Raw genomic sequence first — 112,611 nt, 5'->3', positions numbered from 1 at the left:
TAAGATGCTGGGTAAGGAATTGCAGGCCACCTTAAATGGTTTGTCCAAAATACGAGAATAGAGAAAGCAGCAACTACTAATAAAACTGTACCACTTTTGAGAAGAGAAAAAATGCACCCACCCCCTCAATTTCACACATGGTCTATAGTACAATTTTATTAGATTTTCTGAAACTTCTCTGACATGTACATGACAGAGCTTGTTCTAAAGTGTACCCTGATTGAAGAGCTTGCACCCACTGCTGACCAAATCTCATACTGCCTTTACTAACCCTTCACGGAGAGTGATAGCAAGTTGCATCTAGATACTATGCTGCCCAAAACAGGGCACCAAACATGGCTTTAGATACCGGTGGTTGTTCAGTCATCCAGTCCAACTCTTGGCCACCCTATGGACTGCACCATGCCAGGCTTGCCTGTCATTCACTACCTCTTGGAATTTGCAGAAACTCATGTCAGTTGTATTGATGATGCTGTTCAACCATCTTATCCTCTGTGTCTCCCTCTCCTCCTGCCCTCAGACTTTCCCAGCATCAGGGTATTTTCAAGTCAGTCAGCTCTTTGCTTCAGGCAGCCAGAGTATTGGAGTTTCAGCTTCAACATCAGTCCTTCCAGTGAACACCCGGGACTGATCTTTAGAATGGGCTAGTTGGATCTCCTTGCAGTCCAAGGGACACTCAAGAACCTTCTCCAGCACCACGTTTTGAAAGTATCAATTCTTTGGTTCTCAGCTTTCTTAAAACGTTTCTTGTATCTTCTCCATTCTTTTTTGGGGATCCTGGATCATCTTTACTATCATCATTTTGAATTATTTTTCTGGAACATTGCCTATCTCCATTCAGTTGTCTTTCTGAGGTTTTATTTGTCTCTTCATGTGGAACATAACCTTCTGCTTTTCCATCCTGTGTAACTTTTTGTAATAGGGTTTTTGTTCTAGAACTGTGGTATTGTGGTCATTCTTCCTCCTCCTGTCTGCCCTCAGGTGGATAAAGCTAAGAGTCTTATGTAAGTTTCCTGGTGGGAGAGACTGGCAGTGGGGAAAAGACTGGATCTTGCTCTGAGCGTAGGGCTGTGTTCAGTAGAACTTTAGTCCAATAATCCGTGATGTATGGTGGTGTGCCTCTTCCGTGTTAGTCCTTCGGCCTGAGGTGACCCAGCACTGAGGTCTACAGGCTCTGTGGTAGGGTTAAAGGCAACTTCCAAGAGGCTTATGCCAAAATGCATCTTCCAGGACTACCTTTGCCAGTGCCCCTACCCCTGTGGTGAGCCCCAACCAACTCATGCCTCCAAAGGAGATCCTGAGATACTAAGAGGTAGGTCTGGTTCAGACTCCTGTAAGGTCATTGATCCTTTTCTCTGGGTCTTGGTGCACCAGGATTCTGTTTGTGCCCTCCAAGAGTGAGCCTTGGTTTCCTCAGTCCTGTGGAAGCCCTTGAACAAATCCCAGATTATATGGGAATCTAAGTTAGATTTTATGGGAATTCCTAGTCTCTCTGTCAGATCCTCAGACTGGGAAGCCTGACATTAGACTCAGAACATTAACAACAGTGGGAAAACTTGATTGGTTTTATTGATCTCTATGGTGTAGGTCTGGAGAAGGCAATGACACCCCACTCCAGTACTCTTGCCTAGAAAATCCCACGGACGGAGGAGGAGGATGGAGTCCGTGGGGTCACTAGAGTCAGACACGACTGAGCAACTTCATTTTCACTTTTCACTTCCATTCATTGGAGAAGGAAATGGCAACCCACTCCAGTGTTCAGACAAGAAGCCTGGTGGGCTGCCATCTCTGGGGTCACACAGAGTCAGACATGACTAAAGCAACGCAGCAGCAGCAGGGTGTAGGTTATCCACTCAACAGGTATGTGATTTGATTTTATCTTGATGGCACTCCTTTCTACCATCTTGTTGCAGCTCCCCCCCCCCCCCGCCCCCCCGCCCAGTTGAAATGTATGTATCTTTTTTCATTGGATGCCAGTATCCTATTGTAGGTGGTTGTTCAAAGCTAGTTGCAGTTTTGGACAATGATCAATTTTAAAAGTGTATCACACAAAAGTCAAATACCAGAAAGATAGAAGAGAAATGATCAAAAGCAGTATTGGAAGTTGTTGTTCATTCGCTAAGTCATGTCCGACCCCAGGTACTGCATTATGCCTCATTTCCCTGTTGACTATCCCCTGGGGTTTGCTCAGATTCCTGTCCATTGAGTCAGTGATGCCATCCAACCATCTTATCTTCTGTCTTCCCCTTCGTCTGCCCTCAATCTTTCCCAGCATCAGGATCTTTTCCAAGAGTCAGCTCTTTACATCATGCCTATCTTTGTATAAAATGTTGCCTTGATATCTTCAGTTTTCTTGAGGAGATCTCTAGTCTTTCACGTTGTATTATTTTTCTTTCTTTTTTTTGCGTTCTTTTTTTTTTTTTTTTTTTGGCCTTTTTCACTTAAGAAGGCTTTCTTGTCTCTCCCAGCTATTATTTGCATTCAATACTGTATTCAGTTGGGATATATTTCCCTTTATCTTTTGCGTTTCATGGCTCTTCTTTTCCAAACTATTTGTAAGCCCTCATTAGACAACAATTTTGCATTCTTGTGTTTCTTTTTCTTTGAAATTTTTTTTGGTAACTGCCTCCTGTACAGTGTTACGAACCTCTGTCCTCAGTTCTACAGGCAGTCTGTCTACCTGATCTAATCCCTTTAATCTATTTGTCACCTCCACTGTGTAAACATAAAGGATTTGATTTAGGTCGTATCTGAATGGCCTACTGATTTTTCCTCCTTTCTTGAATTTAAGCCTGAATTTTGCAATAAGGATCTGATGATCTGAACCACAGACAATTCCAGGACTTGTTTTTGCTGACTGTTTAGAGCTTCTCCATCTTCAACTGCAAAGAAAATAATCAATCTGATTTCAGTATCTCTTGATTTCTTTTATTGGTGTTAAAACTAGAAGGTCTTATAGATCCTCAAAGAACCATTAAACTTCAAGTTCTTTAACATTAGTGATTGGGGCATACATAGATTACTGTGATGTTGAGTAGTTTGCCTTGGAAATGAACCAAGATCATTCTGTCTTTTACCAGATTGCACCCAAGTACTGCATTTTTGCACTCTTACTGTGTGAGCTATTCCCTTTATTCCAAGGGATTCTTGCCCAAAATAGTAGATATATGGTCATCTGAATTAAAGTCACCTACCAGGGTCCAGCCCTGGTAGGACTCAGGGATTCCCTCAGGAGGATGGTGTTGGTGAATAGGGAGAATAAAAGGAGAGGGAAAGAGGCTTGATCTTCCTTGGTTTACACAGAAAGCCAATAAAGTTCCTGATACAGAACTTGCTCTGTTCACGGAGCCTACAGGCGCCCTCTCAGTGGGGTGAGGATGCAGGACACCCTCTCCCCGGTGAAGAGGCAGGGCGCCTTCCAGATCGGGTCTTAGAAAGAAGCCCAGGCAAAAAAGTGAACTCAGAGAGCCCCTGTGTTCCAAGTAGTCATCCTGAAAGAAGAACAGAGAGAAAAGGGAAAAAAAAAATGACACGGGGAGACCAAGCCTGATGAGCAAGGCCCATAACTTTATTTTTAAAAGGAGCTTTTATACCCTCAGTTGTACATAGAGGGTGTGGAGTCATGCAGGGTCAGCAGCCCTGACCCTTGTCGAGACCAGGCTTGCTTTCTGCAAACCTATCATATACAAAGGCTTTAGGTGATTTACATCATCTTCTGGCCAGGAGGCCTGTTAACATTTTATGACTCTTTGTTCTGATAAAAGTTAGTCAACCAGAAAACTTATTTTCTCTAAAAGTAATTTTTCTAAAGTTTGGTGCCGCTCTCTGAAAGCACTAGATACAGTTGCATTCCTATAGGGCAAAGGTGCAGTGGGCTATAGCAAGGAAAGAATTTACCACCTCAAGGGTCTAAAGTTGTTAACACCAAGGCCACTGCTTATTTTTCTATATACTAAATATATCAATTAACATACTCCCAGGGACACAGTGGGTAAGGGATATGGAAACCTGGCAGCAAGCATTGGCTCAACAATGAAATCCTTCACCAGTTCTCCTCAAAAGGGTCTATAGTATTAGAATGTTTTAAGCTTCTCATGCCTCTCATAGTTGGGAGGCTGTAAACACATGCATAGCTGTAAGAGTCCAGATAAACCTGTCAGGCAAGTTAGAAAGCCATCTGAGGGATTTGAATTGGAACACTCCTGTTGTGCCCAGGAGGCTTATTAACTAGAGTTCTAAGTTGATTTCCTTCAGAGAAAGGTGGTTGGGGATAGGCCCGCCCCCCGCCCGCGCACGCCCCCCCCCCCCCCCCCCACGCCGTTAATGTCAGAGGAATTGGTGAAAATCATAGAATAGTAAGACACATTCTGGTTTGGCGGTAAATGCTCGAGCAGGTCCAGGGGGTCCCTTGAGTCCTGATTCGCCTTTGCCTTCAGGTCCTCTCTGCATGACCTTTGTCATGGGTGGTATCTCCCATGCTGGCTCCCAGCAGCCACCCATTCTTGTTCATTTTATATCACTGATGTTGATGTTTACTCTTGCCATCTCCTGCTAAACCATGACCTATTTATCTTGATTCATTGACCTAACATTCCAGGTTCCTATGTAATACTGTTCTTTAACAATACAATACTTTCACTACCAGAAACATCCACAACTGAGCATAGTTTCTGTTTGGCCTAGGCACATCATTTTTTTCTGGAGCTGCTTCTCCACCCTTCTTCAGTAGCATATTGGACACTTACCGACCTGGGGGGCTGATCTAGTGTAATATCTTTTTGCCTTTTCATACTGTTCATGTTCATGAGGCTCTTGTGGGAAGAATACTGGAGTGGTTTGTAATTTCCTTCTCCAGTGGATCACATTTTGTTAGAACTGTCCACTGTGACATGTTGATCTTGTACGACATGGAACATACCTTCACTGAGTCATTCTACTAAACTTTAAATGTGTTAAAAGATAATGTGTTCAAAGAAGAACCCATGCACTGAAACTAACACAACATTGTAAATCAACTCTACACTAATAAAAATTCTTAAATTTCCACCAAACCAGCATAACATTATAAATTAACAGTGTTTAAACAATTTTTTAAAACCTGCAAATGAATGTTGATGGCACCATTATTCGTAATTGCTCAAAAGTGGAGTAATGAAATAACCTTCAATGGGGACATGGATACACTTACTGGTATGGTACATCCAATGGAGTATTGTTCAGTGATTGGAAGAAATGAGCTACAGAGACACAAAAAGACATGTTTCAACCGTAAATTAGATGACTAAGTTAAAGAAGTCAATATGAAAGGTCTACAGACTATATGATGGCAACTCTTAAGATAGTCTTTTAAAAAGCAAAAATATGAGAGGAAAAGATATGTTGTGAAAGTAAAATGGAGAACGAATGAATATGTAAACTACAGATGGTCAAATTTCTGAATAATATTGTAATAGTAAATGCATGTTGCACATTTTTTCCTTTAATTGAAGTTGCTTAGAAAAATAACTAAGGTTGAATGGTTTTTTTCCTGAAATGTCATGAGCATTTTCAGGCTTTTGTTGCCATTGTGATGTTCAGTAAGATAAGGGGAGAGTTTTCTACAACAAGCCCTCTACTGCATACAAACATGTAAAAATAAAAAAGGCACACACGTTTAAGATGTTAAATTACAGGTCTATATACCCTCCTGAGCATGAAAAACAGTACAGGTGGCCCCTACTGTGCCTGACAGTAAGACTGAAATTCTCTCTCTATTGCCCTGGTCAGACTGTTTGTAGAAGATCCTGCCACTTGTTTTGAGGATCCAGTTGACTGTGATAGAAAATGCTAAAGGAAAAAAAAAAAAAAACAAAAAAAAAAAATAAAAAAAAATAAAAAAAAAAAAAAAAAAAGAAAAAAAAAAAAAAAAGAAAAAAAAAAAAGAAAATGCTAAAGGAAATACTGATTGTCGGGACTTTGTGGGAGTGATAAGGTCTGCTCATGATGCTTTTGAACTGTGGTGTTGGAGACAACTCTTGAGAGTCCCCTGGACTGCAAGGAGATCCAACCAGTCTATTCTAAAGGAGATCAGCCCCAGGTGTTCTTTGGAAAGAATGATGCTAAAGCTGAAACTCCAGTACTTTGGCCACCTCATGCGAAGAGTTGACTCATTGGAAAAGACTCATGCTGAGAGGGATGGGCTCAGGAGGAGAAGGGGATGACAGAGGATGAGATGGCTGGGTGGCATCACTGACTCCATGGATGTGAGTCTAAGTGAACACCGGGAGTTGGTGATGGACAGGGAGGCCTGGTGTGCTGCAGTTCATGGGGTTGCAAAGAGTCGGACATGACTGAGCAACTGAACTGAACTGAACCTCATCACTGATCCAGACACTACCAGGTAAGTGTTCTTGGGAGTCGTTTTTGCTCTGAAATTTTTCTACCAGCAGGGATTGGACCTTTCTACACCTTTACCACCATGACCCTAGTCTGACAATGGTTTCCACTGTCCTCTGCTGTCCTGTGATATCCAGGTGAACAAGCAGAACAGTGAAACTCACCTAGTAGACAGGTGGAAAGGAGGGTTTCCCTCTGAGACACCACAGGTCAGCAGACTGCCCTTCTTCCCAGACCAGCTGGGGAGGCAGAGTAGGAGGAGGGTCTATAGCAGCTGGAGAAATTCAAACCCTGTGGTTAGTAATCCCTTTTCCAACCAAAGGGACAGGTTAACCAGTAATGTCCTTGTAAATATGACTGGGTACCTGGCTTTGTGAACAAGACAGCACCTTTGAAAAGTGGCTGGGAATGGGACACCTGCTGTACCTTTCTCCAGCTAAGCATTCAATAGGAAGCATGCTGAAACTGTTATCTTTAAAAAAACAAACAAAAAAAAAAGGATTAAAAGAATGAACTTTTCCAGACATATTTTACACATGAATTCTTTTAAACCAAGGACACAATACTTTGTGTATTTTGCAAAGATAGTTGAATCTATTTTATTTAAGTTTTTATGCCATTAGAAAATAAAATATAAACACAAACCATGAGAAGAAACAACTTCACAGCTGATCCACACTGTCATGTGGTCCTGAAGGACACTCCCACTGAAGCTAGAAGCCAAATGAAAGAAGGCTTCACAGCCAACCAAAGACAGATGAGAGAGGGGAATGCAAAGCTTGGGAAATCCACGTGTCCAACTCTCTGACCCCATGGACTGCACCACAACCAGGCCTCCGTGTCTGTCACCAACTCCTGGAGCTTACTCAAATTTATGTCCATTGAGTTGGTGATAGCATCCAACCATCCTTTGTCCTCCCCTTCTCCCACCTTCAATCTTTACAGCATCAGTGTCTTTTCAGATGAGTCAGTTCTTCACATCAGGTGGCCAAAGTATTGGAGTTTCAGCTTCATCATCAGTCCTTCCAGTGAATATTCAGGACTGATTTCCTTTAGGATGGACTGGTTGGATCTCCATGCAGTGCAAGGGACTCTCAAGAGTCTTCTCCAACACCACAATTCAAAAGCATCAATTCTTCGGCGCTCAGCTTTCTTTATGGTCCAACTCTCACATCCATAAATGACCACTGCAAAAACCATAGCCTTGACTAGATGGACCTTGGAAAAGTAATGTCTTTGCTATTTAATATGCTGTCTAGGTAGGTCATAACTTTGCTTCCAAGGAGTAAGCGTCTTTTAATTTCATGGCTGCAGTTACCATCTGCAGTGCTTTTGGAGCCCCCAAAATAAAGTCAGCCACTCTTTCCACTGTTTCCCCAACTGTTTGCCATGAAGTGAGGGGGCCGGATGCCATGAACTTTGTTTTGTTTTTGTTAATTCTTTTTTAAAATTTTATTTTAATTTGAGGCTAATTACTTTACAATATTGTGGTGAGTTTTGCCATACATTCACATGAATCAGCCATGGGTGTACATGTGTTCCCCATCCTGAACCACCCTCCCACCTCTCTACCATCCCATCCCTCAGGGTCATGCCAGTGCACCAGCCCTGAGCACACTGCCTCATGCATTGAACCTGGACTGGCGATCTATTTCACGTAGGATAATATACATGTTCCAATGCTATTCTCTCAAATCATCCCACCCTCACCTTCTCCCACAGACTCCAAAGTCTTATTCTTTACATTTGTGTCTCTTTTGCTGTCTCGCATATAGGGTCATTGTTAGCATCTTTATAAATTCCATATAATTGTATTAATGTATTGGGGTTTGTTTTTTTTTTTTTTCTTCTGACTAACTTTGCTCTCCCTAATAGGCTCCAGTTTCATCCACCTTGTTAGAACTGATTCAAATGCATTCTTTTTAATAGCTGAGTAATAGTCCATCCTAGAGGAGATCAGTCCTGGGTGTTCAATTGGAAGGACTGATGTTGAAGCTGAAACTCCAATATTTTGGCCACCTGCTGCGAAGAGCTGACTCATTTGAAAAGACCCTGATGCTGGGAAAGATTGAAGGCAGGAGGAGAAGGGGATGACACAGGATGAGATGGATGGCATCACCAACTAGATTGACATGGGTTTGGGTGGATTCCGGGTGTTGGTGATGGACAGGGAGGCCTGCCATGCTGCAATTCATGGGGTCGCAAAGAGTCGGACACGACTGAGCTACTGAATTTTACTGAACATGAAAGAATAAAGTTAAAAAAAAAAAAAAAAGTGTACAAAAGCAAAGTAAAGCATAAAGTTTTAAAAGAAATGAAGAGGTCTAGATAACTGGATTAATAAAAGGTAATAAATTTGCCTTACTCCTCTGGACTGACTTTTTTCTGTATACCTTAAATTCTTTGAAAGTAAGTCATTAGTACTAAAGTCACAGGAGTAGATGGGTAACACTTTTAAAGTCCATGTAGGCATTTGTGTTACTCTTTTCTTCAAAATATTAAGTCTAAGTTTACTGTTTTCAGGAAAAAAAAAATGTACTTTTACATGTAAGTTTATTTCATCCTTCAGTCTCTGAATGATCTTGACTTACTTAGCAATAGATCTTGACATTTTTAAATAGAGTTTAAAGAGACTACAAAGGTCAGTTGGCTAGAAGTAGAACAGCTCAGAAATATGACCACCAGTTGTATTCAGGTCTCACGTTATCTTCATTTTTTCTCTACTTCTCTTTCTCTTCTTTTTACATCTCATAAATATGACTTTTATTTTTCAACTTTTTAATTGAAATATAGTGGCTTTACAATGCTGTTATAGTTCCCTCTGTACAATGAGGTGATTCAACCCCATGTTATATATACAACTACTCCGTCTATGAACCCCCTTCCTTTCCCATACCACTCCTGTAGGTCATTACATAACACCAAGTTGAGCTCCTTGTGTTATACAGCAGCTTTCCAGTAGTTATCTGTTTTGCACATGGTAGTGTGTATATGTCAATGCTACTCTCCCAATTTGTCCCAACTTCTTTCCTTCTCATCACAAGTCCATTCTCAATGTCTATGTCTATTCCTATCCTGCAAATAGGTTCATCAGTGCTATTTTTCTAGATTCTGTATATGTTAATATACAATTTTTATCTTCTGACTGACTTCACTCTATAACAGGCTCTAGGTTCATCCATCTGACTATAAATAGCTCAGTTTTATTCCATTTCGCAGATGAGTAATATTCCATTGTATATACGTTCCACATCTTCTTTACCCGTTCACCTGTTGATGAACATCTAGGTTGCTTCCATGTCCTGGTTATTGTAAATAATGATACAATGAATATTGGGGTTCATGTGTACTTTTAAAATTACATTTTCCTGGGAGTATATGCCCGTTGTGAGATTGCTGGGTCATATAGGAGTTCTGTTTGTAGTTTTTAAAGGAACATCCATACTGTTCTCCACAGTGGCTGTGTCAAATTACTTTCCTACCAACATCAAAAGAGGGTTCCCTCTTCTCCACATCCTTCCCAGCATTTATTTGTAGATTTTCTGGTGATGGCCAATCTATTAGATTTGAATTTCTTTAATAATGAGCAATGTGGAGCCTCTTTTCATGTGCCTCTTGGCCATCTGTATGTGTTCTTTGGAGAGATGTACATTTAGTCTTGTTTGACTTTTTTTAATATTGAGCTTCATTAGCTGTTTGTATATTTTCAAGGTTAATCATTTGTCTATTCCTTTATTTTAAAATATTTTCTCTGATTCTGATGGTTTTCTTTTAGTCTTATTTATGGTTTCCTTTGCTGTGCAAAAGTTTTTAAGTTTAAATACGTGTCATTTAAATTTTTTTTTTCATTACTCTATAAGGTGTGGTGATCTGTGTCAAAGAGTGTTTTTGTATGTTTCTTGCTGTGATCTATGTCAAAAGAATGCTTTTCTTATGTTTTACTGTATGAAGTTTTACAGTGTCCAGTTAGATCTTCAATTCATTTTGAGTTTGTGTTTGTGTGTGGTGTTAGGTAGTGTTCTAATTTCATTATTTTACATGAAGTTGTCCAGATTTCCCAGCACCATTTATTGAAGAGGCTGTCTTTTCTCCACTGTATGTTCTTGCCTTTTTTGTCCAAGATAAGGTGCCCATAGGTATGTGGTTTTATCTCTGGGCTTTTATCTTGTTCCATTGGTCTATATTTGTTTTTGTGGAAGTACTGTACTGTCTTGATGATTGCATTTTAGTATAGTCAGGAATCCTGGTTCCTCTAGCTCCATGACTTACTTTTTCATCATCACTTTGGTTATTTGAGGTATTTTGGATTTCCAGAAAACCTGTAAAATTTTTTGTTCTAGTTCTGTAAAAAATGCCTTTGGTGGTTTGATAGGAACCCTGGTGGCTCAGACAGTAAAAGCGTCTGTCTACAATGCTGGAGACCTGGGTTCGATGCCTGGGTTGGGAAGATCCCCTGGAGAAGGAAATGGCAATCCACTCCAGGACTATTGCCTGGAAAATCTCATGGACCGAGGAGCCTGGTAGGCTACAGCCCATGGGGTCACAAAGAGTCAGACACGACTGAGCGACTTCACTTTCACTTTCACCTCGAATCTGAAGATTGCTGTACGGATTTTCATTTTCACTGTACGGATTCTTCCAAACCAAGAACATGGTATATAGTTCTCCATCTCTTTGTGTCCTCTTTGATTTCTTTCATCAATGCTTTATCATTTTCTGACTATAGGTATTTTGCTTCGTTAAGTAGGTTTATTCACAGATAACTTATTCTATTTGTTGTGATAATAATGTTTAATTCACCAAGTTAAGTTTTTAAATTTCGTTTTCTGTTTTCTTGTTAGTTTATAAAAATGTAAGAGATTTCTGTGCATTAATTGTGTATCCTGCAGCTTTACTAACTTCATTAAGTCCAATCGTTTTCTGGTGGCCTTTTTTGGATTTTCTACATATAGTAATGTATAATCTGCAAACAGTGACAGTTATACTTCTTTTCAAATTTGTATTCTTTTTCATTCTTTTTCTTCTCTGATGTCAGTGGCTAGGACTTCCAAAACAAAGTTGAATGATAGTGGTGAGAGTGGACATCCTTTTGTCTTGTTCCTAATCTTAGAGGAAATACTTTCAGTTTTTCACCATTGAGAAACATATTTGCTGTGGTTTGTCATATATGGACTTTATTATGTTGAGGTATATGAGGCATAGAGGTTTCTTCTATGCCCATTTTCTGAAGATGGTTTCATCATAAATTGCTGTTAAACTTTGTCAAAGGCTTTTTCTTCATCTGTTGAGATGATCATGTGGTTTTTATTCTTTACATTGACTAACCTATATTGAGGACTTCCTTTTACCTCAGCTGGTAAAGAATCTGCCTGCAATGCGGGAGACCTGGGTTTGATCCCTGGGTTGGGAAGATCCCCTGAAGAAGGGAACGACTACCCACTCCAGTATTCTGGCCTGGAGAATTCCATGGATTGAGTCCACGGGATCGCAAAGAGTCAGACGGGACTGACCCCAACTTTCATTTTCACTTTCACCTATATTGAAGAAACCTTGCATCCCTGGGATATATCCCTTGATTGTGTTTTCTTTTAATTGTTATTGGACTCTGTTTGCTAGTATTTTGTTGAGGATTTTTATTTCTGTGTTCATCAGAGTTATTGGTCTATAATTTTGTATGTGTGTGATGTCTCATTTTGACATCAAGGTTATCGTGATGTCATTGAACAAATTTGGGAGTTTTCCTCTCTCTGCAGTTTTTTGGAAGAGTTTGAGAAGTGTAAGTCTTAACTTTTCTGTAAATGTTTAATAGAATTCACCTGTAAAGGCATGTTGTCCTGGACTTTTGTATGTTGGAATATTTTTGATTAATGTTTCAATTTCAGTACTTGTGATTTGTCTGTTTATATTTTCTAATCCTTCCTGTTTCAGCTTCCTTTGGAAGTTTGTACTTTTCTAAGAATTTGTCCATTTCTTCCATATTGTCTCATGTTACTAGCATATAGTTGTTTGTAGTAGTTTCTTGTGTTCCTTTATATTTCTACAGTATCAGTTCTGATTTATCATTTTTTGTTTCTAATTTTCTTTATTTGAATTATATTCCTTTTTTTCTGAGGAGTCTGGCTAAAGGTTTATGAATTGTATTTATCTTCTCCAAGAACCATTATTTGCTTCTATTTATCTTAGCTATCAGTTCAGTTCAGTTCAGTCGCTCAGTCGTGTCCGACTCTTTGCGACCCCATGAATCACAGCACGCCAGGCCTCCCTGTCTGTCCATCACCAACTCCCAGAGTTCACCCAGACTCATGTCCATTGATTCAGTGATGCCATCCAGCTGTCTCATCCTTTGTCATCCCCTTCTCCTTCTGACCCCAATCCCTGCCAGCATCAGAGTCTTTTCCAGTGAGTCAACTCTTCGCATGAGATGCCAAATACTGGAGTTTCAGCTTTAGCATCATTCCTTCCAAAGAAATCCCAGGGCTGATCTCCTTCAAAATTGACTGCTTGGATCTCCTTGCAGTCCAAGGGACTCTCAAGAGTCTTCCCCACCACCACAGTTCAAAAGCATCAATTCTTCGGCGCGCAGCCTTCTTCACAGTCCAACTCTCACATTCAAACATGACCACTGGAAAAACCGTAGCCTTGACTAGATCGACCTTAGTTGGCAAAGTAATGTCTCTGCTTTTGAATATGCTATCTAGGTCGATCTTAGCTATAGTTTCCTTTATTTTTAGTTCACTAACTTCTTCTCTGATTTTATTATTTCATTCTACTGCTTTTGGATTTTCTTTGTTCTTCCTTCCCTGGCTGCTTTAGATGTAAGGTTAGAATTGTTTATTTGAGATTTTCTTGTTTCTTGAGGCGAGACTGAATTGCTATGAACTTCCCTCTTAGAACTACTTCTGCTGTGTACCATAGGTTTTGAGTCATTGCCGAGTTTGTTTTTGTTTTTTACATTCCTTCTTAGTTATTTTTAATCGCATTTAGTCACATAATTTTCAGTGGCATAGGTTTATAAAAGTTATTTATAACTGACTGGTAACTTAGTCTCATCTTGGGTTTTCTTTTAAAATTGAATATAGGGGAATTAGTTACCACTTCAAGGCTATTTCAGGATACACTAACTATAAACTAATAAGGTACACTGATACCAGTTCTATAAATAGCAAATATGAATGTGACTTAAGCCTATTGGTTCACATTTTTAAAAAGCATCCTCAGTTGTTTAAAGTTAAGTACTTTAAATGGCTTTTTTTGTTTGTTTGTTTGTTTTTAACGGAGCAAGTATCTGTTAACTGTTTTCTTATTTTTGTGTCTTGAAGTGGTTCTTGAAAGTCTACTGTAGACATGATATACAGTCTAACTATTTGGTCTGTTTGGGGATGGGTTTATGTGACCACATCGAATTCAGAGTCTGATTCAGAATTAAAAATCAAACTGCATTACACAAAGGTTTCAGTAATGAGTTGCATAACCAGTTCCTCAGGTAATACAACTTCAAGAGGTTTCATCATCCTGGTTACCCTCCTTTTTGGCTTTCATTTACACATATCTTACTTTTAAAGAAATAAAATATGTAAAAGTCCATCAAAATTCTGAAAGTTACAGTTTGTATCACATGGAGTGATATTATCTTTGGCATTTTATACTACAAAGTCATTTTTATTACAGACATTTTATTAATTCTTGGTCAAGGCAAGGTAAAGTAGGAAGACTGAGATTCCCAAATGCAAAATTTGAATTATGAGGTATCCAGATGAATGTGCACTGTATGCTCAAAGCCACCTTAAGCTGGGCTGTGATATGCTGCTGTTCAAGGTAGCCCCAGAAGTCTTTGTTGAGAGCAGGCCTTGAGAGCTCAGGATGATTTGTTGAAGATTGGTTCCACATTAGTAATTTTCTTTTCTCTTTGTCCAATTGTGCTGAGATTGAAATCCTGAAGGTTTTGCTGCCATATTCCTATTTTGTTTCAACTATGTTCAGGGGTAATTGGCCAGCACTTTACAATCACCATGAAGCAGGTCAACCCAGACCACTTTTGAATCAGATCAGATTGTCCAAGGGAACTCAAGAACTTAAATACCTGCAAGTTAAGCTCTACGTGCAGTTCTACAACTTTCTATTGCTGAGTCATTGTGTTTTCATTATTATTTGTGTCTAAGTACTTTTTAATTTCTTCTTTAATTTCTGCTATGATCTGTTGGCTATTTGCCAGCACACTGTTTAGCTTTCATGTGATTGTGGTTTTTATAGGTATCTTTTTTCCTGTAATTGTGATAGCATTGTGTTTGGAAAAGATGCTTGACACAATTTCAGTTCTCTTATTATGAGGCTTGATTTGTGACCCAAGATCTGATCTATCCTGGAATATGTTCAACATGCCCTTGAGAGGAAAGGGCATTCTGGCGTCTTCAGGTGGAACATCCTATAAATATCAGTTAAGTCTAGCTGTTGATTTACTATGTCATTTAAGGCTTCTGTTTCCTTCTTTTCTGTCTGGATGTTTTGTCCATTGGTGTAATGGAAAGTTAAAGTCCCCAACCATTATTTTCTTAATGTCAATTTCCCATTGTATACCTGTGAGCATTTGTGTTATGTATTGAGGTGCATATATATTTATAGAACCATACATATTTATATATAGGAGTATATATATTTATAATTTTTATATCCTTTTCTTGGATTGATCCTTTGATAAATATGTAGTGTCCTTGTCTCTTGAAATGATCTTTATTTTTAAGTGTATTTTATCTGATAAGAGTATTTCTACTCTTGCTTTCTTTTGATATCCTTTTGCATGTAATATCTATGTCCATCCTTTCACTTTCAGTCTGTGTGTGTCCTAGGTCTGAAGTGTGCTTCTGGTAGAAAGCATATATAGGGACCTTGATTTCATATCTATTTGGCCAGTCTGTGTCTTTTGGAGCATTGATTTTATTTATATTTGAAGTAATTATCAGTAATTAGGTTTTTATTATTATTTTCTTAATTGTTTTGGATTCATTTTTGTGGGTCTTTTTCTTCTCTTGTGTTTCCTGCCTAGAGAATTTCCTTTAGCGTTTGTTTGTAAAGCAGAATTCTCTTAGCTTTTGCTTGTCTGTAAAACTTTTGGTTTCCTCCATCAAATCTGAATGATATCCTTGATGGGTAGAACAATTTGAAAAGTTCAACCCTTTCATCACTTTATAAGTATATCCTGCGATTCCCTTTTGGCCTGCAGAGTTTCTGCTGAAAAATCAGCTGTTATCCTTAGGATGATCCACTTCTATATTTTTGATGATTTTCCATTGCTCCTTTTAATAATTTTTTCTTTGTGTATAATATTTATAAGTTTTATAAAGATGTGTCATCTTGTGTTCCTCCTTGTGTTTATCTGTATGGGACTCTCCATGCTTCTTGCACTTCAGTGACTATTTCCTTTCCCATGTTAAGGAAGTTTTCAACTGTAATCTCTTCAAATATTTACTCAGACTCTTTATTTTTCTCTTCTTACTCTGTGAACCTTATAATTCAAATGTTGGTCCATTTAATGTTGTCCCAGAATCTCTGAAACCATCCTCAATTCTTTTCTTATTCTGTTCTTCAGTCTTATTTCCACTAGTCTACCTTCCCAATCGCTTACTCAATTATTCTTCCTCATTATTCTGTTATTGATTCCTTCTGATGTATTTTTCATTTCAATTATTTTGTTTGTTGTCTGTTCCAAGTCCTTGTTAGACAATTCCTGTGAATTTCTCAATCCTTGCCTCCATTGTATTCCCATTCTATTTAGTATCATCTTCACTACCATTACTCTAAATTCTCTTTCAGGTAGACTGCCTATTTCTTCTTCACTCTTTTCATATTGTAAGTTTGCTCATTCACCTGTAACATATCTTGTTGTCCTCATCTTATTTTTGTTGATGGATGGGGCTGTGTCCCTGTTTTGCTGGTTATTTGGTCTGTGAAATCCAGCACCAGAGTTTACAAGTTGGGTGGAGCTAAGTCTTGGTGCTGAAATGGGGAGCTCTGGGATACCACATCCCAATTAATATTTCCTGGTGTCTGAAGTTCACTTTTATTCCAATGGTTTGCAGTCAGTGATTCCACTACAGGGGCTCAGACTCAGCCCCTGGACTGAAACCAAAACCCCACAAACTGTATAGCCAAGATAAAGAGTGACATACTAAAAGGAACAGAATAACAAAGAATAAACATTAAATCAGAAAAAATTTTAAATGTATTAGAGAAAATGAAACAACAGCAAGAAAACCAAAATCATAAAGCGAAAACGCAAAGAAAAAAAAAAAGAATGCCAATAAAGACCCTGGCAAGGGATGGGAGGGGTGGGAATCCCATTCAGGACCTGTGAATCTGGAGATGGCTTTTGAGGGGAGGTGGGCCTTAGGTTCCTGGATGGAGATTCAACCCAGGAGCAAGCAGTCTCTCAGGGCCCAAGTGGGCATGGAGATCCCTGACACATTTCCCTCCTGTCTCCTGATCCCCAAATCTCTCACCAACCCAGCTAATCCCTGTTCCATGGGTGTGCTCTCCAAGTATGGGAACCCCTCTTCTCCACTCCACCCTGTATATTCTACCTCCTCACCCCAGGGTTCCTTCCATTCCTTCAGGTGCCAAAGGTCCTCCACCAATGCCTGGTAGGTGCCATACTTGTGAGAAAATACAATATCCACATCCTCTTTTCCAACTCCCTCCTGGGAAGTTTTATTAATAATTTGCTTTTGCCACTGTTTTGTGAGTAAGCAACTGTGTTTACATTCTCCGTAAGCTGAATTTATGTTTTTCTATTGCCCTCTTGTTACCCTCACTGGTTTTATTTCTTCCAGTATCAGATATGAGAGTTGGGTGCACAATACGTGGCTTAAATAGGATACTCCCTTTAGAGGGTTCTCCTCCTTTCCAAGAGCACAGTTCCCCACCTAACTGTTTCTCTTTCTTTCACCCCAATTTTATGTAGACCTTTCTTCCAGTCTTGGTTGCAATAAGCTTTCTAACAGTCTGCAAGTAGTTATCATTGAAAATTGCTGCAAAGGTAGATGCATTTTTGATGTTTCATAAGAAGTGGTGAGTTCCATATCCCCCTGCTCTGCCATCTTGATCATGATCGTAGGGGGTTCTTTTTGACTTAAAGTTTGTATTTGTTTGCACTCAGATCTTGTTCTTTTTATCTTTTCTCCCTGACTTATCCTCATTCCAAAAATAATAAAGTGGCAGCATTTTATCTGCTTTTTTGTTTATATGTCTTATACTTATTTCTCATAAACAGTTGCCTTTTATCATTGCAGTCATAGGACTGTCCTCTGGGGATTTCATCCAGTAAGGAATTAAGTACTGAGTTCCAGCGAATAGCAAGGACAGATAAGAAGCCATTTTAAAATGAACATTGCAAAGAAACAGAAGGACAGGGAAGACTGGCCTGCTGCACTATGGGGTCACAGTTAGTGACTGAACAACAACAACATGTAATCTATTATAATTTTTTTCATCACTCCATTTGATCCTGTTGTGTACAAATGAAAGATAATTGATTGACTAGTCCAGTCATATATTTTCTCATTCTCAGGCTTTCATTACAGTAGAGTAAATTGGTTTTTTTTTTTTTTTTTTTCAGTCTGTCTAAGTTTTCAAATAAACTAGCCAGTCCCACTGGCACAAATAACAGAACTATACAGAAGAAATGTAAATTTCAAATTACCTCTGGGTCTCTAAGCTCTGGGAATAAAATTGACAACAGTGCAGACACACCTGCTTAAGACTTTACTTGAATTCTTCATGGGAAAACATTTGTCTCACAGGGCTACTGTGGGGAAGAAATGAGGTGACTGAACTGTGCTTGGTGGGCTTTTGTTCCCACATAAGCATACAGAACCCCAACCCACTGCAGAACATCAGTTTGAGGGGAGGGTCCTGGTGTGACTCAACCGGTGCTCAGGAACAAGTCCAATAAGCAGGGAGATAGGGGCTTCCATACCAAGACTCTGCTGTTGTGCCCCACCTCTGGCTACCTTGGGTCCTGCCATTCCTGTGGGGCCCTGCTAACTTTTCTGCTGGGCCCTTTGCTCTTTGCTGGCCCTGCTCCTGGTGGTGTACTGGAGTTCTCCAGCCCCCAAACCCTACTCAGTTTCCTGGAGTCCCCAGTGGGGACCACAGTAGAGGTCCTGAAGACTACTCTGTCTTCTAGAGCTGCTTCTCTCTGTGATGCTTAATATAAGGGGGACTGCATGGGCCACAATGTTAAAACCCCATCCACTTTCAATCACAGGACACCTCATCCATAGGAGTCATACATGTGTCCATTTTGGGGGTTGGACCGTGGTTCAAATTTGAGCAAAAGATGTCATGCTATATCCAGAGTTTCTGCTCTTGAGAACTGAGGTTTTGTCTTCTCTATTTTAAGGGATGCTCACTTTGAAGGATCCTGGCAGGCCTGCCCTACCGGTTCAGAAGACTCTCAGGACACATGTGTAAACTGCAAAAAAGTGATGCAGAAAATAGATCCAGGGAATAATCCCCTTCTCACAATCCTTTCAAATCCTGAAACATGTAAGAATTCTTTGGAAGTCTAGTATATACGTAACACATATATAGAAATATATTCATTTGTGCTTTTTAGTGTATAAACGTATTGTTTTACATATATTTAGTGTATATATCAGAGAAGGCAATGGCACCCCATTCCAGTACTCTTGCCTGGAAAATCCCATGGATGGAGGAGCCTTGAAGGCTGCAGTCCATGGGGTCGCTGAGAGTTGGACACGACTGAGCGACTTCACTTTCACTTTTCACTTTCATGCATTGGAGAAGGAAATGGCAACCCACTCCAGTGTTCTTGCCTGGAGAATCCCAGGGACGGGGGAGCCTGGTTGGCTGCCGTCTATGGGGTCACACAGAGTCGGACACGACTGAAGCGATGCAGCAGCAGCAGCAGAACACTTTCTAATACCATACACGAAAACAAACTCAAAATGGATTAAAGCTATAAATGTAAGACCAGAAACTAGAAAACTCCTAGAGGAAAACATAGGCAAAACACTCTGACATAAATCACAGCAGGATTCTCTATAACCCACCTCCCAGAGTAATGCAAATAAAAGAAAAATAAACAAATGGGACCTAATTAAACTTAAAAGCTTTTGCACAATGAAGGAAACTATATGCAAGGCGAAAAGAGCATTCAAAATGGGAGAAAGTAGCAAACGAAGCAACTAACAAAGAATTCATCTCCAAAATATACAAGCAGTACATGCAGCTCAATACCAGAAAAATAAATGACCCAATCAAGAAATGGGCCAAAAAACTAAACAGATTTCTCCAAGGTGGACATACAGATGGCTACCAAATATATGAGAAGAGGCTCAACATCATTCAGAGGCTTAACATCATTCATCATCAGAGAAATGCAAATCAAAACCACAATGAAGTACCATCTCATGCTGGTCAGAATGGCTGCTATCAAAAAGTCTACAAACAATAAATGCTGGAGAGGGTGAGGAGAAAAGGGAACCCTCTTACACTGTTGGTGGGCATGAAACCTAGTACAGCCACTATGGAGAACAGTATGGAGATTCCTCAAAAAACTGGAAATAGAACTGCCATATGAACCCCCAATTCCACTGCTGGGCATACACACCAGAGAAACCAGAATTGAAAGAGACACATGTACCCCAATGTTCATCGCGACACTGTTTACAATAGCTAGGACTTGGAAGCAACCTAGATGTCCATGGGCAGATGAACGGATAAGAATGCTGTGGTACATATACACAATGGAATCAATGACCCTATGTGTGAGATAACAAAAGAGACAAAGATATAAATAACAGACTTTTGGACTCTACGGGAGAAGGCAAGGGTGGGATGATTAAGAGAATAGCATTGAAACAGGTATACTACCATATGTGAAATAGATGACCAGTCCAAGTTCAATACACTCAAAGGCAGTGCACTGGGATAATTCTGAGGGATGGGATGGGATGGGGAGGGAGGTTGGAGGGGTTTCAGGATGGGGAACACATGTACACCCATGGCTGATTCATGTCAATGTATGGAAAAAAGCACTACAATGTAAAGTAATTAGCCTCCAATTAAAATGTAAATAATTTTTTTTTAAATGTGCAAAATAGTTTCCAGGAATGTTCTGTAAAACAAAATCCAGATTAAAACAGTTCTCTTCCATTTCATTTTGAGCATTTGTTTCATTAAAGTTTGTTAACACATATTGAAAAAATAATGGAAAATACAGATATTCCAAAGTTTAACTTCTTCACTTAAAGATACTGCTCAAAGTGTAAGGTGAAGAAAATTGTTTTTCAGTAACTTCTTGCCAATATCAGTAAATAACTGAATTCTTTCCACAAGGTGGAATTAGCCATATCAATGGCACCCCACTCCAGTACTCTTGCCTGGAAAATCCCATGGATGGAGGAGCCTGGTAGGCTGCAGTCCATGGAGTTGCTAAGAGTCAAACATGATAGAGCGACTTGACTTTCACTTTTCACTTTCATGCATTGGAGAGGTAAATGGCAACCCACTCCAGTGTTCTTGCCTGGAGAATCCCAGGGATGGGGAGACTGGTGTGCTGCCATCTGTGGGGTTGCACAGAGTCAGACACAACTGAAGTGACTTAGCAACAGCAGCAGCAACAGCATCATTTTGGAGTTCATGTATGGTAAGTCACGTGAGTAGTCCATGGAAAAAGCAAGAGAGTTCCAGAAAAACATCTATTTCTGCTTTATTGACTATGCCAAAGCCTTTGACTGTGTGGATCACAATAAACTGTGGAAAATTCTGAAAGAGATGGGAATACCAGATCACCTGACCTGCCTCTTGAGAAATTTGTATGGAGGTCAGGAAGCAACAGTTAGAACTGGACATGGAACAACTGACTGGTTCCAAATAGGAAAAGGAGTTCGTCAAGGCTGTATATCGTCACCCTGCTTAATTAACTTATATGCAGAGTATATCATGAGAAATGCTGGACTGGAAGAAACACAAGCTGGAATCAAGATTGCCGGGAGAAATATCAATAACTTCAGATATGCAGATGACACCACCCCTATGGCAGAAAGTGAAGAGGAATTAAAAAGCCTCTTGATGAAAGTGAAAGTGGAGAGTGAAAAAGTTGGCTTAAAGCTCAACATTCAGAAAACGAAGATCATGGTGTCTGGTCCCATCACTTCATGGGAAATAGATGGGGAAACGGTGGAAACAGTGTCAGACTCTATTTTGGGGGGCTCCAAAATCACTGCAGATGGTGACTGCAGCCATGAAATTAAAAGATGCTTACTCCTTGGAAGGAAAGTTATGACCAACCTAGATAGCGTATGCAAAAGCAGAGACATTACTTTGCCAACAAAGGTTCATCTAGTCAGGCTATGGTTTTTCCTGTGGTCATGTATGGATGTGAGAGTTGGACTGTGAAGAAGGCTGAGCACAGAAGAATTGATGCCTTTGAACTGTGGTGTTGTAGAAGACTCTTGAGAGTCCCTTGGACTGCAAGGAGATCCAAGCAGTCCATTCTGAAGGAGATCAGCCCTGGGATTTCTTTGGAAGGAATGATGCTAGGGCTGAAACTCCAGTACTTTGGCCACCTCATGCGAAGAGTTGACTCATTAGAAAAGTCTCTGATGCTGGGAGGGATTGGGGGCAGGAGGAGAAGGGGACGACAGAGGATGAGATGGCTGGATGGCATCACTGACTCGATGGACGTGAGTCTGGGTGAACTCCGGGAGTTAGTGATGGACAGGGAGGCCTGGCGTGCTGTGATTCATGGGGTCACAAAGAGTTGGACACAACTAAGCAACTGAACTGAACTGAACTGAACTGAAAGCAATTTATAAACTACTGTAACAAAACTTCAGAAGCCTAAGTTCTGGGGTCAGTCCTTTAATCTTGAGTCAGTGATGCTTCATGCTACAGAGTACTGTTCTCTAAAGCTCCTTATTGGCCTTATGCAACTTAGAACTTAGTGCAGCAATCTTCCAGACTCTTAAACTTCAATACCACATAGTTATATGTGATAGCCATCATGTAGATCACCTGGTGGAAGATAACAGAACATGCCAGTAAGACACAGACAATGCTGGCCACTTCCCTGATACTTCAGACTTGGGTGGGATGGTGCCAGGTCAGAGCCTAGCGTGTATCATTTTTCACATTTATAGTCACAACAGAAATAAGGGCTAACTGCAACATGTACTAGCCCTAGTAAATACATATTCCAATGGTGATACCCTCTCTTCTTCCCGACAGAATCCAAATCTCATCACCTACCATAGATGCCAAGACCAGCACCTTGTTTTCTGGAAGCTAGACATGGGATAAGTTTACACAAGGGCATCTGAACCAAAGCTGAGTCCCTGATGTGTTGGCTGGAAGGGAAATCTGTTGGACAGTGCCTGCAGGGAAGTGGGCCAGAACTCACCAGGGCAATGACGGTGGTGCCAGCTCTGGCACAGGCCACCATGAACAGGTGATAGAACATGTAAATCTAGGAGAGAACCAGGCACCAAGGTGAGCATTCTGTGGGGGAGTAATGGCCTCCCCTATTCTGGGCGCACTCCCTTTTCTGTACAGCTGATTTCTGAAGACCAGGCACATGCTGGGCTTACCTGGGGAGCTTTCAGAACTTGGCAAGAGGCTGTACCCCAAGCCAATACCCCAGACCTGGGGCTGCTCCCCATGTTCAGAATATTATACTGCTCCTGCATGCATGCTACCTGTGGCCCAGATCATGGATGTACACACCAAGAGGCAGGTAGGTGGTGAGCCCTGATTATTGCAGTTGCTCCTTGCTTCCAAAACCATATCAGGATCCTCTTAAATGCAAGCTCCCACAAGTGCATTTGAGAATCTGCTTTTATAAACAGTCATAAGCCATTGCCTGAAGACTATTCCAGGGCAGAGAGATTTTAAGCCATAGTGGATTTATTGCCCACTAGGGTCAGAATTTATTGCCCATTAAGAATGACCAAGCAAAACCAGCAACTCAGTCTGGAAATAAAAGATTAAGTGACAGCACATAAAAATTTGATTGTACACAAATTGCAGGCAGTCTTCTCTATGAAAATTTACTTTGGTCCTGTGTGACAAACATTCTATTTGAAAAACTATCTGAAGATGAAAGAGAATAATTGAGATATATTCAGACTTGTCTTGATTGGGATTACTTTCCAATTATCACCAAAGAGAAAGCTGTCTCATGGCACAAAACCTTCACTCACTGGGTTTAGCTGTGAGACAGGACTGTTGTCTAGGTGGAAAATGGTGGCTCAGAGCCCTCTTGTGGTCCTTCTCCCCAGAAGCACCCTTTGCCTCAGCCTGAAGTGCCCAGGAGTTGTCTAGGACCTGCTGGGGGAATGGGGCCTACCTCTCTGGTGTTGCAGATGTTTTCCAGGGCTGAGCCACATATTCATCCTGGGAAAGCATTCGAAGGGATGATTCCTAGAAAGTGAGTCCCAGCAGAAGGATAATAATTAGCACAAAATCTAGCGCCCCTGTTAGCACTGGGGCCTCCTCTTTCAATGGAAATTACAGCACAATCATATGAAATACTCTTCATCAACAATTGGTGTATCTGCCCTCTGTAGAAGAAATTTTTTGGAATAATAAAAAGTTTTATTTGGACAACAAGACCAAGTTTCATCAAGACCAAAAGAGGAAACAAATTGACTTCCTCCCCAACCTCCACTCCCCCAGAATTTTATGCTTTTTTTCAGTGACCAAGTGTAAAAACAGGTTATCAAAGCTAGGTTTTCTCTACACTGAATTTATGAACTATTAATTACAAATAGTTAAACAACTGCAGGATGACCTCTGCCTATAAAACTCCTCTTCATATCACCATTATGTCATACTGAGTTCAAATATATTTCCACATGAATGTCTTGGTCTGTGATCTTCCAAATCAAAGAGGGGATTTGATGTTTTTATTAGTCCACATGAGATAACTACCAAAATTGAGAATTTAAACTCAGAAACTATCATGAAAATTTGACAGCATAGTTTATGAATCACAAATTTTTGTATTTGTATTTTGTACCCATTTGTTTTTAAATGCAGAAATGCATTTTATTATATTTAATATTTTAAATACATTAAAAATAGAAATATTTTGGACTTTAAGTCCAACTGGAAATCTTTTCCAAAGAAAACCCATGTGGAGTATATAGCTGGTCTCTCAGTGTAATTCACAGTGGCAACTGCCCATTAGGCTGCCATTATTTTCTCCCTGCAACCTAAAGATAATAGGGTATGTTTCATGAATAAGTGTGTGCTTAACTATTAAACATAGCTTAAATTACACTTTTGTCAGGAGATAAGGAAGAAAAGATTAAAATGTACAATCCATAGTCCTTCCCATCTTTTATCATAGGCCAAAAATAACTTTAATTTTTCAGTAAAATGAGAAATGATAAGTCTCCAGACTGTGATTTAATAAATGGACAAATATGGAAGATTTAAATCAGTTACTGAAGACCAAAAGTTGTAGTGAAAAAAGATTCACTAATATTTAAGAACTAGGAAAATGATAAATGTCTGGAAATTCTTTTAAGAAAATTTCAACATTAAAATGTAGAATTTTTTTTTAATCCCTCATAAAGAACAGTGTTGTTGAACCTTGATCTCTATGAGAAGAGACTGCTCCAACTTGCATTTTTCAATAATCTCCTTATTATGCTATAAAATAAGATGATAAAGATAAGCCACCTGGGAAAAACAAGAATCAAAATGAGAACAATCACATCTTTCCAGAAAAACTCTGAAAGAATATTTATTTCCACTTCAACTTTAATTAAAATCTCTTTTCCCCCTTGTTTCTGACTCAGAAGCAAAGTGGAATCTGTAGAGATGGACAAGAGGTACCCTGGCTCTTTCTGTGTCTTGTAAAAATGAATCAATCTTAGCTGCCTATGGTGAGGATTCCACTCATTAGAAAATATATTTGAAGAGATTTCCAACAGATGACATTGATAGAGTACTTTCTGAAGAGTTTAAAATGCAGCTGGATTTTATGTTGTGTTTTATAGTATAAATGATGTTAAAGCAATTAAAGACATGAGTTGAACAGTTAGGATAATCTAACTAAGTGGTTTATGCAGTGTGTGCCAAATTGGTTTAGATGGAAAGTTGAATGATATAAAAATGGGAAAATCAATGGAAAATACACAATTCTTTTAGTGCCTATCCATGTCTTTTATAAAGTATTTTTTGTCAAAAATGTTTTTACCAAATACTTTGAAATTTGAAAATATAACATTTTGAATGACATTCTTTAGGAAGTAGAAGTCTGATATTTCCATCTAGAAAATAGAGCATATTGAGGGAAAGAGTATAAAATCTTCCAATAGAATGAATGCAACATGTTCAGACACTTAGGTGCTCCTGCAATAACTAAGGCCCAAACATATGCACAGAGGATACCAATGAATCAGGGGATTGCACAAGAATTACCATATTGCCTGATGTCCACACAGATCTGCTCCACCCCTGCTGTCCCATTGGTCTGGGAGGACTTGATGACTTCACAGGTGGACCATATGTTTTAGAACATAAACACTGGCACTACCAAGAAACCAAACACACCTAGCCAGGCCACCCCCAATACATAGATGAGGAAGACAAGTTAGGACAAGAAGGAAAAAAAAAAAATTGTCGTTAACCAGGGCAAAGAACAGCCCCCAAAAGGAATAATAGGGCATTTCTCCCAATACTGAACCTGTGGGAACCAGTCAGAGCACTGATTGGACCACAGTATCTCCAAAGCTGGTGCCAAATAGGGAGAGTAGGAGAATCAAGCCAGTTAAAGGAGCTTTTCAAGTCCTTCTCTTAGTTAAGTAGGATATAAGGCCCAAGAGGTGATCTATCTTGTATAAGGTCACAGAGCTAGTGAAAGTGTCTCCCATATTGTACTTGCATTTACATTCTCAGAATATATACCCACAGAGTGCATGGGTGAGGCCTTGGAGTTCGGTTAAGTTTGGCCATTTTTTTCTAACTGGAAAGACCCAAAGCTGGATCATGTGAGGTTCACCTTGCAACCAGGCTCAGTTTGCCTCCTTTTGGTCACCTAAGAAAACTGTAGAAGCAACTCACTTTGTTTTTATTTCAAGAACACAAGTTTTCCAAACTTTGTGAATTATTTAAAATACCAAAACAGATTTCAGTAGTTTCTTTTAAAAATAATTTTATTTGTTTATTTTGGCTGTGCTGGGTCCTTGGTGCTGCATAGCCTTTTCTCTAGATGTAGCCTTTTCTTTCTAGGTGTGGTGCTCAAGCTTCTCATCACCATGGCTTTTCCTTTTGCAAAGCATGGGCTCTAGAGCACTGGCTCAAGAGTTGTGGTGCGTGGACTTAGTTGTCTCAAGGCTGTGGGATCTTCCTGAATCAGGGATTGAACCTTTGTCTCCTTCATTGCCAGGTGGGTTCTTTACCACCGAAACACCAGGGAATCCCAGCTTTCAGCAGTTTTATAGTTTGTTCCTCCGCAGTAATTATAATTGGGCTACTCGTGTAGGATTTCTTTTCCTTCCCCTTCAAAACAAAACTACTTTCTTTCTAATTAGACACATACACTTAGAAAATGTCTGATAGTTCTTTGGTGGACCTCCCTTCCTGCAGTAGTTAGAGTTCCCTAGCACATTCATGCTCTTGCCTGGAAAATCCCATGGATGGAGGAGCCTGGTAGGCTGAAGTCCAAGGGTTGCTAAGAACTGGACATGACTGAGCGACTTCACTTTCACTTTTCACTTACATGCATTGGAGAAGGAAATGGCAACCCACTCCAGTGTTCTTGACTGGAGAATCCGACAGATGGTGGAGCCTGGTGGCCTGCCATCTATGGGGTTGCACAGGGTTGGACACGACTGAGGGGACTTAGCATCAACATCAGCAGCAGCAGGGCATTCATATCTCCTTACCCAGATGAGCAGGGTAGGGGTGGGGACAGTGAGGAATTCTGATGGGCAGTTCTGTTCTACCTGATGGGCAGAGTTATAGTCTTTTCTAGGTCAAACAAGTTAGAGTTCTCAGCATGTTGCTCCAGCTCTCATCATTCACCTAAGTCTTCCTACCATGCTGCAGTGAAAGCCCATTCAATATCCATTTGATATATCAACGAAAGCACTGTGTTCAAGACACAGGTAAACCATTGAAGAAAATAGTGAAGATAATACAACTCTTCCGCAAACAACAGTGGCTTTTAAAGTTTCTAGAATAGACCTTTTCTTAAATAGACCAAAAAATATAGAAGGGATAAAAGCAGTCTATGTGGAATGGAGGATAGTCTTCCAGCCTCTTCTCTGGTACAGAAGCTCCATATTTCCTCACCACACAATCCCCATAAGAACTGCTCCAAATATGCCCACGTGGCCTCCCACCTGGCTTAGAGTGAAGCACCCACTGCCTTTGCACTGGCTTCTTGTACTAACTAGCAAACCCTGAATGATAAGGCAACAGCTCAAATATTCAAGTATCTAAAATGTTCAACATCAGGTAGTTGCTGATTTGCATCTATGCCACTGCAGAAATTAATCCATTTCACTTTTACAACTTCATGAGTAGAAGTTAGCAGGGATAAACTGTTGTCTAAAAGTTTCCAGGAAGATTTTTTTTGTTTGTTTTTATTATTATGTACTCTTCACTTTTTTAGAAAAAGTCAGCTCCTCCTTGCCACACACACAAAAACACAGATTCCTTCTAATTGAATAGTAGTCACTTACTTGTCTTTTTAAAGAATGGCTAAATCCCCAAAGCCTTATATTAATTCATTCCATTGTTCTTTGAACTTAACCTTAAAAAGCCAAAATGAACTCAGGATCCGTTTGTTGTTCTGGGATTGAAAATTCTCAAATCAGTAAAGAAGTGGTAGAAATGAGGATGGTATTTCATCTCCATAAATACTTCTAAATAACATACTTTTTTCAAATGACAGTCTCATGAGGACTCTTATTTGTCCTTTGGAAGGTTTTGTGTCCAAGTCTATACTAGTATATATGTTTGTATGTCCTTGCATTTTTCACTTTTTCCCTCCTCAAATATATTGCCTAACCCAGAGACTTAGCATTCTTCCCTTTCTCTCACCTCACACTGAAGTATAGAGCCATAAAGAGTCCATCTTTCCCAGTGTTTGAATTTGTGTTCCTCTACCCCCATCCCTGAAGCCTAGTTCAGATCTCCAAAATAGTTTACTACCAGTTGTGCCACAGCTTCTTGAATAAATGTAGCTGTGTGCCAACAACACTTAAATTTACTTTGTATGGTTTTCTCATGATTAGGCAGTCTTCATCTCCATTACCCCTGTGAAATATTTTCAAATATAAGCAACATTGTTTGCTCATAAGCTGCAAAAAATAAACAAATGGGTACTAGAATAGATTTCATGTAAAGATTATAATTTCTTAGTGCCTGCTTTAGCTCATATACTTGTTGATGACAGAGGTCTAAATTTAAATCCTTGCACTGCCACTGATGAAATAAGTGCTAGAAGGCAATGGCACCCCACTCCAGTACTCTTGCCTGGAAAATCCCATGGACGGAGGAGCCTGGTAGGCTGCAGTCCATGGGGTCACTAAGAGTCGGACACGACTGAGCGACTTCATTTTCACTTTTCACTTTCATGCATTGGAGAAGGAGATGGCAACCCACTCCAGTGTTCTTGCCTGGAGAATCCCAGGGACAGTGGAGCCTGATGGGCTGCCATCTATGCGGTCGCACAGAGTCGGACATGACTGAAGCGACTTAGCAGCAGCAGCAGCTTGCTGTAATAGGTGCTTGATAAATACCTCCAGAAGCTTTGTGACAATTTCTCATAGTGTATAGAAGTCTTTATAGCCATAAAAGTCATATTCAAATTTGTCCGTACTTAAAACCAAAGGAGAGGAGTGAGAGTTATGAAAGTTATTTTTAATAGGAACTTGACAGAGATCAAATTGCCATCATCCGCTGAATCATAGAAAAAGCAAGAGAGTTCCAGAAAAACATCTATCTCCGCTTTATTGACTATGCCAAAGCCTTTGACTGTGTGGATCACAATAAACTGTGGGAAATTCTAAAAGAGATGGGAATACTAGACCACCTGATCTGCCTCTTGAGAAATCTGTATGCAGGTCAGGAAGCAACAGTTAGAACTGGACATGGAACAGACTGGTTCCAAATAGGAAAAGGAGTACTTCAAGGCTGTATATCATCACCCTGCTTATTTAACTTTTATGCAGAGTACATCATGAGAAACACTGGACTGGAAGAAGCAAAAGTTGGAATCAAGATTGCCGGGAGAAATATCAATAACTTCATTATGCAGATGACACTACCCTTATGGCTGAAAGTGAAGGGGAACTAAAAAGCCTCTTGATGAAAGTGAAAGAGGAGAGTGAAAAAGTTGGCTTAAAGCTCAACATTCAGAAAATGAAGATCATGGCATCCGGTCCCATCACTTCATGGGAAATACAAGAGGAAACAGTGGAAACAGTGTCAGACTTTATTTTTGGGGCTCCAAAATCACTACAGATGGTGACTGCAGCCATGAAATTAAAAGATGCTTACTCCTTGGAAGGAAAGTTATGACCAACCTAGATAGCATATTGAAAAGCAGAGACATTACTTTGCCAACAAAGGTCTGGCTAGTCAAGGCTATGGTTTTTCCAGTAGTCATGTATGGATGAGTGAGTTGGACTGTGAAGAAGGCTGAGCACTGAAGAATTGATGGTTTTGAACTGTGGTGTTGGAGAAGACTCTTGAGAGTCACTTGGACTGCAAGGAGATCCAAGCAGTCCATTCTGAAGGAGATCAGCCCTGGGATTTCTTTGGAAGGAATGATGCTAGGGCTGAAACTCCAGTACTTTGGCCACCTCATGCGAAGAGTTGACTCATTGGAAAAAACTCTGATGCTAGGAGGGATTGTGGGCAGGAGGAGAAGGGGACGACAGAGGATGAGATGGCTGGATGGCATCACTGACTCGATGGATGTGAGTCTGGGTGAACTCCGGGAGTTAGTGATGGACAGGGAGGCCTGGTGTGCTGTGATTCATGGGGTCACAAAGAGTTGGACACAACTGAGCGACTGAACTGAACTGAACTGACATTTCAAAAAATCTTCAATAATTTTATTATCTGTACATTGATAATTGAAATAATTAAATGCTGCCAGTCATTGATTTTAATTTATCCTTAATAATATGCTGAGGCTTTCTTCATGTTCCTGACTTTTAATTGGAATGAACATTACCTGTATCATAGACTATCCATGCACTGTCAGTCAGCTTTTACCAAATCTTCAATACATAGAAACACAGAGCTGTGGCTTTGGCTGGCTGTCAGTCACTGGGGATCTATACTCACCATCCCACTGATTCACCCAGCACAGGCAGTTTTTTAAACTCCCTGTACAGTTCTTTCACTGAGCTTATGGTCTAGAAGCCTTCTGCCAGCAGCATGATCCCATACAAGAAGAAACAGGATGCACTTCCATAGATGACATAATTGTATCAGTTGTATTCTGTGAAAAGAAGATTCTAAGTGGTTACATTCATGGCTTGGTGAACAGATGATTTTGGCCTCTTGAGGCAGGCCATGAGGGTGAGTGACATCCTGTGACAGCCAGTCCATGGTGCTGCAGGCAGGCACCCCTATCCAAACCACCAAAACCTGAGCCCTTCTTCCAAGGTGGGCAACCTTTCCAGACAAGGGAGAAGTTTCCTTTGGGCAGGGCCTTGTTTGACTTTTAGTACTTATTAGATGAGAGCCATCTACATGTAAAGAAATGTAGACATTGACAAGTCATTTATCCAGGACCCATATTTGATAACATGCAATATTGTCCAGTGATAAAACACTCAACAAATAGAGATTAGAAGGAACCTACCAAGGATAATAAAATCCTTAATAAAAACCCATATCAGACTCATAATAAATGATGAAAACGAAGTAGTTCTTCTATGATGATGATGCTTGCTTTTAACATTTCTATTCAGCATTGCAGTGGAAATCCTATACAGACCAATTAGACAAGAATAAAAAATAAGAAGCTTCTAAGTTAGGAAATCGGAGAAGGCAATGGCACCCCACTCCAGTACTCTTGCCTGGAAAATCCCATGGATGGAGGAGCCTGGTAGGCTGTAGTCCATGGGGTTTCGAAGAGTCGGACACGACTGAGCAACTTCACTTTCACTTTTCACTTTCATGCATTGGAGAAGGAATGGCAACCCACTCCAGTGTTCTTGCCTGGAGAATCCCAAGGACGGGGGAGCCTGGTGGGCTTCCGACTGTGGGGTCGCACAGAGTCGGACACGACTGAAGTGACTTAGCAGCAGCAAGTTAGGAAATAACTAAAATTATCTGTTTTACTTGATATGATCTTATATGTAATTAAACTTTATGATCTCACACACAAATACACAAGCAAAACTGCTAGAATTTAAATTAGTGACGAAGCAGGATGCAAAGACATTACCTAAAAAACAGTTGCATTTCTAAATGCATCACTTATCAATGTAAAAACGAAGTTAAAATTCCAATTACAGTGGTATCCAAAAGATAACTTAAAATGTTTAATATTAACTTAACCAAGCATATAAAAGAGTTATCTGATGAAAACTATAAAATATTTCTGAAAGAAATTGAATAAAATAAATGGAAAGACATCATGTTCATGGACTGAAGTTATAATACTATTAGGCTGTCATTTTTACCCAAAGTGATGTAAACATTTAATATACTCAGTGTGAAATTCTGAATTTTTTTTGAAATAGAAAAACACATTCTAAAATTTATTTGGAATCTCAGAGAACCTCCTGGGATAACAGGCAAACAAATCCTGAAAAAAACATGAGCAAAGGCAAAGGGTTCATACTTCCTGATTTCAAAACTACTACAAAAATACAGTAGTGAAGACTGAAGATTGTTGTTGTTGTTCAGTCTCTAAGCTGTATCTGATTCTTTGTGACTGAGTGAACTGAAGCATACCAGTCTCCCCTGTCCTCCACTATCTCCTGGAGTTTGCTCAAACTCACGTCCATCGAGTCAATGTTGCCATCCAACCATCTCATCCTCTGTCGTCCCCTTCTCCTCCTACCCTCAGTCTTCCCCAGCATCAGGGTCTCTCCCAATGAATTCTTTGCATCAGGTGACCAAAGTATTGGCACTTGAACATCAATCCTTCCAATGAATATTCAAGTTGATTTCCCTTAGGATTAACTGCTTTGATTTCTTCACAGTCCAAGGGAGTCTCAAGAGTCTTCTCCAATACCACAGTTCAAAAGCATCAATTCTTTGGTGGTCAGCCTTCTCTATGGTCCAACTCTCACATCCATACGTGACTACTGGAAACACAATTGCTTTGACTGTACAGACCTTTGTCTGCAAAATAATATCTCTGCTTTAAATATGCTGCCCAGGTTGGTAATAGCTTTTCTTTCAAGGAGCAAGCATCTTTTAATTTCATAGCTGCAGTCACCATCAGTAAAGTCTGTCACTGTTTCCATTGTTTACATTTATTTTCCATGAGGTGATGGGACCAGATGCCATGATCTTAGCTTTCTGAATGTTGGGTTTTAAGCCAAATTTTTCACTCTTTTCTTTCCCTTCATCAAGAGGCTGTTTAGTTCTGCTTCACTTTCTGCCACAAGGGTGGTGTCATCTGCATATCTGAAGTTATTGATATTTCTCCCAGCAATCTTAATTCCAGCTTGTGCTTCATCCAGCCTGGCATTTTGCTTGATGTACTCTGCATATAAGTTAAATAAGCAGGGTGACAATATACAACCTTGATGTATTCCTTTCCCTATTTGGAACCAGTCTGCTGTTCCATGTCCAATTCTAACTGTTGGTTCTTGACCTGCATACAGGAGGCAGGCAAGATGGTCTGGAATGCTAATTGCTTTAAAATTTTTCCACATTTTGTTGTGATCCACACAGTCAAAGGTTTTGGCATAGTCAATAAAGCAGAAGTAAATGTTCTTCTGGAACTCTCTTACTTTTTTGATGATCCAACAGATGTTGGCAATTTGATCTCTAGTTCCTCTGCCTTTTCTAAATCCATTTTAAACATCTGGAAGTTCACAGTTCACATACTGTTGAAGCCTGGCTTGGAGAATATTGAGCATTACTTCGCTAGCGTGTGAAATGGGTGCAATTGCACGGTAGTTTGAACATTCTTTGGGACTATCTTTCTTTGGGATTGGAATGAAATTGACTTTTTCCAGTCCTGTGGCCACTGCTGAAGCCTAGCTTGAAGGATTTTGAGTATTGCCTAACTACCATGTGAAGTGAATACAATTATATCGTAGTCTGAACATTCTTTAGTGTTTCCCTTCTTTGGGATTGGAATGAAAACACTTTTTCCAGTCCTGTGGCCACTGCTGAGTTTTCCAAATTTGCTGGTATATTGAGTGCCGCACTTTAATAGCATCATCACTTAGGATTTGAAACCACTCAGCTGGAATTCCATCATCTCCACTAGCTTTGTGAGAAATAAAGCAAAGTTAGGAATAAAGCAAAGAAAACAGGAGCAAAAACATGGTGAAGATAGAAAGGCAAAATTAAATCAAAGTATATATTGAAAAAATCTGTGACTATTAAGGAAAAACTATAAAAACAGAAGAATTGATGCTTTTGAACTGTGGTGCTGAAGAAGACTCTTAGGAGTTCCTTCAACTGCAAGGAGATCCAACCAGTCCATCGTAAATGAAATAGGTCCTGAATATTCATTGGAAGGACTGATGCTGAAGTTTAAGCTCCAATAATCTGGCCACGTTAATGCAAAGAACTAACTCATTGGAAAAGACTCTGATGCTGGAAAAGATTGAAGGCAGGAGGAGAAGGGGATGGCAGTGATGACATAGTTAAATGGCATCACCAACTTAATATAGATGAGTTTGAGTAAACTCTGGGAAATGGTGAAGGACAGGGGAATCTGACATGATACAATCCATGGGGGTCACAAGAAGTCAGACACAGCTGGGTGACTGTTGTGAACCAAACCAAGGAACAGAACAACAACAACAAACAAAACCATAGAAAGCTAAAGTAAAAGTAGAAACATATAAAAGAAAAATTATGATTTTTTTAAAAGTTCCCAGCAGCCTAAATAGAAATAATGCTAATAATAAAAGCAACAACCATGAAAACGAGGGGATAAAGGAAAGAAAAAAAGAAAACACTCCAGAACCAACAACAAAACAAATCAATGCATAGTAATAATAATAAATGTCTTCCTAGGATCTCAGCCATCAGTGTCCTAGTTCCCACCCTGAGCCAGAGCACAGCTCCATCTCTCCAAAAAGCTCTCCAATGCTGGGGAGGATGGGTCTCTGGACCTGCTGTGGGGACTGCTCACACTCTAATCTGGCCCTGTTCCTATGCGTTCTTAAAACTCCCAGAGCAGTGTGTTTTCTTCTGTGGGAACTTTCATTTGTACTTTTATGTATTCCATAGAGATAGAGTCTGTGTAGTTGATCATGTGAATTTAATGTACCAGCTTGTACAGCTGGTGGAAATGTTTTTGATCCTCTTCATTAATCACCTTGCCCCTAGGGTTCAACTGTGGTTTTATCTCCACCTCTTCATGTGGTTTGTCCACTGGGGTTTGCTCCTGAGGCTGTCCTGGAGGACTTGGGTCTGCCCCAGTGAGGGTGAGGTGTGGGTGTGGTACAGCTGTTCTGGTCATAGGGACCTCAGTGGTGCCAGGGATGCAGCAGAGCCAGCAGCCACAGGCACAGAAGATTAATTCTAAAAGGGTTCTTTTTGCTCAAACAGCCTCCCTGGCTTTCCACAGCAGGTGGTCAAAGGTCCCTCTGTCTGGGGTCCTTCTCTATTGTTGGAGAGAGAAAGAAGCTACAGTGATGGTTCCACCCTTGCACATAACTCAGCAGTGTCACCCTGCATCCATGGCTGTTAGTCTGTCCTCCAGAGGCATTTCCCACTGTGATCTCCTCTCTCATATGCCTGCAGGCCATTTCCCCACAGTCAACAGCAGACCTCACCATGTGATTGTTCTCCAATCCCTACAGTCCAGTTCCCAGCTGCTGCAGGTTCCCTGGGACTAGTGTCCCTCAATGGGGCATGCAGGGCTATGGCATGGATTGTCTGTGTGGTTATCACTCCATTCAGACTCTCAGAGATCAGCTGCTTCACTTCCTCAACAGCCTCATATACCTTTCCTCTGTCTCAAAGTATTGCTTCTATGTGGACATCTCACACTTGCTTCAGTTCCCATAGCAGGTCCAGTTCTACTCACACTCCTCTTTTTCCCTTCCTTCTTTCATTCTTCTGAGTTTTGTGTGGATCTATATATTCCTTTCTGGTGGACACGGACTCCTGTCTGCTCTCAGCTGGTGTTCTGCAAGATCTTCTGTGTCTGAAGGGGTATTCCTGATGCATCTGTGGGAACAGAAGTACTCCAATCCACCAACTCCTCCACCATCTTGCTGATTCATTAATGGCTTTTCTTTTTTAAGAGATCTTTATTACAGATTCAAACTCCTTATTGATTATAAGTGTGTTCAAATATTCTGTTTCTTTTAGTTTCAGTTCGATTCAGTTCAGTCACTTGGTCGGGTCTGACTCTTTGCGACCCCATCAATTGCAGCACGCCAGGCCTCCCTGTCCATCACCAACTCCCGGAGTTCACCCAAACCCATGTCCATCGAGTTGGTGATGCCATCCAGCCATCTCATCCTCTGTCGTCCCCTTCTTCTCCTACCCACAATCCCTCTTAGCATCAGAGTCTTTCCTAATGAGTCAACTCTTCGCATGAGGTGGCCAAAGTATTGGAGTTTCAGCCCTAGCATCATTCCTTCCAAAGAAATCCCAGGGCTGATCTCCTTCAGAATGGACTGCTTGGATCTCCTTGCAGTCCAAGGGATTCTCAAGAGTCTTCTCCAACACCACAGTTCAAAAGCATCAATTCTTTGGTGCTCAGCTTTCTTCACAGTCCAACTCTCACATCTATACATGATCACTGGAAAAACCATAGTGTTGACTAGATGAACCTTTGTTGGCAAAGTAATGTCTCTGCTTTTCAATATGCTATCTAGGTTGGTCATAACTTTCCTTCCAAGGAGTAAGCATCTTTTAATTTCATGGCTGCAGTCACCATCTGTAGTGATTTTGGAGCCCAAAAAAAAAAAGTGTGACATGGTTTCCACTGTTTTCCCTTGTATTTCCCATGATATGATGTGACCAGATGCCATGATCTTAGTTTTCTGAATGTTGAGCTTTAAGCCAACTTTTCACTCTCCTCTTTCACTTTCACCAAGAGGCTTTTTAGCTCCTCTTCACTTAATCCTGGTTAACCTTGTGTTTCTAGGAATTTGTCCTAGAAAGAGTCCCTCTGTCCTTTTTCTTAGTTCATTTACCAAAAACTTCATCGATTATGTTAATGTTTTCAAAGAAACAACTTTTAGTACATTGATTCTTCTATTATCTTTCCACCTTCTATTTCTATGATCACTAATCATGACTTCCTTCCTTCTGCTAGTTTTGAGTTTAGTTTATTCTTTTTTTCTAATTCCTTAGGTTATAAAGTTAGTTTGTCAATTTGAGATCCATACTTGTTTGCATAAGAATTTGAAGTTTTTAATTTCTTCCCTATCACTGCATCCCATAAGTTTTACTATGTTTTCATTTTTGTCTAAATTTTCCTTGTGATTTCATCCTTGAGCCTTTTGTTAAAAACTGAGTTGTTATTGTGTTAAATTAATTGTGGTAAATTTCTTAATTTTCCATTCTCCTTTTGTTATTGGTATCTAAATTCATTTTGTTGGGGTTGGATATGTATAATAATGTATGTTTCCATTAACACTTAATTTGTGGTCTAGTATATAATCTGTCCTGGAAGATGTCCATGAGCACTTGAGAAGACTTTTTATTCTCTTTTTGGGTAAAATGTCTTGCATATCTCTGGTAGCTCAGTTGAATTATTTTTATTCTATTCTTCTGTTTCCTTACTATCTGTATTGGGTCGTAGAAATGTCTGTTTCTCCCTTCAAGTTTGTCTAATTTTATTTCATACATGATTGTCTATTGTTGGTATTGCTAAGTAACGTTTATAATTGTTTTATCTTCTCGGTGTCTTGAATCATTCATCAATATATAATAATACCCTTTTCATCTCTTTTAAACTTTTCAGATTTAAAGATTACTTTGCATAATGTTCATGTAGCCACTCCTGCTCTTTGCATGGCTCTTTGGTTAGTCTTTGCATAAAATATTACCTCCCCTCCTCCTTCACTTTCACTCTGGGTTTAAAATGAGTCTCTTGTAGACCACATTTAGTTGATCATGTAGTTTTTACCCATTTTTTCAGACTCAGCCTTTTAATTGTAGAGTTTAATTCATTTATATTTCAAGTAAAACTGCTAAGGAGTGACTTAGTTCATTTTGTATTTTTTCTATACATAAATCCTATAGGTGTTTTGTCTCTTATTTCTTATATTACTGTCTTCTATTGTGTTCAGTTAATTTTTGTAGTGGAACATTCTCTTTTTGTGTACAGTGTTAATTTCACTGTGGTAACCAAAAAGAATACATTTAACATATGAAAACTACATTATTATAATTAGAGTTTCTACCAATTTAACATCTGAAATTGAACAAAATTAATCCTTCAAGCTTTCCTCTGCAAACTGTATTCCTTAAACTGGATCCAGAGTTCTAAAATAGTTACATCAGAGGGATTCAGCCAATACAATTATTGCCTAGGCAGGGACACATATTCCTATTGCTTTCTACTCCCACTTCTGTCTAGTGTACTTTGTACACTGTAGTTTCTTTGAGAATAAAAAAATACTGTGTGGTGGTAACATTTTAAATCCATTTCTAGAAGTTCTTCGGAGTGGTCCCAAGATGGTGGAGGAATAGGATAGGGAGTACACTTTCTCCCCCACAAATTCATCAAAACATCATTTGAAAGATGATCAACTTCCACAAAATAACTTCTGAACGCTGGCAGAGGTCACCAGGCACCCAGAAAGCAGTCCATTCTCTTTGAAAGGAGGTAGAAGGAAATGGCAACCCACTCCAGTGTTCTTGCCTGGAGAATCCCAGGGATGGCAGAGCCTGGTGGGCTGCCATCTATGGGGTCACACAGAGTCGGACACGATTGAAGTGACTTAGCAGCAGCAGCAGCAGCAGCAGCAGAACAAAATAAAAAGACAAAAAGAGAGACAAAAGATTTAGGGATGGAGACTTGTCCTCCAGCGAGAGTTGTGAAGAAATTTCCACATAGTAGAAAACCCTCTCACAGGCACCTCTGTGGGGAGTTTTGTAATTTCAGAGGCAACATAATTGGGGGCGGGGGTGGAAACCCACAGAATAGTCCCTAACAGCAAGTACCAGTGGAGAAGTAGCTCAGATGCTCGTGTCTGCCACCAGTGAGCAGAAGCTGGATAGGGAGGCACAGGCTGCATCACTGGCCCTAATGATCAGGCCTGAATGTCTTGAGGACAATCTGAGGGAACAAACATCAGATAGCAACCTAAACTGTAGGACTTCCAGAAAGACCAAAAAAAAAAAAAGAACTTTCCCTGGAAAAACTCTAACCCACAGCCCGTTCACAGAACAAAGTATTGAGCAAATACCAAAGGAGAGCTAGCTAGCTGTGTATTCAGCCCTCCACTCTCAGAGGCAGAAAGGCAGGAATGTGATAGCCAGAGCAGGAAGGCAAGGAGTTGCTGCAATCTCAGACCCAGAGATGGCATCTTCCACCAAACTGTGAGTAGGTTCCCAGTTGCCAACCATGTCTTCCTGGGATCCTGGATGGTTGACATCCACGAGGAGAGTAGCAGCCCGAGATTAGCTGTCCAGAGGAGATAAAAGGCACACCTGAGACAGTATTCTCATGGCACAACCAGGAAATCAAGCAGCCAGGACTGGTGAAGTGATTAAGTCGCACAGCCCACCTGGGACAGTGAACTTGCCAAGCACCTGGTTGCCTGAATTGCTTGGATCTGGGAAGGGTACAAAACAAATGCCCACTGGATCTGTGCCCTTGCAGGGTAACTGAGAACCACAGCAGCCTAGACCTGGAAAATGCAAGAAAGTCAGGGCCCACTTTGGACAATGCCCCTCCAGAGCACCCTGTAGTCTGAGCAGTGTAGACCCTGGAAGGACACACTGCCTTGGGCTGTGGCAAACCCAGGGTGGTCCATACACTGTGAGCACTCCCCACACACACCAGCAATATTTGTTTGCAGTGTCCCTGCCTTCCCACAAACAACTGAACAAGTGAGCCTAAATAAATGGCCAACTTCGCCCTCTTGTGTCAGGGAGGAAATTAGATACTGAAGAGACTTGCAAACAGAAGGCAAAATAAACAGAGGGAACCATTCTGAAAGTGACAGGTGAAACATTAAAACTGTAGTTAACAATGACTGTGCATTGCAGGGGACCTAGAGACCTTCAGAACAGTATAAGCTGGAACAAGGAACTATCTGAAACTGAACTGGCCCTACACTGCCCACAATAACTCCAGAGAAATTCCTAGATATATTTTTACTATTATCACTTTTTAATTTTCTTTTAAAAAATTTAAGTTCTTTATTACTCCTTTAATTTTCATTCTTATAACCTATAACCTTGCCAAAAACGACCCTATTTTGAAAGCAAATTTCATATATTTTTTTAATTTTTGTTGATTTTGTTTTGTATTTTTTATATTGTATTTTTTAGAGTCTAACCTTTATTCTAGATTTTTAATCTTTGTTTTTTGATACTTGATTTAAATTTTGTACCTTTAAGAATCTAATCTTCAGTACCTATTTTCATTTAGGGATGTGACTCCTGGCTTGAATACTCACTTTTTGACTCTCCCTTTTCTCCATCAGGTCACATCTATCTCCCTCTTCCCTCTTCTCTTCTCTATGTAACTCTATGAATGACTCTGGGTGTTCTGGATTGTGGAGAGCACTGAGGGAACTCATTACTGGCTAGATTGCTCTTTCTCCTTCTGGTCACCTCCATCTCCCTTCTCCCTCTTCTCTTTCTGTATGTAACTCTGTGAATCTTTTGCAGTCCCTTTCTGTGGAGAATCATTTCACCATTAACCTAGGTGTTTTATCATCTGTGCTGTAAGAATGAACAAGCCTCGAGGCAACTGTAAGAGAAGGACTGAAAACCAGAGGCAAGAGGCTTGATTAACTTGAGAACTTCGGAGAACTCCTGATTCCAGGGAATATTAATAGACAGTAGCTCAACCCAGAGCCTCCAAATGTATACTGAAATCAAGCTCCACCCAGGAGTCAACAGGTGCAAGACATACCATGCTAATTCTCAAGCAAAGCAAGAACACATTAAAAGACAGGCTGTCCAAAGAAATGCCAAATCCATAGACACCCCAAAACTCATTACTGGACACCTCATTGCACTCCAGAGAAGAGATTCAGCTCCACCAACAAGAACACAGATGCATGCACCCTCAACAAGGAAAGCGTAACAAGCCACTAGATCAACCTCACCCATAGGGACCAGGCTCCACACTAAAGAGGAACCACAAACTTCCAGCATGCAGAAAGGGGACCCCAAACAGCAATCTAAACAAGGTGACAAGGCAGAGAAATATTCAGCAGGTAAAGGAACATGATAAATAACCACCAAACCAAACAAAAGAGGAGGAGATAGGAAGGCTACCTGAGAAAGAATTCAGAACAGTGATAGTAAAGATGATCCAAAATCTTGAAAACAAAATGGAGTTACAGAAATACAGACTAGAGACAAGAATTGAAAAGATGCAAGAAATGTTTAACAAGGACCTAGAAGAAATAAAGAATAAATTAATAATGAATAATGTAATAACTGAGACCAAAAACACTCTAGAGGGAACCAACAGTAGAATAACTGAAGCAGAAGAGAGGATAAGTAAGGTGGAAGATAGAATGGTGAAAATAAATAAAGCAGAGAGGAAAAAGGAAAAAAATATTAAAGAAATTAGGACAAATTCAGGGAGAAGGAAATAACAACCCACTCCAGTACTCTTGCCTGGAAAATCCCATGGATGGAGGAGCCTGGTAGGCTGCAGTCCATGGGGTTGCTAAAAGTCAGACACAACTGAGCAACTTCACTTTCCACTTTCATGCAAGGAAATGGCAACCCACTCCAGTGTTCTTGCCTGGAGAATCCCAGGGATGGCGGAGCCTGGTGAGCTGCAGTCTATGGGGTTGCACAGAGTCAGACACGACTGAAGTGAGTTAGCAGCAGCAGCAGCAGCATGCCTGAGGTAAAGTGGCAGTTGTCTTGCTTCTTTGAGTGGAGACATCGGTGGTGGCTGGGATGTAAGACCCTGGCAAAGGACTGACAAAAATAGAAGTTGGACTTGCTGTAAATGATAGAAGGAAAGTAAAAGCAGGATGGGTGATAGAGAATCCAAGCCAACCATTCTTAAATATATGGTTAAAAACTTTAGAAAGGGCTTTGGAGGAGACTATGGCATAAAGTTAACCCCAAACAAGCTTAGGACCTTTTGCGAGATAGATTGGCCATCCTTTGGGGTAGGATGGCCCTCAGAGGGAACCCTAGAACTGGACAAAGTTTGGACTATGTACTCTGTGGTAACCGGGCAGCCAGACTACCAAGATCAGTTACCGTACATCGACTCATGGCTATTGATTGTGCAAAACCCACCCCCTTGGGCCTGAGTATGTTATCTTAGAAGAAGGGAAAGCAAGATTCTGCTGACTCAGGCAGAGCCCCAGCAACAAAAGCCAAAGAAAATATATCATGGTCTAGAAGAAGAAGAATTCCTGCTTCCTCCCCCATATTGGAGAACACAGCAGAGGCCCTCAGAACAGGGAGAGGGAATAGGAGAAGATTTTCTCCCCTACCTCCCTCAGTGGAGGCAGCTCCCCTCCCTGCTACTGCCAGGGACAGTAGGAGTGACTGTGCTGGCATTATATCCTCCCCTCCCTAGTCTAGACGGAGAAAAGAGCAGGGAACCAAGTGTTCGGAAACAACGGAGGTCCACAAAGAAGTTGCAGGAAAAAGGGGTTTTGCAAATGCCTCTCAGTGAGGTCTACATGGCGCCACAGATGGTGCCAGATGGGCACATCCATCCTGGCTCCACTTCTCTTTACTATTAGCCATTCTCAACCACAGATCTCTTAAAGTGGCAGACGCACACTCCTCCCTATACTGAGAAGCTGCAGGACATGATTCACCTAACGGAGACTATTTTTAGGACCCACAGGCTGGTGTGGGATGATATAGCCCAACTTCTCCTCACCCTTTTCAATACAGAAGAAAGACCAGATCCTTACAGAGACACAAAAATGGTGCTGAGAAAATGCACCAGAGGGACAACTGGATCCTGAAACTTGGGCCTGGGAAGCTACTCCTGATAGAAGACCAGATTGGGACTTCAACACTGACCAAGGTAAACAGTCCTTGGAAAAATATAAGAGAGCTATTATACAAGGCCTCAAAAGGGGGAGCTCGCAAGCCTACTAACATAAGACTAACACCATGATCCAAAAAGCAGATGAGACTCAAACAGAATTCTACGAGACTGTGTGAGGTCTTCCGACAGTACACCCATTTTGATCCAGAGGCCCCTGAGAACCAAAGGCTTATAAATGCTGCCTTTGTGGTCCAGTCATATTCCAACATTAGGGGAAAACTCAAAAAAATGGAGGGATTCTTAGCTCTTACCAGCACCCAGCTGATAGAAATTGCTGACAAGGTTTTTGTCAATTGGGACCAAGAGGCTATAAAGGAGGTTGAGAAAAAACAAAAGGAAAATGACAAAAGGTTCATCAAAAGATATCTCTCCTGGCCACTGCGCTGGGCTATCCAGATCCCAATAAACAGCCAGCTGCTCCACCCCAGCTAAACCCTAGGAATCCAGGCCCTTGAACATCTCTTCAGCAAGACCAGTGTGCCAGATGTCATGGGTTTGGGCACTGGAAAAATTAGTGCCCCTTAAACAAGACTAAGTCAATGGCCTCTGAGTCAGCAGACGCCCTGATTGGGATGCCTGGCATGGCCTCTGAATAGGGCGGCCGAGGTTCCAGTGAACAAGGTCCATAGGAGCCTAAGGCGACATTAGAAGTGGGGGACTGTTCTATAGACTTTATGGTGGATACAGGAGCTGAGTTTTTGGTGGTAACAACTCAAGTGGCCCTCTTGACTAATAAATCTATCACAGTTGACGGGGCAACTGGAGGGAAGATACAGCAGGTCTTCTATAGTCCAAGATTATGCCAGATAGGGGGGCACCAAGTTGTGCATGAATTCTTGTATATTCCTGAATGTCTGTCTGGTCCCATTATTGGGAAGAGACTTGTTGACTAAACTGGGAGCTGAACTATCCTTTCACAAAAAGAGCCAAAATTACAGATGGGATAAGAAACTTTCCTTCTGTCTGTGACAATACCGAGGGAAGATGAATGGAAGCTCTATCAGTCACCTGGAAGTCCTAACAAAGCTGTTTCCTGAAGTATGGTGTGAAAACAAACCCCCTGGACTTGAGAAAAACCACCCTCTGGTGGTAACAGACTTACAGGCAGGGCCTAGCCCATAAGAAAAAAATATATATATCCTAAACTGCTGGCTGCCAGGGAAGGAATCAAGCTTCACATTGATAGGCTGAAGGAGGCAGGCATACTGGTGGAATGCCTCTCTCCACAGAACACCCCTATCCTCCTGGTAAAGAAGGATGAGTACTGGAGTAGGTTGCCTTCTCCTTCTCCAGGGGATCTTCCTGACCCAGGGATCAAACCTGGGTCTCCCACATTGCAGGCAGATGCTTTACCATCTGAGCCACTAGGGAAGCCCCAAAGGAAGGATGAGGGAAAAGATTATCAGCCAGTTCAGGACCCAAGGTTAGCAAATGAGGTGATGGTGACTTTATACCCAACTGTCCCTAATCCCAATACCTTGCTAAGCCTAATGTCTCCTAATGCCTGGTATTTTACTTGTTTGGACTTGAAAGATGCTTTCCTTTGTATAAGAGTGGCTCCAATTGGGTAATTGGAGGATTTTTGTTTTGGAATGGGAGGACCCTGAAATGGGTTGAAAGATCCAGATCATGTGGCATCAGCTACCACAAGGATTTAAAAATTACCCTACTATATTTGGGGAAGCTCTAGTAACAGACCTCCTCTTCTTCCCATCAGATGTTATCAAGTGCCAAATCCTGCAATATGTGGATGACCTACTTCTCATGGCAGAGTCTCATACTCAGTGCTGGGGAAGAACTAAGACTTTCCTTGGCCTGTTTGAACAGGCCAGATATAAGGTGTCAAGAAAAAAATGCCCAAATCTGCCAGACTGAAGTAAAGTACTTAGGATTTGTTATAAGGGAGGGGAGGCATGCTCTAGGCTTAGAACAAAAACAAGTAATCAATCCGATAAGCCAGCCTACTACCAAAAGGCAAGTGAGAAAATTTTGGGGACCCATGGGTTTCTGCCAGATTTGGATATCTGGCTTTCCACAAATAGCTAAACCCTTATATGCTGCCACTATGGGCCCTGGAAATGACTCTCTAACTTGGAGACCAGAACAGGATCATGCTTTTGAACAAATGAAGAGAGCCATGACAGAGGCCCCTACTTTAGGCTTCCCTGATTTGACCAAATCTTTCACTCTGTAGGTCCATAAGAAAGAGCAAGTAGCACTGGGGGTGCTGCACAAAGAGTAGGCTCATGGCAGGCTCCTAACGGGGCCTGGGGCAAAATGGCTTTCCACATCTCAGATGTTACATTATCAAGGACTTTTATGTGAAAATCCCTGAATAAAGGTGTAATCCTGTCAGGCTCCCAGCAACTTATTTCCCGGTGAGTCAAGACCCTTCCAGCCATGACTGTGAGGAGATGCTAGAAACAGTGTACTCTAGCCATCTGGACCTTAGAGATGTCTCTATAAGTCAACCAGATGACACTTACTACACAGATGGGACCACCTACTTGAAACAGAAAAACTGGATATGCGGTAACCACAACAGATACAACCCTCAAGGCAGGACAGCTTCCCACACGTTGGTGAAATCAACAAGCAGAGCTCTAGGCACTTAGAGAAGACCTAAAACTGTCTAAAGGTAAGAAGGTAAATATACTGATTCACAGTATGTCTTTGCTACCTTACACATACATAGGGCCATATATAAAGAAAGGGGGCTATTAACTACAACTGGCAAAGAAATACAAAATAAAGAGGAAATTCTGCTGCTGTTGGAAGCAGCATGGGAACCTGTTACAGTGGCAGTAATGCACTGTAGTGGCCACCAGATGGTGGATACACTTCAGGTGAAAGGGAACTGTCTGGCTGACCAAGCAGTCACCCAACACAATATAGCAACCAAACTTTTGGTAACACCTGTGGTGTCTAGCCTATTAACCACCCAAGCAGCCCCAGTGTATGCTAAGGAAGAAATCACCTGGTCATGAAATGAGCAAGGAACACTGTGGGAGGATGGATGATGCAAACTCTCAAATGGGAGACTCTTTGTCCTCTCTAGCTTGGCATTTCAGCTGGTTACATATTTCCATCAATCCACCCATTTAGGGAAAACAAAGACTTGTGGAGATTTTCGCCCACTATTTTGTCACACCAGGTCTAACAGCCTTGTGTGCAGAAGCAAGCCACCAATGTGTAAACTGTGTGAAGAATAACCAAGCCCCAAAGGAGATAATACGTCCTGTAATACAACTTAACGGTGCTGCTCCATTTGAACGTCTAGAAGTGGACTTCAGTGAGGTAAAGCCATGCCGAGGATACAAATATTTGCTGGTGATGGAATGTACTTTTACAGGATAGGTAGAAGCTTACCTCACCAAGACTGAAAAAGTGAAGGAAGTGCCCTGATTCTTGCTGAGAGACATTGTTCCTAGGTTTGTGTTCCCTCTGAGTGTAGGATCAGATAATGGGCCTGGATATGTGGCTGAATTACTCCAACTGGTCTGCAAAGCAGTAAATATTAAATGGAAACTACATACAGTGAATAGATCACAAAGTTCAGGAATGGTTGAGAGAATGAACCAGACCATCAAGGTGAATTTGGCAAAATGGGTGCAAGAAACTGGCACCCCTGGATGAACATGCTGTCATTAGTGTTAAATGAGGATCAGAATGACCATCTCCCACCCCCTCTACCCCCTCCCCCCAGCCCCCAGTTGCATGGGTATTCTCCCTCCCTATGAGATAATGTTTGGGAGGCCTCCCCCACTTATTTAGGAAGTAACGGTAAATTTATTACAAAGAGGAGGGATGGAGGTGTTGGGGCAGCTGGAACAGTTGGGGAAGATAATCCATGATTTATCTCTTATGTTCAAGAATTCCCTTTTCTTTTCTTTAGGCCCTTTTCTATACACCTATACTCCCCAGTAGATTTAGTATGAATAAAGGATTGGAAACAGCCGATGTTAGCCCAACCTGGAAAGGGCCATACACTATTGTACTAACCACTCCCACTGTCTTGAGTGTCCTCCGAGGTGTGTTTTGTGACTCCAGACTTCACAACAGTAGCAGTGCCACATGAGGGAGTACTCTGTTTAAAGAGTTAATTTCAACCTGGGATGTCTAGTTAAAAATCAACAGGCGAGTAGTGGATGCTTAAAACCCCATTATGATCAAAGGAAATTTGGAGGATGCCTTGGACCCCTTCATGTTAAAGTCTCCTAGGAATCATCTCTGGAATGTCAAAAACCATTCTGGGAGAACTGTTTTATTCTCAGTTGCAGGTTGGTCAACATGAGAGACTCCTCTTGTAAGCCAGAAAAAAACAGAAAAACAAAAAACTTCTTAAGTATATACCTAAAATCAGGAAATTTGAAAAAAATAGATGGCCTGAAAATTGAAGAAGTTAAATTTTATTGTAACATAGTGTGGCTGTTATATAATTTGGTGGTGGGATAAAAAAAAACGACCTGAAAATGTATCCCTCTGACTGATCCCTAACTCCACCTCTCTGTGTCCGCTTGTACACTGTGATATGCAAGAAAAGGCAGAGGGTCCAAGTACCTCATAGTGGAACTTGCTATTACCTAGGATCAGGAAAAATGTGCCTTGTTAGGGAAGTGCCAAAAGGTAAAGGGACAATCACAGTCCCTTCACTTAAAAACATTTTAGCCCAAAGGAAACAGAGACTGGGCTTCCTTGGTGGCTCGATGTAGGAGAGCCAATGTAGGAGACGTGGGTTCAACCCCTGGGTCGGGAAGATACTCTGGAGAAGGGAGAGGCAACCCATTCCAGTATTCTTGCCTGAGAAATCACATGGACAGAGGAACTACAGTCCACTGGGTCTCCAAGAGTCAGACATAACTGAACAACAGAACAGGCACACACTCAGCTGAAAAACAGGACTTGCACAAAAGCTAGGAAATGTTCCTTATCCTACAGGCTGTTTTCCATCACTAGATTCAGGGACTCAAAGGTCATCTTCCTGACTCCAGGCAGTAGCTGCCACAGCTTTATTGGTAGAAGTTAACAAGCTTACCTTTGGGCAGCCACTGGAACTCCAGACCCCTCATCAAGTATGAGAGATTCTGGAGATCAAAGGCCAACATTGGATAGCTGGTGATATCCTCTGAAGTACTAAGCTTTGATCCTTGACTCCCCAGAGCTTTCCATACCCTCAAAACTTGCCATATCCTCAACTTGGCTATACTTTATTTGTAGTTCAGTTTCTCAGTCCTGTCTGAGGCTTTGCAACCCTATAAATCGCAGCACTCCAGGCTTCCCTGTCCTCCAAAACAGTTAAGTCTTTCTTTAAAATCTTCCAGCAATTTCAGTGTACACAGAACATAATTAAAGCATCTTATTGTGACTTGAGAGTTCCTCCTCTAAAACCCAGGGCAGCCTACATCTATTATTATGTTACCTCACATTCTGGAATAACATTTTAAATGTAATGGCCAAAATCTGTGTGCTTAGTCCCACCTGACTCCTTAGGGACCCATGCCCCCTCTATCCACCACCAGCCTCCTCTGTACAAGGGATTTCACAGGCAAGAATATTGGAGTCGGTTGCTACTTCCTACTCCAGAAAATTGTCCCACCCAGGGATGGAACTCTCATCCCTTGATTGTCCTGCATTGGCAGGTGGATTCTTAACCTCTATGTCACCTGGGAAAGGTAAATTCTACGTATTTCAGCGTGCAGTGTCTTGGCTTATGCTGACCTACAACTGTCAATCTTCTCTATCTGGGTAACTCTTCTTTTCCTCCGAATCTCAACTAGGAGATTTTTTAAAAGGTATTGTCAGCAAGTAACAAAAAAGCTCTAGAAATCTAGTTTACAGTATAATGAATATAGACAATTTTGTATTGGCAATCATCAAAGTTCCTAAGGGACAATTTAATTAGAACGAATTACATAAGCGAAGAGGTATTACTTGTTGCTACAACTGCAATCATTTCAGAATACGTAATTTAGTAAAATGTTGCACGGCTTAATTTTACACGTTATACGTCAAAAGTATTTAAAATTTTTTTTAATCTTTATTTCTATTTTCTTTATTTTCTCAGATCAAAAAGTTTTCTACTCAGGCAGAGACACTCATACTACCTAAACATTTTTGTATGTATCAATAGCCTATAACATTACGTACATATTTTTCGTTCTCAGGCCATAAACACAACGGCAAGCCGAGTTCGCATTTCCTGCCCAAAGAATTAGGTTCCTTTTGAAACGGGTTGAAACGAAGGGGACGGAATCTGAAGCTTAGGTGGAGCAGCGGAAGGGGTTGAGGCTCAACAAACAGTGGAGGCTGCAGTAGTACTGCGTAGTAAGAGTGAACCAGCACTCGACAGACCATTTTCGCGTGTTGGCCACAAGACACCCACGACAGCATCAGAACAAGTGAAGTGCCTAGTACAGACATATTAACTCCAGAGTGTGGAAACAGCCGCACAGTAAACTTCCGGAAAGAAGCGGAAAGTGAACCGAGGGAAGAAGGCTTCAGACTTCCGCTTTTGCCTACGCTTGCGCATGTTCGTTTCCGCCGTTAGGCCCGCCTCTCGGCTTAGTGGTGCGGACGGAGGGGCATGGAGAAGGTGGCGGCGCGGGAGCTGTTTCCCAAGACACAGGGGTAAGCTGACTGGGAGAAGTGATTGAAAAGAAACAAACAAACAAACCAGGAAGAGCCTAGGTTGCGCACGCAGCCTGGGACAAACAAGTCCGCACCTTCCTGGCACTATTACTGGCGTCCATGGGCTCAGGAAGGCGAGAATCAAAACTGCGAATGGAGACTTAATGGCTGAGGGTAGAAGGGCGAGACGGTTTTGTAACCAAAATATAAAAACCAAGATTTCATTACCTAGTACTAGAGAGACTTTCCTGCACTTGACGCAGTGGAAAGGGGGCCTCCAGACCGTATTGCAGGTGTGACCAGTGATGGTGTCTGTTTCGTTTTCTCAGCCACAAAAAATACAGAGCCTTCTTGAAGAAGGAAAAACGAAAGAAACGTCGCCGGGAACTGGCTAGACTGAGAGACTCAGGTAATGGACTCATCTTGTTTTCTTTGTATAAACTTGTTGCCCCTACTGCGGCCCAAAATTGAGGCCCCAGTGTCAAAAGAGAGGTGTGTGTCTTATGACATGCAGGGTCTGGTTCTCTCGAAATTAAGTTATAACCATATTAGAGAAAATACTGACGTTTTAAATAAGACAGAGAAAGGTACGCTGAATCACTACTATTTGTAAATACTCGTAAAGAACTTGATGTCACAACTGTAAGAATTGTGAATTTCAGCAGCTACTGTGTTAACTACTTAGTCGATGTTTTCCCATATACTGGTTGAGTATATTAATTAGACATTGTTCAGATTTTTCTCAAACTGAAATAGAGTAAGGTACCTATATTGAGCCAAATGGTAACGGAAACTGTTGTTTTTCTTCAACTATTTACAAGCATAAAACTAGTCGTGGAATTTGACTGTAAACATACATACTTAAAACCAAATAAAATCACACAACCCATTCATGTTTACATAAATGTAATACTAGGGATTATATGGAACAAAGTCTTAAAAAAATATTTGTACAGATAGCTGTTACTGGATTATGTGGTGTTTGTAGTGCTTTATTAGTGTTGCCTTATAGTTGTTAAACACTTTTTTCCTGTTGGGAAAAATAGTGGAACCTTAATTTGTCCAGTGATAATACATATTTGGCTGAAAAATGGCAGAACCTAACATTTTCCCATAAACTTGTGTGTGTAATGCAGTAAACTTAGTACTGCTTAGCCAACATGCTTATAAATTCAGATGGATGCACTGCTATCACACAACAGTATCGGCTTTTAATGTTTGTCATCTACATTTTCCAGAACTTGCTTTTTAAGTTGTCCAAGACAGTTCTTGGACTGTAGAGACTGTGACCTCAAGTAAACAGGATTTTTGGACTTGAGAAATGGCCATAGAGGTTTTGTTTACCAATGATGTTCCCAGGCAGTGATTCTGCTGCTGCTGCTGCTGCTAAGTCGCTTCAGTCATGTCCGACTCTGTGCGACCCCATAGATGGCAGCCCACCAGGCTCCCCTGTCCCTGGGATTCTCCAGGCAAGAACACTGGAGTGGGTTGCCATTTCCTTCTCCAGTGCTTGAAAGTGAAAAATGAAAGTGAACTCTCTCAGTCCTGTCCGACTCTGTGCGACCCCACAGACAGCAGCCCACCAGGCTCCTCCGTCCATAAGCAATATGTGGCATATTTGGCATGGAAAAATCATTGTATTCACACACAACAGGTGACTTGTTTATATTATTAACTAGAAATTAGTCCATTAGCGGCAGAAGAAAATGTCAGGAAAAGTAGGTAGGATAGGTTGGAGTTACTTACTCCTTTTCACACTCACAGCAAATCTTGGTAGGTAGTCATTTGAAATCTTCCTTTCTAAAAACAGATTTAGTATGTTTATAGGTAGGTCACTACTTTGCTTTTTATTATATAGCTAGTGCCGTATCTAAAACTAAGCAGTTGTCTGTCAGTTAACAGCTTTGCTCCTAGTTCTGTATATTGTGATTCACAGTTCTTAATCTAGAGAGACTTAATGTATAGAATAAAAAATACTTCTGTTTATTCATTGTAGTACACATTGAATGAGCCAACATATTCCCTAAAATATAGAAAGTATTACTATAAGAGTGAATTGGCTAATGATTTGTAGAAATTTCTCTAACATTGATCTTGCAGTTGTAGGTAATCTTTTCAGCATCTAGTTTAATCTTGGATAGCATGAAATAAACTATCTTGTCACAAATTAAGGTAAAATGTAAAAACAAGCTACAAAACTGAAGTATGATTCTGTTTTTGTTTGAAAGAATTACATGTATAATACAATGAAATACTTGCTACTTTAATGTATGCTGGCAAATATTTGATTATACTTGTAGAGAAAATACCTCACTTGAATTGTTCATAATTATTTTTTTTGGACTGTGTGAACTTGATTTTGGAGGGGTTAAAGGTTTAAATGAGTCAGCAGGTATTTTTGAGTATTAGCAGGTGCAAGCAATGTCTACTTAGTGGAAATACCTCTGTAAGTAATTCAGAATTATATCCTCTGCCAGATAAGTGATTTATCTGATAATTGTATCAGAAGTTACTACCATTTGTGGGCTTATTCTCTTTTAATTTAGAAATCTGAAATAGTAAAGTTTATTTGGTTAGAAAGGCAGTTTAATATAGAACTGGGTAAGCCTTTGAAATGACAGCCCACTCCAGTGTTCTTGCCTGGAGAATCCCAGGGACGGAGGAGCCTGGTGGGCTGCCGTCTGTGGGGTTGCACAGAGTCGGACACGACTGAAGCAACTTAACATAACATAATACATATGTCACTGTTAAAAATCTTTTTTCTTTTGACTTTGAATGTTGGAAAGCTTGTGTTCCATTTCCTTAAGTGGCTTCAGTTTTCCCTGTGTGTTCCCTTCTCTTGTTGCATTTTTCTCTCAAATATAAATTTTAAATTGGAGAGAATATAGTTTTTATTATAAGAAAAATTATATTCTCCTATTTTTAATTTGAAAAGTATTCCAGTATACAGAAAATTGGAAAGAAATAGTTAAGTAACCATCTATGAACTGAGTATCTAATGAACATTTCTGTCTCCTCTCTCTTTTCTCTCTCTATATGTATATTTCTATGTATATTGATATGTGAAAAAATATATATATACTGGAGAAGGAAATGGCATCCTGTTGGGGGCCAGAGTGAGGTACTCCGCCCGTGACAAAGGTCATGAGGAAGGAGGCTCGACATACGCAAAGGCGGGATCGAGCCTCAGGAGTCCCCCTGGAAATCCTCGAGCGTCTACCCCCATAACCAGAGCCTGCCTACTTTACTACTTTGTGCTCTTACCTACACCTCTGACTTTACGGGGGGCTGTCCCCCACCACCTCTTTCGGAGAAGGAGTTAACCTAGAGCTCCAGTTAATAATAATTCCTGGGCGTGATAAGAGTGTTTTAACCTACAAACTCCTCTGAAGGTTCTCTGGCCTGCCTGACAGGCTCGTCGGGCCACATGTGATTGCTCACAGCCTCCCAACCGTGAGAGGCACGAGATGCTTTAAACCTTCTAAAAACAGGTTCTTTAGAGAAGTTAGAAAACTATTAGTATAAGTATAATGGGCTAATTAGAAATTGTGTTGGTGAAGGGTTTTTCATTTGTTGAGCCAATGTTTGTTGCTAAGTCTCCACATCCCCTGCCCTTACACACATTAATGAATATATAGAAGAAATAAGTATTAACCTTTGATATTAATCACATTAGACCTTAGGCTAAGTAAATTCTTTCCTTAGCTAAAACCCACTACACCCTCACCCTGTAGGAATGTAACTTTACTTGGGTGGCGTCTGTTTTGAGAATAATCAGCCCTGGAGAAATAAGTGTCCTGACTGACTGACCGCTGTCACAAGGAGAGGGTCGTAAATTGTCAGCAGGCCCCCCTGGCCAGAAGATGATGTAACACCCCTAAGACCTCTGTATACATTTGTGTGAAGCACCTGACTTTAATAAAAGTCAGGACTGCTGTCCCCACGTGACTTTTGTATAACATCTCAGTGTATAAAAACAGACTCTGGAAAATAAAGAATTGGGATCAGTTTCTCGAAATACTGGTCTCCCCATGTCGCTCTCTCTCTCTCTCTCTGGTTGAGTCTCCATCTGGAGCGCGGAACCCACCATGCTTACTAATTATGCCTGGGCTTCTAAGATCCGACCGGGGAGGCCTCAGTGTCTCCTCTCCTTTGGGAGAACGGAAGGACGCCTGCGGCCTACGTAAGTGGTGCAAGCTTCTTGTCTTGAAGTTTTATTGGTCCCCCGCGTAAACCAAGCTACTCAGCCTCTTTTCTCCACTGAATTTTCCTACTGAGCTATCCTCATCCTATTACTCTTTATATCTTTAATTAATATCTAATTGAAGCTATTATATCCTGATCCTCGCCTACGCCGTCTCTCCTTCGAATACCCTGGATCAGCAGGGGCTGGTCCCCGGCAGCATCCCACTCCAGTACTCCTGGATGGAGAAGCCTGGTAGGCTACAGTCCATGGGGTCCCAAAGAGTCAGACATGACTGAGCGACTTCACTTTCATTTTCATGCATTGGAGAAGGAAGTGGCAACCCTTTCCAGTATTCTTGCCTGGAGAATCCCAGGGATGGAGGAGCCTGGTGGGCTGCCATCTCTGGGGTCATACAGAGTCGGACACAACTGAAGCGACATAGCAGCATATATATATGTGTGTGTGTGTCTGTATATATAGATAGATAGATAGATAGAAGCGTATATGTATATGTGTGTATATATAGACAGATAGATAGATACACATTCATGTATAGAAGTTTTTTTACCCTGATAATTGATATGTAAGTTGCAGATATATGGTGCTTCACACCTAAATAATTCAGTTTGCATCTCTAAAGTATACAGACATTTTTCTACAGAATATAACAACTTTGTACTTACATAAATGAAAGGAATTCAGTTTTATGATACACAAATAGCTGTGTATATTATCCAGGATTGAGCTTTGTATATAACCAGATGTACCTGTTAAATATACATCGTGTATATATATACTACAGCTTGTATTGATTTTTAAAAAATGAGATCTTGTGGAATGTTCTGAAATGCCTTGCCTTATGGGTTTGTTAGTCTCATGTTAGTCTGTTTATCGCAAAATATTAGAAGATATTGTATGTTCTTACTACACATATTAGGGGATATGTAGCATCAGGTATAATCATAAGGGATTTGATTTTGGTCATACCTGAATGGTATAGTGGTTTTCCTTACGTTCAGTCTGAATTTGGCAATAAGGAGTTCATGATCTGAGCCACAGTCAACTCCTGGTCTTGTTTTTGCTGACTGTATAGAGCTACTCCATCTTTGACTGCAAAGAATGTAATCAGTCTGATTTCGGTGTTGACCATCTGGTGATGTCCATGTGTAGAGTCTTCTCTTGTGTTGGAAGACGGTGTTCGCTATGACCAGTGCCTTCTCTTGGCAAAACTCTTTTAGCCTTTGCCCTGCTTCATTCCGTATTCCAAGGCCAAATTTGCCTGTTATTCCAGGTGTTTCTTGACTTCCTATTTTTGCATTCCAGTCCCCTGAAATGAAAAGAACATCTTTTTTGGGTGTTAGTTCTAAAAGGTCTTGTAGTTAGTTCTTCATAGAACCGTTCAACTGCAGCTTCTTCAGCATTACTGGTTGGGGCATAGACTTGGATTACTGTGATATTGAATGGTTTGCCTTAGAAACAGAGATCATTCTGTCGTTTTTGAGATTGCATCCAAGTACTGCATTTCGGATTCTTGTTGACCATGATGGCTACTCCATTTCTTCTAAGGGATTCCTGCCCACAGTAGTAGATATAATGGTCATCTGAGCTAAATTCACCCATTCCAGTCCATTTTAGTTCGCTGGTTCCTAGAATGTCAACGTCCACTCTTGCTATCTCCTGTTTGACCACTTCCAGTTTGCCTTGATTCATGGACCTAACATTCCAGGTTCCTATGCGATATTGCTCTTTACAGCATCGGACCTTGCTTCTGTCACTAGTCACATCCACAACTGGGTATTGTTTTTGCTTTGGCTCCATCCCTTCATTCTTTCTGGAGTTATTTCTCCTCCAATCTCCAGTAGCATATTGGGCACCTACCAACCTGGGGAGTTCCTCTTTCAGTATCCTATCATTTTGCCTGTTCATACTATTCATGGGGTTCTCAAGGCAAGAATACCAAAGTGGTTTGCCATTCCCTTCTCCAGCGGGCCACATTCTGTCAGACCTCTCCACCATGACCCGCCCATCTTGGGTGGCCCCACGGCTATGGCTTAGTTTCATTGAGTTAGACAAGGCTGTGGTCCTAGTGTGATTAGATTGACTAGTATTCTGTGATTATGGTTTCAGTTTGTCTGCCCTCTGATGCCCTCTTGCAACACCTACCATCTTATTTGGGTTTCTCTTACCTTGGACGTGGGAAATCTCTTCACAGCTGCTCCAGCAAATCACAGCTGCTGCTGCTTATCTTGGACGAGGGGTATCTCCTCACTGCCTCCCCTCCTGACCTTGAATGTGGAGTAACTCCTCTTGGCCCTCCTGTGCCCAGGCAGCCACTGCTCTTTGGACATGGGGTTGTTCCTTGACCGCTGCCCCTGGCCTCGGGTATGGGGTAGCTCCTCCTGGCCGCCGCCCCTGACTTCAGAAGTGGGGTAGCTCCTCCTGGCCACCGCCCCTGACCTCAGCCGCAGGGATAGCTCCTCCCTGCCACTCCTTCGCCGTCGCAGCCTGGCACTCAACAGCCGCCGCGCCTGACCTCAGATGCGAGGTAGCTCCTCTCGGCCGCCGCCCCTGACCTCAGAAGTGGGGTAGCTCCTCCTGGCCACCGCCCCTGACCTCAGCCGCAGGGATAGCTCCTCTCCGCCACTCCTGTGCCATCGCAGCCTGGCACTCATGGCATCTGACCTTGGACGTGGGGTAGCTCCTCTTGGCCGTGGCCCCTGACCTCGGACGCGGGGTATAGATTTAAGGGACTAGATCTGATAGATAGAGTGCCTGATGAACTGTGGAATGAGGTTTGTGACATTGTATAGGAGACAGGGATCAAGACAATCCCCATGGAAAAGAAATGCAAAAAAGCAAAATGGCTGTCTGGGGAGGTCTTACAAAGAACTGTGAAAAGAAGTGAAAAGCAAAGGAGAAAAAAGATCTAAGCATCTGAATGCAGTTCCAAAGAATAGCAAGAAGATATAAGAAAGCCTTCCTCAGCAATCAGTGCAAAGAAATAGAGAAAAACCACAGAATGGAAAAGACTAGAGATCTCTTCAAGAAAATTAGAGATACCAAGGGAACATTTCATGCAAAGACGGGCTCGATAAACGACAGAAATGGTTTGGACCTTGTTGGGGGCCAGAGTGAGGTACTCCGCCCGTGACAAAGGTCATGAGGAAGGAGGCTCGACATACGCAAAGGCGGGATCGAGCCTCAGGAGTCCCCCTGGAACTCCTCGAGCATCTACCCCCATAACCAGAGCCTGCCTACTTTACTACTTTGTGCTCACCTACTCCTCTGACTTTACGGGGGGCTGTCCCCCACCACCTCTTTTGGAGAAGGAGTTAACTTAGAGCTCCAGTTTATAATAATTCCTGGGCATGATAAGAGTGTTTTAACCTACAAACTCCTCTGAAGGTTCTCTGGCCTGCCTGACAGGCTTGTCCAGCCACATGTGATCGCTCACAGCCTCCCAACCATGAGAGGCACAAGATGCTTTAAACCTTCTAAAAACAGGTTCCTTAGAAAAGTTAGAAAACTATTAGTATAAGTATAATGGGCGAATTAGAAATTGTGTTGGTGAAGGGTTTTTCATTTGTTGAGCCAATGTTTGTTGCTAAGTCTCCATATCCCCTGCCCTTACACACATTAATGAATATATAGAATTAACCTTTGATATTAATCACGTTAGACCTTAGGCTAAGTAAATTCTTTCCTTAACTGAAACCCACTACACCCTCTCCATGTAGGAATGTAACTTTATTTGGGTGGCGTCTGTTTTGAGAATAATCAGCCCTGGAGAAATAAGTGTCCTGGTTGATTGACCGCTGTCACAAGGAGAGGGTCGTAAATTGTCAGCAGGCCCCCCTGGCCAGAAGATGATGTAACACCCCTAAGACCTCTGTATACCTTTGTATGAAGCACCTGACTTTGATAAAAGTCAGGACTGCTGACCCCGCGTGACTTTTGCATAACATCTCAGTGTATAAAAGTAGACCATGGGAAATAAAGAATTGGGATCAGTTTCTCAAAATACTGGTCTCCCCATGTCGCTCTCTCTCTCACTCTGGCTGAGTCTCCATCTGGAGCGCGGAACCCACCATGCTTACTAATTATGCCTGGGCTTCTAAGATCCGACCGGGGCGGCCTCAGTGTCTCCTCTCCTTCGGGAGAATGGAAGGACGCCTGTGGCCTACATAAGTGGTGCAAGCTTCTTGTCTTGAAGTTTTTTATTGGTCTCCCGCGTAAACCAAGCCACTCAGCCTCTTTTCTCCACTGAATTTTCCTACTGAGCTATCCTCATCCTATTACTCTTTATATCTTTAATTAATATCTAATTGAAGCTATTGTATCCTGATCCTCGCCTATGCCGTCTCTCCTTCGAATACCCTGGATCAGCCGGGGCTGGTCCCCGGCAGGTGGCGCCCGAGACAGGGAAATTCGAAGGTAAGCTCCCCAAAGCAATCAGGGCCATCAGCCCTATTGCTCCCCGTTCTCGGAACAACTGGGTCACCAGCCCTCTTGTTCCCCCACGGAGCAGTTTGGGTCACCAGCCCTACTGCTCCTCCCTTGGAACAGTTTGGGCCATCAGCCTACTGTTCCTCCCCCGGAACAATCTGGGTCACCAGCCCTATTGTTCTTCCAATGTTCGGGACGGCTAGGACCCCACTCAAGGGTGCCGCGGACCCCCCTGTAGGATAGACAGGGCGAGAGGAGTGGGAAGTGTTGAAAGTGTTAAAGAGTTAGACTTAGAGAGAGAAAACAGTTTCTGAAGTTAAAAGGCCAAAGAAAAGCCTGATCTTTTGATAGCTTAAAGCAAAATCTTTTACTATACTTAATTTTCTGACATGGATAACACTGAAACTAAGAATGGCAACTCTTTATACAAGTAATCTTGAAACTGTTAAAGAAGCTACCGTTAATTTAGATACTTGGGTGAAGGTGAAAAAACAACTAAACACTTATACTATAAATATGATTAAAAATGTTCTGGATCCTCGTCATGAGGCTGTGGGATAGCCTATGGGAGAGGCTATAGCGGTGGATGGTAGTGGGTCTCCACCTTCTGCGCAGATCATATTTTCTGCCATTGACGAAGAAAAGGAGGGAGACTGTGCTCTACCTCCAGAGGAAGGAGAGGGCTTACAGGACGCTGCGGCCGGGCGCCCTGGCGAGCCCCCTCCCCCTCTACACAAACCTTTAAAAATTTATCCAACAATTTCTGATTTAAGGCGACTACTCCACCTCCGCTTGCACCTCCCAGGGCCTAGGAATTCCCCAGTTTACATCCAAAGCCTCCCAGAGCATTGCCTAAGGTTGAAAAAGATTAAAAAGTTTTATTTTTAAAGAAAAGAGCTTTTAAAAAATACACAATATACAGAGCCTACTCCTTGCAGAAAAACCCCCTCAGGGGGGCTTCACCCAAGCAAAAATGAGAGAAAAAGAAAAAAGAAAAAAAGTGAAAAAGAAAAAAGTAAAGAAAATAGAGAAAGATCTAAAGATAGAAAAAGAACTAAAGAGTGAAAAGGAGAGAGGAACGGAGGAGGAAGAAATCAGGGAATGCAGCAAGATAGAAAAAGGAAAAAAGGAAGTTAGAAAAAGAGATACAGAGAGAAAGAGAGGGAGGAGGAAAGAAAAAGTTAGAAAGAAAGACGGTAAAGGAAAAGAAACGAAAGAAAGAGAAGACAGTAAAAAGGAAGAAGGGAGAATGAAAGAGGGAAACAAGAAGGAAATGATAGAAAGTAAAAGAGAAGAGAAGAGGAAGGAAAAAAGATAGAGTGAGGGAAAGAAAACTTGAGAAAGATTTAAAGAGAAGGAAGAAAAAATCAGCAGAGGAGAGAGGAGAGGACTTATAGGACACTGTGGCCAGATGCCCTGGCGAGCTACCTCCCCCTCTGCGCAAACTTTTAAAAAAACTTATCCACCACTTTCTGATTTGGGGCGATAGCCGCCGCCTCCGTTTGCGCCTTCCAGGGCCCAAGAGTTCCCCACTTTGCCCCCACAGCCTCTCAAAGTGTTGCCTAAGCCTGAGGAAGATAAAAAGTTTTTTGAACAGTGGAGATTTTAAAACAGACTGCGTGCACAATATGCAGAGCGTGCTCCTTGGAGAAAACCCCCTCAGGGGGGTCTCACCCAGGCTAAGAAAAAAGCGGAAGGTAAAGGGATTTAGCAACAATATTAACCCTTGACGAGGTTACTCCAATTCCAATGGGAGTGGCTGGCCCCCTACCTGAGGGCATTGTAGGACTTGTGCTAGGGCGTAGCTCGCTTTCTTAAAAAAAAAAAAAAAAGGAAAAATTTCGGTGGTGCATGGTGTAGTAGATTCTGATTATATTGAGAAATTAAAGTTTTGTTCTCACCGCCTACTAAAACTGTGCAAATTAATAAAGGTCAAAGAGTAACACAGCTTTTGCTTTTTACATTATCAGACAAGAAAAACCTTGACTTCTCAAGCTAAGAGCCACAGAGCATTTAGATTTAGTGATCTAGCTTTTTGGGTGCAGGGAATTACAGCTCCAAGGCCTTTAAAAGATCTTTTAATTCAAGAAAATAAAATGTCAGGGCTATTAGACACAAGAACAGACGTCTCTTAACATTGCTGGAAAAGACTGGCCCAGTTCCTGGCCCACACATACTACTAAAAATGAGTTGGTGGGATTAGAGAAAGTGATATGCAGGGTGAGAATGCTGTAGAGAAAAAAAAAAAAAAAGGTGAGGGAGAGTTTAAGACCTTGAAGAGTAGTGAGTTCCCTGTTGTTGGAAGTATTCAAGCAAAGATTAGATGGTTACTTGTCATCTAAAAAGCTATAGACCAGATTTAGGTTACAAAACAAAAACTGGAGAAGCTTATAAAGATGTTGTGCAACACTTCTTTACTTGCTTCTCATATTTAGGTGCCAAAAGTTTTGAAAACTGACAATGCCCCTTTGAAGCTGTGGAGAGATTGTTTACTAACTAAATGATTTCCAAAAATTATTAGGGGACATTAATTGGATACGCCCTCATTTAAAACTGACTACTGCAGATTTAAAGCCTTTATTTGATTGCTTAAAAATTGATCCTAATTCCAGTTCTAAGAGAAAGTTGACTAATGAGACAGAGTTAGCTCTTGTTGAAGTGTATGAGACTTTAAATGATCAGTTAATTAAGGTTAATATTACCAAAAGATGAGATTAAATTATTTTTGCCACGAAACATACACCTACAGGGTGCTTGTGACAAAAAGGCCCATTGGTTCCATCTACCAGTGACCCCAAGAAAAATAGTTTTATCTTATCCCAGCTTGGTGGCACAATTAATTATAAAAGGAGGAAAAAAGAAGTGTGGAACTTTTTAGAAAAGAAGTAGCAAATATAGTAATTCCATTCAATAAGGATCAACTGCAAGTCTTTTACAAAATAGTGATGATTGGCAAGTTGCCCTGATAGATTTCAGGGGTCAAATTTTGTTTCATTTGCCCTCAAGCCCCCACAGTAGTTAAAAGTTCAAAAATGTTAGACTGGCAGTTTGAGGATACCTGTGGAACTTTACGACCCTACGTAGTTCCTACGCTCCCCTTTACCCTATGGGGGAGGGACATGCTGTCTCAAATAGGAGATACTCAGAGAAGGGTTTTCTCAATTTCTTAGTTATCAACAGGCAGTACAATTAATAATACTATATATATTATTATAAATACATAATATAAATATATTTGCCTAATTGCAGTTCGCCTAATTAGGTATGGGTATAAATAAAATATAATAGAGGTATACCTAATTCTATTTATGGATCTATACTTAATTAATCTGTATATAAATTAGTATGTATACTGTATATGCATATTATATATATACTGTATAATCAAATATATATTGCAGTAGTATAATGTGTGTGGCTGATATTAATTGGTATGGTTTGATGTGCTGTCATGATATATGTTTTATATACTGTATAATTATATATGTGTGACATGTATTATTACAGTACATTGGTTTGTGTTGGTATTAGCTGTGTACGTGTTGTATTGCTGTAATATATATTAATTAACATTAATTATGAAGATTAATTCAAGTATATTGATTATGTCAATAAGTTTATACTTGTTGCCATGTATAAATACATATATAAATACATTTTTCGTTTAGATATATTTGTTTACCAAAATGAGATAAGGAGGTTATACATTTATTATTTAAATTTATACAGAGACCTAAACTAAACATTAGACCTAAATTAACATATCTCTAAATTTATGTTGTTAAAATGTAAATTTTAAAAATTTTAAAAATTAAATTGACAACTGCTTGACAATTCTTTTGCCATAAAACCCCCATAGGTGTAATTGGGGTGGCCAGACAAAAAATTGGTTTTATAGCAAAACGGCCCTCTAGAGTGGGTCCATCTTCCCGCTCAAACTAAAAAGGTAGTGGCTTCTTATCCAGGATTGATAGCTACTTTGATATTAAAGGAAAAAAGTGGAACATTGAATTATTTGGTAAAGAGCCATCAGAAATTGTAATCCCATATAATAACAAACAACTTGATGCTCTTCTAATGTTTGAAAATTGGCAGATTGCTATAGGAAACTATTTTGGTCAAAATTTTTGCATCATTTACCTTCACATGTTTTGCTAAATTTTATATCCAGACATCCAGTTACTTTTCCTGTCAGATGTAAACAATCTCCTATTCCAAGTGCTCAGATAGTTTTTACTGATGGGTCAGCAAACGGTAAAGCCTCCATAGTTACTAAAAATCACCAAAAGGTTTTAGAAACACAAGAAACTTCAGCTCAAAGCGCTAAAATAACAGCAGTCATAGAGGCTTTTCCCATGTTTGCAGATGAGGAATTTAACCTTTATTCTGATTCTCAGTATATTGTCAGGTTGTTTCCACACATTGAAACTGTGGTTTTTGTCTGAAAATAAAACTACCATATTTCATTTGTTAAGTAATTTACAGCAACAAATTTGGAAAAGAAATAAAATATTTTTCACTGGACACATTCGGGCTCATTCCGGATTGCCCAGCCCTTTAAATGCCTTTAATGATTTGGCTGACTTAACCAGAAATACAGTGGCTACTGTGATTGAGGAGGCCAGAGCCTCTCACTCACTTCATCATCAATATGCTACTGCCTTAAGATATCAATTCCAAATTCCCAGAGAAACTGCTAGGGAGATTGTGCGTTCTTGCTTATATTGCCCCACTGTTTATAATAGTCTACCTGTGGGAGTTAATCCTCATGGTCTCAAACCTAACGTACTCTGGCAGATGGATGTAACTCATGTCTCTTCATTTGGAAAACTGTCCTTTGTTATACCTTTTCTCATGTCATTATTGCAACTTCTCGTACCGGAGAGGCAGTTAAAGGTGTTATACAACATCTCTTTACTTGTTTTTCATATTTGGGCCTACCAAAAGCTCTGAAAACTGACAATGCTCCTGCTTACATTTCTAAGTCTTTTCAGGAATTTTGTTTACAGTTTCAAATTAAACACAATACAGGCATCCCTTATAATCCCCGGGGACAAGCCATTGTGGAAAGAGCACATCAAACATTAAAGCTTCAAATTCAAAAATTAAAAGAAGGGGAGTTTAAGTATAGTTCACCCCATCAAATCTTGCAACATGCTCTTTTCGTAATAAATATTCTAAATGCTGATCTGGCTGGAACTACTGCAATGCTTCGTCATTGATGCCTGGAGCAATTAAATGCAAAACCATTAGTTAAATTGAAGGACCTCCTCTCAGGACAATGAAAGGGTCCTGACCCATTATTAACTAGCAGTCGAGGATGTGCTTGTATTTTTCCACAGGATGCAAATTCTCCAATTTAGATCCGGGACAGGTTGATTCTCCATGTTGCAGACCCCCAGACATCCAGTTCCCCCATTGCTTCGATCACAAAAGAGGAGCCCGCCGGCAGGGGAGACAAGATAAACATCGAGATCCCGGCGAGACTGACAGGGCAGCTGCAGTGTGAACTCCAACCAGAAAATAATTCTACTTATTCTGTTTTAGCTTATCCACCCTTGCCTTATGTTTTCCTTTTTACTAATGATTCCAACAAACTTAATGTAGGCATGAATTATTCAGGTGGACCTAACGTAGTGACTTGTGAACAATGTATGCTTTCATCTTGTTTAAACCCTCAATGTAATGTTTGCTCCTTTGTGGTGTTACAATGCCCATCCTATCTTATGGTGCCTATATGATAGCTATGGTCTTACTGTGTTACAACAACTGCAGGATTTAATGCGATCGCGACGGTTTGTGGTCTTGCTTATCCTAGGAATATCAGCTTTGATAGCAACAATTACTTCTGTTACTGCGGCAGCAATATCATTGACTCAACAAGTGCATACTGCCCAATATGTTGATACCATGTCTAAAATTGTTTCTTTAACTCTAGCAACACAGGAAGTTATAGATAGGAAATTAGAGATGAGAGTAGACACCTTAGAAGAAGCAATTATGCATATTGGGACTGAGTTACAGGCTTTAAAGGTGAAGATGGCGTTGACATGCCACGCTGATTACAGGTGGATATGCGTGACATCTTTGAAGGTAAACGAGACAGATTATGAATGGGAAAAGATTAAAAATCATATCTCAGGTGTTTGTTCTGATATTGGCCTGGACTTAGGGAAACTTCATAATCAAATACAGACCTTGGAACACTCTCAACTGGATTTTACCGCCGCTGGAGCAGCTAATGACTTTTTTCACACCATCTCTAACTGTATTTCTGGAAAAAATATTCTGTCTAATATCCCTAGTCTCTAATCCTACTTCTCATAATCATTCTTCCTTGTATTGTCAGGATTCTCTGGCAGAGCATTTGGAAGCTCGCGACTGAGCTGCATCTGGTTGTTTTAAGAAATAAAAAAGGAGGGGGAGATGTTGGGGGCCAGAGTGAGGTACTCCGCCCGTGACAAAGGTCATGAGGAAGGAGGCTCGACATACGCAAAGGCGGGATCGAGCCTCAGGAGTCCCCCTGGAACTCCTCGAGCATCTACCCCCATAACCAGAGCCTGCCTACTTTACTACTTTGTGCTCACCTACACCTCTGACTTTACGGGGGGCTGTCCCCCACCACCTCTTTTGGAGAAGGAGTTAACTTAGAGCTCCAGTTTATAATAATTCCTGGGCGTGATAAGAGTGTTTTAACCTACAAACTCCTCTGAAGGTTCTCTGGCCTGCCTGACAGGCTTGTCCGGCCACATGTGATCGCTCACAGCCTCCCAACCGTGAGAGGCACAAGATGCTTTAAACCTTCTAAAAACAGGTTCCTTAGAAAAGTTAGAAAACTATTAGTATAAGTATAATGGGCGAATTAGAAATTGTGTTGGTGAAGGGTTTTTCATTTGTTGAGCCAATGTTTGTTGCTAAGTCTCCATATCCCCTGCCCTTACACACATTAATGAATATATAGAATTAACCTTTGATATTAATCACGTTAGACCTTAGGCTAAGTAAATTCTTTCCTTAACTAAAACCCACTACACCCTCACCCTGTAGGAATGTAACTTTATTTGGGTGGCGTCTGTTTTGAGAATAATCAGCCCTGGAGAAATAAGTGTCCTGGTTGATTGACCGCTGTCACAAGGAGAGGGTCGTAAATTGTCAGCAGGCCCCCTGGCCAGAAGATGATGTAACACCCCTAAGACCTCTGTATACCTTTGTATGAAGCACCTGACTTTGATAAAAGTCAGGACTGCTGACCCCGCGTGACTTTTGCATAACATCTCAGTGTATAAAAGTAGACCATGGGAAATAAAGAATTGGGATCAGTTTCTCAAAATACTGGTCTCCCCATGTCGCTCTCTCTCTCACTCTGGCTGAGTCTCCATCTGGAGCGCGGAACCCACCATGCTTACTAATTATGCCTGGGCTTCTAAGATCCGACCGGGGCGGCCTCAGTGTCTCCTCTCCTTCGGGAGAATGGAAGGACGCCTGTGGCCTACATAAGTGGTGCAAGCTTCTTGTCTTGAAGTTTTATTGGTCTCCCGCGTAAACCAAGCCACTCAGCCTCTTTTCTCCACTGAATTTTCCTACTGAGCTATCCTCATCCTATTACTCTTTATATCTTTAATTAATATCTAATTGAAGCTATTGTATCCTGATCCTCGCCTATGCCGTCTCTCCTTCGAATACCCTGGATCAGCCGGGGCTGGTCCCCGGCAGGACCTAACAGAAGCAGAAGATATTAAGAGGTGGCAAGAATACACAGAAGACCTGTACAGAAAAGATCTTCACGTCCAAGATAATCACGATGGTGTGATCACTCTCCTAGAGCCAGACATCCTGGAATGTGAAGTCAAGTGGGGCTTAGAAAGCATCACTACAAACAAAGCTAGTGGAGGTGATGGTATTCCAGTTGAGCTATTTCAAATCCTGAAAAATGATGCTGTAAAAATGCTGCACTCAATATGCCAACAAACTTGGAAAACTCAGCAGTGGCCACAGGACTGGAAAAGATCAGTTTTCATTCCAATCCCAAAGAAAGGCAATGCCAAAGAATGCTCAAACTACCGCACAATTGCGCTCATCTCACACGCTAGTAAAGTGATGCTCAAAATTCTCCAAGCCAGGCTTCAGCAATATGTGAACTGTGCACTTCCAGACGTTCACGCTGGTTTCAGAAAAGGCAGAGGAATGAGAGACCAAATTGCCAGCATCCACTGGATCATTGAAAAAGCAAGAGAGTTCCAGAAAAACATCTATTTCTGCTTTATTAACTATGTCAAAGCCTTTGACTGTGTGGATCACAATAAACCGTGGAAAATTCTTCAAGGGATGGGAATACCAGACCACCTGACCTGCTTCTTGAGAAATCTGTATGCAGGTCAGGAAGCAACAGTTAGAACTGGACATGGAACAACAGACTGGTTCCAAATCAGGAAAGGAGTATATCAAGGCTGTATATTGTCACTGTGCTTATTTAACTTATATGCAGAGTACATATGCAGAAACGCTGGGCTGTAAGAAGCACAAGCTGGAATCAAGATTGCCGGGAAAAATATCAAGAACCTCAGATATGCAGATGACACCACCCTTATGGCAGAAAGTGAAGAGGAACTAATAAGCCTCCTGAGGAAAGTGAAAGAGGACAGTGAAAATAACAGTGATGTTAATAATGATTTCTCTGTTCATCCCACTTTCTCCTTTCCCCACTGTGTCCACAAGTCCATTCTCATTTCTCTATGTCAGCATCTCTCTTCCTTCCATGAAATAGGTTCATCAGTACCATTCCTAGATTTCACATATATGTGTTAGTAAACAATTATTTTTTCAGACTTACTTCACTCTGTGTAAGAGGCTCTAGGTTCATCTCCTCACTGGAACTGACTGAAATTCATTCTTCTTTATGTCTGAGTAACGTTCCATTGTACATCTGGACCACATCTTATTTATTCATTCCTCTGCTGATGGACGTTTAGGTTGCTTCCATGTCCTGGCTGTTGTGGATAGTGCTGCAGTTAACATTGGGGTACTTTGTCTTTTAGAATTGTGGTTTTTCTCAGGATATATGCCTAGTAGTGATTTTGCTGGGTCATGTGGCAGTTTTACTCCTAGTTTTTTAAGGAATCTCCATACTGACTGTATCAGTTTACATTCCCACCAGTAGTGCAAGAGAGTTCCCCTTTCTCCATGTCTTCTCCAGCATTTATTTGTAGACTTTTTGATGATGGTCATTCTGACCAGTGTGCAGTGATACCTCATTGTAATTTTGATTTGCATTTTTCTGATAATTAGTGATATTGAACATTTTTTCATGTGTTTGTTCACCATCTCTATTTTCTTTGGAGAGATATCTGCTTAGGTCTTTTGACCACTTTGATTGAGCGTCTTGTTTTCCTGATATTGACCTACGTGAGCTGCTTATGTATTTTGGAGATTAATCTTTTGTCAGTTGATTCATTTTCGATTATTTTCTCTCATTCTCACAGTTTTCACATTGTTTATAGTACCCTCTGCTGTGCAAAACTTTAAGTTTGATTAGGTCCTGCTTAATTTTTTTTTTTCTTTTTATTTATTTATTTTTTTAATTTTATGATCCGAAAGTCTACAGGCAATAAATGCTGGAGAGGGTATGGAGAAAAGGGAACCCTCTTACACTGTTGGTGGGAATGCAAACTAGTACAGCCACTATGGAGAACAGTGTGGAGATTCCCTAAAAAACTGGAAATAGAACTGCCTTTTGATCCAGCAGTCCCACTGCTGGGCATACATACTGAGGAAACCAGAATTGAAAGAGACACGTGTACCCCAGTGTTCATCGCAGCACTGTTTATAATAGCCAGGACATGGAAGCAACCTAGATGTCCATCAACAGATGAATGGATAAGAAAGCTGTGGTACATATACACAATGGAGTATTATTCAGCCATTAAAAAGAATACATTTGAATCAGTTCTAATGAGGTGGATGAAACTGGAGCCTACTTATTTTTGTTGTTGTTGTTTTTATTCCTTTACACTAGGAAGTGGGTCATAGAGGATCTTGCTATAAATTATGTCAGGGAGTCTGCTGCCTATGTTTTCCTCTGAGCATTTTATGGTGTCTGGCCTTAAATTTAGATCTTTAATCCATTTTGAGTTTATTTTTGTGTATGCTATTAGAAAGTGTTCTAGTTTTATTCTTTAACATGTAGCTGTCCAGTTTCCTCAGTAACAGTTACTGAAACGGCTTTCTTTTCTCCATTGTATATTCTTGCTTTTTTTGTCAAAGATAAGGTGCTCATAGATGTGTGGGTTTACCTCTGAACTCTCTATCATGCTTCATTGGCCTGTATTTCTGTTTTTGTGCCAGTATCAGACTGTCTTGATAACTCTAGCTTTATAGTCTGTAGTCTGGTAAGTTGATTCCTCCAGCTTAATTCTTTCTCAAGACAGCTTTGGCTATTTGGGACCTTTTGTTTTTCCATACGGATTGTGAAATTTTTTTGTTCTGGTTCTATGAAAACTACCATTGGTAGCTTGATAGGTATTGTGTTGAATCTGTAGGTTGCCTTGTGTAGTAGAGTCATTTTCATAGTACTGATTCTTCCAATCCAAGAACATGGTATATCTGTTCTTCTGTTTATATTGTTTTTTATTTCTTTGATCAGTGTCTTACAGTTTTATGCATACGGGCTTTTTGGCTCTTTAGTAGATTTATTCCTAGGCATTGTATTCTTTTTGTTGCAGTGTTGAATGGGATGATTTCCTTAATTTCTCTTTCCAGTTTTCATTGTTGGTGTATTGAAAGGCAAGGCATTTCTATGTGTTTTTTATCATGTGAATTTACTGTATTCATTGATTAGATCTAGTAATTTCCTGATGGCATCTTTAGGCTTTTCTATGTATAGTATCATGTCACATGCAAACAGTGAAAATTTTACTTCTTTTCCAATCTAGATTCCTTTTATTTCTGTTTCTTCTGATTGCTGTGACTAGGACTATGTTGAATAATAGTGAGATTGGGCACCCTTGTCTTTTTCTTGATAGATTTTTATCTTGCTTCTTCATCTATAACTTATTTTTTGTTATTTCTTGTTTTTTAGATGGGAGGGACTGTGTTCAGTTTACTGAACAAACTGTTTTACTAGTTGTTTGGCCTGAGGTTTCCAGCAGTGGAGTTTGTAGACTGTTGGTTAGAGCTGGGTCTTGGTGTTGAGACGTGGACCTCTGGGAGAGCTCACTTCAATTAATGTTCCTTAAGGTCTGAGGTTTTTTGTATTCCAGCATTTCAGACTCAGTGCTTACACTTCAGGGGCTTGAGCCAGGTCTAAAGCTTGTGAAGCCGGATCTTACAAGCCATGGGATGCAAAAAAGGAAAAAAAAAGAAAAGAAAAATGAAGAGATAGGGGGAAAAAGGCAGAACAACTATAATAAATGAATAAAAGATAACAACCCTTGAAGGGTAATACCAGACTCAATAGCAAAGAGAGAAAAAGAAAAAATATAAATTAAAAATAAAAATGAGTTAAAGTTGCTCAGTTGTGTCTGACTCTTTGTAACCCCATGAACTATACAGTCCATGGAATTCTCCAGGTCAGAACACTGGAGTGGGTATTCTCTGGGGGATCTTCCCAACCCAGGGATTGAACCCAGGTCTCCCACATTGAATGTGGATTCTTTACCAGCTGAGCCACCAAGGAAGCCCGGGAATATTGGAAAGGGCAGCCAATCCCTTCTCCAGGGATCTTTCCAACCCAGGGCTCAAACTGGGGTCTCCTGCATTGCAGGTGGTTTCTTTACCAGCTGAGCTATGAGGGAGCAGAATAATAATGAAGATTTAAAAATAATAGAATAATTTTAGAAAACTAACAAATAGTACAAAAAATAAGAATATGTATGAAAAAACTTCTGGAGGGAAAATGGAACTCCATTAGTAGTAAAAACTCTGAAAGAAACCCCAAACACCAAAAGGCTGAAAAAATTAGGCTGTGAAAGGTGGGGTTTAAGTGGGGAATGACCTAGATGCTAGGGGTGTTTAGGTACGTGTGGGTTTCTGACCCAGGACGCAGGCCTTCAGAGAGGGCCCTCGGTGGGGGTGGGGGTGAGCCAGGCTCCACACAGCTAAGAGGGTCTCTGCAGTGCCTCTGGCTTTGGGGTATGAGGATAAGGCCAGGCCCCCAGGAAGCTCCCCTGGGCCCTGGGTGGAAGAACACCAGAAGGATTCCCTACTCCTCCACATCTGGAGGAACTCCTCCCTGGACGACCCTGCTCTGTCTCTCCTCCCTCCTGCATCTGCAGGACCTGCATGGACTGAGGGTGCCCTCGGAGGTGGCTCTGGAGGACAGAGGAGGGCAGGGGGAGTTGCTGGAGGGTAGAGGGGGGCCCTTGGATGGAGGAGAGAAGGTAGAGGGGGCTCCTGAATCCCCGAGAGCCAGGTCCAGAGGTCAGAGCCCATGGAGGCTTGAGGGGGCATGTATAGGATGTGGACCCTGGAGGGAGGAGGAAATGAGAGAGTATAGAAGAATCCTGGAGTTTAGGAGGGGGCTTTGGAATGGCAGAGGCCTCAACTTGGAGGGAGGAGCAGGGAGTGGGGCTTAGATGGGTGCCTTGGAGGGTGGAGGGGCCCCCAAAGGTAGGAAGTGTTCCTTAAGGGTGGAGGGCTTGGCCTGGGCACCTTAGGATGATCCCCAGGGCCGAGTGGGGATAAGAAGGGGACAGTAGGCAGTGCCTTGTTCAGGTGCCTTCTAAAGCTCAGCTGGTCTCTTTCTCTCCCAGCAGGAGCCTTCCCTCCCTCTCACATCCACAGGATTCTCTCATAGGGATCCCTGAAGAGCTATGGTCCCCCAGAGGGAAGAAGACTCCATCGGAGGGAAAAGAGGCGCCAAAGAGCAGAGGCCAGGGGCCCTGGGGCCCAGAAAGCACCCCAGGATCAAGTGAAGGGGGTCACCTAGTGGATCTTTCTATCTCCTCATAGATCCCTCCCCTTCGTGATGGAGCAAGTTCACTGCTGCTACCAGCACAAAAGCATCAAAACCACTCTCTTCCTCTACAACAGACCCTCAGTTGGTGTCCCCAGGCCTTGAGCTTTCTCCACACTCTTTTGTCTGGTACCTGGTTTCCTCTGAGGCCCCACCCATCAGCCTGTCCTCAGGAGGTCCCCCACCAGCACGTGGTAGGCATCCTAGGCATGGCGAGACATGCACTCTGTACCTTCTCTCACTGTCATCTTGCATACACCTTTTATTCCTGATCTTAGAGAAAATGCTTTCACTTTTTCTCAGTTGAGAGTAATGTTTGCTGTGGGTTTGTTGTATATGGCCTGTTATTATGTTGGCATAGGTTCTTTCTACGGCTATTTTCTGGAGAGTTTCTATCATAAATGGAAGTAGGATTATGTCCGAAGTTTTTTCTGCATCTGTTGAGCTGGTCGTCTTTCTTAATTTATTTGTGTGATGTATCACAGTGATTGATTTGCATATATTGAAGGTTCTACATCCCTGGGATAAATCTCACTTGATTGTGGTGTATGATTCTTTGATTGTGTTGTTGGATTCTGTTTGCTAGAATTTTGTTGAGGATTTTTGCATCTATGTTAATCAGTGATATTCCTGTAATTTTCTTTTTTTCTGGCATCTTTTATAGTGTGGAGATGGTGGCCTCGTGTCCTTTAAAAAAGAGAAATGATTTGATGGGATTTGGTGGAATTGTTCGGAGAAGGCAATGGCAACCCACTCCAGTATTCTTGCCTAGAAAATGGATGGAGAAAATGAAAATGCTCCTCCTGCCATGGACGGAGGAGCCTGGTAGGCTGCAGTCCATGGGCTCGCTAAAAGTCAAACACGACTGAGTGACTTCACTTTCACTTTTCACTTTCATGCATTGGAGGAGGAAATGGCAACCCACTCCAGTGTTCTTGCCTGGAGAATCCCAGGCATGGCGGGGCCTGGTGGGCTGCCGTCTATGGGGTCGCACAGAGTTGGACAGGACTGAAGTGACTTAGCATCAGCGGCAGGTGGGATTGTTATTCAAAAAGAAATCATAAGTTGAAATTTGAAAGTTCTCAGCCTGACCACATTAAAAGAAATAAAATGTGTTTGAGAGGGAACCTGAGAGTTTGGCTGGCATTGATAAGAAGATTGGTGTGAGTCACTATCTGAGCAGTAGCTTGAAACTGTTCATGAAGGCAGTTGAGACTGGTCAACCATCGTAGTCAAGGCCCTATTGTCCGGGACAGTTGAGAGAGCACAAAAGAGGTGATCTAATATTATGAGATTATTTTGCCTCCAGCATCTCAATTGAGATGCCTCCAGAATCCAAGAGCTATTCATCAAAAAATGGGAGATTAAGTCTACACTAAAACTGGAATTGTTTTATCAAACAGTGGAAGAATGAACCTGAGGGCATTTTGTTTATTATGGGAGTGGCCCTTTGATCACAAACCCAGTGTGTAAAGTGTGAAGGATATAGCTGTATCAAAGAAGGCTGTTCAGCGAAGAGATCCATGGTGATGGGCACTCCTAAGCCCAAACCAGTACACACATATATGATTTCATCCCAGAAGATGTAAGGTAGCAAATCCAAGAGCTTTAATAAGAGCTGTACCAGGTAAAGTCATGGAGATAGGGTCACCAAGAGCCATGTGCCTTCACTGTGAGGAACATGGGCCTGAAAAATTTTCGGTTTGTTCCAGACTTGTTAAAGAAGTGAAGTAGCCCTCATAATCACCAAGAGAGTCTGAAATGCAGTACTTGCATGCAGTCTCAAAAATGACTGAATGATCTCTATTTCCAAGGCAAACCATTTGGTATCACAGTAACCCAATCTGTGCCCCACCCACTAGTGACAAAGAAGCTGAACGGTTCCATGATGACCTGCAAGACTTTACAGAACTAACACACAAAAAAGATGTCCTTCCTTTTCATCACAGGGGACTGGAATGCTTTTGTAGGAAGTCAAAAGATACCTGGAGTAACAGGCAAGTTTGGCCTTGGAGTACAAGATGAAGCAAGACAAAGGCCAATAGAGTTTTGCCAAGAGAAAGCACTGGTCATAGCGGACACCCTTTTCCAACAAAAAGAGATGACTGTACACATGTCCCCAGATGGTCAATATTGAAATCAGATTGATTATGTTCTTTGCAGCTGAAAGTGGAGAAACGTTATACAGTTAGCAAAAACAAGACCAGAAGCCGACTGTGACTCAGATCATGAATTCCTTATTGCAGAATTCAGACTTAAATTGAAAAAGTAGGGAAAACCACTAGACCATTCAGGTATTACCAAAATCAGATCCCGTACAATTATCCAGTGGAAGCAACAGATAGATTCAAGGGGTTAGATCTGATAGACAGAGTGCCTGAAGAACTATGGACAGAGGTTCATAATATTGTAGAGGAGGCAGTGATCAAGACCATCCCCAAGAAAAAAGAAACGCAAAAAGGCAAAATGATTGTCTGAAGAGGCCTTACAAATGGCTGAGAAAAGACAAGAAGCTAAAGGGAAAGGAGAAAAGGAAGGATATAACCATCTGAATGCAGAGTTCCAGAAAATAGCAGGGAGAGATAAGAAAGGCTTCCTCAGTGGTCAATACAAAGAAATAGAGAAAAACAATAGGATGGGAAAGACTAGAGATCTCTTCAAGAAAATTAGAGATACCAAGGGAACATTTCATGCGGAGATGGGCACAATTAAGGGCACAACTGTTACAGACCCAGCAGAAGCAGAAGATACTAAGAAGAGGTGGCAACAATACACAGAAGAACTATACAGAAAAGATCTTCACAACCTAGATAATCACAATGGTGTGATCACTCACCTAGAGCCAGAAATCCTGGAATGTGAAGTCAAGGGGGCCTTAGGAAGCATCACTATGAACAGTTAGTGAAGGTGATAGAATTCCAGCTGAGCTGTTTCATGTCCTAAAAGATAATGCTGTTAAAGTGCTGTGCCCAATATGCCAGCAAATTTTGAAAACCTAGCAGTGGCCACAGGACTGGAAGAGGTCACTTATTGTTCCAAACAATGGAGAAAGGCAGTGCCAAAGAATGTTCAAATTATGACCCAATTGCACTCATCTCACATGCTACCAAAGTAATGCTTAAAATTCTCCAAGCCAGGCTTCAACAGTATGTGAATCAAGAATTTCCAGATGTTCAAACTGGATTTAGAAAAGGCAGAGGAACCAGAGATCAAATTGCCAATATCCATTAGATCATAGAAAAAGCAGGAGAGTTCCAGAAAAACATCTACTTCTGCTTTATTGACTACACCAAAACCTTTGACTCTTTAGATCACAACAGACTGCAAAAATTCTTAAAAGATATGGGAACACCAGACCACCTTACCTGCCTCGTGAGAAATCTGTATGCAGAAATCTGCCTCCTGAGAAATCTAAACAGAACTGGACATGGAACAGTGGACTGGTTCGTAATTGGGAAAGGAGTGCATCAAGGCTGTATACTGTCACCCTGCTTATTTAACTTATATGCAGAATACATTCATGAGAAACGCTGGGCTTTATGAAGCACAAACTGAAGTCAAGATTGACAGGAGAAATATCAACAACCTCAGATATGCATGTGATACCACACGTATGGCAGAAAGTGAAGAGGAACTAAACAGCCTCTTAATGAAAGTGAAAGAGGATAGTGAAAAAGTTAGCTTAAAACTCAACATTCAGAAAACGAAGATCATGGCATCTGGTCCCATCAGTTCATGGCAGATAGGGAAAGATAGGAAACAGTGAGCGACTTTATTTTTTTGGGCTCCAAGATCACTGCAGATGGTGAGTGCAGTTATGAGATTAAAAGATGCTTACTCCTTGGAAGAAAAGCTATGACCAACCTAGACAGCATATGAAAAAGCAGAGACATTACTTTCCTGACAATAGTCTGTCTTTTTCCAATAGTCATGTATGGATGCGAGAGTTGGACCATAAAGAAAACTGAGCACTGATGAAGTAATGCTTTTGAACTTTGGTGTTGGAGAAGACTCTTGAGAGTTCCTTGGACTGCAAGGAGATCGAACCAATCAGTCCTAAAGGAAATCAGTTCTTTTTTATTTTTTTAAATTTTATTTTTAAACTTTACAAATTGTATTAGTTTTACCAAATATCAAAATGAATCCGCCACAGGTATACATGTGTTCCCCATCCTGAACTCTCCTCCCTTCTCCCTCCCCATTCCATCCCTCTGGGTGGTCTCAGTGCACTAGCCCCAAGCATCCAGTATCATGCATCGAACCTGGACTGGCAACTCATTTCATACGTGATATTATACATGTTTCAATGCCATTCTCCCAAATCTTCCCACCCTCTCCCTCTGCAACAGAGTCCATAAGACTGTTCTATACATCAGTGTCTCTTTTGCTGTCTCGTACACAGGGTTATTGTTAGCATCTTTCTAAATTCCATATATATGCGTTAGGATACTGTATTGGTGTTTTTCTTTCTGGCTTAATTCACTGTGTATAATAGGCTCCAGTTTCATCCACCTCATTAGAACTGATTCAAATGTATTCCTGAATATTCATTGGAAAGACTGATGCTGAAGCTGAAACTCCAATACTTTGGCCACCTGATGTGAACTGACTCATTGGAAAAGACCCTGATGCTGGGCAACATTAAAGGCAGGAGGATAAGTGGACGACAAAGGATGAGATAATTGGATAGCACCACCATCTCAGTATAGTTGAGTTTGAGCAGAGTCTGGGAGATGATGGTAAACAGGGAATCCTTTTGTGGTATAATCCATGGGATTGCAGAGTTGGACATGACTAAGCGACTGAACTGAACTGCACTGAACTGAACTGTTACCTCTAACTTCCCTTTTGTAACTGGAATGTGGATCTTGTACCTGTCCCACCATTGTATTTCAGAAGTACATGACTTGTTTGGTATCATAGATTTATAACTGGAGAGGACTATGCATTAAATATCTTGTACCTTGTGACTTAGCCATAACTAACTTAGATATGTCAACTGAAGAAAGCATACGACCTAAAAGTTTGCAGTTAAGTTTTATCGGAGGACCTTAGTGAGGATTGTAACCTAGAATACAGTATCTTAGATCTCTTTGAGGAAAGTGAGTTAAGGAAGAATACAGGATATGTAGAGTTTTCTCTGGGAAGAATGAAAAATACAGTTAAAATTCGAAACATTTTTAATTACTGAAGCTCTTCCTTGGTAGCTCAGCTGGTAAAGAATTTGTCTGCAATACAGGAGACCCCAGTTGTATCCCTGGGTTGGGAAGATCCAGTAGAGAAGGGATAGGCTACCCACTCCAGTGTTCTTGGGCTTCCCTGATGGCTCAGCTGGTAAAAAATCCTCCTTCAATGCGAGATACCTGGGTTTGAACCTTGTGTCTGGAAGATCCACTGGAGAAGGGTTAGGCCACCCACTCCAGTATTCTTGGGCTTCCTTGATGGTTTAGCTGGTAAAGAATCCGCCTTCAATGCAGGATACCTGGGTTTGATCCTTGGGTTGGGAAGATTCCCCTGAAGAAGGGAATGGCTACCCAATCCAGTATTCTGGCCTGGAGAATTCCATGGACTGGTAGTCCATGTGTAGTCCACAGGGTCACAAAGAAGCAGATGTCTAAATTACAAAAATTTATGAAAGATGTCTAAAGTTAATCATTTTAAGTGCTTTTCTGTGTTTGGGAATATGCAAGAATTTGGGCCATCAACTGGGGAAAAGAAAAACAGTAGGACAGCAGTTTATTTGGGGCAAATAAGTTACTGTACTCTGGGGGACACCCTCTTAGAAGATCCCATATACCTTAAAGGGTATATGACTTTAGTGAGGGGACATCCATTTTGATAGAAGTTTACAACTAGTCATGAGGAGCAGTTACTCATTAGATATTGTTGCAGAAACCAGTAATCAAGAAACCTAAGCACCATGCATGGAGAGTTGAAGAACTCAGGTTTATTATGCTGGTGGACCCAGAGAAGTTAACACCATAAGCTCTGAGCCCTGAACAAAGGTGTTACAGAATTTTTATAGACAGACTATGGTGGGCAATACTAGCTGTTAATAGGCTGGTTTAAACTAAGGGGTTTTGAGTGCACAGGAACAGCAGTCAAGATGATGAGGGGGTTGTCTGACCTGGATAGGCATGATTAAGCAGCTTGGCAGGGGCTGGACGGTTGCAAAGAACAGGACAAGGCTGAGTGAGATAAGCTCCAGTTTCCAATATTCCCTATGAAGTCCCCATTTTCTGCGACTGTGTGACCTACATGATCCAGACTTCGCAAGGAGCAAGCTGAGTTATAGAGGGAGAATGAGCAGGATGTTATGTAAAATTTTCACTTTGTCTCTTCAGTATGACAAGATGCAAGAAATTGGGCTCAGGAGAAACTGTTCAGGTTGTGCTGTTGCTTTAGCAGAATCTTTTCACTGAAGAGCCTCCTTTGATACAGTTAAATCCTTCTGGCCTCACACATTGGGTTTGTGATGAAAGGGCAGCTTCCATAATTTATAAAATGCTCTCAGGATCATTCTTCCACTGTTTGGATATTTCTTGGCTTCATTCTCAACTTAATCTATAGATTAGTTCTAAGATTCTCTTGAGATAATGGATACATAATAGTCTCCTTAAAAGATTAGGCCAGATCCTTTGTGTTCTCTCCATTAGACAGTGAAAAGTGAAAATGTTAGACTCAGTCATGTCTCACTCTTCTTTACCGCATGGACTGTGGCCTTCCAGGCTCTGCTGTCTGTGGAATTCTCCAGGCAAGGATATTGGAGTGGGTTTCCATTTCCTTCTTCCGTGGAACTTCCTGAGCTAGAGATGGAACTTGTGTCTCCTGCATTGCAGGCAGATTCTTTACTGTCTGAACTACCAGGGAATCCCCAGATTCTGGTCTTTAGATATGAGAAGATAGAAGAATTGGGCTCATAAAATCTTCTCCTGAAAACACCTAGCCATCTGAAGACTTGTTCGCTCACCCTTGCCCCCACAACATTTGTTTTGTTCAGTCAGTAAGTTGTGTCTCACTGTTTGTGACTCCATGGACTGCCATATACTAGGCTTCACTGTCCTTTGCTGTCTCCCAGGTTTTGCTGAAACTCAAATCCATAAAGTTGTTTCCATCTAACCATTTCATCCTTTTCCACCCCTTTCTCCTTTTACCTTCAATCTTTCCCAGCATCAGGGTCTTCCGGTGAGTCAGCTCTTTCCCATCTGGTGGCCAAAATATTGGAGATTGATCTTCAGCACCAGTTCTTCCAATGGATATTCTCAGTTGATTTTCTTTAGGACTGATGGGTTTCACCTCCTTATAGTGAAAAGTACTCTCAATAGTCTAATCCAGCTCTGCAGTTCAAAAGCATCAGTTCCTTATTGCTCAGCTTCTTTGTAGTCCCTCTCTCACATCCTTACATGACTACTAGAAAAACCATACCTGTTATTTCTGCTTTGCATCCTAAAGTCTTTTCCATGGGAGTTGAAAGTCAGTCATTGCAGTGGGTAGTGATGCAATCCTTGTAGAAGCAGGTGGCCAGTGACATTCTTCGGTTGTCAACTAAAATATTGTTGTCTTCTTTCATTGCATGAACTTTGCATAAGTGACAGCTTTTAGTTAGCAGGGCTAATTGAAATTATCCCTTAGATACGGACCTTAATTATCCAGGGTACACAGTAGATTGACCATGGGGCCAGCTGCACTAGCCACTGATTAGATGGTGAGCAACATTCATTGTTTACTGGAATGGCATGCAACATTCTTAAATTTGCAGATACTTACATGAGACACTTGACTTAAGACTTTTTAGTAGCTGTGTGAGAGAGACATGAATGAGCAAGCAGAAGAGGGGAGCCACAGATTAAATGCTATGGTCTAGATACTTATGTCTCTGTCTAAATTCATATATAACACAGAGGTGTTGCTTGTTAGATTGTGCCAATATAACAGTAGATTTTTCCCCTTTAAATTAAATACTTGTCCCTGGGATGAAATAGGATGGTATTAGTTCAGTTCAGTCTCTCAGTCATGTCCGACTCTTTGCGACCTCATGAATCGCAGCACGCCAGGCCTCCCTGTCCATCACCAATTCCTGGAGTTTACTCAGACTTATGTCCATCGGGTCATTAATGCCATCCAGCCATCTCATCCTCTGTCGTCCCCTTCTCCTTCTGCCCCCAATCCCTCCCAGCATCAGAGTCTTTTCCAATGAGTCAACTCTTCGCATGAGGTGGCCAAAGTATTGGAGTTTCAGCTTTAGCATCAGTCCTTCCAGTGAACATCCAGGACTGATCTGCTTTAGGATAGACTGGTTGGATCTCTTTGCAGTCCAAGGGACTCTCAAGAGTCTTCTCCAACACTGTACTTCAAAAGCATCCATTCTTTGGCACTCAACTTTCTTCACAGTCCAACTCTCACATCCATACATGACCAATGGAAAAACCATAGCCTTGACTAGACAGAACTTTGTTGGCAAAGTAATGTCTCTGCTTTTCATTATGCTGTCTGGGTTGGTCATAACTTTCCTTCCAAGGAGTAAGCGTCTTTTAATTTCATGGTATTAGGATAATATAAACATCCTGTGTCTAATAACCTCTTCCAATGCTTTTAGTTGTTTATCTAAATACATTTTTGTAGTGAGTGTTTAAAAAATGGTTTTGTATATTTTAGTTGTCTGTCTTTTGTGAATGTCTGTGTTCCATCCCATTCTCCCAACACCTTTTTGAGTATTCTGAACCATGGATTTAAAAAAATATATACAGTGTGTTAACCACTATTTACATTAATTTTCTGACTCTTCAGTTGTCCAGAATTTTGCTCTCTAAAGCCTTTATTATTAGGAGGTTTAGACAGACTGGTGTGTGCCATTATTGTAAACATTAAAAATGTTCATGTTTAAAGATTTTCCTGCATCATTGACCATATTATTATTTGTATTCAGTTTAATAAACATTTAAATTACTTCAGGACTGTCACAAAAAGAAGAGGAGAATCCTGCTGTTATTGAAAAACAGTTAAAAGAAGAGAAGCTGTTGGAGTTAGAGAGGTCAGCACTGTTTTAAAAACTCGAAGTGTATTCAGTTTTTATACTTGAAATGATAAAGACTTTATTAATACAGATTTTTCTTTATAAAAATATGTACATCTCTGATAGGATGATATACATTTATGGAGTAAAGGTGTGTGGGAGGGAATTCTGTATTTTCCCCTTAATTTTGCTATAAATTTAAGACTTCTGCACGAATAAAGTCTGGAGTTCTAGTTTTCAGAGAAGAGAAGATATGCCACATAATTTTTTCAAAAATGTAAATATAAGGGCAAGCCAAGAGAAATCATTTTAAAGGTAAGAACTTGCCTTTGTTTCAATTGTCAGTGTGACATAGGTTGTGAAGTCTAATTCAGAGTCCTACAGGTGATTCTTTGCATTTATTTGTATATAGGATTTAATCTTTTTGTTCGATTTTCCTCATCTGTTAAATGAAAGAATTATTATATAATTTGTTTCTGTAAATGTTTTTAATGTGTTTATTGCTTATTTACATACTTACTTTCTCCCAGTGGGGTTTTCTTATTTAGTGATAAATTAATGATAATCATGTCTTTCTGTTTAATGTATATGGTATCTTTAAATAATATATGCTATTTTTAAAACCTGTATAACATTTTTTTACTTTTAAAAATTATTTTTTATTGAAGGATAATTGCTTTATTGCTGTTTTCTGTCAAACTTCAACATGAATCAGCCATAAGTATACATATGAAACTCCCTCTCATGACACCTGTATAAAAAATTTTTGACCAAAGTATTTTTCACTGCTTTTGTTGATTCATTTTCTATGCAAAAGAACAACTAATTCAAACAAGAAGTGAAACAGCATCAATAAATACCTCATACTCATAGAGAGCCTTTGTTACAAAAAGTTGAATGCAAATGTCTGAGTACAAAGATAGTACACATATAGTTACACGTATCTTTACATAAATTTGTACATTAAGATCATAGTACCTTAAAAAGAAAATAAGATTACCCTTTTATTGTTATACAGACCTTTAAGTTAGCAATCTTTGCTTATATAATTTTCATAATTTCTCTATTATTTCCTAGGAAAGTGCCTAGAAATGCCTGTGATCAAAGAATATGTATACATAAACAGAGAAAAAGGGCCTCTGGGTTTGTAGTTTCTCCAGCATTGAAAAAACATGCCCATTTTTACCATATGTTTAGCTCAGTTCAGTTCAGTTAAATCTCTCAGTCGTGTCCAGCTCTTTGCGACTCCATGGACTGCAGCACACCAGGCCTCTCTGTCCATCACCAACTCCTGGAGCTTGCTCAAACTCATGTCCCTTGAGTCTGTGATGCCATCCAACCATCTTATCCTCTGTTGTCACCTTTTCCTCCTGCCTTCAATCTTTCCCAGCATCAGGGTCTTTTCCACTGAGTCAGTTCTTCATATCAGGTGACCAAAGTTTTGGAGTTTCACCTTCAACATCAGTGCTTCCAATGAACACCCAGAACTGATCTGCTTTAGTATGGACTGGTTGTATCTCTTTGCAGTCCAAGGACCTCGCAAGAGTCTTCTCCAACACCACAGTTCAAAAACATCAATTCTTCGGCGCTCAGCTTTCTCAGCTTTCTTTATAGTCCAACTCACATCCATACATGACCACTGGAAAAACCATAGCCTTGACTAGACAGACTTTTGTTGGCAAAGTAGTGTCTCTGCTTTGAATATGCTATCTAGATTGGTCATAACTTTTCTTCCAAGAAGTAAGTGTCTTTTAATTTCATGGCGGCAGTCACCATCTGCAGTGATTTTGGAGCCCCCAGAAATAAAAGTCTGATACTGTTTCCACTGTTTTCCCATCTGTTTCCCATGAAATGATGGGACTGGATGCCATGATCTTAGTTTTCTGAATGTTGAACTTTAAGCCAACTTTTTCACTCTTCTCTTTCACTTTCATCAAGAGGCTCTTTAATTCTTCACGTCCTCCCATAAGGGTGGTGTCATCTGCATATCTGAGATTATTGATATTTCTTCCAGTAATCTTGATTCCAGCTTGTGCTTCATCTAGCCCAGTGTTTCTCATGATGTATTCTGCATATAAGTTAAATAAGCAGGGTGACAATATGCAGCCTTGACATACTGCTTTTCCTATTTGGAACCAACCTGTTGTTCCATGTCCAGTTCTAACTGTTGCTTCCTGACCTGCATATCGGTTTCTTAAGAGGCAGGTCAGGTGGTATTTCCATCTCCTTCAGAATTTTCCACAGTTTATTGTGATCCACAAAGGTTTTGGTATAGTCAATAAAGCAGAAACGGATGTTTTTCTGGAAGTCTCTTGCTCTTTCGATGATTTACCGGATGTTGGCAATTTCATCTCAGGTTCTTCTGCCTTTTCTAAAATCAGATTGAACATCTGCAAGTTCACAGTTCACGTATTGCTGAAGCCTGGCTTGGAGAATTTTGAGATTCACAATAAAAATAGAAAATTTTTTTATTTATATTTTTTTTGGTAGGAAAAATGATTACTAACCAAGAATGTTAATCTTCTATCCTATATGTATGACATATACTTTACTCATTTATCATTGATCTCAGTTTGTTTCACAACATTACTTACAATTTGATTTTCATGCTATTTTCATAATTTGATATCCAGTATCTGGCATTGGTGTCTGACTTATTTTTTTTCTTTTAGTCGTTTAGGATCCTAGGGACAAAAACTCAAGAGACTCTTAACTGTTTCAAGTTTACCCATAAGTTGATGGGTTCTGCAGTCCTGCAGTTGCCACTCTACAAATGCATAGAAGTTGAAGGATTATACTTTCTCAATGTGAAACTCTAAGTCTTAGTTTGTATCTTATCATTTGCTTTATGGCACTTGCTCTAGGTTTTATATAAAATTAATCTTTCATTACATTTTAATCATCCCCAAATGTTTTATTTGCTATAATATATGCAGTGTAAATGTGTGTGTATTTGTAGAATGCCAGTTCTTTTGATAACTTAATTATATCAATAGGCAAAACTTACATGATGAATGGTTATTAAGGGAGCAGAAGGCACAAGAGGAATTCAGAATAAAGAAAGAAAAGGAAGAGACAGCTAGGAAACAGGAGGAAGAACAAGAGGTATGCTTTGCTTTTAGTCAAATTAATCAGCTAGCTAAACAGTTAAAATAACTTCTAATTAAAGATTTTTTCACATTAAGAAATACATGTCTTGAACAAGAATAACAACAGAAAAACCTTTAAAAAGCTGGATTCTTTGTTTGACCAATATATACTTAATTTTTAAAGTTTACTTTTCCTGTGTTGTGAAGGTTTTGAAAATTAAATCTTTTTTTTCTCTTTAAAGACAAACTTAAAGGAAAAATGGGAAGAACATCAGAGAAGAGAGAGAGAAGAGAAGGAGCAGAAACAACAGGGGAAAAGAGAAGAAGAGGTAATTCCTGTGATGAGAGGATAATTACATGGAAGATCCCCTGGTATTCTTGCCTGGAGAATCCCATGGACAGAGGAGCCTGGCAAGCTATAGTTTGTAGGGCTGCAAAGAATTGGACACAACTAAAGCAATTTAACATAAATATGATGGATTTGAAGCTGTAAGCCATTTGAGGGCTTGGAGTTTTTGGTTTTTATTTATTTTTTTTTTGTTTACTTATTTTTTGCTGCATTGGGTCTTCATTGCTGAGCTTATGCTCTCTCTAGTTGTGGTGTGGAGGGTCTGTTCCATTGTCTTCTCTAATTGCAGAGCCCCATCTGTAGGTCACAAGGCCTCAGTAGCTGTGGCAGTGGTCAGTCTCTGTAGCACACAGGTTTCAGCAGTTGCAATGTGAGGCCTGGGCTCATAGTTACAGCTTGCAGGCTTAGTTTCCCTGTGGCATGTGGGATCTTTCTGGACCAGGGATGGATGTTCCCTGCATTGGGAAGCAAATTCCTAAGAACTGCACCACCAGGGAAGTTCTTGTTTGCTGTTTAAGTGTCTTACATATATATATATTTTTTGTACAGACACACACTAGAGAGTTTCCTTAAAATGTTTTTCTTTATGTTCATGTAATAGCAGTTAAGACTGTGTAATGTTTTTCTTCAGCTTTACCCAGTGTGAAACACAGTTTATAATGGGCATAAACTTTTTGTTTAGAAGAGAAATAGTAAAAGTTGCAGTGTCTGCAGCCCATTACATGTGTTACAAAGCAGCCATGGCAGAATGTAAACATATAGCTGTGACTGTGCTGTAATGAAATTTTACATAGAATCAGACAGCCTTTGTATCTCTCTAGTGAATGATGTGATTCTCAGGTTCTGTCACGTGTGTTGACTCATTTTAAAGACATTTTATATATGTCATGTTTATTTTGTTCCTTATGTCCTGCCACCAAGAAGTATTTAATTTTCAGAAAGCAGTTAAGAGTTAGTAGATTTTTTGTTACTATTATTAAATCTTGACTTGATTAATGTGTAGCTCAAACAATTGACTTGATATATTTGACTTCCTGTCCTTAATGCTATATTTCAAAAATTCACAGCCCGTCTTTGCTTGAATGAATTAATTAGATTTTTTTTTTTCTGTTGTATTTCTAATCCTGAAACATAAAATTGAGTTTTAACCACCATGTAGTGGGAAAAATGGATTTGCTTGTGTCTTGGTCATAATGGGATAGAAATAGTCTTCACAACCTTTGTTTTTTGTATCTCAGGCCATTAATCCCAGTGCAAATTTTAGCTACTTTGAGTACTACTCTTTGGAGCGGATATGAGCTGTAACACACTGGATTTTCAGGGAACAAGATGTTTGGAGCTTTTTAATTTGTTTATGGAGAAGAATCCATTCTCATTTTAACTGTAGAGCATTTTTCACTTGAGCTGTCCAGGATTCAATGGATTTTTTTTCTTTTTTTAAGGAAGTATAGAAGACATTAAGCAGAAAGCATATAGTATAGTTATCCTTGATACTTGGCAGATCATCTTTAGATTTTTGTAATACCCAGTATAGTAAGGTACAAAAATAGGTGCCAGTACATGGCAAAATCGCGTCTTGCTTTTTGGAAATTTGTAGGGTTTTTCCAAAGTATTTTGAACTGTGGAATCTGTAGATACAGAGGACAAACTATAGATTTTAAGAAGATTTAAGAAATATATTCTGCTGCATGCTGGACAGTTGTCTTGTGGACAGTTGTCTTGTTGACCGTCGTCTCGTTGATGGTGACAGGAAAGTGAAAGGAAAAGGATAAAGTGAGAGGAAAAGCAAAGTGAAAAAGATAAAGTCCCTGCTCTTAATGTTACTTTGCTAGATAGGGGAGCTATATTATAAGTTACTGAGAAAGAGAATTTGCAGTGAGGTTAAGTCCTGCAAAGAAATAAAACAAGATGATGCGATGGAGTGTTGGGAATAATGGTATACTTAGATAAATCATCAAGGAAAATTTCTCTGAGAAGCCATTGTTTTCAGCTGTTTCTTGGGTGCAAAGATCTCAGGGGGAAAGGTTTCGGGCTGAGAGAAGGACTCGAGTGTAGAGCTGAATAGAGGTGATGGTCTTTAAATCCCAGAGACCAAAGGACAGAGTGGCAGAGGAAGGCAGCAGGTCAGAGGGCTAGACAGGGTCAGATCATTTAAAGCCTCCTGGATTGGAAGGAGTTTGGACTTTATGTTAGTATAATGGAAATTAATTGTCTTAATCTTTAATAAATCATTCATCATTTTTATTTAAAGTATTGGGGGTAGGGAACAGTGACCAAAAAGAGTAGAGTTAAGGCTGCTGTTCAAGTAGGATATGATGTATTTGTGATTTGTATGAGGCTCTTCCTTGTAGCTCAGTGACAAAGAACCAAGGTGCCAATGTGGGAGACGCAGGCATTGATCCTTGGGCAGGAAGATCCCCTGGAGGAGGATATGGCAACCCACTCAGTATTCTTGCCTGGGAAATCACATGGACAGGAGGAATCTGGCATGCTACAGTCCATGGGGTCCCACGGAGTCTGGTATGATTGAGCACACATGTCCGGTATGAGGATTGTGCTTTACAAAGATAAGTACACAGATCTGGGATATCTCTTGGTTAACTGAGGGGAGTTGTGTGGAAGGCAAAGGGAGAGTCCAAGTGATCCTCTCAGGAGTTTAGTTTTAATGAGTAAGCAAAGAAAATGGCAACATCAGTTACGGAGTTAGGATATTTAGAGGGTCAACAATGAGGAAACAAAAGTTCTGTCGATGAAGTGAAGAAGCGAAGTCTTGCTCAGTCATGTCTGACTCTTTGTGATCCCATGGACTGTACCCTGCCAGGCTGCTCTGTCCGTGGGATTCTCCAGGCAAGAATACTGGAGTTGGTTGCCATTTCCTTCTCCAGGAGATCTTCCCAACCCAGGGATCGAACCTGCATCTCCCACATTGCAGGCAGATGCTTTACCCTCTGAGCCACTTGGGAAGCACAAATGAAAGTGAGAGTCATTCAGTCATGTCTGACTCTGTGCAACCCCATGGACTATACAGTCCATGGAATTCTCCAGGCCAGAATACTGGAGTGGGTAGCCTTTCCCTTCTCCAGCGAATCTTCTTAACCCAGGGATCAAACCCAAGTCTCTCACATTGCAGGTGGATTCTTTACCAGCTGAGCCACAATTTCCTGTCAAGCATACAGGACTCTTAAATGCCATCTAGATTTATCAAGTCTTTTGTGTAATTATTTTGCATAATTCCTTTATGTAATTAGAGAAGTCAGTGGCACCCCACTCCAGTACTCTTGCCTAGAAAACCCCATGGACAGAGGATCCTGGTAGGCTGCAGTCCATGGGGTCGCTAAGAGTTGGATACGACTGAGCGACTTCACTTTCATGCATTGGAGAAGGAAATGGCAACCCACTCCAGTGTTCTTGCCTGGAGAATCCCAGGGACGGGGGAGACTGGTGGGCTGCTGTCTCTGGGGTCGCACAGAGTCGGACACGACTGAAGCAATGCAGCAGTGTGATTAAAACATATTCAAATGTCAGTTGCTGAGAACTGTATTAAAGTTTTGGAGAACTTACTTTCCCTTATTAAAAAGTTTGAAGTCTTTCATACATCTGCAGTGCCACTTTTCATGTAATAATTTTTGGCTTTTATCAAATGTTATGATATAGTGTTTAGCATTGTATTTTATAATACTCATTGATACCTCATGTTAAAAACTAGTATATGGTATGTATGAGTAAACATACTATTGTTTCTGAAATTATAGGGGTATTTTAAAGTACTTCTATCATGTTTTATTCCTTTTTCTATTTATATAAAATTTTTCACCTATATTCTTTTGAAAGCTTTTCAGAAGATCTGTGCTGTAGAAGACAAATAAGAACCTGAAGCCTTGCATTAGGGTTTTTAAAATCTTAATTTGAGGTTCTAACCACAAAAAATAGTTGTGACTTACTGGATTTTCAGATTTTTATTCATCCTATGTTTGCATTTGTAGGAACCTGTGCAGAAGATGCTGAAACAGGCTGAAAATGAGGTATTTTTTTAAACTTTCATTAAAATTTTGAGACCAATGAACACTTCTTTAAAAACAATACTGCCAGTAATGTTAATTTTGTGGTAAAGTTTCTTAGATCCTGTCTGAATGTGGGACTCACATCTGAGACTCTGTGATTTATACAACAGCAACAACAAAAAAGAACTGATGTACAAAAGCAAAAATCACCCCCATGGACTAGACTTGTTTATGGTCCTTAAAGTATGTGTAGCCAGCCTCATACATTTTTACACCCAGATGGATGCTTTAATTTGAATCAGAGTAAATCAAAGGGGTGGTTCCCTAATCAAGTCCTTAGACCCTTTTTGGAATGGGTGGACAGAAGGGAAACCTAGGTGACAGCTCCTGGTAGTTAGGGCAGTGCCTGATGATGGACAGTGCCAAAAAGCCATGAGAGACACAGCCCCTGTCTCATGACAGTTGTTTGTAGAGTGTCAGTTGTGTGGTACAACTTAAATATATATTCTTACAGAAATCTTTTTATTTTTAAACAAAATATTTTAGATACACTTTAAATCTTTAATTCTGATGGATTTTTAAAACCACAAATAAAGTCATGGTTATTTTCAACAGTTGGAAAGTGGTACCATATGGCATAACCCAGAACCACCCATGGAAATAAGAATAATGGAGAAAGATCGAGCTAATTGTCCATTCTACAGTAAAACAGGAGCTTGCAGATTTGGAGATAGGTAAATAAATTTGTTTTATTGTGTCAGAATTAAAGAGAGTCAAAACATTGAAGTTCTTGAGTTCTCTTTTGGGAGAGACACATCTTTAGTTTAAATTATAAATCATAGAGCATCTATTTTTTTCTTGGTACTTTTCCAGTTCACTGTATGCTGTTTGTTAGAGTTAACCTACTTCTCAGATGCTGCTTCCTTTACCTTCTTCCCATCCCTTAAAAAGATCTTGTTTTTTGTTTTCTACCCTGTGCTTCCATTTGTCCATATGGACATATAAAAGGCAAAATAGAACATTTGCACTCTTTCAAGGAACCGTAGAACCCTGGCTTTGTTTTTCTAGTGGAAATCACTTCTACAAAGTGAGCTTTTAAAATCTGCTTTGCTTTAAATGAGTGTGCAGGACAAAATCAGAGAAAATAGGCATAAAGTAGACTCATTAACAACTCTTATTATAGTCAGCCTCAGGAATAGAACTCTGGGTTCAAAAACTAGCTTCAGTGATTGTCATTTTGGGGAAATTAAGCTTTCTGTGCCTTAGTTTCCTTATCTATAAAACAGAGATTGAAAATAATATTACTCCTATAAGAGGGTTGTAAGGCTGATATGAGTGAATACATGGAAAGCACAAAGAAGAGCACAGGCACAGGTCAAGCAGTCAGTGTCTGGTTATATTTTCATTATGATCAATGTTCCCATTGTTCTCTGAGCCATTCTTGTTCCATATTTCTTTGTGATCAGTGTTTCTGAGTCAAAGCATGTGGAAATCTAAGTGTTGGTATCTTCACCCATTTAACAAATATTTGAACATTTGTATTCCATGCCCTAGTGATTTTTATGATTTAACTCATGTATCAATGAACAGCCAAAAGTAGATACAGTAATTCACCCCTGTCTATAGGGAATGTGTTTTAAGTACCCTCCATGCCTGAGTCACCAAACTCACTCTATACCATTGTTTCCTACACATACATACCTATAACAAAGATAATTTTTAAAATAGGCACAGTAAGAGTATTATTACTAACTTAATAACTATACTTATTAATGTTAGTAATACTAATAATTGGGCTTCTCTGCTGGGAAGCTAATAATACTAAAATAGTAGAGTAGTAGTAATAACAATAATAATATGAAACAGGTGTAACCTGATGAGAAGAAGTGAGGTGAATGTCTTACGCTTCAGTTAGCCTTCTTATGATGTTGTCATAAGGAAAATCATCTGCTTTGGTGATGCTTAAACTGTGATGGTGGTTTGATGTTGATATTGACAGCAGGTTGGTGTCATTGAATGGAGTTCCTGACAGGATAGCGCAAGATAACATAGTATTTCATCACATTGCTCAGAACAGCACACAGTGTAAAACTTATAAATTGTTATTTCCAGAATTTTCCACTTACTGTATTAAGACCCTGGTTGACCAAGAGTTATTGAAACAGCAGGTAAGGGGAGATTAATAGAATAATACATATATTTGTAGTAAATAATTCAGTAAATTAACTATTGCAGTTTATATACTGAGGAGTATAATTATTATAATATGTGTTGTAATATGTAGTATATTGAGGAGAGGATTCCCTGGTGGCTCAGATGGTAAAGGTCTGCCTGCAATGCAGAAAACCCAAGTTTGATCCCTGGGTCAGGAAGATCCCCTGGAGAAGGAAATGGCAACCCACTCTAGTACTGTTGCCTGGAAAATTCTATGGATGGAGGAGACTGGGGGGCTACAGTCCAAGGGGTTACAAAGAGTCAGATATGGCTGAGTGACTTCACTTTCATGAGGAGAAGATCTTATCATGATCTTTGTTGTTTTTAGTTTAGTCACCAAGTTGTATCTGGTTTGTGAGCCCATGAACCATAGCCCATCAGGCTCCTCTGTCCATGGGATCCTTTTTTTTTTCTTCACTTTAAGCAAAGTCTTTTTTTTTTTTTTAAGCAAAGTCTTTATTTTCAAGAAAAAGTACATTCTCATTTCCTGTTCTTGGCATAAGTTTTAATTACTTCCAGTGGAACCAAAGCCTCCTGAACCCCTTTCAGTGTCATCTAAAACTTGAACTTCCTCTATTTCTGGGTAAGATATCCGTTCACGAATGAGCTGTGCAATTTGATCACCCTTTTTGACTTCAAACTTCTCTTTGCCAAGATTAAACAGGACAACACCAACATTTCCTCTATAATCTTCATCTATTACACCAGCTCCTACATCTTTGAAGTGTTTTGCTGCCAAGCCAGAACGAGGAGCCACTCTTCCATAGCACCCAGAAGGAACGGCTATCTGAATGTCAGTTTTCACAAGCACTTTCTCCATCGGTGGTACTGTGTAATCATAGGCACTGTACAGGTCATAGCCCACGGCACGCGCGGACCCCTTGGTGGGGGCTGTGGCGTGCTCCGAGAGCCGGGCAAAGTGGAGACGCATATTGCCAGCCTCCGTGGCCTGTGCCCACTTGCTGGGGGAGACGACTTGTGCCTCTTGAGAGCAGGGCATGGCAGTGTAGAACTTGGGCGCAAGAGGGAGCAAGGGGAACAAGAGAGTGGTCCTTGGGATTCTTAAGCAAGAAGACTGAAGTGGTTTGCCATGCCCTACTGCAGGGGATCTTCTAGACCCAGGGTTTGAAACCTCATCTGCTGCATTGGCAGTTCTTTACCACTAGTGCCATCTCATAACATTCTGTTAATCCCCAAAACAGAAATGAATAGACAAATCCATGAAACTCTGATTCTTTTATATATTTATTCATAATATTATCCTTGATGTGAGTTTTTTCCTTCAAAAAACATTTTTCTTTATTTTTTCACCTAAACTTGTCTTCAGCTTTTTACGTTTCTAAAAATAATAATCCTGAATGGTGAATTACATCAGGATCATCTGAAAAGCTTTTTTTTTTTTTTTTAATCTTTGGCTGCAATGGGTCTTTTATTCATTGCTGCTCACAGGCTTTCTGTAGTTACTATGAGCAGGGGCTACTCTTGGTTGTGTCACATAGACTTAATTGCCACACGGCATTGAAAAACTTTAAAAGCATGTTCTTCAGGCTCGTCTCAAATTATGTGTAAGTCTTGGATATTTTAAAATGTCTGGGATTGAGAACCATTCATATAGAATATTTAACTGCTTTTATATTCTATAGTTGGGATTATATTTGCTGATAGTATTTATGAAGGTATTCATAAAGACTGGTAAGCAGTGAAAGAGTCCCTTTGAGGAATCAGAAACTAAGATGAGGGATTTTACTCCTCTTTGTAACCGTTAGAATCCAACTATAGGTTTAATCTCATAAAAAACAGTAATTCATTCATTTAATATACTAACCCTCAAAAAAATATTTACTGGATTATTTTTGAAAGACAAGTGAGACACATTTGTATGGGAAGGTGAACCAAAGTTTAAGTTCCCTTTCAAGTTGTTAGCTGCCTCACCCCTTGTTTTTATTCTATCACTAATATTTCCTTGGTTGTTTAAAGTTATTCTTGAGGGCTTCTCTGGTGGTTCAGTGGTTAATAATCTGCCTTGCGGTGCAGGGGACAGCACTTTGACCCCTGGTCTAGGAAGATTCCACATGCTGCAGGGAAACTAAACATGGGCACTCTGAAGCCCATGCTCTACAACAAAAGAATCTAGCAGTCAGAAGCTGGTGCATCACAACTAGTGGCTCCAGTAGTAACTAGAGAAAAGCTTATGTAGCAACAGAAACACAATGCAGCCAGAAATACATAAGTTTTTAAAATTAAAATTATCCTTGTGACTCCAGTGATGGTTCACTTGTTAGGACAGTGTGCTTTTCCCTGCCAAGGACCCAAGTTCAGTTCCTGATCAGGGCACTCAGATCCCATAAACTTTGAGGTGCAGCAAAAAAGAAAAAGATTATCCTCTTATTGGGATCATGTGAGAAAAGGAGAGATTCAGAAAGGCACACATGAGAGTTGTTCCACAGAGATATCCACAGTGGTCAGATTAGTTTGTGCTGTACCTAGTCACTCAGTTATGTCCAACTCGTTGTGACTACGTGGACTGAATATAGTCTGCCAGGCCACTCTGTCCATAGGATTTTCTAAGCAAGAATACCAGAGTGGATTGCCATGCCCTTTTGCATAGCAAAAGAGGGAGTCTTCCCAACTCAGGAATCGAACCCAGGTCTCCCTCACTGCAGGTGGATTCTTTAACATCTGAGCCACTGGGGAAGGCTTGGTGAAAGTGAATTTAAAAGGCTAACTCTGTCATTAGAAACTGATTATTTGTATCAGTTTTTAATACTCGCACCGGCGTATGAAGTTCACGTTCAGTTCAGTCGCTGAGTTGTGTCCGACTCTTTGTGACCCCATGAATCACAGCACTCCAGGCCTCCCTGTCCATCACCAACTCCCAGAGTTCACTCAAACTCACGTCCATCAAGTCAGTGATACCATCCAACCATCTCATCCTCTGTTGTCCCCTTCTCCTCCTGCCCCCAATCCCTCCCAGCATCAGTCTTTTCCAGTGAGTCAGCTCTTCACATGAGGTAGCCAAAGTACTGGAGTTTCAGCTTTAGCATCATTCCTTCCAAAGAACACTCAGGACTGATCCTCTTTACAATGGACTGGTTCGATCTCCTTGCAGTCCAAGGGACTCTCAAGAGTCTTCTCCAATACCACAGTTCAAAAGCATCAATTCTTCGGCGCTCAGCCTTCTTCACAGTCCAACTCTCACATCCATACATGACCACTGGAAAAACCATAGCCTTGACTAAATGGACCTCTGTTGGCAAAGTTATGTCTCTGCTTTTCAATATGCTGTCTAGGTTGGTCATAACTTTCCTTCCAAGGAGTAAGTGTCTTTTAATTTCATGGCTGCAGTCACCATCTGCAGTGATTTTGGAGCCCAAAAAAATAAAGTCTGACACTGTTTTCCCATCTATTTCCCATGAAGTGATGGGACCAGATGCCATGATCTTAGTTTTCTGAATGTTGAGCTTTAAGCCAACTTTTTCATTCTCCTCTTTCACCTTCATCCAGAGGCTTTTTAATTCCTCTTCACTTTCTGCTATAAGGGTGGTGTCATCTGCATATCTGAGGTTATTGATATTTCTCCCGGCAATCTTGATTCCAGCTTGTGCTTTTTCCAGCCCGCGTTTCTCATGATATACTCTGCATATAAGTTAAATAAGCAGGGTGACAATATACAGCCTTGACGTATTCCTTTTCCTATTTGGAACCAGTCTGTTGTTGTTCCATGTCCAGTTCTAACTGTTGCTTCCTGACCTGCATGTAGGTTTCTCAAGAGGCAGGTCAGGTGGTCTGGTATTCCTATCTTTTTCAGAATTTTCCAGTTTATTGTGAAGTTTGCGTTAAAAATGTCCAAACGGTGTGTGTGTATGTCAGAGTGAGTTAGGAATTTTCATTTGTGAGATCATCAGAGATGCCAATAACCTAAGCATTTCTTTGGTTGCTTGTTTTTATAAATAAGTAAGTTTGAATCTTTCTGGAATTAGCATTTGTTGAAGTCACAGCTTTGACAGTTCTCTCCACCAGCTTTCCAAAGAAAGATAACTACTAGTGAAGAGTATGCCATATCTGTCCTGACTTTTTTTATACCTTACCTATGATGCTAAAGCTGAAACTCCAGTACTTTGGCCACCTTGTGCGAAAAGTTGACTCATTGGAAAAGACTCTGATGCTGGGAGGGATTGGGGGCAGGAGGAGAAGGGGACGACAGAGGATGAGATGGCTGGATGGCATCACTGACTCAATGGACGTGAGTCTGAGCGAACTCCGGGAGTTGGTGATGGACAGGGAGGCCTGGTGTGCTGCGATTGATGGGGTCGCAAAGAGTTGGACACGACTGAGCGACTGAACTGAACTTACAAAAGTGAATTTAAAAAGCTACACACTAAGTTAAATAAAGCGAAAATGGGAAGCAAGGTGTAAAGAAGGAAACAAATTGTTATGAATATGCAATAGATTTGACTCTGGATTTTAATGCCTTCCAGTTCTTTTAAAGTGCTTTTGGTACTCACAGAGGGTTGCCTTCTTTTAGCTAACTTCATTTTTTAATATACTCAAGCTTGTATGGATGCTTCCTGGTTCAGTGGAAATTTTCCCTAAACCTAGTGACTTGACTTGGTTGCAAGATTCATAGATGTGTATTTGACACCCAGGGAACTGGACCTGAGTTACAGCCTATGAACAGAATTTTAAATTTGTTAATTAAGGTCTTTGTTTACTGCTATATTTATTTAAACCAATAATATTTCAGTTTAGAGTTAACAATTTCAGCTGCGGTGAATCCTTTGAATTCTGTTAGTAGCTACTTGGGACTATATCAGACTGCAGGCTGAATAGGAGGTCATTTGGAGAGTAACATTCGACATTTCAGAGATATGCATAATAAGTATGGGCATTCTGTATGCATTGTATTGGTAGGTACATAAATGTATAATCTCTATATACTTTTTCATCTTACAAAACTAAATCCATGAAGCAACTCGCTGTTCTTTCTCCTTGAACTGCTGGCATCTACAGCTGACCAGTTTTTAATTAAAATACATTACTTTTTAATTAGTTGGAACCTCATCTCACACGCTAGTAAAGTAATGCTCAAAATTCTCCAAGCCAGGCTTCAGCAATATGTGAACCGTGAACTTGTAGATGTTCAAGCTGGTTTTAGAAAAGGCAGAGGAACCAGAAATCAAATTGCCAACATCTGCTGGATCATTGAAAAAGCAAGAGAGTTCCAGAAAAACATCTATTTCTGCTTTATTGACTGTGCCAAAGCCTTTGACTGTGTGGATCACAATAAATCGTGGAAAATTCTGAAAGAGATGGGAATATCAGACCAACTGACCTACCTCTTGAGAAACCTGTATGCAGGTCAGGAAGCAACAGTTAGAATTGGACATGAAACAACAAACTGGTTCCAAATAGGAAAAGGAATATGTCAAGGCTGTATATTGTCACCCTGCTTATTTAACTTATATGCAGAGTATATCATGAGAAACGCGGGCTGGAAAAAGCACAAGCTGGAATCAAGATTGCAGGAGAAATATCAATAACCTCAGATATGCAGATGACACCACCCTTACAGCAGAAAGTGAAGAGGAATTAAAAAGCCTCTGGATGAAGGTGAAAGAGGAGAATGAAAAAGTTGGCTTAAAGCTCAACATTCAGAAAACTAAGACCATGGCATCTGGTCCCATCACTTCATAGGAAATAGATGGGAAAACAGTGTCAGACTTTTTTTGGGCTCCAAAGTCACTGCAGGTATTGATTGCAGCCATGAAATTAAAAGACGCTTACTCCTTGGAAGGAAAGTTATGACCAACCTAGATAGCATATTCAAAAGCAGAGACATTACTTTGCCAACAAAGGTCTGTCTAGTCAAGGCTATGGTTTTTCCAGTGGTCATGTTTGGATGTGAGAGTTGGACTGTGAAGAAAGCTAAGCTCCGAAGAATTGATGCTTTTGAACTGTGGTGTTGGAGAAGACTCTTGAGAGTCCCTTGGATAGCAAGAAGACCCAACCAGTCCATTCTAAAGGAGATCAGCCCTGGGTGTTTGGGAGGAATGATGCTAAAGCTGAAACTCCAGTACTTTGGCCACCTCATGCAAAGAGTTGACTCATTGGAAAAGACTCTGATGCTGGGAGGGATTGGGGGCAGGAGGAGAAGGGGACGATGCAGGAAGTGATGGCTGATTGGCATCACTGACTTGATGGACGTGAGTTTGAGTGAACTCTGGGAGTTGGTGATGGACAGGGAGGCCTGGCGTGCTGCGATTCATGGGGTCGCAAAGAGTCGGACACGCCTGAGTGACTGAACTGAGTGAGCTAAAAGTTTTCCTCATTTTTATCTTAGGACATGAAACCAGATTATATAATAAAGGTAATTTTTTATGGATTATTGAAGTATAGTTGAGTGCATTCTGCCTTTATCTAGTGTTAATTGCAGAAAGTATCCTTGTATGTGTGTATGTATGTATGTATATGTATATATTATGCCATATAACAAACACATACTAGACTTATAAGGTAGGTCAGATCTCCTTGATTATTTCTCAACTGAGCTTCCCTGGGTGTGAGGTCATTTCTTTACAAAGTGAGGGAAATAGAGATATGGTTGTTCTAGTGCATTAGAAGGATCAGATGAAAAAATAAACCCATTAAAACTATGAAGCTTTTTGCATACAATAAGATTGAAATATATAATTGTGGGGAAACTAACAAGATGGTGCAAGTCAAGCATACTTAGCCACACTTCACTCCTTTTCATCCCATGTACTGTAAGCAGTGGCTTTGCACAATCATGTAACAGCTGAACTCATTTGTAGCACTGTGCCTGGACATCAGGAAGCTTTTGTAACAGTTGACATCACTTGTAGCACTGTGCATTTTCAGAGAGAGATAGTCCCTTGGTCACAGGTTAGTTTGTGCAATATGCCTCTATGAGGTTCACCATGAAAGGCCTTGTTCCTGCTGCATCAGGGCTACATTGGAAGAACATCATGGTTATGTTTTATGAGGTTATGTTATGGCTACATTATGTCTGCTATGTCAACCAGGAGAGAGGTTCTGTTATGGCTGCTTGAGTCTTTTTCCACCCTCTCAGTCACATTTTGCCTGTGCTGGGTCGAGCCGATAGTATAAACGGCAAGACTGGTGGCATCATGAACATTATCAACAATATACAGCCCTTAACTGGAAATTTGTTTTTGGTTATGCAGCATGGAGTGTCTTAGGTCCCCAGCCAGGGATCAGAACTGCTCCACTCAGAATCCTCATCACAGGACCACTAAGATATTCCCTGGAAATATTAAATTACACTATTCTGTGGAAATATTAAATTACACTATTATGTAAGCATTGGTTTAATGGAAGATTGTATAAAACTGTCACCTTTCTCCTGAGCGTCTCATATGATACACTTGTGTCACACAGTGACCTTTCATGCAAGCGGACCATCTTTTTCTGTATGCTTTAACATAACAGGCTTTCTGAACTTGAGTAAAAAGCAAAGGAATGGCATTTAAACTAGGAAATAATTCCCACCTTTATATTTCAGTGACATTCCCTTTATTGGTCAGCCTTTAATAGTTTTGTTGTGTTGAAATTTAAATTTTGAGTGACGTTTGTTGTCTTACAGTTTACTTCAAACAGCTAAGTTGCTTGAGCCTTTAACTCATATTTTAAATTAAGTTTCTCTTTGTGTAATTTCTCACCACCAGACTACTAAACTTTTTCCTTCATGTGCAGGTGTTCACGTAAACACAATTTCCCAACATCAAGTCCCACACTGCTTATTAAAAGCATGTTTACAACGTTTGGGATGGAGCAGTGTGGAAGGGATGACTACGACCCTGACGCAAACTTAGAGTACAGTGAAGAAGAAATCTACCAGCAGTTCCTGGACTTTTATGATGACGTGCTCCCTGAGTTTAAGAACGTGGGGAAAGTGATCCAGTTTAAGGTGGGCATGAGCAATGTGTCTAGAGGAGGAACTGCTCTGCCTCCCTCTGAAGTACTGGCTGGAATGGGAAAGCAAGAGCATATGCTGTTTACATAGGTGGGATGTGTGCCATGCTGTAGGTCCTGTGTCATGTTGCAAGGAAATGTTAATTCCTTCTCTCTCCCTCTCCACCGAGCTTTGTTGCCAATAAAGTAGGGGTACTACATGCAATTGTAAATAAGCACTGGCATGGTGCTAGGTTCTAAGCTTTTGATGAAAAGAAGTCTTTTCATCCATTCAGTACCATTATGGACCAACTTTTCCAGCTTTGAGTTCTCTGCATAAGATCTTCTATAGATAGCTGTCTTAAGAGTTTGCTTATGGACTACATATAGTAGGGAATGCACCTCCATACTTGTAACACAGCTTTCTGGTTGTTGTATTATAGTGATGGTTCCAGCTTGCAATTTCTGCCCAAAGTATACATTATAGTATTTTTTTTTGGAACTACCAAAGACCATAAGATGACTTTTTCAGGGACAGGAAAAGGTGTGCTTGTCTGCATTACTGTGTCCAGGCAGGCTTTTCTTTAATTGTGGTGAGCAGGGACTACTCTTCCAGTTGCAGAGTGTGGGCTTCTCATTGCAGTGGCTTCTCTTTTTGAGCATGGGCCCCATAGTTGCAGCTTGTGCCCCAAGGCATGTGGGATCTTCCTGGATTAGGGATCGGGAGCTTCCTGGATCAGTGCCGTGCACTGGCAAGTAGATGCTTATCCACCGAGCCACGAGGGAGGTCCAGCCCTTCACTTTTCTTTTGTTGTTGAGTTACTCAGTCGTATCCGACTCCTTGCCACCACATGGACTACAGCTTTCCAGGCTTCCCTGTCCATCACCATCTCCTGAAGCTTGCTCATACTGATGTCCATTAAGTCAGTGATGCCATCCTCTGTCATCCCCTTTTCCTGCCTTCAGTCTTTCTCAGCACCACGGTCTTTTCAAATGAGTCAGCTCTTCTCATCAGGTGGCTGAAGTAGTAGAGCTTCAGCTTCAGTATCAGTCCTTCCAATGATCATTCAGAGTTATTTCCTTTCGGGTGGACTGGTTGGATCTCCTTGTACTCCAAGTGACTCTCAAGAGTCTTCTCCAACACCACAGTTTAAAAGCATCAATTTTTTAGTGTTCAGCCTTCTTTATGGTCCAACTCTTACCTCCATACATGAATACTGGAAAAACCTAGCTTTCCAAAGAACTACACAGACCTTTGGAACCCACATCTGCATTACAGGCAGGTTCTTTACCACTGAGTCACCACAGAAGCCCTGACTACGCACATACTTCTTTTGCAATTAATAGATAAAACAGGTTTTTGTAGAAATTGAAGGTAAGTAGAAGTTCTGTATTGAGCAGATCTGCTGGCATTTTTTTGCAGCTGCATTTTTGTAATTCTTGCAGAATTTCAAACTTTTTCATTTATTGTATTTCTTATGATTTCCTTGATCAATGACCTTTGATGTTACTAATCCAAAAAGATTTTGACTTGCTGAAGGTGCAGATGATAGCATTTTTTTTAGCAATGAAGTATTTTAAGGTATGTGCATTTGTTTTTTGTTTTTTTAGATATAATGCTTTGCACTCACTCTTAATAAACTTCAGTATAGTGTAAACATTATTACATGCTTTGAGAAACCAAAAAATTTGGGTAACACATTTTATTGTGGTATTTTACTGCAGTTGTCTAGAAGCAAACCAAAATAGCTCTTGAGATAGGTGTAGATTATTTGCCAAGCTTATACTCATCAGGCTAGTAATTCATAAATGGAAAGCAATTAGTTTAGTTTGAAAGATTTTTAAACATTTGTTATGGAAATTTAAAAAATATTTTTGGTATAACTGGTTTAATTATCTTTATGTTTTCTTGATAAGTGTTTTAAGGCCTTTCACTCTTCCTGTAGGAGTACTAGTATATACAGGGTAGTTCATTACTGATGTTGATCCCCGCCCCCCCCTCCCCCGCCCCCCAGCTCTTTTGGGGAGGGGTGTGCTCTAATAAACTCTAACAGATTGGTTAAGTTTGAAAATTATTTTGGGGAAAAAATCTAAACTTTACTATGAATGTTTGAACATTTTTCTGCTGTTATATAAATACATATGCATCTGTGTCTGGAATTCCAAGATGTGAGCAAGAGGGAAAAGAATAGAAATGGCTTCAACATTTCAACAAAGTAAAACTAACATTCTATGTAGTTTACAATGTTAGTCAAAATGAAAATTTGAATTTTATGGCTTATGTTATAACTGATTTACCTTTCCTATAGTCTCATGCATATGGAAACGTTTTATATTTATTCAATACTGAATCTGATCTACAGAGATGTAATAGTGGAGGCCTGCAGTGCTGCTGTATGATGGAGATGCCTTTGGGACATCCTGGTGGTTGGGTTGTTAAGACTTTGAGTTTCCACTGCAGGAGGCAGAAGTTTGATCCCTGTTTGGGGGACGTTTCACATGTTTGGATGGTGCAGCAAAAGAAAATATTAATTTTTAAGAAAGCTTTAATAAAACTGAGAGTATTATCTCAGTTTGGGAATCTTTTGTTGGTAAGCACATTGCATAATACTAATGTATTTGTGTATTTGATAGCTGTTAGACAAAGTGTATTTGATAGCTGAATTTTTTTCCCCTGAGTTATTTTCTATAATAGACTTCATTGCTCCTTAGGTCAGTTGCAACCTGGAACCTCATCTGAGGGGCAATGTATATGTTCAGTATCAATCGTAAGTATTCTGAACATAAATATATACATATTTCCTGGTACATCTGTTTTGTTTATGTTGACTTCTGCGATTATCCCACTGACTGTATCTCTTTATATACATTTAAAATGTACATATCAATAGCTGATACAGGAAATGTATTACATTCTTTCTATATTTATATGGTTTTAAAAGATTTTCAGTAGCTATATTATTATTTATTAATTTAGTAATTAAAATACAAAACTTGGAAACAAAGATAATAGAATGGAGAATTTAGAGTATAAATTGAAATTAAAGCCAATACAGTTCTTATGTATATTTTACCAGCTAAGAAATAATTAATGTATCACTGTTTTGTCTTGATATTTGCTTCAGCCATTATGTATCTCACTGATTACATGAACCACTGTAGAGCAATAGAAATTCTAGCTGAAAAAGAACATTTTCTAACAATGAAAACACTTTGCATTTTTAATAATCAGCTCTATCGGATTAAGACCTGGTTTGCATCCTTCAGAACATTTTGGAGGGATAGTAAAAAGGATTCCTAGTAAATGTTGAGTTTTAGAAGCTCTAATAAAGACTCTGTCAGTAGTAACTTTAGGCGGTCCTGTGGTAAATTGACAAAAGGGTTTTTTAATAGATGATGCAGTTATGTGTATATATTAGAACATTAAGGTTCATCTGTTAATTTGTGGTTTAAAGGGAAGAAGAATGCCAGGCAGCCCTTTCTCTGTTTAATGGACGATGGTATGCAGGACGACAGCTTCAGTGTGAATTCTGCCCAGTGACCCAATGGAATATGGCAATTTGTGGTAAAGTACAACATGATGATTTTTTTCCCCCTTGATTGTTCCAGTTACATAAAAGGAGATTCTTAGCAGGAAAAAAAGAACAAGCTTTAAAGAGAATTTTTTAAAAACTGAATCAGAGTTTCCACATTTTTTATCTTTCCACACATGAGAATTATATAAAGGACATAATATTTTAGATCTGTAATAGGCCATGTGGGTCATGTTACACCATGAAAAATTAGTTTACAGTGCATTGGTGGCAGAGTCAGGTTATCTAATCTTTGATTCTGCATTTTGTGTACAACGATAAGAATCTCATTTTACTTATTACAGTTGTAGAGGTGTTTTCTGTTCTTTGGCTCTTCTCACTTCAGTGGTTTTTTTCTCTCCATCTTTTATCCTTAATGAATCTTCTGTTGTTTTCTGTTACGTCTTCCTGTCATATTTTCTGCCTTCCATGAAACACAGTTTTGTAAATTAGAGATTGGTAATAGCTGTGTGGAGTATGTTAAGGGCCCAGTCAGACTAATTTATGGATACTTGAGAATAATTCCTCGGATATGTGGACTTTGCTGAGACTATCTAGCAATTCTTTGGCCTTCTTATTTTTAAATTTCTTCCTGTCAGATGGGCTTAGCCCAAATATAAGTACCTCAGGATGAAAAAAAATGCTATTAATGCCTTTGGGGAACACTTATCTTTCCCATTAATCTTCTTTGTTTGCTTTGTATTCACTCCTTAAAATCTCTTATTTAAAAAGTAACTTAAAAATTCTGAATCACAAAAGCGGTTTGTCAGCTTGCTCTTCATTGATGCTGCTAGTTTTAAAGCATATTAGAGTAGATAGAGTAGGAGTAGCTTTTAGAAGGAAAACTAAAAGACCAAATTCACCATAAGTTTTAAGACTTGTACCATGAAAGGGTAAAAATTATTTTCTCTCTAAAGTTCAGTTCAGTTCATAGATACCCTATTTGACTTCCCCTGAAACAAGAAGCTATTCTGCTTTTCTAAAAAATACAGCAGTGTAGAGGAAAACAAAAAACTTAACAAAATGTACCCTTTTAAAGTGCACAGTTCATAAATAAAGTGCACAGTTCAGTGTTTTTATCATGTTCACAACTTTGTGATGATCACCTCTAATTCTGGAACATTTTCTTCACTTTCAGAGAAATCTGACATCTGTTAACAGCCACTCGCCATTCTCTGCTTCCCCGTATCTTCTCTATAGATTTGCCTATTCTGGACATTTTACATGAATGGAATCATACGACATTTATCTTTTGTATCTTAACTTCTTTGGCTTAGCACATTTGCCAGATATATCCATATTGTATCAATAGAGTGTATGAGAACTCCATCCTTTTTGCATATGAATTATAGTGCCTGCAATGGTTTATTGTTGATTTGTTGTTCTTGTTCAGTCACCAACTTGTGTCTTCACTCTTTACTACCCCATGGACTGCAGCATGCCAGGCTTCCATGTCCTTCACCACCTCCCACAGTTTGCTCAAACTCATGTCTGTTGAGTCAGTAATGGCAATCCCATCCAACCATCTCATCCTCTGTCGTCCCCTTCTCCTCCTTCCTTCAGTCTTTCCCAGCATCAGGTCTTTTCAGTGGGTTGGTTCTACACATCAGGTGGCCAGAGTCTTAGAGCTTCGACTTCAACATTAGTCCTTCTAGTGAATATTCAGGATTGATTTTCTTTAAAATGAACTGGTTTGATCTCTTCCTTTTCAAGGGACTGTCAAGAGTTTTCTCCATTACTGCAGTTCAGAAGTAATAATGTTGATAACATTTTATTTATTTGTTAGTTGATCGACTCTTAGGTTGTTTCCACCTTTTGGATATTATATATAATGCTACTGTGAAAGTTCACCCACAGATTTTTATGTATGTTTCTCTTGTGCATATGATTCATAGCATAATTGCAAGATCATATGGTAATTCTTATGTAGAAGGAAATGGCAACCCACTCCAATACTCTTGCCTGGAAAATCCCATGTATGGAGGAGCCTGGTAGGCTGCAGTCCATGGGGTCGCTGAGAGTTGGGCACAACTGAGCGACTTCACTTCCACTTTCATGGTAATTCTAGTTTTAACATTTTGAGAAACTGTTTAACAGTTTTCTAAAGCAGCTGAATTATTTTATTACACCAGCAGAATATGATTACTGATTTTCCATATACCCATAATACAGTTAATTTTCTTTATATTTTACCCATCCTGTCAAGTGTGAGATGCTGTCTCATTGTAATGGCCAGTAATGTTGAACATCTTTTTATGAACTTGTCATATTTATAATCATCTGAAGGAATGAGAAGTCAGTTGTGTGTTTTTTACTGGGTTACTTGTTGTTTTCTTATTGAGTTGTAAGTGTTCTTTAGATAATGTAGATAGAGGCCCTATGTATGCTGTGCAGATAAATTTTATAGTAACTTTTTTGCTGGTGTACTTTGAGACACAGTTCTTAATTTTAATGAAATTTACTTCATCTATTTTAAAAGAATTTTATAGTTTAAGTCTAGGGTCTATCTTAAGTTAGCTTTTGTATATAGTGTCCAGGAGGATGGTATCTGTTTCACTTTTAACTGTTTTACGTATTTGAGGAATTTATTGCTATTTTACTAAGCCCCAGTGGGATTATTAAAATAGATTTAGTTTGACAAGAATGTTTTGTATTAAGAGGCCTTTGTAAATTTGAAACTAGTATGCTAATATTTATCATCTTATTTTAAAATAAAAGGAAAATATGTGTTCTTGTACCCACAGAGAGTGCTGCCATTTCACTAGTAATTTTCTTACTACTACCACTCTGCTCTCAAATCACACTGCCACCTAGACTCCAAGGCGTGTGTTCTTTACCATTAACTTGGGATCTTCACTGTCACTATGTGGGATGGTGAAACCCTAGAAAAGTGTGGGCACAATTTGTTTGGTTGTGTCATCCAGTGAGGAAATGGGATGTTCTTACTAAGTTGTGAACCTTTACCATTTGTAATGCTAGTTTGTTAGAACATTTGAATGTTTTTGAAATCTGTGAGTCTGAACTGTGAAATCAGTTTGGACAAGCTATTTTAAATACGTGGGAGAAAACAGGCTTATCACACTGGTACACCAGCACTGTACCTTGTGAAAAGGATGAAGTGCCAGCAGTAAATGCTGTTTCCTCACTGTGCCCTTGCAGGTTTATTTGAAATACAGCAGTGTCCCAGAGGGAAATACTGCAACTTTCTTCACGTGTTCAGAAATCCAAACAATGAATTTTGCGAAGGAAATGAAGACATCTACTTACCTCCAATTTGGACTGGCTCCACCTTTGGGAAGAGCTCAGTGAGGAGGGTGAGGCTGGACCACCATGACGACTACTATAACCTGCAAAGGAGGAGGAGGAGCCCTGTGTGGGCCCACTCCTACAAGAGGAAAGACGAGGCTGACAGGAAGAGGAGGAGTAGTCATGAGGGCGAGAAATCTCAAAAACATGGGTCTAGAAGCCGGGGAAGGCACAGTTCTCAAAGCAGCGGAAGAAAAAGGGACCACAGCAGCAGGAACAGCAGCCAGAGCTCCTCCATGAGCCGTGGTGGGAGGAGGTTGGGGAGCAGAGACTGAACTTTTCAGAGCCGCAAATCCAAATAAACTTCCTTTATCACTTTAACTAACTTTGTCACTGTGTTCTTCAGTGATTGTATACCTTATTATGTTGTTCAGTTGCTCAGTCATGTCTGACTCTGTGACCCCCTGGATTGCAGCATGCCAGGCTTCCCTGTCTGTCCTTCACTGTCTCCCAGAGCTTACTCAAACTCATGTCCATTAAATCGGTGATGCCATCCATCCATCTCATAATCTGTCATCGCCTTTCCTCCTGCCTTCTATCTTTCCCAGGATCCAGGTCTTTTTCAGTGAGTCAGTTGTTCGCATCAGTTGGCCAAAGTATTGCAGTTTCAGCTTCAGTATCAGTCCTTCCAATGAATGTTCAGGACAGATTTCCTTTAATATTGACTGGTTTGATCTGTTTGCTGTCCAACGGACTCCCAAGAGTCTTCTCCAGCACTGCATCTTGAAAACATCAATTCTTTCGTGCTCAGCCTTCTGTTTTTAATTAAAAAATTTTTTTTGCTCAACCTTCTTAATGGCCCAGCTCTTTCATCCATACACGACTACTGGGAAAACCATAGCTTTGATTATACAGATCTTTGTTGGCAAAGTGATGTCTCCTTTTTAATACACTGTCTAGGTTTGTCCTAGCTTTCCTTCCTAGGAACAAATGCTTTAGTGCTTTAGTGAACTCTATTCTTCTTTCATTCTGCATCCTTTCCAGTGGAGATTTCTTTTCCAACCCATATACAGCCCACAACAGGGAGCCTGCAGGGGCTTATTCCCCTCCCCTCCACTGTCTTCTGTAATTTCTTTTTCGTTGATCTGTGGTGAACAAGTAAGTAGCTATGAAAGTGTTAGGGGAGGCATACTGACTGAAACTGCCCACTCTGGTCAGGCCCTTTAGTAACCATTTGCGTGAGTTGTTTTATGACAGGAGATCCTGATAAGGCATATGGAACTAATAAGCCACCACCAACCGGAAGAGTTTGGGAAAGGTCAAAAGGAGACACCAGTTATCCATCCACTTCCCAGAATCCCTCTCGCTAGCATCCATCTTCGCTGAGCAATGTGTGCGCCACTAGGAAAGCCTGAATTACAGTGATTGGCCAAAGACCACCGGGAAACTGATCCCATCACCATAAAACCCAAGACTTTGAGCTATGTGGCAGAGCTATTCTCTTGGGTTCCCTTACCCTACTGCTGTCCACCCAGGTGTTCTTTCCCAATAAAATACCTTGTTTTGTCAGCAGATGTGTCTCCTCAGACAATTTCTGAGTGTTAGACAAGAGCCCAGTTTTGGGCCCTGGAAGGGGTCCCCTTTCCTACAACGGAAGCAGTTTATCTCTGGCCAAGGTTATGTTCTACTGTGTTCCAAAGGTGCCATAGTCCACTGCACTCTAGTAGTTGCCACCCAAGCTGATGGGGCATCTCCTTTCCTTTCTTTCCTCTTCTCCCTTCAGCTGGGGATCAGGCCAGTTAAAGTTGTGTGAGCACAGCTCAGGCAGTTAAAAAGCCATTAGGGCACCTGCCTCTTGAGGAATCCTGTGAAAGGATAAGCAGACCACACTCCCAGAGCATTCACACACAGCAAGACAGTTTCCTGTTATGTGAGGCACATATTGATTCAAACAAAACACTGAACCCACTCTTCTGTGGCCTCTGCCTTTGAAGCAGATTCCTCGACTTGTCTTCTCTGCTACTTTTCATCTTCTCTACGATTGATTTACAAGAGCCTAGGAGTTCCTTTTGAGCCATCCTAAAGAGAGCCTTCTTTATTCAGGGAGTTGTCAAAAGATGAGTCACTGGTTGTCCACAGGAATCTTTTTTTCTGCTTTCCCCTGCATAGGCCTCATGGTGCCTTAGTCATAGGCTGTCTTAATTACAGTGCATACCCTCAAATAGGTGTTTATATAGGGTAGTGAGTGGCCTTGAGGGAGTGTACTTGGAAGGAACTGTTGGAGGAATGGAGACCCCTTCCAGGGCCTGAAACTGGGCTCTTGTCTAACACTCAGAAATGAATTGTCCGAGGAGACACATGTGCTGACAAAACAAGAGATTTAATGGGAAAGGGCACCCAGGTGGAGAGCAGTAGGGTAAGAGAACCCTAGAGAACCTAAGAGAACAGCTCTGCCCATGTGGCTCATAGTCTCGGGTTTTATGGTGACGGGATTAGTTTCCGGGTGGTCTTTGGCCAATCATTCTAATTCAGAGTCTTTCCTGGTGGTGGCACGCATCGCTCAGCCAAGATGGATGCTAGCGAGAGGGATTCTGGGAAGTGGACGGATAACTGGTGTATCCTTTTGACCTTTCCCGAACTCTTCTGGTTGGTTGTGGCTTATTATGTTTATATCCCTTATCAGGATCTCCTGTCATAAAACAACCCATGCAAGTGGTTGGTGCCTGGCCAGGGTGGGCGGTTTCAATCAGTGTGCTTCCCCTAACAACTCCGCGCTGAGAGACTTCATGCTCAAGATACTTCTTGGGAATTGGGGCAGAGGTCTCTTTCTTCTGTATCTTCTTCCTGCTGTGCATGGGTGTACGCCTGCCTAGCAGAGCACAAGTCTCTCTACCTGATCTAAGTTGGGGTGTTCCACATCTGAAACCAGCTTCCACCCTTGTAGTAACAGCAGTTTGTTTTGAAACTGTTGGCTCCTCTCAGAGATGAAATAGACAAGGGCCAAACAGGAGACCTAACAGGATGGTCATCTCTGGTCCCTGGAAACAGAAGGCACTTGGGGTGAGGGCTGCAGGGTTTGTGACTTTATTTATTTATTTTTGATTGGTTGATGGTGGAGCAACATAGCTATGCTCCAGCAATCTTGTGTTCAGTCTGAAGTTAGCATCCTCCACATGGGTGGGGGCTCCAGTGCTGTAGAACTCAAAGACAATGTTATGGATATTTCTTTGATTAGGAACTAGGGCCCTGTCTCAAGGCTGTACCACCATTTGTTTCTCCTGTGTTTCTGTATCCCCTCCCTTCCCTGATTAGCAATTGTTTGAATCCATCCTTTAGAACCCAGGGAAGGTGAATGAAGCCTATATCCTACAGATAAATGTAGAACACATAATAGATCTGTACTCCAGAGCCCCACAGAGTCCTGCTCAGTTTTAATTTAGGGAACTGGGCAACTATGACTGTAATAACTTCCTGTCAAAATGGGGCATAGGACTTCCTCAGCTTGGAGAATAGACACTGAATTGGAAATATTCCTGATCTGAGCCGTGTATGATTAAAATCTCAATCCTTTGTTCTGCCATTTGTTGTAACAGACCCAATTAGAAGTAGGTGGAGGAGGGATAACTGGAATTTTAATAGACAAATCCCTTTTTAGAAGCATAGGCCTGAAACCCAGTCTGGACCTGGCACTTCAGGGAGACTTCTGGCCAGGTAGCCAGTTGCCTAGTTTTGTAAAGTAAGGTTGCAGTTACTAGCTTCCAGCAGACATTGTTTTGAGATTGGTGGCATCTAAGCCTGACATGGCTCAGAAAGCTCAAGTGTTTAGCAATACAACGTCTAATCTGAAATTACACCCATAATATCACCTATTTTCCAGGATGTCTGAACCATAGCTACTCTATTTTGACTTTTAATTGCAAAGTTTTCCTTAATAGCCAAAGCAGATGTCATCAATAATGACGTCTGTGTTTTTCTAGGTATGAGAAGATGCAAGAATTGGAACTCATAAAATCTCCTGAAAAGATCTAACTATCTGAAGGCCTCTTCTGCCAGTTCCAGATTACAGTTTGCCTCATTCCTCATTTTCACCCTGAATTCCTTTCAGGGGCATTGAAAGTCAGCAGTTGTAGTGGCCATGATTTAATCTCTGTAGCTGTAGATGGCAAGTGCCAGTCTTCAGTTGGCAGAGCCCCTTTTTGCTCATAAACTTGCCCAGGATTTTGAGGGGAGCATTTCATGACCATTTTATCCCATGGTGCTGAGAATGTCCATTCTCAGGTTTGGCAAAGATTTTGTTGACAAGCCAATGTGCTGTTGCTGGACTAAACCATAAAACAGTATCCAAAATTCTCTGTACCACCTGTTTTACTAGCCTCCTGGTCCAGGAAAATATTCCCTCTTGTTGCTTCTTCCCATATCTACAAGAGTTACACTGTTACCATCATCGATCTCATATGGGTTATATATTATTCTATTAGAGGCCTCAGACACATTTGGCAGTGTAAGAAACAGCAATTTTGTAAAATAGGTGAAATACAAATAACATAGTCAGCAGTATTAGTAAAGTCACAAATAAGACTTAGGAGCTTCCATTAGATGTAGCCCAGTATATCTCAAGTCATCTGACTTAGTCTACTCTAGAGTCTTTTTTTTCCAGGGAAATTATATATTGGCAACACCGTCTTTAAGGCACATAGCCCAGTTTTCTAGTGTTACTAGACTGAATCCTTAGTATGATTTAATTGTTTCCAACACAGAGGAGACTTTAAACCTAAATTACCATAGCCTGGTGTTATCTATATAAGTCCATCCCATAATTGTGGGAGATTTTTTTTCTTCCTTTGCTGAAACTTTTCTTATTGCTGTGATTGAGCTTGAGTAATAGATAAAAGCTCAAATTTATGGCCAGAGTCAGAGCAGGCATTATTAATTCGCCCGGTGAGGGGATCCCATCACAGTAATATCACAGTGACCTGAATATGACTATAATTTTTTTTTTAAGTAAATTTTTTCAGGGCCAACCAGTTAGAGTCTTGTAGTAGAGAAATTTACCAAGGTAACCCAGAACTAGACACAGGTAATTGGCCACAAACCCAACAACTGGATTGCTTTCTAAAACTAACATAGGATCAGGCCTATGATAGAAAAGCATTTGATTTATATGCAAAGGTCTAAGAAGTCAAGAAAACATTATAAATGATCATACGAATCAGGTCCAGCATCTTAGACAAGCTGTCTACCTCTGATGTCGTCATCTTCTCATCCTGGTGTAGTGTAGTTTCTCCTCCTTGAGCATCATTTTAAGGTGAGATCAGGTCAGCTGTCTTCTGTATAGACCAATTCAGTGTAGGGGCCTTTGGAAGTGGGAATTAATCTAAGAGTTAGCTTCCCTTCAGTTTCTTTGTGCATGAGCTAGTTAAGAGTACCTGATGCAAAGGGACTTCCATCCAGGTTGGAGACAGTCCCTTAAATGATGTCTTTTCCCAGTCCTGGTTGCAGGTCATCAGGCATCTGATCTTCATCCAAAGATAGATTACTGAGATAAGCTTCAGAAACAAATTTAGGGTATTCTTTAGGAATTCAATTAAATTTTACATTATTATCACATTACAGCAAAGAACTATCTAAGAAATGAGTCATTACTTCCGTTAGACCTCCATTAACACACTGGGATTTAACATTTATTAAAACATTTTTCTCCCTACAATTACCCTCATTTTTATCAAATATAACCAAATTAAGGCTAGCTTGTTTGAAAAATAGGTCTGTTCTCAGGAATTTTGGTCTGATTTCAGTTCAGTCCAGTTCAATCACTCAGTCGTGTCCGACTCTTTGTGACCCCATGAATGACAGCACGCCAGGCCTCCTTGTCCATCACCAACTCGGAGTTCACTCAGACTCCCATTCATCAAGTCGATGATGCCATCCAGCCATCTCATCCTCTGTCATCTCCTTTTCCTCCTGCCCCCAGTCCCTCCCAGCATCAGAGTCTTTTCCAATGAGTCAACTCTTTTGCGTGAGGTGGCCAAAGTACTGGAGTTTCAGCTTTAGCATCATTCCTTCCAAAGAACACCCAGGACTGATCCTCTTTACAATGGACTGGTTGGATCTCCTTGCAGTCCAGGAGACTCTCAAGAGTCTTCTCCAACACCACAGTTCAAAAGCATCAATTCTTCAGCACTCAGCTTTCTTCATAGTCCAACTCTCACATCCATACATGACCACTGGAAAAACCATAGCCTTTTCTAAATGGACCTTTATTGGCAAAGTAATGTCTCTGCTTTTGAATATGCTATCTAGGTTGGTCATAACTTTCCTTCCAAGGAGTAAGCGTCTTTTAATTTCATGGCTGCAGTCACCATCTGCAATGATTTTGGAGCCCCAAAAAATAAAGTCTGACACTGTTTCCACTGTTGCCCCATCTATTTCCCATGAAGTGATGGGACCAGAGGCCATAATCTTCATTTTGTGAATGTTGAGCTTTAAGCCAACTTTTTCATTCTCCTCTTTCACTTTCCTCAAGAGGCTTTTTAGTTCCTCTTCTGCCATAAGGGTGATATCATCTGCATATCTGAGGTTATTGATACTTCCCCAGCAATCTTGATTCCAGCTTGTGCTTCTTCCAGCCCAGTGTTTCTCATGATGTACTCTGAAGATATGTCAAATAAGCAGGGTGACAGTATACAGCCCTGACATACTCCTTTTCCTATTTGGAACCAGTCTGTCGTTCCTTGTCCAGTTCTAACTGTTGCTTCCTGACCTGCATATAGGTTTCTCAAGAGGCAGGTTAGGTGGTCTGGTATTCCCATCTCTTTGAATTTTCCACAGTTTATTGTGATCCACACAGTCAAATGGCATTGGCATAGTCAATAAAGCAGAAGTAGATGTTTTTCTGGAACTCTCTTGCTTTTTTCAGTGATTCAGCAGATGTTGGCAATTTGATCTCTGGTTCCTCTGCCTTTTCTAAAACCAGCTTGAACGTCTGGAAGTGCACAGTTCACATATTGCTGAAGCCTGGCTTGGAGAATTTTGAGCATTACTTTACTAGCCTGTGAGACGAGTGCAATTGTGCAGTAGTTTCAGCATTCTTTGGCATTGCCTTTCTTTGGGATTGGAGTGAAAACTGACCTTTTCCAGTCCTGTGGCCACTACTGAGTTTTCCAAATTTGCTGGCATATTGGGTGCAGCACTTTCACAGCATCATCTTTCAGGATTTGAAATAGCTTAATTGGAATTCCATCACCTCCACTAGCTTTGTTCGTTATGATGCTTTCTAAGGCCCACTTGACTTCACATTCCAGGATGTCTGGCTCTGGGTGAGTGATCACACCATCGTGATTAACTGGGTCGTGAAGATCTTTTTTGTACAATTCTTCCGTGTATTCTTTCCACCTCTTAATATCTTCTGCTTCTGTTAGGTCCATACCATTTCTGTCCTTTAACAAGCCTATCTTTGCATGAAGTGTTCCCTTGGTATCTCTAATTTTCTTGAAGAGATCTCTAGTCTTTCCCATTCTGTTGTTTTCCTCTATGTCTTTGCATTGAGAGCTGAACAAGGGTTTCTTATCTCTTCTTGCTATTCTTGGGAACTCTGCTTTCAGAAGCTTATATCTTTCCTTTTTCCTTTGCTTTTCACTTCTCTTCTTTTCACAGCGCTTTGTAAGACCTCCCCAGACAGCCATTTTGCTTTTTTGCATATTTTTTCCATTGGGATGGTCTTGATCGCTGTCTCCTGTACAATGTCAGGAACCTCTGTCCATAGTTCATCAGGCACTCTATCTATCAGATCTAGTCCCTTAAATATATTTCTCACTTCCACTGAATAATCATAAGGGATTTGATTTAGGTCATACCTGAATGGTCTAGTGGTTTTCCCTACATTATTCAATTTAAGTCTGAATTTGGCAATAAAGAGTTCATGATCTGAGCCACAGTCAGCTCCCAGTCTTGTTTTTGCTGACTGTATAAAGCTTCTCCATCTTTGGCTGCAAAGAATATAGTCAATCTGATTTCGGTGTTGACCATCTGGTGATATTCATGTGTAGAGTCTTCTCTTGTGTTGTTGGAAGAGGGTGTTTGCTATGACCAGTGCGTTCTCTTGGCAAAACTCTATTAGCCTTTGCCCTGCTTCATTCTGTGTTCCAAGGCCAAATTTGTCTGTTACTCCAGGTGTTTCTTGACATCCTACTTTTGCATTCCAGTCCCCTATAATGAAAAGGACATCTTTTTTGGA

General features: G+C 40.6%; 1 protein-coding gene and 2 pseudogenes across 1 annotated transcript; 1 reads left to right on the top strand and 2 right to left on the bottom strand.

Annotated features, from left to right (window-relative positions):
* Positions 1 to 22,329: 22,329 nt before the first annotated feature.
* LOC132344424 (neuronal membrane glycoprotein M6-b-like) lies at positions 22,330 to 25,996 on the bottom strand (annotated as a pseudogene).
* A 23,296-nt stretch (positions 25,997 to 49,292) lies between these two features.
* Positions 49,293 to 104,759, top strand: ZRSR2Y (zinc finger (CCCH type), RNA-binding motif and serine/arginine rich 2). Its single transcript, XM_059884060.1, has 11 exons — positions 49,293 to 49,381; positions 49,711 to 49,790; positions 79,915 to 79,993; positions 82,972 to 83,080; positions 83,307 to 83,393; positions 87,397 to 87,435; positions 88,030 to 88,148; positions 97,363 to 97,576; positions 100,273 to 100,328; positions 101,016 to 101,125; positions 104,292 to 104,759. The coding sequence occupies exons 1-11, from the start codon at positions 49,338 to 49,340 to the stop codon at positions 104,711 to 104,713; spliced, it is 1,359 nt and encodes a 452-aa protein (XP_059740043.1). The 5' UTR covers positions 49,293 to 49,337; the 3' UTR covers positions 104,714 to 104,759.
* On the bottom strand, positions 90,071 to 90,615 carry LOC100336906 (deoxyuridine 5'-triphosphate nucleotidohydrolase, mitochondrial pseudogene; annotated as a pseudogene).
* Positions 104,760 to 112,611: the final 7,852 nt, after the last annotated feature.

The sequence above is a fragment of the Bos taurus genome, chromosome Y, assembly GCF_002263795.3.
Source record: "Bos taurus isolate L1 Dominette 01449 registration number 42190680 breed Hereford chromosome Y, ARS-UCD2.0, whole genome shotgun sequence".
Taxonomy (NCBI): domain Eukaryota; kingdom Metazoa; phylum Chordata; class Mammalia; order Artiodactyla; family Bovidae; genus Bos; species Bos taurus.
This window is presented reverse-complemented; position numbering and strand designations above follow the sequence as displayed.

What these genes read in the sequence shown, in the direction of transcription:
- ZRSR2Y (XM_059884060.1), top strand. Translation starts at nt 49,338, where the DNA reads ATGGAGAAGGTGGCGGCGCGGGAGCTGTTTCCCAAGACACAGGG. An exon ending in AAGCTGTTGGAGTTAGAGAG is followed by an intron (nt 79,994 to 82,971) that starts GTCAGCACTGTT and finishes TTATATCAATAG; the next exon opens with GCAAAACTTACATGATGAAT. An exon ending in TGAAACAGGCTGAAAATGAG is followed by an intron (nt 87,436 to 88,029) that starts GTATTTTTTTAA and finishes TATTTTCAACAG; the next exon opens with TTGGAAAGTGGTACCATATG.